The sequence below is a fragment of the Syngnathus typhle genome, linkage group LG9 (assembly GCF_033458585.1).
Source record: "Syngnathus typhle isolate RoL2023-S1 ecotype Sweden linkage group LG9, RoL_Styp_1.0, whole genome shotgun sequence".
Lineage (NCBI taxonomy): Eukaryota > Metazoa > Chordata > Actinopteri > Syngnathiformes > Syngnathidae > Syngnathus > Syngnathus typhle.
In genome coordinates, this window is record NC_083746.1 from 4111879 (window position 1) to 4256057 (window position 144179).

The 144179-nt window shown below is 39.9% G+C and overlaps 5 protein-coding genes across 9 annotated transcripts; 4 read left to right on the forward strand and 1 right to left on the reverse strand.

Annotated features, from left to right (window-relative positions):
* The first annotated feature begins 2671 nt into the window (after positions 1 to 2671).
* itgbl1 (integrin, beta-like 1) lies at positions 2672 to 24225 on the forward strand. Its single transcript, XM_061287020.1, has 11 exons — positions 2672 to 3021; positions 4823 to 5025; positions 12657 to 12803; positions 13464 to 13586; positions 13756 to 13896; positions 16225 to 16365; positions 16514 to 16660; positions 21385 to 21501; positions 22651 to 22797; positions 22910 to 23023; positions 23703 to 24225. The coding sequence occupies exons 1-11, from the start codon at positions 2930 to 2932 to the stop codon at positions 23789 to 23791; spliced, it is 1461 nt and encodes a 486-aa protein (XP_061143004.1). The 5' UTR covers positions 2672 to 2929; the 3' UTR covers positions 23792 to 24225.
* A 95-nt stretch (positions 24226 to 24320) lies between these two features.
* fgf14 (fibroblast growth factor 14) lies at positions 24321 to 86028 on the reverse strand. Of its 3 annotated transcripts, none has more exons than XM_061287024.1 (5): positions 85718 to 86028; positions 40261 to 40371; positions 37602 to 37705; positions 28738 to 28936; positions 24321 to 27652 (listed from the first exon to the last, which is right to left on the reverse strand). In XM_061287024.1, exons 1-5 carry the CDS (start codon positions 85806 to 85808, stop codon positions 27510 to 27512), a joined length of 648 nt encoding a protein of 215 aa, XP_061143008.1. In that variant the 5' UTR covers positions 85809 to 86028; the 3' UTR covers positions 24321 to 27509. The 3 variants fall into 3 exon arrangements, with proteins under 3 accessions (XP_061143008.1, XP_061143010.1, XP_061143009.1); XM_061287026.1 differs by lacking the exon at positions 85718 to 86028 and adding an exon at positions 72444 to 72527; XM_061287025.1 differs by lacking the exon at positions 85718 to 86028 and adding an exon at positions 44935 to 45547.
* Positions 86029 to 92269: 6241 nt separating this feature from the next.
* On the forward strand, positions 92270 to 98041 carry cdc16 (cell division cycle 16 homolog (S. cerevisiae)). Its single transcript, XM_061287619.1, has 18 exons — positions 92270 to 92488; positions 92643 to 92697; positions 92841 to 92938; positions 93090 to 93128; positions 93264 to 93398; positions 93573 to 93732; positions 93799 to 93893; positions 94102 to 94235; positions 94314 to 94393; positions 94640 to 94689; positions 94755 to 94828; positions 94912 to 95037; positions 95784 to 95936; positions 96006 to 96069; positions 96306 to 96367; positions 96444 to 96579; positions 96716 to 96806; positions 96982 to 98041. Exons 1-18 carry the CDS (start codon positions 92441 to 92443, stop codon positions 97233 to 97235), a joined length of 1854 nt encoding a protein of 617 aa, XP_061143603.1. The 5' UTR covers positions 92270 to 92440; the 3' UTR covers positions 97236 to 98041.
* Positions 98042 to 98160: 119 nt separating this feature from the next.
* On the forward strand, positions 98161 to 102110 carry upf3a (UPF3A regulator of nonsense mediated mRNA decay). The gene is made up of 10 exons (XM_061287262.1): positions 98161 to 98305; positions 98875 to 98981; positions 99064 to 99170; positions 99505 to 99603; positions 99738 to 99848; positions 99961 to 100016; positions 100082 to 100240; positions 100309 to 100442; positions 100929 to 101211; positions 101484 to 102110. The coding sequence occupies exons 1-10, from the start codon at positions 98174 to 98176 to the stop codon at positions 101667 to 101669; spliced, it is 1374 nt and encodes a 457-aa protein (XP_061143246.1). The 5' UTR covers positions 98161 to 98173; the 3' UTR covers positions 101670 to 102110.
* Positions 102111 to 102482: 372 nt separating this feature from the next.
* On the forward strand, positions 102483 to 108886 carry asmtl (acetylserotonin O-methyltransferase-like). Of its 3 annotated transcripts, XM_061287456.1 has the most exons (16): positions 102507 to 102533; positions 103139 to 103255; positions 103328 to 103459; positions 103583 to 103630; positions 104262 to 104326; positions 104399 to 104463; positions 104827 to 104932; positions 105535 to 105760; positions 105830 to 105976; positions 106176 to 106332; positions 106520 to 106719; positions 106789 to 106921; positions 107101 to 107241; positions 107325 to 107447; positions 108003 to 108230; positions 108647 to 108886. In XM_061287456.1, the coding sequence occupies exons 2-15, from the start codon at positions 103163 to 103165 to the stop codon at positions 108206 to 108208; spliced, it is 1842 nt and encodes a 613-aa protein (XP_061143440.1). In that variant the 5' UTR covers positions 102507 to 102533; positions 103139 to 103162; the 3' UTR covers positions 108209 to 108230; positions 108647 to 108886. The 3 variants fall into 3 exon arrangements, with proteins under 3 accessions (XP_061143438.1, XP_061143439.1, XP_061143440.1); XM_061287454.1 differs by having other exon boundaries at positions 102483 to 102533; positions 105535 to 105976; XM_061287455.1 differs by lacking the exon at positions 108003 to 108230 and having other exon boundaries at positions 102483 to 102533.
* Positions 108887 to 144179: the final 35293 nt, after the last annotated feature.

The window sequence follows — 144179 nt, forward strand, 5'->3', positions numbered from 1 at the left end:
TATCAAGTTGGATTATGCCAATTTAGAGATAAATGGAAATTCGAGGCAAAAATGGTCTCATCAATATATGCCCGCATATAAACATTGTTTTGATTGATATTGTGTGTACCTAATAAGTAATAATCAAACAATAATCAATTTTTCATCCGCATCAGGGCGCTGCCACCTATGGTTGCCTCCTAAAACCACAACACTGCTCAAAAATCAAACTTTTTTTTAATTGGAGGGTATGCCACATGACGACTTGATCTTGGAAATAGTTGACTCTTATATTTTTTTATTCAAATCAGTTTAAAAAGGGCAGCAATATACAGAATGGATACTATTCTTGCACCCCGACTCCAGCTTTCTCAAGTCACATGAAAGAAAAATCAGAATGGTGTAATCAGATGTTGCCAAATAGTAAAATTGAGTTCAACTCATATCACCGCCACACAGTCAATCAATTAAACTTGCATATTATGATTTTGCAGTTTTAAAAAGCTCTAAGCGCTTCTAGTTAATTAAAATCAACTATTGCCACCGCCCCACCACTTACACATAAGGACACAAACATACACAAGAGAAATAAAAGAATGAGAGAATAAGATTCAAGAAAATTCAAGGGTCCTTGGATAACCACTAAATATAAAATAACACGTATAAGACAGCTGTCAAACGCTGCACAAAATCCTGCAAGGATTCCAAACAGGAAACGCACGTCCATACTGGGTTACTATGGAAACGCGTTAGCGCTCCAGCACCAGATCGCATTAAAAACAAGCAGAGCACAACGCAAATATCATAGAGACCAAGGAGTGTAATACAAACCATTCATAACATCTCCCAACCATGTCAAATTGTATTATAGCAAATACACGCGGAAAAAAATAAATCAAGGCCTGGTACGAAGGATGCGACATCTCCGCTTCCTGTATAGAACAAGATAGCAGGTGGCAATTTCTCCAAATACAAACATACCAGGTGAATATCACGAGAATAATTCCGCGTCATATTTAGACTGACAATAAATGACTTACAGCAGCGTGTTTTTGCCCTCATCGAGCGCGTAGCATCATGTCCGTGACATCAGCTGTTTTCATCCGGTGCGTCTGTCAATGTATACGTGGGGCTCGCGTAAGAGACGTGCGCATGCGCAGACTGCAATCGCATCAGCAGCATCTGCAAGAGATGCGCTCCCAAGTCTCTATGGTAATACACGACCAGGACGCTCAAAGTTTACAATCTTGATACGACTTTTAGTGCAGTATTTTATAATGATTATTAATGAGCAGTTTTTGTGCGTATACAAATTAGGAGAAAAATGACGTTTTGGTCGTTTTTTTTTCTTTTTTTCATAGTCGACTAAATATTTGGACATAACATTTAGTGGAGACTTATTCTACCCTGAAAAAGAATCTGCCACAGTCAAAATCGAGTCTTTTAATAATAAAAATAGATTCAATTGGCGTAACCTGCAAGTTTTACCTTCCGGTAGTGTTATATATAATGGAAAGCAAACACAAATTTTTTTGATTGCCCTATTTTGAAATAATTCAAAGACTCCTTTCAGTTTAATCTGAAATTATGTTCTTAAAGTAAATCATGGCTGTATGTTTGTATTTTTCTCTCTAAAAACAAAAACAAAATTGTCATAATAATGAGTTAATGAGTTAAAAAAGAACAACTTTAAATACATTTTGAAGGGTAAGCCAACAACAGAGGCGGAGCTACAGGGTGGCCAAGGGTCAACAACCCTCCCGTCACACTTTTATCCCCCAACCACTCCTCTACGTGATATGTTATTTTTCTGCCATTTTCACACTCTGGCCACAGTTTTTTTTTTCTCTCTTTTTAAATTTGTATGTGAATAATAAATTTACATTTACACAGTTGAACGGTGGAACAAAGATGTTCAAAATGTAGATGTACCGTTTAAACATAAATAAACCCCAAAACAAACATTAATATAATAATATAATCGTAAATAAGCTGTCCTGGCACTTTTTAAGTAACAAATAGCATACAGACATTTGACGCAGATTACGGATTTTGGCCAAGTTTAAGCAAGAACAAATAAAGCCTACTGAGTCAGGAAATCATAGCGATTGCCTTTTCAAAGCACAAGTAGCACATGTAAAAGCAATAGCACCCAAAGGGCCGCTAAAGAATCCCAGGAATCCCAATGATTTGACACTCAACAACAGCTGGAGCTTGAATTGGAAAAGCTCCTCTGGACTTCGACATACTATGTAATGCTCAAAGGCATGATATTTGGGAGGCTGTGAATGTGATACAAGGTCAAGCGATCTGGATGTCACCAGCTATCCCTCTGTATATTTCATTGACGGCACAAGATGAAGGCACAAATGATAAGGAAATCATGTCAGTTCTTTGTCAGGGTTGTTATTAGCAATACTATATCAAGTTGCGGCGTTTTTTTTGCAGTAACGATCGAGTCAGGTTTGCTGCTGCCACAAAATCGAATTGCAAGTGACAGTTAGGACCGCTAGGAAGACCACCTGTAGGCTCAGTCATGTCTCAAAGTTACATAGTTCCTTCTATCTTCCATGTAAAAACAAATTCTAATGGCAGGACCCGAGCCCATGAAAAGGATCATCTGGAAAAATGAAAGAGGAGGGGGGAAAAAGTGAAACCAAAAAAATAATAACAGTCTGCTTTTCATTACATTCTTAAACTGTTGGGAGAACGTTTCAGTTTGGCAGTTTTCCTCCGTGGAACTCTCGGCCAGAACTGCTGAGAGTCACAACTAATGAAAGGCACTTGTAAGAGAAGAAATCAGGCCAGCCTGCTGCTTTTTCTCTCCACCATTCGTTTTCTCTCCCCTCTTTTTTTTCTTCTTCTTCTTCCTCCTGCAACTGTCAGCAAAGGGAGAGTGGGAAAATTCCTTCAAGCTACTTTAACTTCAGGTTAACAGTGGGATCTAAACATGCACACTGAAGTTCTGGTACAGCCCGCGCTAGTGCCGCTGATTCTAATTCTGCTCTCTAGCGTGGAGGACACATTGTTACAGTCTGTGAGGTGAGTTTCTGCATAACTTCATGTAAAAATATGTTTTTCGTGTTTATTTTGGGGTGAGTTGAGGGTGCTAGGGGAAAGGAGGTGCCGAATATGCTGACATAGATAATGCAACATGCAGTGCAGAAAAGTTGACGATTCTGTTTGCACTTCAACTTTTTGGTGTGTTGTCAACTCTGGAGTCTGACTTTTAAATGTGTCTCTGTGTAAGTTTTGTTATTTTTAATTCAGGCTGAAGACAGCCCTTCAAAAACATCTCAGATCATTTTCAATGCATACTACATTTATATGAATACATACTGTCGAGTTGGATTATTATGAATTTGTTTAAATGGTTAATTGTAATAACAAAAAAACTTAATTCAAAGAAATCATTATATTTGTTGAATTATATTTTGTTTCATTTTATTACAATTATTTGAGTAAAGAAAATCAGAATACTTATGAAATTAAAATACATAGTAATCATATCTATAGTTTAGGTTAACATCTATTTTTATTTATACAATTACTTTGTATCCACAGGCAGACTTAACCATGTGCATGCTACCACCATTCACATCAATGCAATTTTCATAATATTCAACGTAACGGGATGTAATATGAATTAAATAAACACTGATGGACACTTAATTAGACAATCGTGCAATTTCATCAGAATGAATGTAACAGATTGTAACAGATTCAATAATGCTGGATTTCAATTGGAGTACCATGCATGTTTCTGGAATGTGGGAGGAAATCAGAGCAGCCCAAGAAACCCACGCAGGCATGGGGAGAACACACAAACTCCACACAGGAAGGCTAGAGCTGGAATTGAACCCTGCACCTCTGAACAGGGAGGCAGACGTGCTAATCAGTGCACCACCGTAATGTTGTGGCAACTTCCCTGCTGAATGAAAAGCTTGTTACAATTTGCATCATCTAGGTGTTTTGTCCATTAATTGGTAAACCCTCAAACATTACCCACGAGAAGCAGCCACAGCTTTCCATTGGTTTCTCCATTTTTTTTTTTCAAAGAAGTATAACAATATAAGAGCTGCTGTGGGTGTGAGTCATTCATTAATGAATGTCTTGCACTGCTAAAACAAAAGTGAAGTAGATGGAGGTGTAGTCTTGGCAACTAAAGGAGAACAAAGACTTTTTATTACAATCTTGGATGCATGTGACATCCAAAAGCGAGGAACCGGAAAAGAAAATCGGATCAATTCATCAGTTAAGGAATAGTATGCCCAGAATCTTACTTCGGCATCTTCATTCGGAGAACTGTATTCTTTTAATGTAGCTGCAACCTTTTCTGTCATACTATACAAACTTCCGCAAAGGCATGCTTGTGTGAGTTTGATGTGGAAGACCTGAATTGCGCAGCCGGTGTAGGACAGATGACTTCAATCATACTCTTGTTGACATTCACGCAAATGGCATGGAATAGATTCCATTACCTCAACCCCTGTTCCTTGGCAGCAGAGTGTCGGACATTTGTGTAGCTGATGTGAGATAAATAACCCCAACCCTGGGTTACTATTAGTATAGGTTCAGATAGTTGACTTGTGTATCTGGTGTGCGTTCAATTCTCATTACCTCAATTCCTGGTAATGCAGTTGTCCACATGGTTTTGTTTTTTTCTGGATCTTATGTGCAGACCTTCATCTTTGGTTGTTGGTAGCCTTCACATAACTGACTGCAAATCGTGTTCAATAGAAAATGCATGGGGTTTTTTTTTTGGGAGTGCAGTCATTCAAATAGCTGACTTACTTTTGTCTTTTGGAAGATAACCCTTGCTCTTTTCTGTTTTTTTAATTAGCCAGGTGGCCGGCGTGTGTCGACTCTCCTCTGAGTCTTCCCTGCGTCGCTGCCGGACACCCGATGGCAACATCTGCAGCGGGAGGGGCAAGTGCGACTGCGGTGTGTGCGTGTGCCAGGCGTCAGATCCAGAGAAATTCTATGGGCCTCGCTGCGAGTGCCATGACTGGGTCTGTGCCACACACAATGAAAAAAATTGTAATGGTGCGTACACAAAGCGGATGTCATGACATATGCAGCACAAGCTGATGATTCACTCAAGGTGCCGAAATAATTTCTGCATTTCTGCTACAATATAAGCAGCTTTTCCATTACTGCAGGGATGAGCAATATTTTTTTGATTGTTTTTGAGGAGGAAAAATGGGGAACCAACTTCCGTGGGCCAAGATGATTCACCTTGACAATAACAGGCCATGTTGTTTCTGGTTGTGGCTCAGTTAAAAAAAAAAAGAAAAAGAAAAGTATATTTGGTGCCTCGACATTTTGAAGGTTACAGTTTTCAGTCTGTTGATCGCTTTGTACTTTTTAGGATTCTGTGGAAGGAGGAACAGCTCAGTCATGAGTCATGTTGCAAAATTAGAAAATAGGTTGCTCTAACAAATGTGAAAAATTATGTTTGTTGTTTGTTTGTGTTGTTTTCACTTAGCTGGCTACTTATTGATTCGTAGCTATAGCCACAACATGTTAGAAATAGGTGAGACAGACTACCATTCTCACTCTGAAAGAATAGAACGGAACCAAGTCATTCATTTTCCAAGCTGCTTATCCTCACTCGGGTCGTGGGCGTGCTGCAGCTTATTCTAGCAGTCTAGGCGAAAGGCAGACTAAACCCTCAACTGGTCATGAGCCAATCACAGCGCAGAAATAGACAACCATACACGCTTATGGACTATTTAGAGTTTTAATTGTACCTACCATGAATAATTTGGGAATATGGGAAGAAACTGAAGTACAAGGAGAATTTAAAGGCTGCACAGGAAGGCCGGGGGCCAGACTCGGACCCACAATCTCCAAACTGTTGGGTCAATGTCCGAACCAGCCTTCCACTGTGCCGCATGGAAGGGTTAGTGTTAGGGTTAAATTCATTCTATAGGAGTCAAGTGTGACCACATAATTGTCATGGGCTGCTCACATTTCAATCAATACTAATTGTAGCATGTGATGTAAACATTGCACAATTGTGCTTTTGTCACATCATACATTACGGGTGTCAAACTCAAGGCCCGGGGGCCAAAAACGTCCCGCCACATAATTTTATGAGGTCCACGAAAACAAATCAAATTCATGTTAGTAGTAAAATTGCACATTGTCTTCACTTTTTAAAAAGAATGAGATATGGCTAGCATTTTATTACCATTCATCTTTTTTAAATATTAGATTTTTTTTTTTACTTGTCTCAGATTTGAAAACTAGTTATTCATCAATTTGTTGTGTAGTCTATACTGTATATAATATGAAGCATTCGTACATTTATTTGGTAACAGCATGAGTGGGTGTCTGTGTTCTGCAACTGACTAGGAGCCAATGTCAGCTGGTTTAGGCTCCAACTGCGCAAGACCCTGAACAGAATAAGTGGCATCGAAAATGGATGGATGCACGATTGCACAGATGGTGCAAACGTACCTTTTACTAAGATTTCTGAAAGAATAAATGGGTGAGCTTGCATTGTATTTAGTTGTATAGGCCTGTATGTTTTATTATACTATAGGTAGTTACCTACATCCAGATGTCAGGGTTGAATAGTCAAAAAGGTGCAGTTGCGTAGGGGAGCGGGTCAACAGTAATAGAGATATGAATGGTTGCACGTGATGACTTTGGGAGTGATTTATTTGGCCAGACAACACGGCTGCCGCGAGAAGCTCATTATGGTTCAGCAGTCTGGAACAATGAGGCCCGACTTTTCGGCCCCCGATAATGGGCTTTCACTCACCGCTGCACTGCTTGGCATCTGAGGAGGGATGGTGTTTCACACCTTGACGCACAGTAACGCACCAAAACACACTGACGTGTAAAGGATCGGGAAATAGCGCACCCATAGTACCATATGGAAGTGAAATAGAAATATTTTCAAAGCTGAACAGAGCAGAGCCAAGCTCTTTGTTTGTTGTCTAAAACTGGTTGCCTATTTCTCACCTTATCTCTGTTGCCCTTCAGTTTGGCGAGTGGCTCTTTAACGTTGAAGATTTTCAATTTGCCGATATTGCAAACTCTTCAAGATGAGTTTTTTTCTTGAGTATGTCGAGAGGATTCAAAGGCAGGGCTTTTGTTCCTTTTAGAGCTTTCAGTTGCAACTCCATAATGTCCTCCCTCTTTTGGTTTCAGTGCTTGAGGGTGGTTTTTTTTTGTTGTTCTGTAAAAAGCGGAGGTGGAGGAAGTATTACAAGGACGTGTACTGTATGGCATTCATTCACATGCAGAAATATCCATGTTCCATTTAACGAAGATGAGGGAATACTAGGGAAGATGAGAGAAATAAATAAATACTAGGGTCTGTGGCATTTTATTCACAGCAAAGAAAAAAAATATGTTTTATAGAACAAAATGCACAATTCTCTTTCTTTTTTTCGATGTTATACTACTACTACTAATTATTATTATTATTATTTATGCACATGTGTGTATTTTGTTTCTTTTTTCTTTAATGGGAGCTCACCCTTGGGAAACGTTCCTTTTCGCCAATGCTGTCAGGACATGAAGTTTGTTGGTCTTTTCATTTGATCTGAGGGGAAAAGAAATATGGTAAACATAGTATGAAAGAAAGAAAAGTCTGAGTGCACACAATTTCAGTGAGCACACGTTGGATTTTACAGCTGTGCTAGGGTGTGTTCCCTAATTTAGTGTCATACATTCCGATACAGTATTACATGATTTACTGATTGCATGAAAACAGCCTGTTGCCCCAAACATCCACTGTGCTTTGTACGGCACTTTTAATTAAAATGAAAATTTAAGGTGTACCTCATTTCAGCAAATGTCAGGATTAACATTGAGCAGAGCAACATTATGGTACCCTTGACCAACATCTGCTCGCCAAATGTGCGAAAATGTCCTATCATTCTATCCATGTTTTTTTTCTATTGCCTCTCTTAATGTTCATCTCTTTATGATTTGAGCAGATTTTTTTGCAAGTCACGGAATTTCCATAATGTCCTGCCGTACGGAAATTGTTTACAAATCCATCACAATAACATGAGAAGAAATCAGAGCAACTGGGGATTATTTCACATCTTTTTTGAATAACTTGTGGTGTTCAGGCTCAACGTGGCACTTGGTTTAAAAAAAAAAATCTCTCCCTCCCTCCTCACTGAATAGCCACGTGAAGTCTGTTCCACTCTCTCCAACTTTGACTCACCATGCTGAGGAGTGTATTTTCCTCTGGTGTCTTTATATGGACAGAAAAATGGTTCTTCCTTGGCCTATATACCCCAACAGTCAAAGGTTTCATAAAAATAGTTTAGGTACTTTAGCATCACTGTTGCTAACTCAATGCAATAAAAACATAACCCTGGCCTCACACTTGGTTGAGCTAAAGTAGAACTTTAGAGGCTGAGCCCAACTGCTCTCCCATCCAGAACTATCCTTATTGGTGCAACCTCTGTACTTTTTCTGGCTGGAGCCTCGGGGATTTCAGGCTTTACTGCCAAGAGCAAGCAAGCATCCCACCCAAGGGCCATTGTGTCAACAGCAGTACACATCAAATGCCTCCAAATGTAGTACAGCAATTACATAATTGCAATTGGGTTTTGGATGTACGATGCCAGATGGAATAATTTGCCATCATCACTCATCATGTTTCTCAAAGTGTGGTCCATAGACCAAGTAATCTGTGACTAAGTCACTTGCAGTTTCAACTCCGGGAACTTTACATGAGGGTGAGTTTAGGCCCTGATAACTATTGGGTAATTTATCAGGGCCAAAATATCCTGCAAAGAAGGTAGGGGGTAAGTATAAAATAGGTCTAGGAACTTTTAGGGTGGGATGAGCAGCATCGAACATATCGAGCTGCATTTCCTTTTAGCAGTTTACAAATCCTGCCGTTAAAATGTTCTAGTCAGATACACACTGCTGACTCCCCTGCTAAGGTCCTTGGACTTCTGAAAAACTATTAGCCCCCAAGCAGGTCCTCCAATAGTTTTTAGTCCGAGGGGAAAGTTCCAGCTCTCTTGTATTGCCTGGAAGTAAAAGATTCCATAAAAGGTTCCTGGAATTACCGTATTTTCCGGACTATAATGCGCACCTAAAAACCTAAAATCTTCTCAAAAGCCGACAGTGCGCCTTATAGTCTGGTGCGCCTTATATATGGACCAAATTTAAACTGGCCCGAAGCATTGTGTCATGAAAGCAATCATAAGTAGCCCACTGAAGACTATGAATCATGAATCAAAAAGACTATGGATCATTATTTTGTGATTATAAAGTAATTTGTTGCGTCTGAAGTTGAAATAAAAAAGATAAAATGGAGAATGATTTGATTTCAAATACATATGTTTTTACTTGAGACATTGTAAGCGAGCCATTCACTGTGCAGTGAGTCACCCAATGAGTCCAATGTGGGCTGTTGGGAGGAAAAACGCCAGTCAATTCTTGACAGTCCACGGTACGCCACTTACACTTTCTGCGGCTGAGACAAGTGGCAGAACATCCTGTCTGTTGTGAAACATAATAAGCCAAAAGGAGAGTGTTTCTTTTACAGGATGGCACTTACAAATATGAGTGTCTGCTGTTGATTTTTTTCTTTGTGGTCTGTCAACATGAGATGACTTCCTCTCACCCTCGAACAGCCACAAGGAGAGCGATAATTAGTCACAGAAAAGTGCAATTGAGCAAATTAAGTGGATATGTTATATCCACAGTACTGTATTATGCAAAAATGATTGGACCGCCACTAGTTTTTTCACAACAGTTATTTTCACGTAGGAGGACAATACTTGTTAGAAAGTTAGTTGTAGAGCACAGGTGTCAAACTCAAGGCCCGGGGGCCAGATACGGCCCGCCACATCATTTTATGTGGCCCGCAAAGACAAATTGTGCATCAAATTCGTGTGTCATTACTGAATTGCAAATTGTCTTCACTTTTAATAGTATATATTTTTTAATATTTCACGTGTATTTAATAATAGATGAATTTGAAAGATAATTTAAAAATTAAAATAAATGAATAAGGAATTCCATTTGATTAATATCAGTCAATTAATACCAATCCAGTATAATTGACTATGTAGTCATTTACAATAAGTCATTTTAACCGCATAAGGAAAATCCAATAATCTGTTGAATGTAACAAACTATTGCACGCATTATTCAATGTTCTGAGTGCCATTCTTAAATTATATTTTGTCATTGAGTACGATTGTATGAGTCACCGTCCTCTCCTTGTTCATGGTAGCACTACATCGCCAGTTAGAAACATCTCTGGTCCTAATTGGTTGTATCCAAGGATTGCTCAGAACCTGATTGGCTGGTTAACACTGAGCGAGTGTGAAATTGTTTATCTGTGTGTAGTAGCGTGGGAAGCAACATTCCAAAGAGAGTGAATTACGAGGAAGGGTCAAGTGTGAACAAGACACGAACGTTTCCACAAACAAACTTTCAATCAGATGAAGTGTTTGTCACCCTCCTGTTTATCACAGACAATTATACAACACTATCAACACAAGACAGATGGACAAACATAAAGAAATAGATTCATTCAAAACTTGAATACATTCAATTCTGAGCTGAGAAATGTTCAAAGCAGGTGATAAAACTGTAAAAGCAGGTTTTTGCATAAATGTATGTATTGTGTGTATAAAGAGAAAACCATTTATCATACATATGATTAAGAAATGTCTGGTCGTATGTGGCCCCCCCAGTCACACTTATTGTGGCCCCCTCCATCATTTAAGCTACCCATTCCTGCGATAGATAGATAGATCTACTTTCATTTGTCAAATGCTCAAAGGTGTACGCAGCGATAATGAGGATGGATGGAGGACAAGTCTGCTAATGATTGATGGACAGCCCTTGAGAAGGACACTGCATTTACATGATGAATGAATCGGGAGGATGATGGAGTGTGACGAACAGGGGCCCCTTGTCGCCAATTGTAAATAGAGCATTATTTCCATTCTGCCATTTTGAGTGGTGGCCGCATCAGCTATGTTGCAGCGGCCTTGCCAGAATCGGCACTTACAATTCAAATGTCAATGATCATTTCAAATTTAGCATCTTTATATTGTATTATTGATAGGGGAACCGAGTCAAAGGATTTTTTTTTTTTGTCAGAATAATGTTCTATCCTGCCAAATTAGTCAAAATAGGGTATTTTGATTGTCCTTGTAGACGCCTCGGGTTTTCTTTAAGGCACATAATTGGGAGAAACTAGAGGTTTTGATAATGACTCAAGTGGAAACATCAGGATTTGTGTTTTTTCATAAACAAACTACTGTCTAGTTTTATATAATGACAGCTGGATGTTTGGAAGAGATGTTTGGAACCACAGCTTGCATTCTTGGGCAGATTTATGATTTGATTGGTACTGAAGCACTGCAGAGATAAATTTCGTACCAGACTATCATTTGCAGTCTTGGTTGAAAGATTATGACTCAAGAGGCAAAGAAAATGTCTACAGTGATGCGTTTTAGTGTTATGTATGCCAATTTATTGCTCCTGACAAATGTTGTAAAATAGGAATTGATGGAGGGACTATTTGCACACTGGGGTGGGGAAATAGTCCCTTGGTGATTTGACAATTGAAAAACGATAATGAGTTTTCTCCAATCAGTCATTTTTTGTACTGCTTGTCCACCTTAGGGTCGTACTGTAGGGGTGCAAGAGCCAGCTACTAAGAATTCAATTAGATACCAAAAGCAAAATGCTTCAGTCATGATGGCTAATAGAGAAAATGAAAAGCTTAAAACAATTGTACCTTTTATTCTTGTACTTTGTCTATTAGATAGTTGTCAGGCTCTTTTCTGCTTCATGCCGAATGATGTTCGGAGTAGAAACACGACTGCACAATCTGCATTCTTGGACAAGAAGAACCATTCTCTCGTGATTCGACTGCCAAAAATAAAAAATGATTTTAGCTAACAAAAGTAAAAGTGGATAACGACACAGGATATGAGATACAGACTGTTTGCATTCTGGGGTGGGCGGAATGGTTCCATCCTGATTTGAGAGAATAAATTCCTTTTGAAAGAAAATGAAAATAATTGTGTTGAACCAAATTTGTTTGTTTTTCCATTTGATAGTTATCAGGCTTTTTTCTTTTTCGTGGAGAATGACATTAGAAATGACTGCACCATTTGCATTCCGGGGAAGTAGGGAGCAGTTCAATGGTGACTGGAATGGCAAGAGACATTTGTTTCCCTAACAAAAGTGAAAAGCTCATGGAGCAGTGTGTTTGTGTTGTTGAGGTAGGATACTTTCTTGTTTATAGAGAACAATATCTGAAACAAGGAATAACACACTGGATGCCACCATTTGCATTCTGGCCTGGTGAGGAAGCTTTTGTTGTGACAAGTCTAGTTCTCGAGTTCACTGAAACTGACGTAAAACGTTAGGAAGTTGCACATTGGACCTAACCATTTTTGTTGCGGAGTGGTCAAAATTATTGTGGTGAACGTTTTAGCCACTCCAATACATTAACTAACAAATATTGGCAAAATAATAACTCAATATGGTCCTCTCTTGTCAGAGTTAATAACATTTACATGCTACTTAAGGAGGCACCTCGACCTCCTCCTGCAAACCCACAACAACACCCCTCTTTATATCCTGGGCTTTGCGGTCCATTTTTAACCACAGCATTTTGGCATAATAAACAGCATGCAGTGTGTGCCATTTCCCTTCAGATCACGGATATTGCGACTGCGGGAAGTGCGAGTGTGACGACGGCTGGTTTGGGGAGGCCTGCCAATTCCAAGAGGAGTGTAAGCTTTCTGCAAAGAAGAGCAAGGAGCAGTGCAGAAACCCTCAAGGGGTGGTATGCTCCAACAGAGGTACAGTGTTGCATTTAGTGATAAATTATTCATTATTCAAATTAATATTAAGAATGAGGTGGCAGGGTTAAAGCATCAATTGATGCCTGTGTTTATCTTCAAGTGACTCACCAAACAAACATTTGTAATTGCAGTCATAATGGGATACTGATTATTCATTATTTATTATCAAATGGTTCAAACTTCTTGGTAACAATTTAGTAAGAGTAAGTGGTCTATTCTTTTTGCCCAGCAGTACATGGATCTGCCTGTCATCTGAATAGCAATGGAAGGAAATGCCATGTCTTTGTAGGATGGAACCGAGGGACAGTAAACACAATAAAAACAGCAAGGGCCCCAAAATAGACCCCTGTGGAACACCATGCAACAGAGGGACAGAGCGGGACTCGAAACAACTTGGGCCAACACAAAAAGTTCTGCAAGGAAAATATGATCAACTACTTTAGAGCGCCACAAGGGATATTAACCTGGAGCTGAAAACGAGCTAGCAGAATATTGTGGTCCACCGTATTGGACACTGCAGTTCCATCCAACGAGACTAGGCACACAGTGTATGGTCACAATTGGGTGTTGGAAACATAATATGGTGTCTGTGTTTGAATTTTCTCCCTCACTCTTCCCGTGGCATTAACATTACGGCAACTTTTTTTTTTTGTAAAGGGACTTGCAACTGCGGTAGCTGCATGTGTAAAAATGAAGACAACAAAGGCCTGGTGACGGGAACCTTCTGCGAGTGTGACGACAGCGAGTGTCTGGATGAGGAGACTGGTGAAGTGTGTGGAGGTATGTGCCAACATTTCCATGTGGGGAAATAGAATATTGTATTCTGACACCAACGTTATTTAAAGATTAAAAAAAAATCATCTCATGTTTTGATAAATAGTGCCAGAGTGTCAATATCCTCAATATGAGTGACCTCATCAGATTGTTGCATGATGCACTGTGCTTCCAGGCCACGGCCAGTGTTACTGTGGAAACTGTTACTGTGCTGCTGGTTGGCATGGAGACAAATGTGAATTCCAGTGTGACATCAGCCCATGGGAGAGCAAACGCAGATGCTCATCTCCAGACGGCAAAATCTGCAACAACCGAGGTCTGTTCTTGCGCTTTGAAGCCACAGGGCAACTCCAGTGATTGGGATTTCTTTTTAAATAATTTATTCAGCCTATAAAATGTTACTAGAATGTCACTGTACAGTATGTACGACAGAATAAAATTAAGGAAATAATGAATAATTAATGCTAACAGGCACTATATATACTCTAACAAATGGCAAAAAAATAAATATATATATATATATATATTTGTAAATTAAGTAAGTAATAAGTTGAAAATTCTACCATTGCTCATGATCCTCTACATTTCCAACAGACCTTTTTTCTTTCTTTAGACAATTAGTTATAGAGGACTACTGAACTGTGTTTTTAGACGGAGCCCCTTTACAGATCTCATATTTCTGCCTAATTTAACAAGCGACACAACACTGTCTGTGTTCACGGAGTGGAAGGCCTTCATGATGTAGCAGTAGAGACAGAGGGCAAAGGCCAGACAGAATTGACAAGCATTAAAAGCAACGAGCCGGTGACTGGAGGTTTTGGATTTGAGGTTCATGTTGAACAAAGTTTGAAACTTTCTATGGTTGCATTAAGCATTTTGTGTAAAATGGATGAAAAGGAAAGAAGAAATCAGACAGGCTGCTTGGATTGCAAAGCTCTAGAAAATGATTTGAATTTTTTTAGCAAAGTTGGGGAATTTTTTAAGTATTAAAATTCATTCAGGGTCCCACACAACTATGAAACCTTTGAGTCCGACAAATGAAAAATTCAACATCCCTATAAGCCCCATCCTTTATTTTGTAAACAGCTAGTTTAGTCTTGTTTATTCCAATAATGTCCCAAAGAAAATTTTAAAATTCAAAGATTTTTGCAACAGCATTAACAGTGTACAGTGATGTATCAGGGAGGATGAGGGTCAGGATAGTTATTTGGGACAGGTCAGTCAGAAAATTGGTGAGTCCTTGTGGGAGAGCTTGGGAAGGTGAGGTGTGAAAAGTAAGGATATATTGGGGGGGGATTGGGGATAATGGGGTTTGTCAAAAAGGTCATCAGGGAAGCAAGATGTCAACCCGGACCATTTGGAGGTTACTTGGGGGAGGATACGTGCGATTATCGTGGAAGGCGGGAGGGTCTCTCGGAAGAATATGGGCTCAATTTGGTGTGTGGGAAGTCATCTACAAGGATAGATGGGCTTCAAACGCAATTACACTTCAGAACAATATTTCTTCACATAGAGGTCTATGCTGGAATTGACTCCTGACCCCAATTTATTGCCATATATGTCATCCTTTTCAATAAATAAATGCCAAAGTCAAAATAGTAGCTTGATTTATTTCACTGTACTGGCAACATTACTCAGTGTCCAATGACTGATGTGTTTATAGTCTTCACCCGCAGAGTTTACAGTGAAGAATAAAACAAAAAGATCTACTGAAATATATTGTACATAGTCTATACTGCATCAACCTACGTCGATGTTTTCTTGTTGATAATTTCTCTTTAGATACTTCACAGTAACCTTCATCTCCCCTGTGTGAAAAGCTTGACTGACAGGAGACAGTAGAGGAGCACCTCCATCCCTCACCCCCCCGCTAATAATACCCTAACTGGCATGCTGTCAAACTGCTCACAGCTCGATGGTGGCGCTTTGGGCTAAATGCATGCATTAATACACAGCAACTGGTCACAACTGTCTCTATAGGAGGACTGAGTGCAAAAAAAACAACAACAAATAGTCAAAGTCTGTGCTGGAAATAGAGGTGTGGATGTTGTATGTCTCTATCCTGTGACATGAAGGTAGATGGTTTTCATTATGGTGGTGTGAAGGGAGTTGGGGTGGGGGGTTGAACCCTAACCAGAGGGCCACATACATGCCTAAGGGCACACCAGCTGGCACACTTCCCCCGGGCTTAGTCATGCTCTGACAAGCAGTCATACCACGGGATGCTGCTGAGCCAATGCTGTGATTCTACTACATACTCATGACAACTTGTTGTATTAAAATATTTGAAAAAGTATTATATTTATTCCTGTCCCTTAGAGGACAGAACCAGACCACACACATGCAGGTAGGAAAGAAGACTCACCAAAGGTCACCAAGAGGTCAGCAAAGAGTGTAGCACCACTTGAGCTGGGTCAGCAAGGATGAAATCTTGCTCAAGCGTTCGACGACCAACTAGGGAGTAAAAGCAAAAAAAAAAAAACATTCAAGGAAAAGAAATAAGTACAATGCAGTTAATTTCCCATCACTGAGGACAAAATGAAGAATTTGCAAACCATCTCAGTTGATCCAAGCAATTCTAATTACAAATGTAACCTCATCGGAACTGCAAATTAAATTTTGTGCACGTGTGCATGTGTGTTAGGCACCTGTGTTTGTGGGGAGTGCAGCTGTTATGATGTGGATCCCTCTGGTGATTGGGGGGATATTCATGGCAACACCTGCGAGTGTGACGAGAGGAACTGCCATGCCACCTATGACCGATACACCGATGACTTCTGCTCAGGTAAGATGATCCGTCATTGGGCTAATTAAAAAATGAATAAATAAATAATGGGAAAGTGACAAAAGTGAGTGTCAGAAATAACAAACTAGCTTCAAGGTCATGGCAACTGTATCAGGGTGTTTGATGCGGCTCCCCTCCCTTCCTCCAGGTCACGGACAGTGTCACTGTGGCAGGTGTGACTGCAAGGATGGCTGGGCTGGAAAGAAGTGCGAGCATCCACTCTCCTGCTCCATGTCTCTGGAGAGCAGCCTGAAGAAGTGCAGGGGAACGTCTAGACTGCCCTGCTTTGGACGAGGTACACCCGCTTCCTTCCACCCTTGCGCGCCTGTTGCCATGGTAACCCCCTGCGCTCAGCACTCACCTCCCTCTGTAAAAGTGGGTCATTTCTAGTGTCTATTTTGAATAGAGCTAACCACAACAAAGAATACCAACTATAGCACCTCTCTGAACATGTCAATCAAAACAGGGCATTACAACCATCATTATTGATATTATATTCTATTTGATGTCTTCAGAGTAGGATCACTGTACCTATGGACAAGCCTCAAAGGACCTTTTCATTAGCACCAGATATACATCTGGGAACACGATAAGACACCTCTGATTAAAATGTGTTGACCAATGCTTTTAGTTATATAATTCAACCTCAGAAGTGTAAACCACATTAACCCGGTACACGAGAGAGAGCTGTTATTTTCCAAAAGGTTCATGACCCCTGCTTCAGAATGAACTGTATCTAATAAAGTTGGGGCGTTCACTATAGCAACGGCAAAGTTACAGTGAACAGGTGGTGGGTTCATTTGTGTGATTTATGACGCTGTATGATTCATTAGCAGCCCTGCTGGACAGCAGAAGCCCGTTGTCTTGCATCCCCTAAAACCACTAAAGTCTGACTTACAATTGGATATGTGCTGGAAAGTGGCGCTACCACAGCAGATGTGCAGCTTGCATCTTCTCGGTGGACCTTTGTGGCCTGTTGATTGATGACAGTCGGTTAAGCAAGTGGCAGGACAGACGTGACAAGGAGACACTAACAAATTGATTTTCTTTTTTTTTTTTTTAATCTAGCACATTTCAGCTACAAGCACGGAGATGTTAAATCATTGTTTTTTTAGACAAGCTGAAGTCATAATATATAATAATCATACTTAAGAGTCTAAATCATTTCCTAATTGAGGGAATGATTTCCAATTTGTTGCCATTGTGACCCTGGAAAATTACACTAATGGTTTGTTGATTTTGGGACTTGAGTGGACACCGCTCATTTTGTGCTAACGGATTTTCGTACAAAAAGTTAAAGTTGTATGCATTCAATTCTAGTAAACATACCTTATCAAGAAAGCTTCAAAACCATGCTAATGGGTTGTAGCATGGAGAATAACATTATTTGTCATTTTTTTTGCAACATGGAGAACAAAATTTCTGCAACCAACAACCTTGGGAACTCAATGGAAAGATAGTGGATCGGTGAAGATGTCCAATTCAGTGCTAATCCAAACTAGGATTGTCACCCTTGGTGAACGTCAACAACATGCCACTGAAGCTTCCATTGCTTCCAGACATTGGTTTGATGTGTCCAGTCAACCCCCCACTTGAACATAATGAAACAGAAGAGAGGAACATGTGACAGCAGACTTAATTAACTCCAACACCTCCAGCGGTGCCTTTAAATTATCTCCACAAGCTGCAATAAAATGGAGCTTTAAACTAGAACAATGAAGCCTTGTTAAAAATGTCATCACTGCTCATTCATTGGCTGCTGGCATCTGTTTAATAATTAATGACCTGTATCCCTTACTTTTGAAGTCCATCAGTGTTCAAACCAAACACTAAAACCTGTTTAAAGTATTAAGATTTAAAAGCAAGCCCTGGAGACTAGAAATAAGCAACTTAGAACTGACTTTGTTGCAAACACACTGGCTTCAGCTACAAAAGCTGCAAGAAATTCAGTGAAGGGAAGTCAGGCAGCAGAGAATAGGAGGCATGAATAGCGGGTGCAGATGGCAACTTGAGCGGAGAAAAACCCTGAAATGTAAACCAGCCGCTTGAAGGCTTTTTTATTCTTCTCCCTGAGACACATTCTTTCCAACATGTGGTATTTCCTCTGGGAACCACCTGCTTTTATCATTGAGATTCCTTTCCCAAGTGATGGTAAAACGATGAACGGGCACAATCTCCTATCTGGCATTTGACGTCCAGAGAAAGGTCAAAGTTAAAGAGGGTCACTGTAGTTTATTTTGTGAGGCGATGCTTAATAACTGGAAGGCAGACTCTGAGTGACATTTTCGATATGATTTCCCTTCCCGCTTCGCCTCGGACAGACAGTATGTGTCATCCTGATGACTTGTCACTTGACTGGTCTCTAGTTGGTACTATCGTACTTTCCGGATTATAAGGCGCACCTTCAATGAATGGCCCATTTTAAAACTTTGTCCTTATATAAGGCACCATTAATGCATCACGTCAAATTTTTAATCCAAATCAAATCATTCTTCATCTTATCTTTTTTATTTCAACTTCAGATGCAACAAATTACTTTATAACCACAAAATGATGATCCATAGTCTTTTTGATTCATGATTCATAGTCTTCAACGTGCCACTTATGATCGATTTCATGACACAATGCTTCGGGTCAGTTTAAATTTAGGAATTTGGTCCATATATAAGGCGCACCGGACTATAAGGCGCACTGTCGGCTTTTGAGAAAATTTTAGGTTTTTAGGTGCGCCTTATACTCCGGAAAATACGGTACTAGTACACTCAACGTTGAAACAATGCTGATGATCCCCGACTAACATCTTGGATTGGTTTAAAATAATTCTGAAGAGTTGTATCATCAAAGCATATTTATAGCAGTCTATAGGCTGGAGAAATCTGTAGTTTGACCATAGCACCAATGAGCCAGGCTCATATGCCCTCAAGGTGTCTTTTTGGTGGAAGGTTGGAGGACTTTTGATTGGGTTCCATTGTGAGTATAGCTAGACAAAGCCATTTTTTTGCTCCATCCATAGAGGAGTGTCCCTTCTGTGGGAGCAAACTACATTTTAGTTTCCAATTAAAGAGAATGGCAAATGTTGCATGGCCTCCATTGTTTATTATTAGGTGGCTTTCCTCTTTTCATTGGCACTGTGGCTAAAAGGTCTTCAGAATCAACAAAATGCCGCATTTTTTCCTTCACTCAGTCTCTGCAAGGTACACTGTGCTGCCCAGTGACTCAGCCTGCTGCCACACTCTCAAAATTGCAAAATTTAATTTGCTACGCCCTCAAACACTTTCAATGGTGTGCATCTGCAGGGTTAGCCATGAAAACTCAGACAAATGTGTCTCTTGGCAAGCATGTGCCTATGTGACTTTTTCACAAAATGTGATAAGCGAAACCACTCCCACACACACAGACACACACACACACACACACTGACGCACGTACACAGAGACTCTCTCTTTCCAGGTGTGAATGGTTCAACAGGCGGATATAATCGATAAGGCAAGGGTGTTATGACATCAGTGGTTACCAGGGTAACTGACTCTCTTGCACAGATGGTGCCATGCTCTATAGTTCTCTGCGTATGTGTGTGTTTGGACGTGTATGTACTTGCACAACTCAAAAATGTTTACCCAGTTTCATGGCGGAAAATAAAGTTTCAGAAATAGGAGTACATTTTATAATATGATCATATGTACATTACTTCTAAAAAGAGCTTGCGTGCTAAGTGTGGTGCTCCCATAAATATAAATACGTAGTGTGCTGTCTCCTATTGTACGCTCTATTGCTCCTTTATTGGGTACATTTGGTCAACTGCTAAACTACTGAATGTCAGGTCAACCAATCATGCAGCATTATTGTCTATAGCAGGGTGTCAAAGTCATTTTTATTGCGGGCCACTACATAGTTGTGGTTTCCCTAGAATTGGAAGTCCCCTCATATTACAACAGAATCCAGTAATAAAAAGTTGAACAATTTTCTAATTTATTTTGAAAGTGGCATTGTAACAAAAATGTGTTGCAATATCTTACTGTTATTAAAAGGAAGACAATGTAGACCACAGGTGTTAAACTCAAGGCCCGGGGGCCAGGTACGGCCCGCCACATCATTTTATGTGGCCCGCGAAGACAAATTGTGCATCAAATTCGTGTGTCATTACTAGAAATGCAAATTGTCTTCACTTATTTATTTGAATGTTTGACCAGTTTTTACTCATCTGATTTGAAAACGAGTTATTTGTCAGTTTGTTTTGTCGCTTTTACTGTATATAATATGGAGGTGCTCATACATTTATTTGGGTTGACAGTCATCCTAATGGGCCTCCGAGAGAAGCTATGACTACAATGCGGCCCATGAAAAAAAATGAGTTCGACACCCCTGATATAGAGTTTTGACATTTTAACAGGAAACATTGAGTTGACACACATAATTTGCCTTTGCAGGATACATAAAATTATGTGGCCGTATGTGGCACCCGGGTCTGGAGTTTGACACCTGTGACCGTATAATGAAAATGCCGGCTTTGACGCTGTCACGTTTATTGTTTTCAATGATTTTGATGACATGTCGTAGCCCAAAATGAATGACAAATGGTTGTATGTTGGAGTTTTCTGTTATGTCCATGTTTTGCACTGGTTAAATTATTTGACGCGTCTGTGACAAATGTGCTAAATAATACAGTTTGCTTTCGTCATTGAATTTCAGATGATAAATATTTATGGCATGCAATTTCAAAACAAATAATCGACCGAATCATCAAACTCATTGCGTGTGAGGCGTTCTATGTTGATCATCTCCATTTCTCAAGTATACCACACACTATGAGCAGTAAATAAATAACATGCTAATTTTCTCCTCATCAAATGTATTTATCGTGTCCCCACCATTTCATTTCTCATCCTTGCAAAATCTTTCTGTCATCTTTACTTATTCTTTGCAACTCTGCTACACAAGTGTTAAGTGCAAACACATGCTACCCACACTTAAGACACAAAAGATGTGAACACACCATTTTTCTCTGTGGTTTTTTTGTAGGTCAGTGTCAGTGTGGACAATGTACTTGTCACCCACCTGGGGACAGTCGAGTTCACGGGAAGAACTGCGAGTGCGACGACCGGCAGTGCGAGGACCTCTCTGGCGAGGTTTGCGGGGGTGAGTGCACATGCACACAAAATTACAAAGAGACTCTTATCAAGTGCAAAGAAACGGCAAGAATCGAAAGAGATTTGTCAGGACTCATAAGTGGTGCGGCTTTTTGGAACCCAAACACAACATTGCGGCGTGACCACTTGACAATTTACTGTTATGAATCACAAATAAAGCCACAAATAATTGTCTTTGTCCAGGGGAAAACAAAGGGAGGTGTCTTTGGAGCTTTTTTTATGCAAGTCGGGAACTAATTGAACTAAGAGGGTGCTTCCATCAATGACTCTTTTTCTGTGCCTTGACTGATTGAAGTAGCCATGCGTGGACGGCAATTTCGGCAAATTGAAACTGCTCGCTGCTTTTAATTTCAGAAAATCACATGGTGTTCACAGACACAGCATCAGCCACTAAATTGTCAGACTGACATAAAGGAGTGCCATGTACAGTTCAAGTTGGTGCAGCTGTAAAGATGCTTTTTTTTTTATGTGCGTCTTTGTCACTTAGGTTGTTAGGTTGCATTTAGAATCATCTTGCCATTAGGAAATAATACAAATAGGAAAGGCCCTTCCCTGTGTCAAGATTATTTATTATCCATCGGAACATGACTTATCGTATTTTCTGGACTATAAGGTGCACCTTCAATGAATGGCCCATTTTAAAACGTTGTCTTTATATAAGGTGCACCGGACTATAAGGCGCATCATTAATGCATCATGTCAGATTTTTAATCCAAATCAAATCATTCTGCATTTTATCTTTTTTATTTCAACTTCAGATGCAACAAATTACTTTATAATCACAAAATAATGATCCATAGTCTTTTTGATTCATGATTCATAGTCTTCAGCGGGCCACTTATGATTGATTTCATGACACAATGCTTCGGGCCGGTTTAAATTTAGGAATTTGGCCCATATATAAGGCGCACCGGACTATAAGGCGCACTGTTGGCTTTTGAGAAAATGTTAGGTTTTTAGGTGCTCCTTATAGTCCAGAAAATACGGTAAGTACAATTTTAACATTTTCGCCTGTCATCTAGGTCTAATGGGTTGCAGAAGTAACTGAGAACTGTAGCCAAATTGTGAATTCTATTTATTGCCTCATTCAGAATGATGTCTCCTATAGACCAAAGGCCCTTTTAATTTCCGCCATCAGGTCATGGTTACTGCTCGTGCGGACGCTGTATCTGCGAGGAGGGTTGGTTTGGCAAGCAGTGCCGCTTCCCCAGGTCATGTGACCTAACCGACACACAAAGCAAGGAGCAGTGCGAGACGGCCGATGGAGTTCTGTGCAGTGGCAAAGGTAACTCATGAATGTTAAAACTAATTTGAATATTTTACATCATTTATTATAATTCTGCAGTCGAAACTGTGTGCAAGTCATGCGTCTAAGAATATGGTCTTGTAAAATCCAGGTTCCTGTCACTGTGGCCAGTGTATCTGTTCTACCAAGGACTGGTGGGTGTCCGGAGAGTATTGCGAGTGTGACGACAGAGAGTGTGACAAACATGATGACCTTGTTTGCACAGGTACACCAGTTGAACGCAAATTTTGTTGAATTTCATACAAACGTGCTTTGTATGTTTTCTTACTACACGGAATCAAGCTACTAAGCTTAACATAGCTTGTAATTTTCCTTTAGCAAAAGTAGGTTCCAAGTACATTTTTAGGTACTTTTGTCATAAAAATAAGAGCTGGTCACGGATCTTTTCTTTTTTTAAAGTAATTTGGTAGCATTTGGAAAAAACATCTAGGCTCCATCTTGACGAACTCATGGAAATGACCAAAATGCCCGTAAACGCCAAATGGCAGACTGTTATCATGCAATGGTTTTGGAGATTTTCTCATTGGTCATCTATGACAGACCCGCAAAAAAAAGTCCAAAACAATGCAAAGCCATAAAACTGAACTGGTTTCAGGGGTTTTCAAAACATTTCAGGGAGCCCAACTGAAGCAATTTTTCGTGGTCACACCTCAAACCAAGCTAGAATTCTAATCAGGATGAACATACTTGCAGAATAGGGTGAATTTTTAATTATTGAAAAACCCTGAAAATAGTGATTTGTTTGACCCAATAATGACAACTACAAAAAACTACCCATTAAAGCCAGCCCAAGTGATTCTCCCAGAGAGTGTCAAGGTGTGAAAAGAGGTACCTTGTTAAAAAGATCTTGTCATTCACAGCTTTTTCTTTCTACGTCATTGCAGGAAATGGACTGTGCAACTGCGGCTCCTGCGAGTGCTGGGATGGCTGGACTGGGAACGCTTGTGAAATCTGGGTGGGGGCCGAGTACTGAGAACCCAAGGGCGACAATGGAGAACCAAACCTTAGAGAAGCAAAACATGGACTTGTTTTTATTTCTTGTATTGTACTGGCTACAAACTATTATTTGTAAAATTGGATTTTGATATATAAACATCTATTTGTGTTTCTTTATGACAAAGAAAAATCGGACGAGAGTTGTCAAATTAACACAAACAAACCAATGGAGGCAGAGAGTAGGCGTTGTTTGAGCGTTTTTATTTCTTTCGTTTTTTTTTTTTTAAATAAAACATTAAATGCGTCGCATGAAACGACATCTTGCATGAAAAACAATGCAAAGAAGATCTTAAACATACATACATGGTTACAAATTTGGTTTATAACATGACATAACTCCAAATGGGCATACTTGCAATGGTATATAGTATTATATATTTGTTTTTAAAAAATAAATCATCTCAATAGTGACTCTTTCTTTAGCTTTCCCTAAAAGAACAAGACTCAGACTTCCAGGTGTGGATATTTCTCACTGACTTGAGAGATATTGAAGGGACGTACATGCGCTATATGCACTAAAGTAATGGGACATGTGGCCCTTGAACTGGAAGTGAAAATGGAAGTAAATATAAATTTGGTCCCCCTTTTGTATCTTCAACAGGTGCGAATCCTCATCCATTCAGGGGAGCATTTATGAGTTTAATGGGGCTTAGGTCAGGTTCCTAAGAGGCAGGGTGATTACATAATTATTTAAGCGGTGTTTTCTAACCCTTTTGTCCGTAAAGTGCCACACTTGAGAAAGGGGACCAATCAGAATTTTTTTCTCCCGTTTTTTTTTTTTTTTTTTTAATGAATATTAGGTCACACTGAAAGGAAAGACACTGAGCATAAAGTTGTAAAATTTAGAGAGAAAAGAAGTCATGTTCTCATCTTTTTCTTTTCAGTGTGTTCCTAATACTCCTTTATATTTGCTACCTCTCCCAGGTCCAAAAATATACTGCACACTCTATTGCACATTACATAGTAAAATTACAGCACTCGCTCACATAAATATTTAATGTGTTGTATGCGTGTACATCAAACAAACTGTACAGTGTCGACAAACCCTTTGCATATATGTCTTGTTTTTTTCTTTTTTTTTTAATGTAGCGATACATACCAACAGTTGGTGATAGACATATCCTACGTTACATGCAGTTCGTCGACACCTCTCTCCACCATGCAAAAAAATGGGACAAAATGATCATAAACAAGAACGTGCAAGTACAGTACGCCGAACAAAATGAACTTTGACATCACACACAACCCATATGAGAAATATGCCAGAAATGAAAGAGGCTAAGTGAATCTAAACACATTTTAACATGGGAGCCATTTACAAATTTGAAAATTGCCATGGACTTGCCATTGAAGTTGAATTGAAGGGAGGTGGACTTTGAATAGAAGTCCCGAACAATAACCAAGAAGAAGTCATTTATTTTCCAAGTCTAATAGAAGGCAACTGGACTGTCTTGATGTGTTAGTAGAATTGAACTAGACTTGCTTTTGATTGTTTCAAAGTTGTATAGAATTCAAAGCGTCAATTTGCTTTCAAAGTTTAATAGAAAGCAACTCGACTTTGTCAACGTTTCAATTGATCCAGGTTAACAATCGAGAAATTTATTTAGAAGAAGCAGAAGGGAACAGAAGTTGTTGTTGAACAGCCGATACTTTGTCTAGTTGAACGGGAGTCCAGTTCAACAAGAAAAAGGTCTAGTTGTCTTTAAAGTGTTGTAGGAGGCAACTAAAATTCTTCTAAAAGTCCAGTTACCTTCTCTTCAAATATGTGGATTGTCACGACCTGGATAACGGAGAATTTACACAGACAAATGCATTTACAATGTTTTCCAGCTCTTGCATCTATTCATACTAACAAATCAAAACTAATGTCCTCGGCCGGTCCTATTTTATTAAGATAAATGTAAAAAGGTGACATTTCTCAACCGAGTCGGAAAAGCCCAATCAAAATGTCAAAGATTGGTCATCATTTGCTAACAGTCATGACGAGAGTAACAATGTGAAAGTGCAGAATAGCTTGTGAGGGTGCCGTAGCCTGCAACATGCCCATGTCAAGTCCTACACTATGTATATCCCGACACCTCTGAAAATACATGCACGTGACTAATTGAGGGTAGACAAACCTGCAAAAATGACATCAAGTTAAGACTTTTCAAAGGAGTAGGAGAGAGCAGGGCGGCGGTCACGCAAAGATCTCAGGAGGGTTCAGAAACCAAAAGCTATCACAGTGAAAGCGTTGATGAGTTAAGAGGACTTTTCCCAGAATCTTCCTCGTGGGTGTTTGGGGTGGGGTTGGGGGAGCCTTTGGTCGTTTCAGAGTGAGCAGGGTGAGTCTCGCTATGCTAACAATGCTACGTGTCCTGTAAATGGATGGGTGGGTGTTTGGGTGGGCGAGGCACCTTTGGCCCAGTAGGGACTGGGAACCGGTTTTTGTATGCCGGTAAAATCGAGTTTGAAAACAGGCACGTGATAGGCCAGAACGATCAGTACTGCATGCTGAGCTAGGACACGATTCCTCTTGAATAATAACCTACTTTGTTTAAAAACGTCTTTTGAGTATACCACCCCCCCTTCGCCCCATACTTTTATATTATACAATGAAAATGGTACAATATATATTAGGTTGTTGCAAGAGAGAGACAGAACACAAGATCAACCTTGCCCATGCTTTAATCGGTAGATGCAGCCGGTAAATGTTGAAAGTGTTGTGGATGCTGCCGCTGAAGGGCTGCCTGCCTATGTCGTACAGTTTATCTCGGCAAATAGTCTCGAGCCTAAGACCTTCAAGAAGCCGGAGGCCCACAAGGCCGAGAGATATTCTTCCAGCCTGCGCTTGGTAATAAACTTCAAGAAAAATAGATTTACCAGAGAAGGCGGAGCGCTGAACTAAAGCTTGGTGGGACTTGTGTGATATGTAGACAGCATTCCCGTACGCCGCTTTCCCCACCCACATCCCTTTTTGCAAATGTGTTCATGGAGAGCCCCGTCGCACTGATTGTTGCAGTGGTGGCAACTAGCACTCCATCACTGACTGCAGGTGCTGGAAGGTAAATAAAAAAGCAATATTCGATCATTTTTGTATGCGTGTATGTAGTTGGTTGCGTGTGTTTCTGGGGCCAAAGTGGAAAGTTTGTGACTGGTTCTAGAAAAGGGAAGAGAGGAAGGAGAATATACTTATTAAAAAATAGAGGACAGTCGTCCACATATTTATTCTATCTATACAGCCGCTATCCCAGAACATAGCTGGTGAACCGTGGTATAGAAAATAGGTCTTCCTCTGCAATAGGGCATCAAAGAAGGGAACAAGGTGGTTTTTTTTTTCCTTAGTTTTTTTTTTATATGAACCCTCAGCAAGCAAAGTGGCTGTAAAACAAACCACAACCTCACAGTTGCAGAGGAATTTTTAAAGGCATTCCAGGATCAGAGAGGTCAGTTATTGTCCTCCTGTACTGGGGGGGGGGAAATACCCCACCACCCTCCCAGGACCCTCCCCCAGACTCAACCTAAAAATCCCTCCACCAGACAGCTGGAATAAAGGGTGAGGACAAGGCAGAGACAAAGTTGGAGGAGCGGGAGAAGAAACGGAGGAAAGGTTCGCCCGGATCCACCGAGGAAAGACGCTCCAGCGAGGGGGAAAAGGCCTTCCGCCATCACCCCGGCACACAGCAAACAGTCAAGGGGGGTGAGGTTGGGCGTGGCTATGTGGCGGGCTTGTCGGGCTTGCTTACAGGTTTACCTCCGTTCATCACCACAGGCTCACTTGTGCTTTTACTTGCCGGGACCGCCACTTTGGGCACCGTCTCTCCAACGTCGTGCAGGGATGGCTCTCGGTACATTGCAACTGGGGACGTGTGGAGAGATTGCATACCGTTAGTTCATTTGTCAATCAAACACAACTAAAATTAAAAAGGAGAAAATTGTTGTCACATTCCTTTTTGTGCAACTGGAATCCAGACCACGAGTCATAATGCCATATATGATAACAGAATTTTTTTTTAACCAGATGCATATGCCTGTGCCTCTGTCAAAGTGCTCATCTTGGTTATTTTGTAAAATAAAATACCAAGTCCCTAAGTTGGGAAAAATTATAACAACAAAATGTTTGAAGAGATAACATTCTCAACTGGAATCTGAACTTCGCAATCATCCTCATTTTGCAAAAGTACTGTCTGGACTATATACCTGAATATAAGTCGCACCATCTAAAATTAAAATCTATTTGTTCATATATAAACTGCACCATAGTATAAGGCGCAGGTGGTTTAAATGAAATGTCCTCATTTCTATTACCTGTATTACCAAAACAAATCCTCTTAAAAGATCATTAAAATCATGAAAAATTCATACATGAGCCACAAGGTTCAAAGCTTGTGCAAAAAGTAGTGGCTTATAGTTTGAAAATTACAGTCATGAGGAAAAAAAATCAAGACACCAAAACTGCTTTGGCACACACAGTCCAAGCACCAGACATTAAAAAGCAAGCCTCTGTTGTTGGTTGCTATTTTTCAAACAACAAATATGACCTTGATGGGACTGGCTTGTTGAAGAGGAACGAGAGCAAGCCTCCCACTTATCAGAACAACATTCAGCGTCATGCTGAGTTTCTAATCGGAACATTTGTTTCTATTTGTTTCAATGGCAGTCTGTCCAATATTTACATGAAATCTGTGGCACCAAAAAATATATATATATATAAATTTCCTTGTGTTGAGCAATAACTCATCAAAATATGGATAAAACAAATATTTTTTTGTGTTTGTTTTGTGACCCTCGTGAGCATAAAGTGCTTCAGATAATGGATGTGCGGGTTTCTGTGAACAGTTCAACCTTGCTCTAATGAGGTGCTATTTTTCAAAAGAAAATGGCAGATACTTTCCATTGAATCGTTGATGCAGCTAATGTTGCGACTTTCAAACCAAATTGTACCTTCTAATGGCTTAGGCAGGAAATGAGCGGCTGGTTTGGTTTTCTTCACTCGGTTCCCCTTCATGGCTTGACCCTCCTTATTGAGACCAAGGAACCAGGCCCGACCCGACTCCTGCTGTCGGTATAACATGGATGAGTAGATGACGTAGTAGTTCTCAAACACCGACTCTTTGAATTTGCACTCTGCTGTGAAGAGCTCCTGCAAAGTCAAACACACACATGAAACTCAATTGTTGGTTAATAACAAAAGGTCAACATGACATCCATGCAGGGAAATATTGATGATCGACTGTATTTCTGCCTTCAACTGAGGTCAAAGATGCAATGAGACAATGTCGAGTGAAGCAAAACAGTAATAGTGAAACGGTTTTCTAACTGCCACGATGAGCCAGTGCATCATTTGGGATGTACGGTATGTCACGCTAATTAAATCAGATTCGTGGGAAATGCGACTCTCGTTCCTACTGAGATTGTTCGGGGACCACTCCGCTGTGTTCATTTTGCCCAAATCACCTGGGATAGGCTCCGGCTTGCTCACAAACTTAATGAGGAAAGGAATGAAAGAAAATGGATGGATATTTTTCACTAAAAGTGAATAATTTTTGGAGGGGGTGATCCTTAATGTTCCTCACAAGTTGAACGCACAAAAGAGTTGCTTTCTTCTTAACAACTTGTTAGCGTCGTCCTCATGGGCTCTTGCGCAAATGATGATAGAGCTAACCAAGCGGCTCCTCCGTCCTCCTTCCACGCCTCGACGTGGCAAAGACAAATGAATCCGAAAGGCGCCACATCTCTTCTTCGCTGTCACCCATTCATCACCAAGCAGAAGGGTAATAAACTCGTTTCCACGTTGTCCGCCCCTGCTCGGGCTAAAAATAAAGGGCCCCATCGCGGTGCGTTAATCAAGGCACTTTGGGCACATCTGTTATGTGAAAGTCACACAGTCCGGCTGGCTTGCAAACTACTTGTATTATCGCGTAAAAGTTCATTCATTCGTCAGGACACTGAAGAGATCAACACGAATGCTGCTATTGAGGCAGTTTTTATCTGAATTTGTGAAAAGGTCATCATTACTCTGTGTGATGGGTCAGAACTGGGAAAATAGTGAAAATCAGATCCTCTTCTCCCAAGATTTGCTTTAGAGTTAATAATTATAACTACCGTAATTTTCGGACTATAAGTCGCACCGGAGTATAAGTCGCACCAGCCATAAAATGCCCAAAAAAGTGAAAAGAAAAACATATATATGTATATAAGTCGCTCCTGAGTATAACTCGCCCCCCCCCCCACCCAAACTATGAAAAAAAACACGACTTATAGTCCGAAAATTACGGTACTGTATTTTTTGGACTATAAGTCACGGTATTTTTCATAGTTTGGCCAGGAGTGCGACTTGTACTCAGGAGCGACTTCTGTGAAATTATTAACACATTATTATATCATTCCACATGTTAGTTTTACACTAAACCGCAAGTGAGTGCTCTAGGCCTGTGGAATAATTGGAACAGCAACTGACATTGAGCCAGACGTAAGTAACGTAGAAGACTCATAGAATCATGCTATCAAACAGTAGCTGAACAGACATTTTTTAACAACCCCATCTAACCGGCAATAGTCCAAAGTACCTGTTTTAATCCTTCACAGTCTTAAATTAAAAATGTTGGATCACAAAGACTCCTGCATTCCCCACCCACCCCCCGGTCCCTTTTGGTGTTCCTGGGAGCTGACCGTGGAGCAGAGGCCATTTCACTTGAGTGCGTGTCTCCCAAAAGCATGCGCCAGCACTCTGCCTCAGTGCACCAGCATCGGGCGAGGACACAAGAGGATTCCCCCCCGACACTCGGCCTTCCTTCAGAAGAGATGAGGTGGCATAGCCACAGCATAAAGATTGAATGATTCAAACAGACAGCACAAAAACAAGCAGGCTGTGCAGCCACGGTGCAGCCAAACCAGGTTCTGTCTCCAGTCTTGGTGTAGTACTCTTATTTATACACTGTGGTGTTAAGTCATTTTTGGGCTGGTCTAACAGTGTCAAGGTTAGATTGCGGTTAAATAAAATAAAATAAATAAACCAATGCAATTAGATGAAAGATGTCATAATAAGTCCCAGCCTGCTGGTGCACACATTGCACGTTATACATTTCTTCACATTCAACTCGCACAAGCTGTTGTGTCGACTCGCTCGCAGCATGGGGAAGGGGGCTCACTTCACATTTTCATGCTTTACAGCTTTTCTAAAGCTCTCTCACACTTATTGATTATTTGCATCTCCTGGGGGAGGAACTTTTATAAAATGTTCCTTTCAATTCTGCCATGGAAATGGGGAAAAAGAAAGGATGGTGGTGGTGGTGGGGGGGGGGAAGAAAACTACAGCTATTACACATCAGCAGGCGAGTGGAGAGCTTTTCTATCACTGTAAAAGAGTCCCCATCCTTCACACACACACACACACACACACACACACACACACACACACACACACACTTTGATCCAAGTGGCTGAGAACAGCATGAACGAGACGGCAAAACAACGCAAAGCCACTGAAAGCTTTGAGCCGTGGTAAATCAAAACAACTCACGTACGGAGCAGTGAGGATGGATACATGCAGATTCTGTAACATAATGAATCTGACTACAAATGGACTCCATCCATCCATCCATCCATCCATCCATCCATCCATCCATCCATCCATCCATCCATCCATCCATGTTTGAATGTAAACATCAACATTTAACCATAGCGAAATCCTTGATCCATGGACACAGGTGTCGATTACTGCCGGGCTTCAATGGTGCCTCACCATTTACGACTGATAACGCAAACACTTCCACCTCTGCTCGCTATTTATGACCCATGTTCCAGCCTAATTGCATGAATGTCAAGCACCGTGCAAATACAAATTGCCACATTCGTTGCCTCAAGAGCAGCGTTAAGTCGCAGCAGTCTGCAGCAGTTTGGAAAACTGACACTTAGGAGCCTGTAGACATAATTGCCAGTATTTAGTGGAATTTTGGATGAAAACTGTAATTACTAGTCGAAACTAACACTTGGAGAGATACGTAATTCTTTCTATAGATTGGATGAATGATATGATACAGATTATTTTTGTAATTTTGAAAAGCTTTTGAATTGAATTTATTCAATTTGGTAAAATAACTTGATACAACAAACCCATTAACAATTACTAACTCACGTCGCTATGCAATTTCAATTCTCTTGAGAAAAAAAAAAAACTAATCACACAAATGGATTTTGTAATTTGGTGTACAGATTTGGTAAAAAAAAAACGTTCTCATCTTTTGGTATGATAGTTATCAAGTCATTATTATATGCTTTTGTCTATTTTAGTGAATTAAACTAACTCTGAATTTGCATTCCCTTCAAGCAGATTTCCAGTTTTCCTAAATGCATTTACATTCTATTTGATCAAAGAAAAATCTAGGCATTTAATTCTTGATTAATATCAAAGGAAGGCTTATGCCAACCCGTTTTTATAATCCGCTTTTAACAATGAGCTTTGGTCTACACTCCACTGATTAAATATCCCGTCTCAATGTATCCGCCTGCAGCATCATTGACACATACGCCAACTAAGGCCTGAGATTTTCCCCATGGACGAGGAAGAGTCAGCGTATGCTCCAGCTGACAGATCAATAGTTGGCAGGCCCAGCTGACAAGACTGGAAAAACTGACAGAGACGGAGTAAGAATAATATTGCATGTTGATTGTTTGAATTAATTTTTTTTTTTAAATGGTGTATTTTCCAAGACTTTATCACGGTAAACAATAGTATTGATGGTTTTATTTTTTTTGCCATGTTGATGTTAGAAGAGTGGAACAGTTTTGAGAGTTCGACTGAGTTTTATTGTGTTACGACTTTCTTCATACAAAAACGACAAACTGGGTTGCTAGGAGCTCAGCTGGCTTGAATCCAGAATGTTTCATAGTGGCATTAACCTCTGGAACTAATTCTATTTATGCCACACATTCTTCCGTTACTGTACAACTATAGCTGTCAAATATTTTTTTTCTCTCTGCTTCAATGCCGTCTTCACCGTCTGTCTGTCCGAGTGAGTGTGTTTGTGTGTATGAGAGATCCGTCACCCACAGCGCCAAGCATGTTGATTGACGGGGGTGGGGGGGGGGGGGGGGAGCAGCGCAACTGAATGCTAATGATGTTTGTACACATACACACGTAAATTTAATTATATTTATCAGCCAATGCAGTAAGAAGCTAGAGATTGTTGACAAATCTTAGATGTATGCTGAGAATCAAAACAACTTCCAAAGATAACACAGAGGACTTTTATTTTTTTAAGTGACCGCTAAAACAACCCTGCAAAGTGGTTTAACCGATCACTGGAGGGAGTTCATCAGGAGAAAAGCTCTATATTTGGTGCTGACCAGCTTTGACGCCTACCTCTGACCTTGTTACTCATTAATGCATGAGGCTGCTCCCCCCCGCAAGCCCTCACAGCCTTAACTATTTCTGACACTGCATTAAAGGTAGAAGAGGGCAACAATTTGGATATAATGAGCACCCTTCGCTCCACCTATCCATCCATTCTAACACTACCACCCATGGTACTCCCCCCTGATAGGCTGGTAATTACGACTTGTAGCAGCACACTTCTGAAAACTGTAGGAATAAGAAAAGATTAAGGTCTGCACACCTTTCACATGTTCTAGTGAACGTATTTCAATGCATTTCAGATTTGGAACATTTACTAAAAGACTCTTTTCTACTGATTTTTCTCTGTTCTGTGGACACTATTATTTATTTTACCACTTTGAAAAGTAAGACACATCAGGGACTGGTGGCCAGGACTCAATGGCTTCCAATGTTGCATGAGTGCACATTTGCATTCAACAACGCTGAAAACAGGTTCATGCAAAGCCATCTGTTAGTCAGTGACACCATACACACATATACACACACGCGCACACATTCACACTAGAGGTGTCTAGGTAGGAGGTGCGATACTTGTGTGAAGATGAGAATTTCCGTCTATAATCTGTGTATGCGGACCAGGGGCTTTTCCTACCCATCCATTGTTTTCTTCTTGTTTATCAACATCACCATTGCATCATCATCATAAAGAAATGCAGCACAACGCTAAATCTACCATAACGGTAATCACTAACGCCATGTGAGCCCAGGGAACTCTCTCAACATGTGGTAAGACTCAAGTTCAAGAGACTGATTTTGCCTATGCACGTACTGCTGTTTTGGTTAGCAACAGAATTTAACTAGAGTCAGATGTGTGATAAATAGAAATTACAATTGCTGCTTTTGTTTTACAAATGGGAAAAGGGAAGCTCATTGCGATATGAAGTGTAATTATACACATTTCAGGTCATCTCAATTCTCCAATCTCTGCAGTGGCGTGGCCACAAACAATGAAAACATGTTTTATGATCAAATATTTACATCTTTAATTCAAACTTGACTTCCAAGTAAAGCATTAATAGGACACCAATTCATTTCAATGGACAAAATTTAGTTACGAGCTTTGTAAAAAAAATAATACTAATAATAATAATTTCAACGTGTAAGTCAAGGCACCACTGTGGAAGATATAAGGTCAAGATTCATAGTTTTCAATCGACAGATTGTGATGTGCTAATATATTCTGGTGCCAGAAGCTTTCATAGTACTGTAGATGCCTTCTCATTTTACACAGTTGACAACCCAATAAAGCTAAGTCAGTGCCCTCCGTCCAGATTACGGGTTTCTTCTTACGTAGGATACAGTCGCTCAAAGCGATGCCACGAGTTAGTTTGACATTCAGGAAAAAAAAAAGTATCACGAGCAAGTGCACGATGCTGATAAGCCGAGCCTGCGGACACATCGCCGGTCAAGTGAGGCAGGGCGAATGTAGGCGCCAACCGTGAAATATAACTTTTCCACGCGATACATGAACGAGCCGCTTACTGGACTGAGAACAACAAAGGAAATTATCTGGCGCAATGTGTTTTTGTGATTGTAATGTAAGCTGCAAGCATTTTTTGAAATCTCTCGATGATTGGGCAGATCTTGGAAAAAAACATGTGCACAGAAAATATTTGATAATCAGATCTATTATCAGTTTGATGTTTTTGACATGTTAAGAGCTAAATATCCATTCTGAATGGCTCCGGTTATTGCATTGCTGATTCAATGTGTCATAAAGCACTTGAGGCAAAAGAGAGCGCACGACTTGGCTGTTGATTGCCACACAACTCATTTCTTGTCTAAAGAACATGAGCCATGTGGTGCGTCACGAAAACAGGAGTCTTTAATGAATGGATTGATTTTGCCCTCAAGGGATTTAGTCAAATGATCCCCTGGCAGAGACGAGGACATCACTTGTATAGAGACTAACATCCTCCTAGAAACTCCTGGGAGTAAACCGTGGTTCTTATTGCATCTCAGAGGGAATGTTCCAGAGAAGCAGGGAAGATAAATTAGTCAAACGTCCATTAGTTCATACAGACCAGAAAGGCGTTCTGTGATTGAACTTCGCTTTTGTTCCGAGCTGCTTCCTTTGTGCCGGGCCGCTCGGCCGCTTTGATACCGGTCGGAAGCACTGTGCCCAGTGGGCCTTTCACACAAAAGAATATGATGCACAACCACGGAGCATTGAATATATTCGTCACCTCTTTCCTAGAAAAGGCTCTTTTAATTCACTTCTTGTGAAAGTGCGTCATTGCCCGTGAAAAACTGAGCGAGTGAGTCCTGCTACACTTGACCTTCTGAGGTTTAAAGAACTGAGCTTGTTTCTGCGAATTTGAGGTTTTTCTGTCTGATTTATTTTGAAATGTTTGTCATTTGTGATCAGAAGTTATGGCGTCAAACTCTGTTGGACTCGAAGCCAGCCAATCACAGGATCAAGTATAGACAAGTAACCATTCACACTTCTGTTTAAATCTATGGACAATTTTCTTCATCCATCCATCCATCCATCCATCCATCCATCCATCCATCCATCCATCCATCTCTTACCACTTCTATGACGGAGAGCTTCAGCAGAGAAAGACAAACTTCCCTCTCCCCAGCCACTTCTTGCCAGGGCTTAGTGGTTGATTTTTTTGGAGGACATAAGTCACAATTGCAAGTCATAGGTAAGTCCCAAGTCAGCCATCAAATAAGTCCCAAGTAACTGTCAAATATTCAAGCAAGTCAAATCATACGTACATATAAACTTAAATCTATATACACTTAAGTCAAACATTTAGAGATACCACAAAGAGTACGACATTTTTTTCCAAAACATGTTTACCACACTCCAAGCTGCAATAAAATAACCTTCAGATGTAAGTGTACTTACAAATACAACTAATGGGCAGAATTAGAAGGGCCAGTCTGATGCTCACCGAGTGATAATGGGAGGAGAGCTTGTACCTTTCTTACGGAGGAGGATGAAGAGGATCTGGCAAGGCTGCCATTTCCCCCACTGAAAAAGAGCCTGTGGAGTGGGCGGCTTGATCACAACCTCCATTAGCAAGCAGAAATAAGCGGTGCATGGATCAGCGGGGCCACACATAAGGGAAACAACGCACCGGCGTCACTGATTCGCACTTCAAATGTGTCTGGAGGTTAGCAAGCGCAAACGTCTACATCACAAGAGGCTGTGTTGAACTTCAACAACAGGAGACCTTGCACTCACTGGAGCCAGGCTTCAGCATCATTAAATTTCAATCTAAAGCACCCTTTAGACGCGTATCACTCTCGAGGAGATTACAAAAAAGGACATTTTGATATATTTCATTTAATAACTGCACATACATTTTCTCTTTGTAATGTTTATGCTCATCACTATATATACACACAACCATTCACGCTCGTACTGCCAGCATGGAGGTGAGTAAACCACTACAGTCTTTCGAGAAAATATTTTTCACTCATCGAAAGATTGATGCACAAGTGCAGAAAATACAATAAAATGTAACGTTGGCTTCTTTCTTAAAAGGAAGGAAATCTCTGGGGGGCATTCAAGCTGATCAATTTGAGCACGCATTATCCTAATGGGAATCCCAAACCTCCACCCAAATGCAATTATTCTCTTGCAAATTATTGACTTTTTCTTCCTCCCCCGTGTTCAGGGAACCTGATTGGAGCTACCCTTGAAAGATCCATGAATCTCAAACGCAGTTTACAATTATGTAATACAGAGGGAAATTTTTACATATCAGAAATACAAGTAAACGAATTTCGATATTTTACGCCGATTCCAAATTAGCCCTACTTTTTTTTTTCTTTTGCACATCAGATTTTCATAGCAATAATAATGATATAAAATGAAATATATTTAGCAATGTTTATGAATTAAGGGTTTGGGTTCAGCAACAGGTTAGAAATGTTCTAAATTACAATGCATGGTAAGAGCCGCGGGCTTTTGTCGGTCAAACAAAAACAAATTAAATCACAAATCTCCACCTTCCACAATGCAGTGCAGTTTTTGCATTGCATCGTGGGCTTTGGTAGCCAAGCGCGAGGAATAGCATACAATTCTGAGCTTTCCATGAGTGTTTTGACTTACCGTATTTACCGCACTATAAGGCGCACCGGATTATAAGGCGCACCTTCAATGAATGGCCCATTTTAAAACTTTGTCCATATATAAGATATATACATTTCACCCCTGGGCTGGACTTTGGCCACACCTGCTGTAGTGGCTCAATATTAGTAGTGGTCCATATATAAGGCGCACCTGATTATAAGGCTTTTGAGAAAATTGGAGGTTTTTAGGTGCGCCTTGTAGTGCGGAAAATACAGTATTTTTTTTTTTTTTTTTTAGATGATTCCAATTATGACAAAATATCCAACAGAAGGCTAGCACATTTCTTGACAATGGGACATATACAGAATTGTTTTTACTTACTGATGTGTAGAGATGACCCTCCCCGTTCATGGCGATGTACAAGCCCGTCTTCACAGACTGGATGGCGACGACTCGGAGGCCCACGGGAATGAGATTGAACAAAGCTGAAATATATAAAATATCAATGAAGAATACACAGCTAGTCCTCAATAACTGCATCTTTCAGATGGGATCTGGATGCTAAGCTAACATAGCTTCGAACTGCACAGAACTTCCTGCGAGTTTGCTAATTTAATGGTTGCTGGTGTATCTGGGGCCCATCATGGATGCATGGTTGATATAATAGGCCTGTAGTTGCTGTAATTGAAGACATGTGGTTGCCCGTTAATGGCCACTGCTTGTTATGGTGTAACATAAGAGAACATTCAATGTGATAGTACGGGACATTTAAAAAAGGGCAAAATAGTAACCAAGTAAATGAAAATATAATTTCGTCAATGAGGTTTTTGCAAATTATCCATGCATTTGGTTGCTAACTTGCTTCCTTGTTTTTTTTTTTTTTGTTTTTTTTTTTAAATCAGCACATGCAAATAAATTCTGCATTTGTGACTCACCTTTGCAGTGTTTTTATTTTTATACTTTCGACATTAACAGTGGGTAAAATATTTTGGAAAGAATTATTTAATATTTTTAAATTATTTTAAAAGTGAAATTATAACTTAATACCCTAATATGAATCATGTCAGTTCCAATGAATTGAATTCAATAATTACTATCCTTAATTTTCTGGCAATTTTTCCTTTTAAATGTTTGAAGGTATAATTCAATGTTTCTGCACATGGACGAACTTGAGATTTAATACATAATTCTATTAATATGAAAATATCCTGCATCGTCACTGTCCATTGAGACTTTTTAACCTATGTGAAGTGACATGTGCCAAATCGCATCTGGCTGCATGCTAATGTGAAGTGTCACTTGTTAGCAGCTAGCAGTCAAAAGAAGCACCTAACCTAAAGCTACAGTGCCAACATCAGCTATTAATACCCCCCACCCTCAACACCCACACCCCCTTTCCCGCATCAGTCTGTTGCCCGGGCAACCATCCGTCTCGGAGGTTTCAGCATTTGTGACCCATAAGCATAAATCAAGGTTACAAATGCTAATGACGTTAAATATATTATAATTTCTCCACTTGGTTAATTTATTTAAATTCAATTCATGTGCTCACGGTTGAATAGATTTACCCTTTCCAGTACAATTTACAACGGAGTGAAATCCGATTCTATGAAAAATCGCGCAGTGAATAAAAGTTAATAGAGGTTGCACTTGGAGTTGATTATTTAAATTCTCCAAGTGTCATTAGCGTGCTGTTTTCTAGACAATGACACCTAGTTTGCTTTTCAAACTGCCTACTCTTTAGCCAGCATAAACAGCATGACTGGCCTAACATAATTTCTTATTAATTTGGGAAGTGATGATTAGGCTGCATAAAATCTGCATAGCAACAAGTACCCCAGGAATTCATGTAATCAGTAGATTTTTATATTGATTTTAACTGGCATATAATTATTTTCACTGGGGTATTCATATTTGTGAATTCTGCTTGGCAACATGTGGCAACTCATGTCCGTCTGGCTTTCTGTTCCTGTTCCTGACACATCTTTGTCATTTTAACAGCCAAGTAGGCCTGGCTTGCATCAAACTAATTTTTGAGGTGCCTGCCAACAAGATTCTATGCAAAGATGTTTTTATGAATTCCTGTTCTTGCACAATCAGCTCATTCAATGTCTGCGCGGCAGATCGATGACAAACATTGAATTTCAATTCTCAAACCATTGTTCTCCACAAAAACTGTCAAGGAAAATGTTGTCAGGTCAATATTAAAACAGCCAAATGGGCATGACTGGCATATTTTTTTAATAATAATTTTAATTGGGCTGTAGGGTAGTGATGATGATAAATTTTGCCTAGTCAAGAGAATTTTGTTAACAAAGTGCAAAATCATGAGCAGTTATAATGGTTTGAGATTTTTGAAAGTAGTGAGTTTTTTTTGTATTGTTTTTAATTAGTTTTTGCAGCAGATTTTGTTCTTTAGTATTATTTTCTTAATATATGAAGCATTAGTTGGGTGCAAGCATAAAAGGTTCCTATGCATTGTGTAATAACGTAAACTACGATCCCGATTGCCCTTCAATAATATGGAAATGAATACAAATGAACTTTATTTAACTTTACTTTATTTATGAACTTTATTTAAATTTTGTAAATCTTACAAACGTCAAATCTGCATTTAGTTAGTTTGAGTTTCATAAGCACTAGTACTTTTATTAAACCTAACCCCAAATTCTATATTTTTTTTAACTATAATAATCTTGTGCTGAACAGAGGTTACCTCAAGTCCCTTAAAATAAGGTGCAGGTCCAGAACAGAGTTCCTCACAAAAGAACACACTACTTGGGGAACAACTACGCAGACAGAGGACCAAGACAGCCATCAGCATCGATTGCTTGAATTCGAGTAACATGATTAAGCGAATCTAAGAAATTATGTTGGAAATAAATATTGAACTTACATTGCGTAATAAAACATCAATGATTTATGTTTCCGATGTGATGTATAAAATCACCACTCCCAGAAACCAGGGAGAGTAAATGACAGCTTTTTCTCCATATAAGAACATCAAGCAAGAAAGCTTGAGAATGAACCAACTACTCACAGGAATTACTGCTGTCATCCTTGGTGCCATCAAGAGAGCCATCGGGATTCATTTGCAAGTAGTAGCCCTGTCTGCAATATAACCTGGTCACAATACCCTTGAGCTGGGGATCTGCAGGGAGGGGGGGAAAAAAGTCAAAGATTAGGTCAAACTAAATGTACGAGAAATTTAGATTCTGGGATCGATCGCCTGATTGTCATAGTGAACCCAACATCTCCTCCAATAGCAGCTTTTTGTACACCGTCCTTATTGAAATTGGTCCCAAGGCTGGGTAAAGAAATACATTTAATAAAACTCAAAGATATTGAAGATAATGCTGGGAACTACAAGTATGGATATTTTTGTGCCTTCACGTGTGCATACAGCTGGTGGGTCATACAGGATCAACATTACTCTTATTGCATAGACAGCCAACAAAGTCTCATAGGAGGTGAACTTCACAGGAGCGTAACCCTACCACCATGTTCTAGTGTGCGTGTGTGTGCACGTGTGTCTGAGGTAAAAAAAACATGGCCACAGAGGACACAAGAATGCTATTTTCCCCTGCTGTCATTGTACAGCCCAAGGCACTTTCCGGTGCTGATATGTTGGCTGATGACATTGAAACAGTCTGGAGACATTTCCCTTGCAAGGAGATAAGGTGGGCGGCCGAGTGGGGGAGTGTTGGCCGTTCAGCAAGCACAACATTGTAGAATTCACAAATACATGTAATGTCAAGGAAACTGGAGGTTTATATCAACAATGAAATATACCCATCGCAGTTAATCTGTGCACTTTTTCCATGTTTGCCAAAACACACAATTTGAAAAGTACATTAAGCCATATAATTAGACCACTCATGGGGTTCGAAGTCAAGTGTGAAGTTGTGAAAATCCGACATAGGTGGACTTGTATGAACAGCATGCATTGGTATTCATGCAGATTTGAATGAATTATAAATTAACATAAAAAAATTTGTACATTTAATGTATTTTACTATGTGTGGTAAAGAAATTAGAAAAAAATATGGAGATAATGTAATTTAGAGATCACAAGAGAAATAAAATCAATGTCTCTTCATTTTCTTTTTTTACTGTGCTGGTAGCACATCTATCTTGCAGACATGAAAAAAAAAAAAATAGCTGATCAAGGTCTGCAGCAGCAACAGTCACATCACAAGCACCCATCTTAGAAATGAGACGATAGAGAACGTCAGCAAGCTCCTTTTGCAGCCTTCTGCTACTAGCTGGTGCCCACACGCCTGATGCAAGCAACCTGTCGCACCCTGAGATGGATCAGAACCGTTCCCATGGCGACAGTCCAAATACACAGATTATCATAAGAAAAAAAAATGATGAGTCACTCTTTCATCACCACCTCTGATATATTAGATACATAAATAAGTGTTGTATTAAAGACTGAAAAATGATGAACATTCTACTGAAATATTGTCTCGGTTTGTTAATCAATCAGGATGTATCTTCCAATTTATTTATTTTTTAGCATCCAAGGACACCGTGACCTTGACCACACTACATCCTGGCAAAGTTCTGATAGTGAAATATTCCAGCACACCTGAACAGAAGACTACAAAACACAATAGATGTACAAAAAGACAACAAATTAACAACCAAATATCCTACCTATTATGATAAATGTGTTTCATTAATACATGCAAGGAAACACACAAAAATTAAAAAAAATACAATACGAAAAAATCTCAAAGTAAAAATAAAGTAGAAATTGCAATACCAAAAAAAAAACATTTAAAATTTAATAAAAGACAAATAAAATACTCAATATTCAACATCAACAAAAAGTCAAAATATTCTTTAATTTATGTGTAATTTAGAAAAATAATTTTAAATGCTACCATTAAATAATGTGTAATCGTAGGTAGTGTGCCGGATCAGTTCATCTGTGTGTATTTGTGTTTGGGGACACGTCTGTTTCTACCATCCCTCATGGGGACCTCTTGTGGTCTGTGGACTGAATACTAGGTCCCCTATAAAGAAAACAATTAAAAATCCCTCAAGCAACTTTCCAGGACATGCCAATGCAATGTAGCTTCTGCCCACTATTGACAATTCCCATCAGAAATCCGCCGTGGCTACACAACCATTTTGGAAATAGTGACCCATGGCACGCAAGGTAAGCCATTTTAAATCACATATTTCCATCTGTAGTCTTTTTATAAGGTCGAGCAATTTATTTTCCAATTTCAGATTAAACCATATTCTATATCGCATGTGATTATTTGTCCTTACCCAAAAAGAAGCATGAGAAAAATATATAGAAGAGACAGTATTGCTTGTACATTGCTCCAAGCCTTATGCTACGGCTCGGCACCTTAGGATCAATGTTATGTCACCAAAACTGTCAGCTTCCCCAAGTGGACACCGGAACAAAGTGGCTCGATTATATGTGCACATTGCTGAGGTTGTGAAGTCAGAAGAGAGTGAACTCGAACAATTTAGGACACTGCCTTAAAACAATATCAAATGCATTGAGAAGGTCTTGCATAGTTGTGCCCCCACCCGTACCAGAAGAGACCCACATGTCCCAATGACAAGGGTTTTTATTTCGAGAGAACAATTTTCTCACATTTGATGAAGTCCACCAATAACTACTAAATTGTGGACAATAGCTGTTTATTGATCTTAGATTTGACCTCTGCTACCACAGATCCCTTGGGTCAGATTGCTGTCCGAATCCAGCCTTTTCTCTAATGTTAAGGATGACGTAACCACTGACCTCAGCTCAGACAAAGTGTTTCAGATAACCAGTACAATGTTTAGAATTCTTAAAGGTCCTTGTGATGATTTATACTGGGTGTGAATAAGATTTGGATCTACTGCTCGTTTAACCAGTAAGGAAGTTTACACTACAAAAGATAATCTAATACTCCCATATATTTTTCATAATCTAATAATCTACAGTTTTAATTGAGCCAGATTGAGTGTAATCGGATTTACAGGAGGCTAATCCTAAACATTTGTGTGATTGTTAGCCTTGTGGACACTATCAAAAATAGATGTGCTTAAAAAATATGTATAAATGTCAACCAAGGTGATTACTCAAGTGGTGGGCGACTGAGAATTATAATGTACACAATATGCACGAGGTTTTGTAGGGTTTTTTTTGGGGGGGGGGCCTAAAATTAGGCATGCCATTCTTTACCAATTTTGTGAATAGGTGATAATCCAGTAAGACACACTTGCCGTAAAATGTGGGAAAATTATTTTTAAACTTTCAATTACCAATTTAATAGAGAAATTACTTCTTTTTTTTAACTTCTATTTACTTTTTTCAAAAACATACAAATAAGACTTGACTAAGCAGTCTCAGGAAATGTATGAAGGAATTGTATTTGTTTATGCTAAGCTAAATGTGGGAAGAAACCTTTTCAATTAATTTCCGCATAACTTGCCACTCAAGACAAAATGTGTTTTGTGCTTTGAATATCCTCTGGCAAATATATTTTTTCACTTAACACAACCTAAATGGGTTGAAAATCTCCTACAGATGCCATAACAGTTAATGTAATCTAGTCTATGAACAGCAAGTAGAGATTGAAAACTATTTTATCATCTGTACATGCACAAACACAAACACACTAATCGAGATGGGTGAGGCTTTTGCACCGAGGTTACAGAGGACGACACCAATCCGCATCTGCCATTTTGAAACACCCTGACCCGTCTCCAGATGGGTTCCCTATTTGACATCACACACACGTGCAAAGCACATCGACGCATATAAACACATTTCAATCCACATGGGGCCTGTAAGGGCAACATCTGATCCCAAGCTTCCACCATTCCAACAAGAGGGCACTGAACATTGCAACGTCAACGGCAAAATGGTCCTTGAAATGCGTAAGTCGGTAAAACAATGCATGCCCGGACCAACAGGGTCCATATCTGGTGAAAGTTAACTATGTTTATCAGAATAAAAAAATATTCAGACTGGTTGAGCTGTCCTAAACACATCTTTTGACAATTTCCCCCCTGGAGCCGTATACAATTATTTTTCCAGGTTAAATGTTTGTGCAAGGACCCAATAACATTCACAAATATGGCGATACTTCCTCAAACATGGCCGACACCAGAATATGTAAAACTATATTATATCTTTATGAATTAGATTTATTGCACTTTGCATTACAGCAATATTAACACTAACCAAGTCCTTTTTTTTTTTAAGATATTGTAACAATACTGCTTCTCACTGAGCTTCCAAATCAGACATTGATATGCTTATACAATACAACAGTAAAGATTTACATATCTGAAGGTATAATGTAACTTTTGCTTAGTTTATTATTATTGTTATTTCTAACTTAACACCTTCCCCAAGTTAATTAGACCAATTCACTTGGTCAGAGCACAGTTTTACTTCATTAGTTAGACATTGTGATTTTACTGCTATGCATGTTTAATATACTCTATAGCGCATCACATTATTGTGACATTACTATGAAAATATTGCAATAATCGTGTATCTATAGTTACTCTGCATTCCCTTTTCCCCATCCATACCGTGGACCATGCAGGACATGACAGCTCTTCACATGCGGCAAACGTGCTCAGTGTTTTATCACCTTTTACGCACGCGCCAAACGCATCGACGTGATCATGTGTAGCTTGGAAAGGGAGTGGCAATCAACCAGTGGCTGCGTGGCCAAACTTGCACCTTGTCTCCGTAGCCTGCGTTTCCTGAGGCCAAAGATGCGCACTTTAGAGAAGATGTCCACCAGGTTGCCGTTGCACAGCCCCTTGTTCTTGTTGGGGCTTTTCCGACGCCGGTTGGTGGCGGGCCGGTCCAAATGCTGCTCCCGCGCCTGCCTCTTCTGACGGATTAGCCCGCTCGCGATGGCAGCGGCCATGGCTGGCCAAGATCAGCCTTTGGCCGGGAGGCGCACCGGGACCGGCGGTGTGGGCACGAAACGGCTCCCCTCCCCGGCCACCGGGTCAGGGTCCCGGCATGGTGGCGGCGTGAGCAGTCCGCTCGGGTCCAGTATAGTGTGAAATTTCACTTTATTATTTATTAAGAAGAATAAAAAGTCTCTTTGCTGTCCAAACACCTCATGATAAAAATTGAACTGTGTTGATGATCATCCAGGAAATCGTGCGTAATTCCGCATGAATGAAGAAGGAGGGGGGAAACAGTCTTGGAGAACACGCGCTCCCTTAAAAGACGTATCCAATGCAATACTTATATTCACATTTTTTTAAATACTAAAAACAAAAATAAGAAAAGGTCCAGTTGCGTCTTGCAGCGTGCTGAGAAGCAAATGCACTCTTTTTTTCCCTCCTTTTCACCAGCCGGGCTTGTCCTCTCTCCTCCTCCCACTGTCAGCCGATTGTGCGCGTTCACGCCGCTGTTTAAGTGACGCTCGTGCATGTGCACACAAAGAGCATCGACGCGGATTGAAAGTTTGTTCCGGAGCAATACGTCCTGTTGGGCAACCTTTTACGGCAATGCGATTGTTTTTTTCCCAGACGTTCAAGGAAAGTCCAGATGCGACAGAACCACCGGTGCAATAAAAAAGAAAAACGACAAGAAGAAATAATAGGACCACACAAGCTGAGGCCAAAGCAGTACTGACGACGTGTACACAGCGTGACAGGCTACAAATGTGTGCGCAAAAACCGAAATTAATATAACCCTGGACTTTAAATGGAAGAGCGCTTCTTAGGATATACCGGAAGTCGTTACGTAGACTAGGGCAATCAACAAGTCCCCCCCCCCCCCCCTCCCCGCGCACTTCCCCCTCCCCTCTCGTTAGGAAATGCTTGAACAGAAGGGGATATATTATAGTGGTGGAGTTGCAACTTCAGATGAACAAGACAGAGCCTCTGACTAATTGGTGCGCTCTGTAATAGTGGCGAGATTCAACTAGCTCATATACAGTTGGAAAAATACGTATCGCCCCCAAAACGAGCTTAATCATAACAAACTGGTGTGGACTGACTAATAGTATTGATTTGAAAACATTTAGTATTAAATGCTGTAATTTTGGCTCTTGAATGTCACCAAAACAGTTTGGATTGTAAATATTTTATATAAAAATATGATTAATATTACACATTGCGATTAAAATCGATTATTTCTCATGAAAAATTGTAATCGAATTCAGTGATTCATCCTTAAAAAAAAAAAACAGTCCGTACAGCTTTCAGTCAGACCATACAAAAAGCCAACGGTGTTTTCAGCACCACGGACAGCGACATACCCACAGAAATGACACTAAAAGCCCTATTTTGGTGTAAAAACAAGCGTAACCAGCGCAAATCTAGCATGTTTGTGCTACGCTCATCTGCGCACTTGCTGGTTTAGTGATAAAGTCGTCTGCGCATGGTAGGTGGATTGTCATTTTCCTGCAGGGGCAATGGTTTGTGAATTTCGTAGATGCACTACACCCACCGGACTGGGCATTTCTGTCTCATCCGTTTGCACTTCTGTTAACTTGAAAAAAAAAAAAACTGCAGCTAATTTTCAGACAGAAAAAAGCAGGTCTACTTCGAGACGCAGGCAGTCAAATGTTTTTTTGTGTGTATTGATCCCAGATGCAGACAGACAAATTGCAATTCCGCGAATGTGAGTGCTGAAGGACATTGTGTCGGCTATTTCATTCATAAACATAACACATCCTTATTTTATATATATTTTTTATATATATATATGTATTTATATATATATATATATATTATATTATTATATAATTATATATTATATTATATATATATATATATATAGTCACACACTGGCAGGGGAAATACCAGCACGGCAGCAAATCACAGGCATCCATATTAAAACTCGAGAGAGCCATCTGCTGTTTGTGTCTGTAATTAAAAGCTCTAGGCTACAAAGGCGGAGGAAGGTGGAAGCGGGTTGTCCCTGGGGGTCTCCACATGCACCTGTTGAATCCAGCTGTTCATTCATTTAGACTCATCCATTCTCATTAGGGAATACATTGTAGTAATCTATAGGATAGATGGGATTTTGGAAAAAAAATGCATCAAGTTCAACATGCTGATAAGGAAATTAAAATTCACACAAGCAGGCTTATAGTATAGACAGCTATATTCACGTGTGAGCAGTGAACACCACTTCACTGAACACGTGCAGTGATTTTGATGCTGCACCAATTGGAGGATGCAGTAAAAGGCTCCAGCCAGCAGCGGACACTGTCAGACCGCGACAGAGACACTGCGTGCACAATCTATTCATCTAATCATACCGGGACAGAAGCGGAGCAACCAAGCTCAAGCCTGACAGGGCTTGACAGACATGATATTTCACCTCAGTTTTTCACCCATAGGAGAGAGAGCACAGCAATTGAAGAATGAAGGGAATGAGCATGAACACCTTGAAATGTAGCTGTCAAAACCTGAGGCCTGTGGGTTAGCCACATTGCATAAAGTTAATCATGTTAAAAAAAAAGTTAATCATTCACTGCTAAGTTGAAAATTGCATTCACTTTTTATGAGGTTGAGATGTTGCAAGTAATTCTTGTTACTCAGCCTCTTTCAATATAAATTGAACAACCATTGAAGTGTTTTTCTTAAGTTCTAATTTCCAGGTTATCAATTATTTGGTGTTTGTGTATATAGTTGCAATATTATTATGAGGCATTCATACACTTTTATGGTTTTACTTTCAAAACAAGCTTTGAGGAAAACCCTGACTGCAATGTGGCTCTGAACAAACATAAGAATTTCTTTCTACTGAACCACGCCACAGGGTAAAAATATCCACCCAAATTTCACAAAGAACGCCTAGCAACGCGAAAATATCCGACTTGTTCTTGCTCCGTTAATCCCTCTGAACAATTTGACAGCCTAGAGCACCTGACTGACCCTAATTCTAATTGCTAATTCTTTCATCAACCTGAGAGGCACAAATGACTACAGCTTTTGAATTCTACCCAAAACAAAACAAATCGTTCAAAGATTCAACCATGTGCACTGTGACACACAATGTGTGTAAGCGATGCTCTTGCTAGTTGCAGAAGCCCTGCTGTCAATGTCAGCTGAGTGGATATGTGACAAACAAGAAGAGTGATTTTTTTTAATACAGTAGAAGCATTGCAACAATTCATGTTAAAGGAATAATCCTCAAGATGCATCTTAAAGGCTTTCTATATTGTAAAACTTTCCCAAATTTACTTTTGTCTGTAATAATAATAATAAATATTAATCATCTTTGTGGGTCACAAAGGTGGAGGGCCTAATTATTGAGTTTGCCTCAGGCCCCCAAATGATTAACTACACCCCAACATATTTTAGTCAGTAGCAGTTTGCAATTTTGACAAACAATAAACCTACTGTTTTGTTATCGGATGCATTTAAAGCTAACTTTGATGGTATTATATAATCAAAACAATGGCAACATTAAAAAGCAGACAGAAAAACAAACATGCAAGCGGCATTGTTATCAAATTCAATATAAAATATTAGTTACTAATTCTGCATGTTCCAGCACATAGAAAAGAAAAATTTTGCATTCAAGTGCCACCTAAAAAAAAAAAAAAAGGACCACAATCAATCACATACCTACATTTTTCCTCCTCCTGTATGTAAATGTCCGAGCGTCCATGTCTGTCCCATTCCAAAGCTCACATTAGCCGAAAGCCGCCCCTCTCGATCCTCAATGGCAGCATTTATACTGCTTCTACTCGGAGTTAACATGATTACAGATAATTTGACAGGCCTGGAGCGCTTTGCGTTCATTTGCTTACCAACTACACTAAATACGTGCCGTCTCAACTGACTTTGTTTCGTCACATGAAATATTTGGACACTTTGGTTAAAATTTATGACCAGTTATTAACACACCTTTGGGTATGTCAAATCAAGGAAGGTAAGGAATCTTAAAACTGTGCAATTATAGCTGCCGTTAACAGGTCAAGTCAGTGTTACACTCGGCTGAAGGGTCGGCCTCATTGCTGGAAGTCCAGTAGTCCGAATCCAACTTTTACATATTCCACCTCAGGTGGTTGTCTCATTTATTTGTCCCATAATTGAGGCACATGGATGACTGGCAATGCGAACAACGCTGCTCCGGCTGGATGAACAGCGAGCTCAAATTGTTTCATTTTAACATTTACGATCATGCAGATTGAGTTTTTCATGTCCGTTCCTACGTACTCATATGCTAACTGTCGTTTTCAAGCAAACATGCTTATTACTTCCAGCTAAAAGATTGTTTACAAACTCTATAGGACCAGTATGTAAAAACACGTAGATGCAATAAAATCGGGTGGAAGCTCAGCTCATCAGGACCAAATGTTCTAACCCAATCTGCTTTAAGGAAATGACATTATCGCCAGTTCAATGTCCTGCAGCGACGCCACAATAAAATGTCAGCCGACACAAGTCGGATAAACAAGCAGACTGATGATTCTCGCCGCTCAGCCTCCAGGCTGCGTTCTTTTATCACCGCGCAATACAGGCAAGAGATGCCTGAGGTACACAACACGAGTACATTTGACGGATTAACTCAGATGTTTTTATTTCGATTATTTTGTGACACATATTACAAAAGGCGCCGCCTCAATAGCGGGTGTTAAGCGAGGGAATTGTGTGTAAATCACAATTAGGGTAACTAGATGTGCAAGATTATTCTTATTGTTCAAGTGAGTTCTTTGTATTTACTATTAACCTATTCCAATTGTCTCTGTGTGTCATTCAGTCATAAAATCTCAATACAAATGTTTTTTCCTAGAAGGTGGCAAAAAGTGACAACGGCGGGGATGACTACTATTGAAGGCACTTGAGTGTCACATTCAAATTTGCATAATACATTTTACATAATGCTTAAATGATGCTCAGGTTAACAGTTTTATAGAACACGCTGAGGAGCCAATGGTGTCCGCCTATAATTCACTGTACATTCTCCAGAGAACGTTCCAGAGTGGACAGCGGGCATGGTGACCCCGACCGCAAACCTTTAACTCGCCGGCTCATCATCTTGTGACGATGTGTCATAAAATCATTGAAATGTACATCCCATAATGGCTGCCAGCCATTCACTTGTGCCTTGGGAGATCATCTTGAACCACATTACAATTTGTCTCACTCTCGAGAGCACTGCCCAACCCCTCCCCTCCCCACCAGCATAAGATTAAAGCATAGCTTGCAGCGTGGAGACCTCCAACAGGGACTCTAATGAAATACAGCAAGTGCCACTCAAAAATAGCCCACTTGCCGCTTGAATTACCTTGTTAATACTTACATTGGCTGTCCCTGCGAGGGAGGGAACCAATGGAAAATTTTCGGGGCAAAGTGGCTTGGTTACCCTGGGAGCATCCTGATTGAACTGTGATGACAACACGATGACCTGATTGCTATAACTTTGGACGGGAAAGGTCATATACTGCTCATGGACATTGTGCTAGAGAGCCAGGAGATTTCTTTCCGAATAAGATTTACATCTATTAAAAAAGTAACACTTGCTTTGCAGCACATCAGCTTCCCTGACATTTGTTTATTCTGATATTTGTTGCATAAGAGTATCATAAGAGGGCTTTCATGAGCCAGTCCATGGAATCAATTACTTTCATCAGAGTGGCACATAACGAGTAAGTCAAGCAAGATGGCATTTCATCCGCATTCTGATCACATATCCATACTGTCGACATCCAATTTTTAAGGATGCAGCAGTAAAGGAGGAGCGGCGAGCTTTGTCAGCGCTTTGGCATTCCTTTGGGAATGCCCGCAGCTACGTGGGAGAATATCAATTTGTTGGAAGTGACAACTGCATGGAGTATGTGGGATTTGCATGGAAACAAAATATTAGCCCAGTAATGCTTGGGAAAAAAAATCAATATGATTCAATGGCTGCATGTGTTTCATGATAGGAGGGGGGGTTACCGGTTAATCCATCTGAAATACAGAAAATAAGGCCAGCATAAGCTGTGTGACTGCAACGCAAGCGTCAAGACGGAAGCATCACTTCATCTCACACATACACGCACTCTATACAGTATTTATATTTGCATATTGCAAAGATAAACACAGATGGCCATGCAGCAGTAAGTGATAAAAGCTAATAAGGCTTGTGTTGAATTTGGTTCAGTCAAGCTTCACACCTCAATGACAATTAACAATAAACATTTTTAAAATGTATCACAAGCCCAAGATGAGCGGAATAATGACAAACGTAAAACAATGCGGTCATATCGACTAAACATCTGAGAATACAATAAAGAAAGAACGTTGTGATCCCCATAAAACACATTAAATGTTTCTATGGGAGAAATGGAGTGCTATTACATGTGAGGCAACAGGCAGCCCATTGCAAATGGAGAGTCAAACACTAATGACGTCTGTAAAGGCTAGCATTATGACCCCGGGCGCCATTAACCGAGGCTGCTCCGGAAAAAGGAAAATTTACGACATTTATGGAACACTGATGGTGACACTGCAAGCCAATGAGGTGACACAGATGTGAGTGATGTCATTCTACGAAATATAATATCAACACTAAAATGAGATTCATAGCAGCTTTGAGGCAGCCAAACGGAATGGCGACAGACCAATCATGGACATTGGAACTCCTCCCACTTTATAAGAGAATTAATTCATCTGGAAAGATATTTAAATGTCATTTCAAGTTAGGTGGGCAAAGTGAGGGGTGATTTAAGATGGCTGCCAGTGGCTTCACTTCAAGCTGTGGTAAGTGGTATTATTAGTCCATTTATATCTATCTGTCTCATCTCTAATAGCGCAATTTTTAACTTTAAAATAAATTTGAGAGATTTTCTCATTTGTCCAGTTTGGTGTTGAAATCGTAAAAAATACACTCTCGCAGTCATTAATTTTCGGAACAATTAAGCCTTTAAATTAATATTCATTTGTAATAAATAATGCATCTTCCATTTACAGGCAGAACAATTATGCTCTATTCCAATAGATGGCAGAAAGTACATCATTAAACCTGTGTAACATCCTGTTGCCATTGATTCAGCGTAATATCTTTGTGCTCATCTAAATAGGGCCAGATTTCTGTCAAAATAAATTCATTAGTCAGTAAATTGAGATAATTATTTTAGTATACTGTACATAATTCTTGTGAGAATTTTGTGGTGAACTCTGAGAAATTATGAAAAATGTGTAATTGACTCAAGAAAAATTAGAAACATTGAACTATTAAAATATCCTGCTGCACATGCCGTACTACCACTCGGCCGCTAGAGGACAGTGTGGCGCTCAGCAGGATTACTGCAGGATCTCACACACTCATCTATATGCTTGTCTTTCTTCTCTTCCACTCATTTTAAGACTACAAGCCTCATGGTCGACTTCAGCGGCGAAACAAGCAAAAGGGGCAACCTCTAAATGGAAACCCATCAAGCCCAATTTGCCGAGGGCCAACACAGCGTGGAGCCGTATCATGAATTAAACATAGATCACTTCTATCCGATGGAGGGGGGGGAAAAGTGCTGTGTCCAAACTGGATGTTACAGTTCAATCACTTCCCCATAGCTAAAATAAGAATAAAAAAAAGTGGAGGGTAGGACAAGGAATAAGCCTCCAAGTAGTCATTAATGTGTCACGTCACACTTGCTCTGTTTTGACATCTCCATCTGATAATGGCAGCCCCTCCAGAGTCCAAATGAATCACTTGATCAAATCTATCAATCTCTCATTTATTAAATTTCCACGGTTGTGACAACTCAATGACAACACTACTGAGAAGCCTTCATTTGTCATAATAAAGCACAGTGTAAAAATACAAAGACACATATGATCATGTGTTGTTTGACTAACACTAGAATATTTTATGCAAACCTTTGTTCTTGTTTGTCCAACTAACTGACTACTTCTTGGTTTAAAAAGGAAGAGTGATAGATGGCTAACGTTAATGATGCCATCCAGTAGGTATGAAAAGTCTACACACTCTTGTTTCAATGCAAATATTTGGTGATAAAAATATAAAAATTCAACATTTTCAAACTTTCAAAGCTTTTACCCCTCATTAATTTGACCTATAACCTCTGTGATATTGCACAAGTGTTCACCTAACTGGGGATGTGGTAGTGCTCGGTATTTCTATTCCTAAACTATTACTATTAAGTTTGGGGGGGTGGGGGGTTATTAAGCTTTTGAACATGAAATTATAGTTATTTAATATAAGTTTTTATTTGTGGTAAAAAAAAAGAAGTTTGGAGCAGGGTACATTTCTGCAAGAATAAACTGTGAGGGAAAAAAAGGTTTCTTCCAGATTAAAGTCATACAGGCATTTGTCATTTGTGCATGGTCTTTCGGTGATTTAAATAAGCGGTAATTTTTTTATTCATCATATAGTGAACCCAAAACATTTGTTGTAAAATATTTGTCATTTTGTTTATAGCTGCAATAGAGTCAGCATATGGAAAACATTTCTCAGTACGACTGCAGTACTACTCGCACGGTAATAAGCATATTGTTACATTTCTGATAGTGTCAATCAAAAAGTGAGCAGTATTAGAACGTGTGATGTCACTTCATTTCCATGTTACGTAACAGAAGCCCATGTAGATCACAGCCTGAGGAGACAAAATTTCCAATAACCGTCAGGGAGTGGTGCAGGGCGCTACTATTACGCTGGCTGCTTTTGTTCCGTGTGAAACGGCATACTTGATTTTATGTCGGTAACCGATATTAGTATTTAGTGATCAATATAGCTCTTCTTCTCATGTCAGAGAAACACAGATGGATTATAAAACAGCAGATGATCTAATTTTGTTTTTTGCTTTTTACACTTTTCTGGGCTCGCTTGGGAAAACAGCAACACAAATATCAATGAAATATATTACGGCAATTTGGCATTTACACAATGTGCCTCCATTAAGTAGAGAGCATCTGAGAGTTACAATGACGGGCTCTTATTTTTTTTTCCTTGACCTTTCATTTCAACAACATCAGATGTTCGACAAAATAGACACAAAACTGTTTCACATCGTCTTTTAACAATACACATTAAATAAATTACCTTTTGTAATCATTCAAAAGGAGACAAGTCAGTACAAACTGTTTTTGTGGGATATTTGTCCCCCATTTCCATTTGGAAAACCCATATTGAATATTTATCATCATTTTATCAAAGAAATGTGGGGTTTAACCCCGCTCCCAATCCCCCTGGAATAGTCTCTATAGCTTTCATTTCCTGTTCTATGGTTATCATCATACTTTAATTTGCATGTCCACTGTCAGAGCCTAATAAGGACTGACACATCTGTAATTACTTCTAGCACCAAAGTGACACACCAGAACTAAAATATGAGCGACACGGTGTGGAAGTGGGTATCATATTATTGACCTGTTGAAGTTCATAAAATGCTTCAAGGCAGTCACTCTACTTTGCAAAGTTTAATAGTACACTATTTGGACACGACGAAGAGGCTGATCGTGAAGTCATGTTTTCATCCAGAGGATACACGGCTTACCTTACATCCTAAATCCTGACTACGTGAAAGGAGTATTTATTGAAGCAGCATTCATGTCAAGTTAATGAAGATCTACTGTCAAGGTGCACACATACATTCTCTGCTTCAGTCATTTTATTTGATGGACTATGAGAAAGCCTGCATGTGAAGGTCATAGGTTGGGTAGACTGAGTTCAGAAAGTTCTATTTTTGAAATCAATCAATCACTATCATACACTGCTAACTGTACTTTACACAATTGTTTTGCTTTGTAGATGAAATTAGTGTTTAGACAAACTGAAGACACCTTGGGAAATTTCAACAAGGGTTTGACAAGTAAACATGATACGCACAATACAAAGAGTTTTATGACCAGTATTAATCTATGCTTAGCTTGTGAACAAAACAAGAAACATTTTCAATAAAGCGATACAAAATGGGACATGAACCATTTAAAGTTCACAAAAGAAAAGTAGCACCTTGTTTCTACCACACACACAAAAATATAACCCCATACATCCAACAACTACTCAAAGAGCAAAATTTTCACATATGTGAAATGTATTTCCCATGCATGTTTACTATTTTGAGCTATTGTTTCCACGTTCAATACATACTAAGTTAACCTTTCAACAATCAATGCCAAAAATAGCCACAGTGGGGAAATAACAGGGAAGGGAGGGGTCGGGGATAGTAACATGCTGTGATACGTGCATAAAAGGTCCACATACTAGATCGTAATACAGAAACAAAGGCCTGATTCCTTCATCAACCTCTGACAGGTCGTCAATGTCTACTCAGGGAAATGTTTCACATAATCAATGATCTTGATTTAGATTGGTTTGACTCATTTGTTTTACGCAGACCATTGTCGCGTCCCTCTGAACAATGCCAGTATTCATCATGGAACAATTGTAATAAGCAGATAAACATGTTGTAGTAACGTGTATCATCAATGCAAAAAGAATTGATGACATGATTAAGAATCGTTAAGTCCCAAGACTTTAAATAATGCAATGTTGGTATTTTAAATCTATAGCAGGGTTTAAATACATAATGTGGGTTAATCTGGTTGTTAGGGTATTAACAATACTTGAACGTTTTTGGGAAAGGCTGCTTTATAAGATTTGTTGAATTATCTTTCTAAATGAAAGTGGATCAATGATGAGGGACGCTAGATGAATGCAAAATGTTGCCTGTATTATTCAAATATACAACAGAAAAAAAAATGCTTCTTGACGGGTGCATCCATTACATCTTCAATTAAATGGCAGCTTTATAACAGATTCTTTCATGTCACGCAATCAGATCAATGTCAGCAGTTGGACCTTCCATATTGAAGATATAATCACAAAGTGAATATCAAATATAAAGTTATTGATGTGCATTTTACTAATTGAACTCAAACAAATGACTTATGTCTTCTTTGCCAGTACAGTGCATCATGGAATACGATATCTTGCATTTTGGAGTCATCGGTTGTTCACTAATTTCCAAGATGTGGATATTGGATACATTGAAGGCACTGGACAGTGATAACATTTCAACAGCACCACAAAATAAAGGGCACTATTAAGGTAATAGGGAGTGATCATTAATAAAGAAAATGGCTTGTGTCCATACTTACGACCATTTAAAAAAAGACACAAATATCAAATATTCTAAATCCAGTGAACGATAACACCAAAGCAGCCGAATCACATTTCGCTCGGTGTGCTTCATCATTTGGTGTCCACTCCCACTGCTGAAAATATTGCAATATATGCACTCATTTCCTCTCTGTCACATTTGGGGGTGATGCTAAGAAATGTACCACGTACACCATCACAACACACATTGTGGTTACATAAACCTTTGGGAAAAGAAGCTCTGTTCTTCTTCTTTCATTCTTGGTCCAGGCATCTCCAATGCAATCTTCCAAAAACCCTCCCACTACTTTCCCACCCACTCTTTCCTCCCACAGCGCTTTGAAATGTCCGTTCCATTCCCAAAGAAACTATGTCATCACAAGCACGCTCCCTTTGGGTAGAGAAGGGAGTAAATGGATGGGTCGAAGCGGGACAGGCGCTCAGCACGGGCATCAGTGGGATTTCATCGCCACGAGTCAACCCACAAGACTGCATTAGCTGATTAAGCACAGAGGAACCATGTTGCTTGAGTAAGAAGCCATTGTTGCGGAAGTGCACTTAGCAGACATTAGGTACACCTTTACCAGCTATATATAAAGACAAGAAAGAAAAAAAAAATTCTACCAGAGGCAATAATACAATAGAGGATCAACTGTTATATTGATTGAGCTATATGTTTTATTGTAATATACTACGAATCGAAAATATGTCTAACTAGAATATTTGTGTAAAAGCAATTTTAAAATCAGAACAATATGTGTTTGCATTTGCGTTTATTTTTTTCTGAGAAGAGCATTAATGTGTAATATGCTGTGTATTGTTTCATATTACATGCACTATCAGAGTATTGCTAGATCAATCCTTTTTTTTTTTAAAAAAGTATAATTGTTAAAGTAACTTGTGATTAATATATGCAGTAAATTTAATAACAGTATTAAACAAATACATGATATGGTGCAGTTGTTGCTCGGTACGTTTTTCTTGACACAAACATGCACTTATGAAAGAATTTAAAATAAATGACTGACAGAAGGTTAAATCCCATTTAGCTCCAGTGTCATAGTTACTGCAAATGTGAAAATACAGTAACGTGCATTTGCCGGAGAGCAAAGTTATTTCCATCTGAAGTTGTCCCTGTTTATTTTTCATCTTATTTGAAGCATAGTTCACGTCCGCCTCCGAGATTAGGATGTTAGCACACAGAGGGCACACATTGATGTGAAGTGCGTTGGAATAAAAAGCGGATTGTGTTGAATATTCATGATGTTTAGTCCGACCAAGGTGAGAAGTATGCAGGTGGAACATTGCTGTTTCATTATTGCCTTTGATAGGCAACTTTATATTTAAGGTAACCTTAGTCAACACAAGCAAAAGCAAAATCATCAAGCCAATTAGTTAATATAATAATGAAATTTGTTTTTAATAAATTCATGATTCTTATCATTATTATTAGAATATTGTCATTATTATTATTATTATTATTTAGGGAGTAATACACAATACTAATGTACATACAAATATAATAAATACAGTAATTGAATATGCTTTAAAGGTCATCACGAATACTGTACAGTATACATATTTAGCATACGGCAAATAATTAATGGCTTTTTTCTGTGTTTGTCACTGACTCCAACAGCTATCTATTCCCGGCCATTGTTGCAGGCCATCCCGTATCATTCGCTTTTTTCCGTTTAGCATGAGGAAAGCCCTCGTAGGCTGTTGTGCCACTGCCCTGCACACAATGTGACAGCAACACTTTGACGTAAGTTTGCACGTAAACAGCAGGTAATTCATCACGCACAGACGAGTGTCCCCACAACCCTGCCCATGCTTTATGTGTTAAACGGCGCTGGAAGACGACAACACGGCAGTGGTGTAAATCACCCAGACTGAATCAGGCCTGCTCCAGCAAGCCTTTGCAATCAGAAAAATTCTCCAATCCATTTGAAAATATCCACTGGCCTTTTAGAATAAACACCTTCAATTAGAAAAGCCCACTTGACTGGGGATGGTGCAAAGCGGTCCAACTAAACTTTTGAGGTGTTTGTGGAAGAAATGACTTTAGCAAGCCCTAACACCAGCCATGATAGCGCCAATAGAAAAAGCAATGGACGCAGCTGCAATAGCAATGGCAGACAATTGCAAAAGAAGCATTAGTGGTAATAGTACAAGCAATAGGCTGCTGTTGCTACTGTAGCAAGAGTGGGAATAGCCAAAGACGCAGTGGCAATAGCGATACGCCCAATAACAATAATAATAGAAGCTATACAGTGGTAGTGATAGAGAAAGCGAAAACGGCAACAATAACAGCGAGGATAATAGCATTGATAATAGTGACAGCAAAAATGGTGCACTAATAGCCAATTTAGTATTTCTACAAAAATGGCAACATAGCAGCAAAAGAGCATGGAACTCAGTAATGGGGGAAAAAAAAAAGTTTGTAAATTCCTCTCAGAATTTATTGAGAAAATGTTATGAGATTAGAAAAATGACGAGAAAAGCCATAATGTCGATATTGCAAAGAATTTCTTTTCCTGGCCTTGGCTGGCTGAGACATCTTGAATATAATTATTTATTGGTATTATTTTATTGCTAACGTTAACCAAATGACACGGCTACCATTGTAGGCATTCATGCACCGACTTCATTAGAGGAATTTCACTTAACATTTTGTTGCTTAATGAGATTAAATAATGCAGGACGACAAACCAGAAACCTGATTAGCATGTTGAACGCAACGCATCACAGTCTGAGCTTTTACGGAATGCTCATCCTCGTTCACATTCATTTTTGAGTGAAAGAGATCTAACGAATCCTAGTAGCCGTCAATCACTCAAACCTGGCAAGAATTCGGTGAACATCTTCATTGGAATATCAACCGCTAACAAGACTTGAGTTTGCTAAATGATCAACAAATAAAACAACATTCAACTGACTCATATGGCCACATTTGCGTGGTGGAATATTGCAACCAAACGAATTAGGTCTAAAAGGGAAGACTTTGATGGATGGAACATGACAAAAGGCACAGACCCAAATGCACAAATGTGTTAAATAATGCATTATGAGGTATTTTAAGACATTCAACATGCAATAAATTTCAAACGGGCTGAAAGATTGCTTCTTGACGGAGCTTCAGATCTTTACAAATGCAACAATTTCCAAACAAATAAGAAATGATAGTTGCCGTTTGGAATAGTATTTGTTGGTTACTTTCTGGATCAGGGAAGACACGTTATAAATTAACACATTGTGCTATTTTGATGGTGGATTTTTACATTTATGCCTCAAGGAACATTTGTGCCTAAAGCAATGTGTCCGCTTAGCGACAGAGTTTGCTTTATCGGATTTCTAAAGCTTGTCCAGGTGATTGCATCATTGCGTGACAGCGAGATTACCCAACATCCAATCTAACATTTTAAATTATCGTGGTATACGATATAATATATTCACTCGTATTTAAATATTTAGCATAATATATACATACATGTATATGAAATATAGATATACACAAATTAACTCAGTTCACTTTGTAAATCGACAAAATGTAAGCACTACTTCGTGGTTCATGAGGGGGAAACATACAATTTTGGGATATTTGGGATTGCTTCCCACCTTGCAGTGCAGTTTATTTTAGCTTGCAATGTTAAATAACCAAACCCAGAAAACATACAAGCCGTAATTGGCCCTTAACCTGAGCCCTCGGCACGTGATGTCATTTTCAGTCAGCAGCAAGTGTCGAAATGAGTTTTAAAAGCATTAAATGTATGCAGAAAAATAATGATATAATCAAATAAATTAACTCAATCATAACTTTTTACAACCGAAAATGGCTAAATAGGAACACTCAGTTTAAGCCGCTCCAGCATTTTATTTGTGTCCACCAAAACTCATACCAATATTGAACTATGCTCATGTGACTAAGTCACACATTATCGTTGTCACTTTTTGCACATTTATCTTTTTTTTTTCCGACAAAGTGGCGGTGGTATATACCTGAGCCCATCTGCTTTATGTCAAAATGCAAACAACCAGTGTGATATATAGAAGTGACTTTGCACGGACCTTCAGCGTGGTCTGACACTTCCTAATGTTGATGCTAAACAACAGATGGGCATGAATATGCCTACTGACAGCTAAATGCTAAATTCTTAGCAGAAAAAGCGTGTTAGCGTCACACGTGTGCAAAAGTATTTACATTTAAGGAGCACCACTTGACCACAGCTATAACATTAGGTGCTTTATGAAAACGCCTGAATAGAAATCTCAGTGTCATAGAGGTACGGTAGATACAAAAAGTCTACACATGCCAGGTATATGTCACATAAAAATAAATTTGATTAAATCTTTGTAAAACTATTTGCACCATTAATGCGACCTACAACCTGAACAACATACGTTATTCTTTTTGAGAGGGAAAGTAAAACATTTAAGATAATGTGGTTGCATAACCCTCATAACTGGAATGCCGCTACACGAGTCTTTTAAAGTACCTCCGATTAACCCCACATAAATTTGCTTTATTGGACTTTTTTTTGCTTTCTATGAGCCTCCAGATTTTGTGTTACCGTTTTTTTCCGTGTATAGTGCGCAAAATTTTACTAATTTATTGCCCTAAAATCGGGGGTGCGCATTATACATGGGTACAAAAAAAAAAAAAAAATTAATTTTTTTTTTAAATTTTTTTTTTTTTTTTTTTAAGTCCCAATGATCGTCACACACGCAGGGAGGCAATGGGTCCCATTTTTATAGTCTTTGGTATGGTCTTAACTAGGCTGGATGTAATTTTTTTTGTTGGCGTTGATTTCTCCGACTGCCCATAAACGCACCACCGCGCTTCGTGCGCGCACGGGACAGCAAACGAGCAGGTGATCGAGCAAGCGTCTGATACGAGAGCATTGCGGTCGCATGGAGCGTGTTTGAAGTGAACAGCAGAGAAGAAAGGCAAAGTGTTGTGAAATAAAATGCACAGAACGGATGCGCAAGACACGTCAGCTATATAAAGAGCGAGAGTTGTTTTCTTCCTATTAGTTTCAATTCACAGTTTAATTAGCAGTTTCAATCAGCAAATAACAAAATGCGTATTACAGGTAATATTTTATTTCACAACACTTTGCCTTCTTCCTTTGGTCTCTGCTGTTCATCCTAAAACACAAAGGCGCTCTTTAAGCAATGCGACAGTGAGCGCCCGGCGCGCTGCACCAAATTAAGCTCCCTGCGCAGTGCGCACTGAGGTCCACTTAAATTTTAGAAAGTACATCAGGACTTTAAAAATATCTTCTAAATTTCAGCGACGGCTCTGTCACAATAATCGACCAGCCCGGTGCAGTTGGGCGGTCGGCGGCGCGCTACGGTTGAGCGTTCTCTCGCGCGCTCTCTCTCTCTCTCGCTCTCGCACACACGCAAACCGGATATCATACGGAGGCCGCCATTACAGATGCGCAGAACGGATGAGCAAGACACATCAGCTATATAAAGAGCGAGAGTTCAGTTCTCTACCTAAATCCGTATTACAGGTAATATTTTATTTCACAACACTTTGCCTTGTTCCTTTCTTCTCTGCTGTTCACTTCAAACACGCTCCATGCGCACGGAGCGCGGTGGTGCGTTTACGGGCAGTCGGAGAAATCAACGCCAACAAAAAAAATTACATCCAGCCTAGTTAAGACCATACCAAAGACTATAAAAATGGGACCCATTGCCTCCCTGCGTGTGTGACTGTCATTGGGACTTAAAAAAAAAAAAAAAAAAAAAATTTTTTTTTTAAAAAAAATTCATAAAAATTGGGTGCGTATTATACATGGGTACAAGCTTTTTTCCAGCATCAGCATGCCATTTTTAGGGGTGCGTACTATACATGGGGGCGCACTATACACGGAAAAAAACGGTAACACTGATTTTTTATTTTTGAACTACAGTTTTTGTATTTATTTCCATCACCACGCTTGAAAACCGAGGACTGGTCACCATGTCAGTCCCCATTTCTTTACAATGTTGCCTTAAAAAAACTTAACTAAGAAATAGCCACTGCCAGATTTGAAATACAATTATAGTAACAGTAACCCTAATGACGACAGTATTGAAGCTGGTTTGAAGGATGAATTATAATGAAATTCAATTATTTACAATTGACCCACATATCATCCCTATGACAATTGAGAAAGACTTACAGATAATCACCTACTTTAATCCAAAATAAATACATGGTTGCAGTTGGTTTGATGCTTTCGGCTGGATCTGACCTTTCGTGCTTTCAGTAAGATTCTTATATCTGTATGTTAGCAGGATCCATTCAAAGGTCTACTTCTCAAATAAACTACACCAGCGTTACCTTATCTTCCCTCAGCCTCAGCACTTACGTCACATAAAAAATAGATCAGCAGCACTACACAATCTTTGCGACAGCACCATCTGTTCTCTGTCGGTCAAAGGACGACGGCCAAGCGCGTCAATGGGTCATTTCTCGCCTTTATTTGATGTGGCAGACAAGACGTACTGAGAGAGGCTTCTCATTCAGAGGAGGCAGAGAAACCTCCTGTCAACACGTAAAGTATTTACAGGATGGGAGGTGACGTCGTCTCATCTGCGACCCAGGGAAGGCTTCTCACCTCGTGGGATACAGTTAGATATGATCACAGGGTGTCAAAATGGCACCTGGGAGTCATTGCTTTAGGTCACACATACAGGGGGGGAAAAAAGGTTCATGTTGTTTTTCCCTAGTATCATTTGTAAAAAAAAAAATATATATATATATATATATATATATACACATATATATATATATATGTATACACATATATATATATGGCTGTATTTCTTTTTAGTAGAACCATTCCTAAATGTTTGTAGTAAATAATAGGCCTACAAAAAACTAGGAAAGAACTCATTTTTTGAAAATAGTCAAATACATCCTTATTGCCGAGTTAAACATTGGCCCGACCCAGAAAGTTGGGTGTGTTTGACCAAATACATACATGTATTTTTTAATTGTTTTGTAGCAAAGCGGGTTGTACCAAGCAAGGATAACAAATGGATAATTGACCAAACTTCCTGGGTCAGTCCAATTTTTACCCCAAATTGAGTTGTTTTTAACGCTGTGTTTTTAAGGATATAGAATCATTTAATAACATTAAAACAGACTTTTTTTTACCTCATCTACAAATTACCTTGCTTACCGGTCTAGTTTCAAAAATTATATTTGGTCCTGGAGCGCGAATGTTATTTTCCAGCCCTGCTGTATACACCGGTACACAATTTTATATTGTAAATGAAGCTACATTACTGCTACCATTAAAACACATTTATCTACAGGTTATTAAACTACTATTATGAAAAAATCTCTGTGGATCAGGTACTCTTTTGGGGGGAATCATAGAAATTACAGAAAAGATAAAAATAAGGAAAAATCAAAACATCCCTGTTAGGTTTGTGCTTCGGATGCTCACTTGGCCAAAGTCTCATTAGGATTGCATGACAAGATGCATTTGTGGAAAAAATTGGGGGCACCTTATCATAGGGAACATCAACCAGCCCCCCACCCGACGTTTCAGTTTGTACTCCACTCGCTACACTCAATGAACCACACGTGTGCTCTCAAAGCAGGTGTGTGTGTGCGTGTGTGTGTGTATTCGTGTGATGAGCAAAAACGGAGGCGAGGAAGCAGAGAAAAGGTTAAGTGTACACAACGATATTGACGCGTGACTCAGTTGGAGAAGAAAGAGCAGTGGAAAATGATTCGATGGTGACTAAAGGATACGGCAACCAGACAAAAAAGGTGTAGAACTGTATCAACCATAAATAATGTGAAGTTATATTAACAAATAGCTTCTTTTCTTGATGCGTTTTCACTAAACACTTGCTCACCGCTGCCTCTCACACACCCACTCGCTCCACTCACGTGGGAGAAGTTGGTTTGTGTATTTCCTGGTCTGCACCTGAGAAGAGTACCGTAAATCTCCCCAAATGTCATAGAGGTCAAATGTGTGTCGAAATATTTAATATTCTAATTCATTTACTGCAATGTCAAAGTCATCAATTGAAATGATTAGAATTCAATCAAAATTTTTCAGATGGTTTGATAGGAGTGTTTATTTGTCCTGAGAGGATGACACACTCGACTAATAAGGGTGAAAGATTTACTTTGAGGCAATAGTGATCTTAAAATAAGTCTGATGCCATATGCCTTAGCTCGGACACACACACACAAACTTGCACTGTCACATTTGCATGATGACAGGTCTATTCTTAAAGTTTCCATATGCAACACGAGTGGGAGCTAGTGAGTGGGGATGAGTGGACTTTATTTCATACTTGTGACAGAGAAGCGGCTGGAGGTGTGGAAAAAGACACCTCGTATAGACTTACTGTACTGTACTTTTGTGTAAACACATTGGATCAAGTGATACATATGTGGTACATATTTTTCAAGAATCACCCACACGGTTGAACTATTCTTACAGTATGTTTGTTATTTTGTATTATTGTGTATGAATTATCAGATGTTTTTAAGTTAGGTTTACTTTTGTTATATGCGCATGTCCGATTGGCATTTCATAAAAGCTTATAGAAGTTATGAAAGTACATTATGACATCCAATATACAGAATCTTTAGATACTTTTTAGGGGTTTTTTTTCTTAAATTCTCAGACAAAATAGTAATAATAATAGATGGGATAGTGAACTCGGTGTTGCAGTAGTTATCACCTTTTAAGTTATGGGAATTTGAATAAAAACGGTACAGCAACATTGGTACAGCAACACTATACAGCATTTTTTTGTTTGTTTTGTTTTTTATTTTATTACTGAAGCTTACTGGGTCACTTTAAAGCATAAAATTATGATCTACAGATTGTTTTATTCATGTTTTATAACATTCTCATATTACTAGATATTTTGTGCAGTACCATACTGTAAAAAAGCATTAAAAAGTTTGTTGTTGAAGTTATAGTAAGTGCTTTGAGTTAGTGTGCTCATGGAACAAATTAAAATGATTAGTTAAGGAACCAGATGTGTAGATATTTATCATATTAAAGCTCACCAAAGTTGGTACATGTTCAAAGAAGACACTATGTTCTAATTTACGCATTCGACATACACGAGAATTTTTTTTTTTTTGCCTTCCCCTCTCAAAAAAGATTGTAGTCATTTAAGCATCACAATGCACATTGACTCAGTATGCTGCACTGAACTTGCCTGTGTCATGCATTTAGCCAAACCCTCTGTTCCAAAATGGAGCACTCTATTTCTTCCCGAAGGCACGTGGCAACTTTCTCTCCAAATTATTGTTATACGCTGCTATCATCACGCAAACCTCACAATGAGACAAAACAATGTCCTGTGGCTTATTACAATCAGCTTTGTTTGTTCTTGATGGGAAAAGGAAGTTGCCTATTAGTGGGAGAACCGGGCAAAAAAAAAAAAAAAAAAAAAGACTACATTAAGCACACCTCTCTCAAAACATTTATATTTTACAAGACTAAAAATAACTCATTTTAGTTGGTTAAGATGCATGTTCTTTTGACAAAACAAGGTCCATCTCCATGTAGAGTGCATTACTTTCCGTGTAGAGTCCTACCGAATTCAATCACATGAGCAAACTTTTCATAACTGTTCAAATAAGAGCTGTCATTCCCAGGTTTCTTGCGTAGCCTCAAAAAGCAACCAAATTGCTTTGTGCTCTGCTATAAAAATAAAAAAAAGGGAGGGTGGGCTTAAAATCATTATAAATTTAACAATGAGTGCAAGAAATGTCTGCTGTACGATATTTCCGTGATGTGCAGATACAATGTACATGCGCTTGCACTTTTACAAATTTACTGCTACCACAACGAGTGTTACAGCGCTTGTTTTATATTTGATGGCGGATTCCGGAACACTGGGAATTTACGATATTTTGAGCGTTTGTGAAAATGTCCTTTTCTGCTTCTTGTGCAGTCAAGACGCAACTTGGGGGTACATTCAGTTTTTAAGAGCAGCAGAACAAGACAAAACTGCTTTCCAGTCTGGTGTAATTAAACCTTGATTAACACTTAATCATTCCTTCTCAGTGCTGTTGAAAAAGTCAATGGTTTTGTTATATCACATACTTAAAAACATTAAAAGAAAAAGAAATAAGAGTACAAAATATATGCTATTCAAAAGGGGTCATCCAGAAAATTGTGTTTTCTCATGAAAACTAACTACACATGGGTTTTCAAGGGTTTCTCTAATCATCTATTGGCCTTCTAACAAAATTAGCATCATTAGAACACTGAAGGGGATGGTTGAAGGAAATGAGCCTTTATATACCTAGTGTGTAGATATTGCATTTAAAAACCAGACATTAGTAACTAAAACAGTCATTTATTACAATTAATAAAAAAATGACATTTCTAAATGACCTTTGAACGGTAGTGTGGATCTTATGTTAATTATAAGCCTCCAAATAACTTATTCCAAGAAGCACAAACATGCCCTAAAAATCAGAACTAATAAATCTATTTTATTTCATTAATGCTGCTGACCTGTCTTTGTAACAGGGTCAGCCACGGTCGCTTTGAACGTACCACAAGTCAGTTTTCTCAGCATGTTTGTCCATCATACACTCAGTCAGCAACATTTCCTTCACATCAATAAGTAAGACATCTTTGCACCATCACAACGCCATTATGAATATTTCACTTTATTGTTTTTAGAGCATTACACGTTGTTAAATACTTAATGTATTGAGCAGTGAAAGCTCTGAAACAACCCCAACAGCCTTGAGAGCTGTTTAATGTGTTGAAAAGGGAACTTTGTGGTGCCAATCAGCCAACAATCAGGGCATAAATAATTTAAACAATAATACTGTAGAATTGCTAAAGTCGAATGCCCCTGAGATCGTACAATTCCCCATTTGACCAAAGTGTTTTAAAATGTTTAAGTGTTTAAAGCACACTTGTACAATCTGTGATGTGCATTTCCCTCTTTTGGGGATTTTTAATGTCATCAGGGTAGAAAAGGCTTATTATTCTTCACGTGTCTGAACTAGTTTTACACATTTAATGTATGAGATATTATAAATGTAACAGTCAGTTCAGTTAAAGGTTGCATTTTTGAAATGTTTATTTTTAAATTTTGCTCTCTGTGGTTAACTTGTACTTGTGTAACAGCCAAGATTGTTAAACTAACTTCAAACATTGACTTTACAATTCAAATTTCATTTAAATTTGTGCAGGAATCCAAAAAGTAACTCATTTTTAAAATTTCCTCATGCTTAATCTTCTGTAGTTCCTGTAATAATTGAACAACATGTTTCCTTCCTAGGGATGCCCTGAGCAAGTGTTGCGTCAATTGTCGTGTATAGCGTTGTTTGGTCTTGCGTCATATTTCATGCTTGTCCACATCAACAACATTGAACATAAGAGCTCTCACTTTACTATATACGTATGGGATGTAGGGAACCATAAAGGGGAACCCTGGTGATGGTGATATTCATCAATGATGACCACGTCAAAAATGCATTTTATCGTGCTAAATAACCCAGCACACTGATTATTACTTACAAATCTTTCAATGCACTTTATTTGCGTAATGCGTCAGCACACTTTACTGCCGCTGATATACGTTTACCACAATGCCATTAACCCTCAGGTCTGCAATTGTCCGATTTATTTGAAATTTCCAAATAGTCACTTATTCTATTTATAGACTGCAAGTGCTAATAAGAGCAAGCATATAACAGCAGAAGGTCCGGAGAGGCACTTTTCTGAAGAGCTCAGCATTACAGAGTGGAGCCGTGTAGGCTAGTGTGTAACGTAAAAGGTCATTATTACATTGCTGGGCACCCTTGTCACTTTTTTTCATCGTCAACATCGGTGCCAATCTCTATGTGGTAATTGAATGAGGAACAGTGCAAATCAGTAAATTGGACAAGAAGATTTAGCCTGAACAGCAAAACCGAAAGGAAATAATGCTGAATGGTAGCAATTAGTAACAACTTATGTATGCAGAACACAATATATATATTTACAGGGGAACTAATGAAAAAGTATTATAATTAACATTGATAATCATCAACATTAATTAAGTGGTGAGTCAAATAAATATTATACGCATGTATCTTAAAAATTAAAATTTGGTTTTAAGATCATTGTTCAGTTCAGTTATGTTTTTTGAGTAAACAAGAACCAATTTAATGAGACTTAAGAAAAATAGGAATAAAAATAGGCATTTAAGAGTAATTGCAGTCCATCACTGCAACAATTTGAAATGAGTGATTTATTTGTGTCAATTGTTTACTTTTGTTGGGTCTCAAATTATCATACAAAATTGTGATCAAGTATTTAATAAAGCAGACTTTGACTTTATTTGACCATTTCTATTCATTAAAATGTGTAGGCAAATGGCTTCTTGATCTGCAATTGTTCATACATATTCATAAGTAGAGCGTTTCAAAGCACATAAACACGTAAGGTTGCCAACCAAAGATAAACTGGTTCATTTGAAATTACAAATAATTGGAGCACAACGGTTGAAAAACAAGACTTACAAGTTATGACTTGAGGAATCCAGAAAAGGAAGGAGTAGCAATCCACAAAGTGACTCAAAAGTCATTTGGAAATGACAAATCCCACTTAAATCCAGAAGGTATTCCATAAGGTAAAACCAAACAATTAAACAGCCGGTGAGTCTTCTTACTGCACAAAGGGTGACCCCAAAAAAAAATCTGACCTTTTAAATGTGTGAGCACACCTGTAGGACATTCTCCCTTGATGGCAGATACGCCCCGAAAAGGTCGACCCTTCTTTTAACACGCCCAAATTCACCCATAGATGCTCAATGCAAATCACCACATGAATATTACCATGGTGGCCAATGGACGAATTACGACAAGAAGCAAAACCAAAAGAAAAGTTTTTTTTTCAGCAGTGTCTGAAATCAAACTGCTTATCAACCCAGTGGAAACCAAAAAAATGAATGAAAATGAAATATAAAGGTCCCTAGACTTGAAAGTAGATCTAGATTGTATGCTAAAACAACTGCTATGAAAAAAGGTACAAAAAACTTTCTTTCATGCAGTTCCGGTCCTTTTTTTTTTTTTTTTAAACCGTATTTGTCAAATTTGGAGACTTCTTCAGTTCGAATGATAGCCATTCATATTGGAAGTATCACTTTGATACACGTACGCAGTGAGTGGAGAGGACTGTTATTTGCTTTGGGTCTGATGACCTCTGCCAGGAGCGAAGATACTGCGACAGAAATTTAGCCCCTTGGCTTTATTGATTGACAGCAGAGACTCATCTCCTTGTCAGACTCATGTGATCCATCACCTTTGCTGTCTGCCTCATTTACCTCAGATAAAACGGTAATTTTTTTGAAAGGTGGTAGTCTCTGTGGATAACTAATAGCTTCTTTATTCCTTGAATTCTCTTGCTATTTTCAAGTCTTTATTAATGTAAAAAGGGAAATGCCTAAAGTTCCTGTAATAGCTCCTTTTGTTCATCGTGAAAGGCCACCATACACAATTCATGCAAAAAGAAGCACACTACATGATAGGAAGCGACGTGATAGAATGTAAACTGAACAAAATCGGTGGTTGAATTTCTTTTTGTCAAGTGGTTACACAAAATAAAACAATAACGATCATTTTTTTAAGTAAATGTATAGTCCACTTGCAACTATTTGAGGAAATAAAATTGACTAAATTCAGTGCAAAAAAATGTCTGTGTACTAAATATGAATGTTAGGCGGCGAACCATTAGAAAAAAAAAAAACAAAAAAAAAACTCTACACAAGAGAAACTAAACTAGAAACAAATACAGTAATACTACAATACTAAAGTCGAGCTGTAGTACTAACTACTCTATTGAAGAATATTATGTTAAATTTACTCAATTTCTTTTTGTCCAGGACTTCCATGAAATAAAATCATCTGAATCCAAATACGTACACTACCTAAAAATGTATTTGGATGCAGATACACGGTAAATTCAACACACCAATTATTTTTAGTGAAGCAAGACAGAGTAGAACAAGAAATCAAAACAGGCAAAACAACAGCAACTAACAATGTACAATTTCTCAGCATCCTCCTGCTGCCTCTCTCGCCTCAAAATACTCTGCTGATGATAATCACAGGCAGGTGCAAGACAGAAAACACACCGAAAAACTGCGCACTAGCTTACAAATTGTTCACTGATTACCTCGGAGTCAAAACTGATCATCGTTTTGTTTATAACATTGAAATATTGCTATGTCTGGTGATTTCAATAGATTATACAGATGTACTTAGTAAAGTGTCTAATTAGTGTATTTATTTATTTTTGCAAAGGTTTGCCTGCGATGACATCTCTGTCGGTGCTGGCTTCGCAACGGATGGATTCAATTTCATTTAAGTGATCTTTTATTTGCTGCTGTCGTCTGCACAGCCACTGAGTCAGCAGGCTGACTGCTAGCGTATGCTTTATATAATACACAAGTTGCATGGAAGTGAATGAATGAATACAATTAGGAAGAAAAGTGATTCAAACTAAGCGTGGTTATATTATCAGTGTTGAATGTTATTAGTTACACAGTCTAATGATATTCATATCAAACTCATTAGTAGTAATTTAACATTATGTTTATCGTGGAATCTAAAAAAGCTTGATTGGAACACGAATCACTTCTGCTTTGGACTTCTTTCACTAAAGTGAAGGTTGAGTCGTTTATTGTTTTTTCGGTAGACCAATTCTTGTGGTTTTTGAAAAAAAATACATGATTTGATTGAACATTTAGCTGTTTTCTTTATTATTTCGATTATTTGATTTTCTTTTGTGTGCATGCTTTTGTTTTATCGTAAATTTCAATTGGGAGCGACAAATAGTTTAGGTTGGTGAACTGTTCATATGTTTAACTGTCTTTTAATAGGTTTAAATATGTGGGATATGTATTATTATTAAAAAATATATTTGATCTTTCTACATTTCAAATTTTTTCCTATCGGAGTGTATCGCCATCAGTAAATGGGGGTTCACTGTATACATAAATTTAAAAAACAAAAAACACCTTGTCGTAGTTTGTTAAATACAGAAGTCACCACTATGTTATGCTTGTTTGGAGACGTTACATAAAAGTCCCAAAGATCAGCTCGTGGGAGAAGTCAATGTAATGCTATTGAGAGCGTCACAAAAGACGGCCTTGGCAGATCGTGACTCCGTTGGCGATGACTGCACAAGTCCTCATGGAAGTCACATGTTGAGACATGAGACTTGGTGGCTGCAGTGTAATGTGAAAATGAGATGTGTACAGAGTAATATATATATATATATATATATATATATATATATATATATATATATATATATATATATATATACAGCACATTTAAAGGTGTTGACACACACACACACAAACAACACACACACATACTACAATGGGTGACCTTCAGGTTTGATCATCTGCAATGCGGTGATCAGTTTTATTGATGTAAAGGCACACTGCATTGAAAACACTTGTCCAATGAAGTTCTCATTATCTACTTTATCTATAACTATGTGTTGCTTTATGCCTGCCAAAGATTTGTATTACCCCTGCCAAGGAAATTATGTTTTCAAAGCTTAATTTTTAGCTAGTTTGTAGAATCCTACACAGAGATTTTTGTGAAAGAATGCAGAATGGGGACTATATAATCCCAATAGTGTGCAATTTTTGGAACTATTGCAAGACATTTCACAATAGTTGCTCAAACCTTCCACAAAATATCATCAATGGGAGGGATCAAAGAAGAACCTTGAATGTGTCCATACAAGATTCAGACAATTTATTTTTTGTATTTATTCATTCTCATGTTTCTTTAAAAATGTTGGTGCTATCAAATTCTAGGAAGTGACATTGGATCTAAATAGTTTTCTCCTAAAAGTATACATTGTAAAAATTACAACTTGTATTTTTTAGCCTAAAGCAGGCCTTTGAATGGGAAAAACTTTCTAAAATAAATTACTGACAATTATGGCAACATTGTTAGTTAGGGCAATAAAGCAAATGCAGAAGAGACAGTTTTCATGACAGCAAAACTTAAACCATCGTAAAATGTTTCATATTAAAGTTTGTTGCCCTCAAATTTGAAGTTCACCAAACTCTATTTATTTATTTATTTATTTCAGTGTACATATATTTTATAGTGCTAACGGCGAGCCAAGGTCTTTAACAAAACTCACCGCTCTGTTCCACGTTAAGTGCCTTGCGAACTTGTCGCTCCACAATTTTAGCAAAAGATGCGGTCTCCATGTTTGACCTGCAAAAAGCTCAAACCAAGACTTCATTTTACATATCCTCTCCAGCATTTCCACCGTGTTGATATGACCCACAGAGGTAGGCGTCACCTTTTAAGCCGCTTGCACACAAATATCTAAGCTGTCACATGCTTGTAAAGATGTCGCTAGCACCACAAACTTCCAACATGTCCCACAGATAACAGTGACACCTTCTCAGCTTGCTGCTGGCAATGTCAAGTGCAGTGCTGTCACAGTCACAAATTGTGTTTGTGGAGACGTGCTGGTTTTGTATGGTGGGACATAGATACGAGTACATGTCAACATCAAAATAATTTTAAGACTTAAGAAAAACTAGTGCTCAAGATTTTAGCCCGGAGCTGTCAACACAATGGGTCTCGTTTACAAACTGCGAGCAGAAGAAATTTGTGAGTATACTGTTGGTAGGATGAAATTCACCTGGATTTCGGTATATATTTTAGTAGCGCCAATCTTTCGTAGCTACCACTGCTGCTGATCAAAAGTGGTCTTTGTTCAAATACGAATGAATATTGACATCTTCGAACTGAGATGTGCATTGTTGTGCAATTGTTTTTTTTGGGCATCTAGTTTTAAATCGAACCATTATTGGTTTGGAGGAAATTGACTTGGGTGCATTAGTTATTATCTTCACATCATTACCAAAATTTGCACATTTTACAAAAATCGCATTACTACAAACAGAAGTAATATAGTGTAATCTACAACACAAAAAAATAAACATAAAAAACAATATGCCAAGAGGGTATGAGTTTTCCAGAAAACACCAAAGTGTTAACAGTGTTTTTTTTTTTGCTTTGTAATTCAGCTAAAATTATATCAATCTTGGCCTCGATAAAGTTCCTCCCTAATGCCATAATGAATAGTCAGTTACTACTCTCCTTTACTTTGCAATCCAGGGACAAAGATCTCACACTCCCACGCTTTATTTTTTCACGTTAAAAAAAGGTATGATTGAAATAAAAATAGTTTCTTAATCGTTAAAAAGGGGACTATTGTTTCGGCTCCCTGACTGGATGTTGCAACTGTCATGAAGATTAGTTAGATTTCCTATTAGCCGCCACCCAAAGACGCTACGTTATTTGTTTTTGCCTTTCTGCTGCAGTTATCTACTATATGCGTGTGTATGTCACAAAGACTGGGAACAAAACCTATCTTCTACCCTCAGATATCTATGTAATGAAGCCTGTACACAATGTGCTAACTGCCAATCAAAGAAAACAATCATTTATCTCGTGGACTATATACTACCTGGTTGATGGCTCGATTTTTTTTTTCTCATGTAAACACGCCACTGGTTTCTGTCTAAATATAGAACACCAGGTCCAGCCACTAGAAGACAGAAACTGAAAGCAAGATGAAAATAAATAAATGATTGGTTGAAAAAAAAGAATACCCAAAGCTATTGTGAGTACCAAGGAAAATAAAGCACACTCGTATGATTCTTGGCGGGCGATATGAATAAAATGAAAGCTCTGAGGCTAATGTCATTTTTCCCCCAAAACAGAGAAATTTTCTGTTTCACTTCACAGACAGACACACTCACAGACCCACACACAAATGACTTAGGGAGAACGACACGGAGAGAAAGCAGCAGAAAGCAAGACCACGGCAGCATAAGACTGCCTGCTGCACTGCAGCAAAAATTCACACGGCCAACCTCATCCAACACACAACCTCCTGCACTAATCAACACAACCATGAACACAAGAACCTTTACATTATAATTACAACAACCGATCATTACAATGTAGTCACACTATATTATATAGTATGCTCATAAGTGATGATGTGAGAAGACTCGGGCCAGCTCTGTACATACTCGCGCGGCAACGCATAGCAAATAAAGGGAAAGTATTGCCACCATGCAAGTCCATCACATTCCTCGATGTAACGTTTGTAAATAAATACGTGAATAAATCCAGTTTTTTTTAGATAGATTTATCAGGCATCTTTATAGATCAAAAACTATTTTGAAAAATAAGTATAATTTATTATACTATATAATTATGTTTCTGTTTTGACAAAATCGATAATAATAATAATAATAATATAATAATAAAAACTAAGCAAAAAGGTCAGGCCACAGAATGTGCCACAAGTTAAATGATAAATGTTATATTCTGCCCAAATAATGCTGTATTTTTTTTATAGTTTTAGTTTAATTGAATACAAAAGTACTATTTGGAGGAATGAATAAATTATCAAAAGAAAACATTGGGAAAATAATACTTCAATCTTTGATCAACTTAACAGACATGTAAACATGGGTGGCATTGAAATTAATAACTGAGGGCTAAAAATGTCAACTGTTGCTTCTATGTGAATTTAGGATCTTTCATGAAATGCAATAATAGATAAATAAATGCTACTCCTAAAACACTCCATAAACATGACAGACAAGTTATACTGATGATGTTATTGCCAGTAACAAAATGATCTAATCTTTTGCATTAGTTACTACGTTGGAGGTTTGAGGAACTGTGCAGAAAAGACCATGAGAGCCCCACAACATACAACTGCAGTTTTGTATCAAAAGATTAGTGAAGTCCCTGGTAACTTAATCACACTCACAAAGTCATGGCTGATATGGTCGGTAGGGTAATCAAGACGCAGGAGGCAGACGATCACAATGGGAGATACGCAGGGACGCCTCGAAGGCTGTATTGGGAATATGATTAAAACCAGGATAAGAAAATGCAGACAAGGTAGGGAATATGATCAGAGAAACAAAAAGAAAGGATAAATAGCCCAATTATCTTATTTAGTCTGATTTTTTACGTGGTTTTTTAAAACCTCCCATCTAGTTTTACTCTAGCTTTGCTCACCCAGTCTCAACCAGCGTCTAATATATTACCCAGCATTTTTGCTGCACATTGAAATGTTCACTTTGTCTTGGGTGCTATATGCATGGATGGATGGATGGATGGATGGATGGATGGATGGATGGATGGATGGATGGATGGATGGATGGATGGATGGATGGATGGATGGATGGATGGATGGATGGATGGATGGATGGATGGATGGATGGATGGATGGATGGATGGATGGATGGATGGATGGATGGATGGATGGATGGATGGATGGATGGATGGATGGATGGATGGATGGATGGATGGATGGATGGATGGATGGATGGATGGATGGATGGATGGATGGATGGTGGATTTTTACAGTGCATTCAACAGTCTAATGAAAAATAATTTTTAAACATTCCTTGTGTGAGCTGTTTATTGCATCATTGCTAGATTTATTTTCCAGCTAATTTTGTGAATCATTTACCCATCCAAATTATGTCAAACGTAGCTGAGATTCCCAAATTAGACGTACAGATGCAAATAAATACCCTGTATAGGTCTATCCTCCTTCGGTGCAAAATAAAATAATATTCCGCCAAAGCAATGATCCCCAACTTGCTTCTTGGGTATAATGGTGGACAAAACCAGTTAAAAATCCCTGACAGAGTATATTTCAGCAAAAGTAAATCAAAATTGGCCCCCTCACATTCAAACAGCACTAGAAATTGATGCAGTCAACATATAATGTGCTACACTGTATAGTGGATAGTGAATGGATATGTCTGAAAGCAATACGATGTTCCGAGTGTGAAATATATCCCACAACCTGAGCAAATAGTCAATGTTGACCATAATTGGGCCTTTGTCAAACACCTCAGAACCCATGAGGGAAGCACGAGCAAACAGCAGTATCGTGTCGAGCTTTTTCTTCTTGAGTTCGGAAGCACAGTTGACATTATGGTCCAGCGTAATAAATGAGCTGCAGGCCAGCGATGACTCATGAAATCATATCAGCAATCAATCATAATCAAATCAATGAGATGTACTCTGGGCACAGGAAAGTATAAGCAGGGCCCGGCGGACCTCCTCGTGTTTTCCTGCTCTCCTCATCGGTCTAAAAAGGTGAATAGTGGTGCTGTGGATGAATGATTTGGCATCTTTTATAGCTTTATTGGAGTTACCAATTAACTGAATGGTGTTACAAGGAATGCCCATGTATCCAATGTTTTTATACCAAAAAAGGTAAACGACATACTACGGTAGAAAGGTATTTGTTAAAAACAAATTTTAAAAAATCTGAGAGCCAGAGTGTTTAAAACTGAATTCCAGTCTAAAGTAAGACAAATGTTCGTCCTCAAGAAATACTATAAAACTGATTTTATATTGCATAACTAGCATCATTAACGACACCACTAACACTAATGTGTAGAGTGGAGTCGAATCACTTCAGCAAATAACATATAAGTCGACAAAAGGTACTGAATATATTTAAATATATATACATGGGTTTTGATCCTTGACCACAAACATATTATTAAGAGACACTGAAACTGTTTAAAGTTGTGAAAAATGCAAAATATGTCTCCTCTAAAGATCATTGTGTTCCTCTCACATTACTATTAGCATAATACCAAGATGATATAAAAACTTTGTCGGCTCCAACCTGAAGAAAATTTATATTGAAAATAATCCACAAACTATCTTGGAAGACACTGATGTTCTTCAAGCTTTAGTCAATTAGAAAGCAACACTTAAACTGTGTCGCTTAAACACATGCTTTTAAGAGGCAGCCATAAGTCTTTGTGTCGATGTAATATATCTTGCCGGTTACAAAACCCACAACTTTACTTTGGATGGCAGCCAGAGGTGTGATAATACTGAAGGGGAAGGAGAGTGTTAGAATAGAAACAAAGACACACTCACCAAGAGGAGGCGTTTGTTTTGGAGAACACTGGTAAATACTAGAAATGGAAGCTTTATCAACGATTTACAAACGATGAATCAATTCATTTGAATCTGATGGCATTTCCTCCACAAATATTCTTAATACCTATTTCCTTGTGAGTGTTGAACTGAGCACAACAACGTTCCCAGAAAGGAGATGGACGTAGCTTCCCTGAAATTGCATCTATTCACATATTGGTTTTCTTTCAGTAATAAATTACAATCGCCACTAGCAATGAAGTTGGGGTGTTGTGTAACATGTACCGTATTTTCCGCACTATAAGGCGCACCTAAAAACCTCGAATTTTCTCAAAAGCCGACAGTGGGCCTTATAATCAGGTGCGCCTTATATGTGGACCAATATTGAGCCACTACAGCAGGCGTGTCCTAAGTCCAGCCCGCGGATCTAATGTATATATCTTTTATATGGACAAAATTTCAAAATGGGCCATTCATTGAAGGTGCGCCTTATATTCCGGTGCGCCTTATAGTGCGGAAAATACGGTAAATACCCTGGAATGGATCGTTTGCTTTATTTAAAAAAATGGGAATAAACTTTTCAAAATAAGAATAGAAAAATAGGAAAATTCTGAACACCAAATGTAGGATGATCACACACAATGCTCTGTCGATGTAACATGCTCATTAAATGAGGCCCATCAGAGGCAGATTAGGGTTGGGAAGAAAGATATTAGCTTTAATATGGCTGATCTTCCAAATAAAGCAGAAAACAACCAGAATGTCAAGAAATCACCAGTCATTTCCTTGCAACTATCATCGTTTAGCCACTCCTCAAAAAGATGAAACCTGTCACTTTGAATGATGAAACAAAAACAGCGATTCATTTTGTTTTTCAACATTCGCATCAGTTGCGTTGTTGTTTTCGTGGTGAGCAGCTGGCTCACTTCACAGGTAGATAACAGTATCTACGCTTTTAATTCCCTCGACCACTTATCGCCTCTCTTCAGTGACAATTTACCTGCAATCTATTTTGAAGAAGAGGTTAAATTGAATGAAATGTCAGCTATTCACAATGCCTGTTTTTATTTTTCTAGAATAGCTTTGATGATGTGTTTTAAAGTGATATCAGTGAGGTAGGTGTTTTAGGCACATTAAATGGACCAGCACGGGATAACATGACCCCTTTTAAGTGGTTACCATGGAAACCACACATTCACAACAACATCATCTGTGATGACTCCAGTGTACGCCCTTACTTTCATTCGGAAAGACTGCTTTGCGCATTGAGCTGAAGGAAGCTGTTTCTTACAATTTGACACCATCTCATCAGGCAGCATTTTATGAGTCACATATGTGATGCACCTCTGCAATAACCAAAACAAGCAAAAAAATGATCATTCCCTCGATCAAAGGAGAAATTCACATTTTGGGGATTCAATGGATTAAAATGTATGCTCAAATGAACTATCCAATTTCTCCATACATACATTTGCATGGTCTGTCCTCATTGATCTTGTGATCCAAGTAGCAAGGTAGTTGACTGAGATGAAAAGCAAGTTGTGATTTTGCATGGGATGATTAACAAGTCCAGTGAATATAACATGTATCTCAATATATTTATTTAATATAAGTGACCAAACACTTATACAGTAACAATGATTGATACATAGATTGATGAATGTTTTAAGTGTACTCAGAGGGGTCTATTTTAGTGCTCAGTGCTAGTCCAGTACAAGGTCTAGTCTAAATCTACACAGATGGCTGTTGTATTGGGTTTTTGTATTTTTGCAGATCCAATTATGACGCAGTTAAAAACGTGTTTTGCGCCGGTGTGGGCGTAAACACTACAGACTTGATTTGGAAGAAGAGATCACACAACTGTGAAGGGCACACTGATAGACAGTTTTCCACCCCAAGAGGGTGAATTTAAAAATATAGAGTCATTAAGATGATAATAAAGTATTCTTGATTTCCAATTACTTCTACTGATAGTAATAAAGATCTGTGTTAACATGGACACTGTGATTGGCTGCAGACCAGTCCAGGGTGTAACCCACCAATCATAAAAGTAAACTGACCACCTTACTATAATTAGGTTTTAATTAATATTAAAATATTTAATAAAGTACATTTGTATGAGGGGCTGATGCATGTTTGTTACTGAATCCGAGCAATGCGCCATGCTGGTTGGAGGCGGGTATTTTTAGCCAACGGTGCCATTCTCTCTTAATTGTAGGAGTTGTGTTTACATGTTAACCCACACGTTAGCACCATATTTTTTCTTTGTTGCTTCCAATTAAAATAGATGTACATATATAATGCAAGCAAGTTTCTTACAAAACATATCATGCTCAAGCATTTTAATTCATTCAAGTTAATTTCAAAGAATTACATGTTTGTTCTATTTAACAGTTATTTGCCAGGTGCTACTGGCAATCGGGTGCTGAGTGCATTGTGTTGTCATGATTGATGGAAAAACTGTATGTAGTGCGACCAATAAAGAGTGAGTGGTATAATTGACCAATCACTGGTGGTGAGTGTAATAAGATTCTCATGAAGATTTGTCCTGTGTACAATGACAGACCAATGAAGAGTGAGCGATGTAACCAAGTAATTTTTCCTACTCGGACAATGAATGACATGGAACCCGCCCACTCACTGTTATAGATGCTCGACAGCTGCAGTCCATGCAAAAATTGGTTACTGCATTTTTATTGCTATTTTTTCAACTTGTCTTGTCTTGTTTATTATTATTTAATGTGTTGTAATACGCACTTTAAAATTGGCCTTCAAATGTAAAGTGAAATATAAATAAAAATGTTATTATTATTATTATTATTATTATTATTATTATTATTATTATTATTATTATTATTATTATTATTATTATTATTATTATTATTACTTAAAGAGACGCCCAGTTGCACACTTTTTATTAGGTCGCGGAAAAACATTGACATTTGGTCATTGACAAAACATCTTTAATGGATGGGTTGGTTGGATGGACGGATGCATCTGAATTCACTTTACAGGGTCTTTAAATTGTATTGTCCTGTTTAATCTGGCAGCAACTAACATAAGGCGACATGAGAGATTGTTAGCAATGTACCCAAGCATTACAGACTTCGAAGGAAAACACATTGCATGTGCACTGAAGTACAGCATTACTTAAAGCTTGATGCGCCTTTTGTTAACACAATTATCCTGCGTATGACTTTAGAGGAAATTGGTGTAAAGTCAAAATACATAGTCCTGAGCCCCATAATCTCTTTTATAATGGCCATCGGGAAAAAAAACTACAGCGTTAATGTTTCACTGAGTGCCCATCATTGCACAGGATAGTTCATGACATAACCTTATCCTCCAACGTTTACCACATTACTGACCTCATTAGATCACTTCCATCCATCGTGGCCAGAGTGATCCTTTTAAGTGACATTTGTAAAGTTTCAAGACGACATCTGCGTCATCGCTTACTTACTCATTGTCTATTCCTTCCACTCAGCTGGCTCATTACTTAATTGACTTAATAAGTCCAAATGAACTGGTCAGACTGTCAAAGCTTGAACGACCAATGACCACGTAAGCATGAAAGAAGGGTCAAAAGCAGACTTCCTGATTTCTCAAAAGACATTAGGAGGATGCAGACTGTACCATTTGTATTCTGGGGTGGAGGAAATGGTTCCATCATCACTCAAACAATCATCATCACTCAGTGGAAAAAAGGGGGTGGGTCCTCTAAACAGTGAAATATATAATGTTTGCAATACAAAGCAAAAAACGGACAAAGGTACTGTTCATTAACTCACGTTGGGGCACTCATGTTAAGGCACCCCCAGATCAAACTTGCAATGATCCCTCAGCTGGAAAGACTTGAAATTGGTCTTGAACTGGGTCTTAATTCCCATCATGTATGCCCAGCTTGACAGCCTTGTCAGCTTTGCCTGTCTGTTCCTACAGTTTAGGTGCAGTTACTATAAATACAAGCATAGAGATGGAGTACCATATCTAGGCCTTTTCAGATGAGGCCTCAAGATCAGCTGCCTCGTCGCTATGACAAGAAAAACACGCCTGGTTGGAACTGTTGTGTGATTTGTTTGACAGGTAACATGCTAGTTATCTCTGACACTGCCTCGCTACGTCTTTAAAGTCCAGCTTGCTGATTCCACACAAAAAATCTTGACGCTATTTTTTGCCAAAATGTGTGGTCGGCCTCAAGTAGCCTGGATGAGGTTCTCGCTTTGGATTCCTATAAGCTTGAATCTGAAATGATAGCGTCTGCCAACGTGATCCGTCGCAATCAGTCACTTATCAATGCCTTTCCCGTCACCAGCATTTAGACCTTTATAACTCAACATGTCAAAAGTGAGCGCTCTAACTGGAGAGCTGCTACAAAATGCTCAAGAAGAATGAACCAGCTGACAATTAATCAAAAACCTCCATACATTTCATCTTACCAAATGTCTCGTCACTTCAGTACGTTTACGTTGCTACATTCTTTTGGTTCGCTGATGGTTTAGGGGTGCAGTCAGCTGAGTTTGCCTCTCCATATGTGGCGACCAGTTCAGGGTGTCGTCTACCTTTCACCTAATGACAGCTGAGATAGGCTCCAGTCTGACCCCCCGTGACCCTGAACGGGATAAGCCAAGTCAAGTCAAGTCAAGTTTATTTGTATAGCCCTAAATCACAAGCAGTCTCAAAGGGCTTCACATAGACAGAAATTGACAATTATTCTCAAAGCATCCCCTGATCTTAAGCTCCCAAAAGGGCAAGGAAAAACTTAAAAACCCCTAGCAGGGGGAAAATGAGAAACCTTGAGAAGGGACCACAGATGGAAGGATCCCCCTTTCAGGATCACCAGGTTGAAATGGATGCAGAGAGGGCACAAATGATACAACATGAAAATCAATTAAATAAAAAGTGGATGTCCATGTCACAGCAGAGGGCTGCCGAAAGGAGCCCTCAATTGTCCTGGCAGTGCTCTTCGAGGAGGTTGAGCTGCAGTTCCCCTATCCTGAATTGGCCACGAGAATCCAGATAGCCGCTGTCAGCATGGGTACCACCTAACCACCTCCCCGGCCGGGGAGGGGGGAGGGAGGGGGTGGAGAGGGAGAGAAAACAAACTCCAGCCGAATCGGCCACTACAGGTTAGTTAAAGGCCATGTCATAGAAATGTGTCTTTAAACGTGTCTTAAATGTTTCTACTGAGGTAGCAGTCCTAATATCCATTGGTAGGGCATTCCAAAGCTCTGGAGCCCGAATAGAAAATGCTCTAGAGCCTGCAGACATTTTCTTAGCCCTCGGTGTCGCTAAAAGGGTAGCGTTTTGCGAACGAAGGTTACGAGACGGAACATAAGGAACAACTAGGTCGACGAGATATGAAGGCGCTAAGCCATGCAGCGATTTATAGGTTAATAGAAGAACCTTGAAGTCACATCTTAAATGGACCGGAAGCCAATGTAAGTTGGCTAGTATTGGGGTAATGTGATCAAATTTTCTTGTCCGAGAGAGCAGCCTTGCAGCGGCATTTTGTACTAACTGTAGACTTTTGATGCGGGACTTAGGAAGACCCGAAAATAGTACATTACAGTAGTCCAGGCGCGACGTGACGAACGCATGTATAATAGTTTCCGCATCACCGGAAAAAAAAGACATTTTCCCCTGAAAAATGCTACAATCTGGAAGCTAGCTAGTGTTAGCAGCGGGAAGATTCCTTTGATTTCAGGCAGTGTTGAAGATGGACGAATGGATCGCCTTCCACTCTTGCACACTGGCTGTTCATTCGGCATTCTCCGAAGACTTACAAGTGAGTGACAGACGGTCCAATTCCGTTTCCATTCCCAACGCACACGGTTGCCGCTGAGCTTCAAGTTTTGGGCAAATTAAGCCTGTTTTTCACTGACATGTAGCGAATGTTAGTATTCCGTCAGGGTTTCTTAAAGGTTCCAAACAGTTGTTCTTGTGTGCTTTTCTTTGCAACAAGAAAAACTGTTGAAGAAAACTCTTGGCCAATGTCTGGCATACGTCTTTGCGACCCTTTGCAACCTTGCGTAAACCCTCGCTAACCTTTGCTGCTGGGTGAGATACAGGTTTGAGGCAAATTATGTAAATTATACCTCAACTGCAAGTTTTTTTAATGTTACGAGTGGAAGTTAGCTTGACAGATGGTGGATGGAAATTTAATATGAGGAACATTGGAGTGTGCAGTCGAAAGTGTCTGAAGCAGGTAACTAAAAATTCTTTCGTCTGAACAAAAGAATCTTCGGATAAAATAAATATGCGACAAATGGCAAAACACCTAAAAATGTAAAATAATACAAACATAAAACTATCAAACATATTACAACACTTGAGTTTCTTCATTCTGCTCAATGAAATTGTGTTATTTTAAAAGCGACCTAAACTGTAATGAAGTAGTTAATGTAAATTATATCAGCCTATATTTAGCTCAGCTAATATATAAGATATAATAAATTTAATACTTAACATGTATTTCTATAATTATTTTAGTTATTTTCAAATAATATTTGTGTAGACATGTGACATTCTATGTTAAGAATTATATTATGATTTGTTTGGGGTTTTGTATCCACCAGCTAACTGTTTATTATTGTGACACAGTATAAAATAATATCTGAGTGAGAATAGCTTGAAGTTAACTGCAAGTAAATTACCTGCGAATAGAAAGCACAATTTTTCCTGTTGTGTTTTCTCGGATTGGCAGTACAAGACCAGCGGAAAGGAAATCAAAAATAAGGTGCTAATGATTATCTTATGAAACAAATCAAAACAAACTGTCAGAAGGTGTCTGGACTAAAGGAATTTAAGAGAGGCAGAGACTAAGAATATGCAGATTACGACTACTTTGCACATTGCAATTTAAACCAACAATCCAAATAAATTTCCATTGAAGATATATACATCATATTGTACATATATCCATTTACTCTGCACAAAAGATGTTATTTAACAGAATAAGTAATTTAAAATAGCATAATATTTTTTTTAACCGAAAAAAACTTGGTATTTGTTTCAGTATCATCAATACTGGCACCAGAATTCACTTGGTATCAATCAATACGAAAATTTCGCACAGCTTTCTATAACTCAAATTCCATAGTTCTGTTTTTATTTTATTTTATTTTTTTAATTGTTGCTTCAAAAGCTATAGCTATCTCGTGCCATGTTGTTCAGGGACACAAGAAGAAACGTAAAAACCCGAGTAAGGTAAATTGTGTGACATGGTAGAAAACAGTGGGCGGTACAAATATTGCTAATAGTTCACTTAATGCTGAAGCAAACTTTTTGCGTCCACCCAAGGACAGACTTGATCAACCTGTATTTGGGGGAAAGAAATAGAACAAAGATATTTTGGTCTTTCAATGATCAAACCATTAGGTACAGTCTAATGAGATCCACTCAAAAAAAAAAAAAAGTGCCTAGGAAAAGATGATGCTTGCTTTTGAGTGACACTGCCAGCGAGGCATTAATTTAATAATATATTTTGGGTTTGCGGCACACTGCACTGCATCATACTGAGAACTGTTTGTTATATTTGTGTTTGAAATGCATTCGACTATGTCAAGGTGCACCTAATGTTGTGGTCTTCTTTGCCCGTATTCAACTGTTTCTCCTGCAGTGTCAGAGCGTCTCTCCATGCAGTCGATGTTGATATGTGGTGCAGTTGCACTGTACTGCTGAGCTCATCATCTTCCATCCGCCAGGCTGCATGGAGTAACAAGTAGCCCCGCACAACACAGACACACACCACCAACACCACCAGATGCATTATTATCAAACACATCTCCTCATCCAGCCTGTTGCAAATATACATTGTTGCATTAGCATCCCCCCCCACCCCACCCCCTCCAAAAAAAAGCACTGCATTGCTTTGCCAATGCAGTGCTGCTGGTGGGGGCACGTTTAATCGAGAAGTGCTGTTGCAGTGGGGGGCTACTGCTGCTGCAGTACGCACCAGGATGCCATCATGTAGTGCAGTGGTGGGCAACATGCGGCACATGGGCTATACAAGGGCCTGTGAGAGCGGTTCATCCAACCCGCGGGACCAACAAAACCCCGTGGGGGTATAAAAGCGTTCAATGTGGAAATGCTCATCCATATCATTAGTTTGCATCTTCAACTAGGTTTGGAGAACTTCATGCAAACTGAAATAAGGCCCTTCACCCATAACTCAATGTGTAACAACTATGTATTAACTATGTAATAACAGCTAGTTTGGGAAAAGTTGCAGCTGATGTAGTGTAGCTTGTTACCTGTCTCAAAAACTGATAGTAGATGTACAGAATAAGTTGGTCATCCCCCCCATCCCCACCCCCCCGTATGCCTGCGTGTGTGTACCTCTGCAATACTGCATACATAGTATTGCAGGGTCTGTCACAAATTACAAATCGGAAGCGCAATAAAGCAAAAAAGCCACACTTTGTGTGTGATAGGGATAACAAAGATGCCGCTTACCACTTGGATTCTTGTTTTTCTTGAGACTCTTGCCACAAAGACACTGCAGCATATGCGTTCCTTTGCTGAAAATGTTCCAAAGAAACCACATTGATTGATTTGGGCGAATCCAGTGGCTCAAACACTCGGAGAGAGATGAGATCCTTGCGGTTGCATAATAATAACAATAGTAACAATAATGACAACACAGTCCTCCGCGTAAAGCTTGGCAATTGTGTCATATAGGAAGAAGAAGGTGAAAAAACATATATCCTGTCTGTGCGAGGTTTCTCTCACGTGGCTTTATTCGTAACAATGCTGTGGTTTCTTCTTGTTCTTCTTCTCCTTCTTCTTCTTGTGGCGTCCTCAAGTAGAAAAGGTACTCTTTTAATTGCATGTGTCGCACCGGGGAGGAGACGCCAGCACGCACGCACGCACACACACACACACACGACACACACGCACGCACGCACACTACGCAACACGCACACAACTAAAACAATAAAAGACGCGGCGGACTTCTTCCGTGGAGGAGAGAATCATCGCCGCGTTGAGTTCATCACTCTGAGAAGCTGAGGAGGAGGTGGCGGAGGAGGTGGAGGAGGGTGGATCAGCACCGCGTCACACGCCAGGGGAGGATGCATCCTATGAAGACCCCCTTGCACAAGTCCAAATTCGCCCCCCTATAGTCACACGGCACCCATCGCAGTTTTGCACGTCTCTCTGCCAATCCCGCACCGCTGCGTCTCAATGCGTGTGGATCACCCGCGTGTCTGTATCAATGCCACGCTAACTCCCCCTCCCCTTCAAATAAATAAATAAATAATTTAAGTGGATAGATTTTTTTTTTCTCCTCTCCAGCCTGTGTTGGAAGGAGGAGGATGAAAAGATGAAGAAAGAGGAGGGGTCACTGTAAAGTCTGGGTGTCCATTACGTAAACACGTGGTTTGTGCCCCGTCATGTCAATGATGCTGCAAAGATTCATCCGATTCCGATATGCCAGTGAGTGTGAAGCGTAATCACAAAAGCGACAGGACCTGAGGAGGCAAACGTATGCTATGTTTTTTGGGTTTCAAAACAAAAAGGAACTCTGGGGAAAACGGAAGGACTTATTTCATTGGAAATAAAGCCCCCCAAAAAAGCACAGACTGTGAATTAAGTTGAAAAGTATTATGGTCTGGCTGAGGAACACCTTGCTTCTGCGAATGCATTGCATCATCCTTGTAAATTCCCGTTCTTCCATGTCACAGCTACTGGCATTTTTTTCCGCTTGACAAGTCTGCACGATTTCAATCAATATAGAGCATTTTCTGTGAAAGTTGGAAAAACTAACAACCCTGTTTTGAAAGAGTTGGGAGTTATAGGACCCTACAGTTAACTGTTTTCAAATGTAGAGAGTAAAAGTAGAAAGTTGTCGGAAAAAAGGTACAAAGTACAGATACCTGAAAATACAGTAAGAACTTATTTGTGGTTGGTTAAGTTCATCACTGTTGCCATCATAAAACTTTTAAAGAGGGAGTTAACCCCAAAAGGTCTTTGTATTATGTTCTGTGCAGCCCAACTACCGTATTTTCCGCACTATAAGGCGCACCTAAAAACCTCCAATTTTCTCAAAAGCCGACAGTGCGCCTTATAATCAGGTGCGCCTTATAGTGCGGAAAATACGGTAGTCGAAACATCGTGTTCTGATTAAAATTGCGTTTGTGGAATATGAGTAAAGAAGCAAAATCCACCCTTTTTTATCCACCTCAGGGGGCTGCCATTTTGCCACTTGCTGTCGAGTAAAAATGACATCACAGTTGCCAGGTTTTAGGTCACAACCAATCATGACTCACCGGTTTTCTGAAGCTTAGGACTTGGGACTTACACATACTGTTATTGACTTACTTGCACCTCCTATAGCTTCGAAGTTTCCGCCCCTGAGGTTGGAGCTTCTTTTGGACTAATAAAAGCGAAAGAAATTAAAAACCTTGCAGAGTTAGATGTACGACCTCAGGAACACAAGCTCAATATGTAACATGTTAATTAACAGTCTCTATCATGTAGCCTATTCTCCCAAGTGTCGATGGCATGAAAGAAGTATTTTAATGATAGCCTCCTTAAAGGATCAGCAGCATGCTGTTTGTGCACATCAGCAATAGTGTTGGGAATATTTATGATCCAACGCGGATAGTGAGAGTCTGATGGCAGTGAGGTGTGTGTGCCCCATGCTAAGTAGAACACATTTATATTTGTCATTTTTACACGAGAATGTGTCATTTCGGTAGGCCGGCCGAGCTCTACGATACAGATCAGTAAAATGTAAGAGATAGATAGATAGATAGATAGATAGATAGATAGATAGATAGATAGATAGATAGATAGATAGATAGATAGATAGATAGATAGATAGATAGATAGATAGATAGATAGATAGACAGACAGACAGACAGACAGACAGACAGACAGACAGACAGACAGACAGACAGACAGACAGACAGACAGACAGACAGACAGACAGACAGACAGACAGACAGACAGACAGACAGACAGACAGACAGACAGACAGACAGACAGACAGACAGACAGACAGACAGACAGACAGACAGACAGACAGACAGACAGACAGACAGACAGACAGACAGACAGACAGACAGACAGACAGACAGACAGACAGACAGACAGACAGACAGACAGACAGACAGACAGACAGACAGACAGACAGACAGACAGACAGACAGATAGATAGATAGATAGATAGATAGATAGATAGATAGATAGATAGTCTGATTGTTGTGTTCCATCCATCTCTGAGGACTCAAGGGTTTTGTGTCGCCCGTGGCTGTTGTTTGCACTGCATAAGAACATTCCTCAAAGGATCTCAAGGTTTTCCATCCCAGTCGAAAAGAAAGGTGCATTGTGTTAACTTGCCGGATCGTTAATTTGTAAAGGCACTCGGCTGAAGGTTGTGGTAAGTGCTGTCAATTGGTAGCAAATCTTGCAATACAACTAGTGGTTTTTTTTTTTATTTATCTGGCATTCCACGCTTTCCACCAGGTAGAACCATCCGACGTGGCAGTGTGGTTCTCCGGCTTCATGAATGGCAAGAGACGGTTTGACTGCCAAGGACTAAAAGAGGACCCGTCGATCATTCAGGGCAAAGCTCAGTTGGTTACGACTTGCCAATTTGTCATTCTCATTAGGGTACCAGTGAAAGACATGCAGTTGACTAGGATTGAGGTTTTAAGTTTTTTTTTTATATGAGTTCCCATCTTTCACAGACAGTACAAAACTGGAAAACATTGGACAATGTAACCAAGCATTGATTGTCTTCTTTCCCTGAAGAAACACAATGATTGCTTGGAGATGGGTGATTCTCTAGAAGTGTGGGCCAGAAGTCACATGAGAGCCAAAGAATAAACGATATAAATAAAAAGAATGAAATGATAAAAATAACGATATACGTATGCTTTAAAATAAACATTTTTGCTGTGTCCTCTAAATAAATAAAGATAATACGCTCAAACGTTAGTTCGCACGAGATTGTAATTTATAATAATTAATAATAAGAAGAATTTATTTTCATATTCAAACCGGTTCAGTACCTCCACACAAAGACATTCCAATTGCGTGTTGAAAAATTCTGAATACTGACCAACCCGTCCGCCAGAACGCCAAACATAATAAGCTAGATTTGTCCGGGCGAGAAAATGAAGCTGCACCTATTTTAATGGGTTCTAAAGTGATGAAAACACACCTCTGCTAAAAATTCTGAAATAACAGCCTGTTTTTCTTGCAGGTGTATTATTCTCACGAGGTCAAGTAGAGTCTGTGGAATCAGCACAAGCGGACAATCTTTCGACCTCGGCCTCTATGCATCCTTTGCATCGATCCGTCCACGCCAATGCAAAGTATCATTGCACCCTGGAGGATATTGTCTGACGATCTTGTCAGGTATCATTACAATACTTGCTTTTGATTGCCCCAGGCCGCAGCCGACAGGAAGTGCCCCCTTGTGTGCTGTAACAGCCTTTTTGCTTCAAACAGGAAAACCAGAGATAAATGGACGGGTTTAAGTTTTTACTGCGTCTTTACTCTTTTTTTTTTTTTAATTGAAGCATTGCTTACTTATTAGTCACATGCTGTCAAGCTGGCAGCTCTGCATTCATCTAAATTGAAACTATTAATTTACCTTTTTTTTTTTTTACCATGCACACCAAAAAAAGCATGGCTCAATAGTGGCAACTAAGATCCAATTGTTGATCAAGACACAAAAACCTGAACTAAAACCAAACATTAACATTTTTTTTTTGTAATATGTGATAATACCAGTAATGTCTCTAGCAGGGTTGCATACTTACAAATACTCTATGCAAGACTGTTTCAGGCATTTGGCGTGTGAGTCATGTAACATCATTTAACAACTAGATGTAAAAAAAGAAATACATTTGTACAACGAAACAATCCGATCAATAATGTTAACAAGACCTTGTTGTCTTCACAGCTTGCTTTTATCCTTCATTCGTTTCTTCCGCCTTAGTTTGATGGTGACATGCTTTCTGCTCTTTACCTCTGGTAACCATTTGGTTTCTTGGTCATGTTCACAAGATTCGCAACCCGCATGTGCAGCCATGGGCAGCCATCCGATTGATTGGATCCTGTAGAATCAACATAATAATCAATAGGGAAGCTATTTCCTATTCTTTCTTCCACCCATGATCCAGCAGAGTAGCTAACATCCATGTTGTGCTTTTATCCTAAGCTTGGGACAGATGGTCTTAAATTAGAATTGAATGGAACAAGGCTAGAATTTTCTATCCATCAACTCATCCATTTTATAAAGCGACTTTTTGTGAGAGGTAAGGTACACAACTTGACTGTTCAACAACAACTCAAAGGGCAAATCTAAACAAATAACCCCAAATTGGAACTTTGAGGCATCGCTGTCGCTTGGTACTCTGCTAATTTGTTATCCTCATAAGTCATTCCGCTGTTACGTAACTGCCGCTTCGGTCTGTTTTGTTTCATTATTTATAGCCTTTTATAACTGCAACCTATCTGAGTATTAAGAAAAAAATAGGCCAAACTTCCTGCATTCAGGGGGAAGTGCATCGTGTATGTGCCAAACTGTCATCAAAACAGCCACTTTTGGGGGTGGCGGGGGTGGGCACATAAAGCCTACTTCCGAGTCAAAGAATCCATCCCGGTGGAGCTCGACGGTATTAATGGAGAGTGCAGTGCGTCAGAGTCGTTTTCTATTCTGCCATCCATTAGTTGGCTTTAAAAACTGCTTTTGATGAATCAGGTAGGAAGGCTTTTCAGATTGGGTTAGAGTCAGGCTTGCCATTTGCTGTTACTCAAAGAGATATGTTTCTTTGGGTACAAGTATAGTTTCTGACAAAAATAGTTAACCTTAAAATGGTGGGATTACAGATGATTTGCCGATTACGAAAGCTGACATCATGCTTTTAATGTCATTGTGTAGTGAGAACGTCAACAAGTCGAGATCCCTTAAAGCAGAGTGGTTGGATGTCACTGATCTGCTTTTTATTGTTCTTAAAAAAGGTCCTCGCTCAAATACTGCTTATTTTGATCAAAAGATAAAGAATCTGGCAATCGATGTCAAAACAACAAGTGAAAAATATAACGTGTGGATTTCACCAAGCAGCCTGCTAAGCAGCTTCCTCTAAACAGGATGCCCTCATGGGATTTGTTACCTTAGTCACTTTCCATCACACGCACAAAAAAAAACTCCTTTATGGTGGTGACCTTGGGGAAATGCACTGACTCTTCCTGCTACTTGCTGATCTCGCTTGCATTTTGCCCCCAGGGGACCATTGAGGAAAATAAGAGCACTAACACTGCCATTTGTCTCAATCTGAGCACACCACTGAAAGCTGTACAAACAGTAAAAACATGAATGGCGATGAGTTAACAACCAGAATAAAAAAATAAGGTCAGGTTATAAATGTACAGTCTTTATTGTATTAGAGTGAATCGGGAGGGTTTCATGGAAGAGCTTAGTCCCAGGAGAAAGAAGTATACGGCTCCACCTTAGAGACCAGTTACATCCCCTATCCTTTGTGAATAGAACACCAAATAGGCTTCATTAACTTTAACCCTATTAGAATAGTATTGGCTTCTGACTTGCCGTAATGTAGAATAGTATTGGCTTCTGACTTGCCGTAATGTAATGTAATAAATAGAATTGAATAGAAAATTAGAAGGGAACAATAAAGAGATGAAAATAAAAGATCAACACTCTAAATAAATAAATACATAAATAAACAAATAAATAAATGAATGAATGAATGAATGAATGAATGAATGAATGAATGAATGAATGAATGAATGAATGAATGAATGAATGAATGAACGAACGAACGAACGACCAAATGAATGAATGAATGAATGGATAAATAAATAAATAAATAAATAAATAAATAAATAAATAAATAAATAAATAAATAAATAAATAAATAAATAAATAACAGACACTAGTGACACTACATTTTTCAATGAAAAACGGTGAAACTTGAGAATTTCAAGAGGAACCTTTGCGCGTATCCATTTGTTTCTTTTCGGCGGAGTTTAACGAGGCACCGGAAGTCGAAGGGAAGCCGCGGGTTTGATTTTACCGCAAAGAGAGGATTGCACGTCTGTCACAACTCAGCTGCATGTCCTACTGTTCTAGTTTTCATCTTAGCGATGACATCTGTTTGACATTTAGGGAACCTACGTAAAATAGATAAGTAAATAAATAAAATGAATCTTGACAGACTTCGAAAGCGAGTGCGGCAGTACATCGACCAGGTAACGTGGATGCTATGTGGAGTGTATCCAGCCTAGCTAGTGTTATCCTGCATTCAACCTACTGATCACGGCAAAGAAAGTGTAGATATGGTGCTTTTTCAAGCAGCATAACATTGTGCATTGTGAGTAATTCTTGGGATGTGTGTAATTTCAGCAACAGTACCAAAGCGCGCTATTTTGGGCAGACAAGATAGCAACTCTTTCTCATGGTAAGTTGTCGTCTTTGCTAGCCGGTGTCATCAAATATCAAGATGTTATCGAATCGGCTTAAATGTTTGTTTATCCTGTGACATCATTTAATCTAAACAATGACTGACCCACTTTACTCTCTTTCTCGTTTTGCACGCTATAGAAGACCCCCAGGACATCTACTGGCTTGCTCAGTGCCTTTTCTTGACATCACAATATCACAGAGCCTCGCATGCACTCCGCTCGAGGAAACTTGACAAGGTATGTCCAGCCTCATTGTACAGAATGTTTGGCCTGCTAAGTTTATGCCATAGAATGAAGTCTGTGATGAATGCATTGCAAAACATGTTCTTTTTCAAATGAGATACACCACTATTCACTTGTATTGTGACATTTGCCCATCCTTACACAGATGTATGGAGCTTGTCAGTATCTTGCTGCACGATGCCATGTAAGTAACTTTGACATATGGTGGAATTTCTAGAACCGACCACAATACTTAAGATTGTGCTGAATTGACTTGAGTTAAAGTGATACTGATCGAAAGTTTTGAAGTGATGAATGGGTGACTGTCTGTTTCTTCTAGTATGCCGCCAAGGAGTTCGAGCAGGCTTTAGATATTTTATCAGAGGAGGTAGGCTTTAAGAAGCTGCTGGACAGGAGTGTGAAGGAGGAGGTCGGGACACCAGAGGCAAACAATTGGGACATGTCGCCTGCCTCCGTAAGTCACTACATTCAATGCCTTGCTTCATTCTTGCCCCCCTCCGCCCGGTCCTCCCAAATAGTCAAATCCATTATGTGTCCATTGTGTGTTCATTGCTAAGTAGAAATTGTGATGTCAAACACCCACTTGTGCACATTCTACAGTGGACTGAGATTAGTGTTCATATTTCAGATCAGCAGCTCCATCTGCCTCCTGCGCGGCAAGATCTACGATGCCATGGACAACCGGCCATTGGCCACCTCCAGCTACAAAGAGGCCTTGAAACTGGACGTGTACTGCTTCGAAGCCTTTGAGCTTCTCACATCGCACCACATGCTGACAGCTCAGGAAGGTAAGAGAGGCATGGAAATGCAGTTGGAAATGGTTGTAATCCTATCTCCTGTTCCTTGTTCAACAGAGAAAGACTTCCTACACTCGCTCCCGCTGAGTCAGCAGTGCACAGAGGAAGAAGAGGAGCTGCTTCATTTCCTATTTGAGAATAAGTTAAAGAAGGTACTTGCATTATGCGTGCGGGATAGACTGGATCGGGCCGTGATTCGCAAAAATGCACGTATGATTGATGCTCATTGAAATGCATGTTAGTATGTTGTTGGCATTATCGCAGAACATGTACTTATGTCCAGAACTTAGGCTAAATAACTTCTTTTTTTTATGCAGTTCTTAAAGAAGTCTGTGTCTCGACTTGTCTTTGCTGCGACAGTACAACAAACCCAGTGACCTGGTGGTGCCTGCCATGGTCAACAATCTGCAGGACAACTTGGATGTGGTGGTGTCCCTGGCCGAGAGGCATTATTACAACTGTGACTTCAAGATGTGCTACAAGCTCACCTCCACGTTAGTCGACTTGCGCTCAGATTGTTCACGGTGGTTAAAGTGCCCTTAGCTCACTGTCTTTGCTTTTGTGTCTTTTAGGGTGATGGTCAAAGACCCCTTCCATGCTAACTGCTTACCTGTGCACATAGGAACACTAGTCGAGCTGGGAAAAGCAAATGGTAAACAGTTTTTTTACATCTGCAACATAACTTCCAAATTAAAACGCCCAATCGGTCACTCACTTTGGGTGAGAGGCCGGGGGACACCCTGGACTGGTCACCAGGTAAATGCTAACCCTAAATTGATTTGACCAAGCATATACAAACATAAATACACTCATTGTGCAATATTAGTCATTCCAGCAATGGAGTCATACGTCTCTTGTGTTTTCGTGTTTCTGTCTCTGTGTGTATTTTTCCCCACAGAGTTATTTTATCTATCGCACAAACTTGTGGACTTGTATCCCAACAATCCAGTAAGTGTCACTTCTCTCATCCCATTTTGATTGTCAATATTGAGCTAATAAAAAGACATTTCCAGGTATCCTGGTTTGCCGTCGGCTGCTACTATCTCATGGTGGGCCATAAAAACGAAAATGCCCGTCGCTACCTCAGGTGGTTGCCGGTGTGCAAGAACAAGGATGTTTCGGGTAAGGTCACAGGTGTTAGCCCAAGCTAATATTTGACTTTTGCCTTAGCAAAGCCACCACTCTGGAGAGGACGTATGGTCCGGCGTGGATCGCCTATGGTCATTCCTTTGCCATGGAGAGTGAGCACGACCAGGCCATGGCTGCCTACTTTACAGCCGCACAGCTGATGAAAGGGTATGCCCCATAACTTATGAAGATAGGATTTTCTCTGCTTTTCCTGAACCAGTGCCCTTGACTAAATAGAAGCAGTGCCCTGAGTTGCACGTGGTGCCTTCTGGGCAGCTCCTTATGACTGCCATCTCTGTCTTGCTGTTGACATTTTAGCACCTCCTGCATGTCAGACATGTTCATCTGTAAAGCTGACATTTATTCTGGGGTAGAAAATGGCAAAAGATGGAAAATTTGGAAAAATAAAAAAGAAAGTGATCCATCAAGGTTGTAACAAACTATGGAAAGCGCTTGTGGGTGGGTGTTTTAGATGGACTTAATGATACTTTATCATTTCAAATTTGCAGATTGTGGAAAATGTATAAAAATATGTAAAATATTGTCTGATATTTTTGTAACAATCCATTCATAAAAGAAAGGTCCCCCCTCCACCAAATTACCGCCCGGTACTCTCTTCAGTCGAGTAAATAAAGGCACCTGACAACTATACTCTATCCAGGTTGAATCAAATATTTCATTTTTATTATAAACGCATCGATTGGAAATTGTTTTGTAATATCGCTATTTATGATCAGTCTGTATCTTGTATGTCAATTCACAAAAGTGTAGTAGTGCCCCCTGTTGCTTTTGTCATGCACTGTGACTTAATAGCCTATAAATATGAGTCAGTCACAAGTTGTCGGGATTTTTGTCAATAACCAATTGATACGTCTTAAAAAGATTTTCTGACACCATCTTTTGGTCCGGTCCAGGTGTCATTTGCCAATGCTGTACATCGGTCTGGAGTACGGCCTGACGAACAACTCAAAGCTGGCTGAGCGCTTCTTCAGCCAAGCGTTGAGCATTGCTCCAGAGGACCCCTTTGTCATTCACGAGGTGGCCGTGGTTGCGTTTCAGAATGGAGAGTGAGTCTCACACACAGACACAGGGTTAAGTCTTGGGGGCAAACATTTTCCATGTTTTTTTTTTTTCAGATGGAAGATGGCTGAGAAGTATTTTCTGGATGCCATGGAGAAGATCAAAGCCATTGGGAACGAGGTAGCCATCTCTCTTAACAATTTAGAATAAACGACATTACCATTATTTTGAATTTTTATTTTTACATTATTTGAATTCTTAGTTTGTTTTATCCTGTTATTTCATTATTTCAGTAAAAAAAAAAAAAATCAATTTAAATGTAAATACATTATTTCATTTAAAAGTATTTTATTGCATGAATGATTATTACTGTTATATTTATTTATATTCTAATGTTACACACGTTTTGTCTCAAGGTGACCGTAGACAAGTGGGAGCCTTTACTAAACAACCTGGGTCACGTGTGTCGCAAACTCAAGTAGGTAACATGATATTATTCATGGTAAATTTGCTCTTGAATATCGGTATAATAAACTTTGGGTATGCATTTGCAGAAAGTACGATCAGGCCCTGGAGTACCACCGTCAGGCGCTGGTGCTGATCCCTCAGCATGCCTCCACATACGCCGCCATAGGATACGTGCACAGCCTCATGGGCGACTTTGAGAGTGCTATCGACTACTTCCATACGGTAATACTTTTTCAAATCTAATAAGATCAGCGGCCACTACATTCGGTCCAATTTATTAGTCAGGGCAACTGTTTTGAAATAAATAAAACATTCTCTCTCGCTTTCTCTTTCGCTCCTATAATTTTTCCCGTTCTAGGCGCTTGGACTCAAACGAGATGACACGTTTTCCGTGACAATGCTCGGCCACTGCATTGACATGTACATTGGTGAAACGGATGCCTACGAAGGTATATTGCACTTGTTTTTAATCTAGCTTGTTTAAAAATAAATTCCCGTAAGACAATTAGAAATACTGCATGTACAGTGTATTGAGTTTTTTTTTTATAATAAATTTAAATACGGTATTGTTTGAAGGTTTCTTTTCTATCATTGACATCCTTTTCCAAATTTGTGCCCGTGAAGTTACCGACATCGGCGACAAGGTCAAAGAAAGCGCCAATACGCAAACGCTGATGAAGGCAATCAACGCGACAGAGCTCACCGAACCGCTGGCATCCCCGCGGCTGGAGGACGCCAACGCTATGACGGTGGAGACGCCGTTGTCTCACCAGGACAAGATGGTGCTTGACGTGCCTCTACGTCTGTCCCTGACGCTGGAGTGCGACATGTACGAAAGCGACGTCATGTTGGATACCCTGTCGGACACCAGCACGTGATTTTGATGCAATGGGTTGTCATGGAGACACAACCCAGAGTGGAAGGTTCTGGAAGGCAATCCAGAGGCGTGTGCCTTTCAGGATCGATCACAAGACACCTGGACTTTGACGTCAAGTCTCTGGGAAGAAGCCTAGTTGTTTGGAGCCAACAACTACAACAACCTCAGAACTCAAGACTCGTCACTTTTTTAATGCTTCTCGTCTGTGGATTTTTCACCATGATGTAATACTTAGACGAAAATAAACGTAGACAAAGTTGCAAAAAAGTCTATTCAATAAATGAATTTTAGCACATAAGTGTGAAGATTTTAGTACATAAGCATGTGCGTGTCTGTGTGAGAGAGAAGACATATTTGGCATGTAAAGGTTCAGTGGGAAATCAGACCTCTGTTCTTTCTTACAGTCATGTCACTTGCATTACATTTCATTTTGATTTGTAATATGTTCTTTTCTTTCATTAATAATGATCAAGTGTTTGTCAGTGTTGGCTTTTCGTAATAAAGTACATCACGCCATCTTGTAAAAAACAGAATTCTAGAAAGTCTTACTTCCATGGACAAAAAGTTGTTGTGGCCCATTATTCTTTTTGTATGCATTCCTCCTCAGAGAAATAACAGCCTTAACATTCTCTCCAAAAAAGCTTTATTTAGCTGTTTAACAGCAACAACGAGCAATTACTATACCACTTGGTCACTATATAGGGCGTATTATATTATTGAAACTGTTTTGATTCTTTTTACATGTGTTTCTGTACAAGAGCCTTTAAGATGCTTAACAAAGACAAAAATAAATACAATTTTCCTTCATGACGACTTGCTTAATACGAATTAAAACGGCCTTGTTGCTCGCGTCCCATCCTCTCGCGATATGTGCATGTCCTCTCGCGAGCGCCCTGCCAGCTCACGCAGAGTCCTGTCCGCGCACGGAGATGGAGCGAGATGAGGTCTGAAAAGGAGCAAATGTTGGAGACTAAGGACAAGGGCGTCGTGGAAATAAAGTTGAGGGACAACTCGGGAGACCAGGACAACATTCCCAAGCAGAAAGAAGAGAAAAAGGAGGTTTTTACGAAGGTACGATGAGGTCTGGCGAGCAGTCTTCTGTGATATTATTTACGATGTAGGGCAACATGGCGGACGGCGTTTCAGCACCATGGACAGAGACACACCAAAACGTTTGTTTCCTCCAAATGCGTAATTCCATGTAACTTATTGTTTGATATTTTGAATTAATGGGCTCATCTCCATTATAAAATTAATAGTTACTCGCCTCTTTACCCTGTTAAGACACTGCTTACCTTATTATAGCACTATATAACATGTACATGTGGTTATAGGTCCAAATACTGTGCTACAATGGCAATACGTTATGGATTGCACACTACAGCAGCAAAAAAATAAAAACTTTATTCAATATGAGGAATAGTAGGGGCGTGACAACAAAACTTAAATCCTTTTATTCCCCCCTGAAAGACCAATGCCGCCAGAAAGAGATGAAACAAAACAGTGTTTCAAAATTGCCAATATATTAAGAAATAAGGACGTTATGACATCCGAATGTATATAATGTATTTTAATAAAAATATATAAATTCATTAATTTTCTTAAAATGAGTAGCTGTTATGTGTTTCACTGATGGACAGGTGGTCATTCGAAGGCTCCCACCTCACCTGACCAAGGAGCTGTTAGAAGAACAACTCAGCCCGCTTCCTTCGTTTGATTACTTTGAGTTCTTCCCTGCTGATCAAAGGTATCAATACATAACGCTTACATATACAGTAAATACAGTATATCATTCCGCATTACATTCATGACCTCCTTTCTGTTCGTAGTCTGTACCCACATTTGTTCTCCAGAGCCTACATCAACTTCAAAAACCAGGATGATATCCTTTTGTTCAGAGATAGATTCGATGGCTACGTCTTCATTGACAACAAAGGTGAATGTTATTTTCTTTCTTCAATACCGCTCTGTGTTTTCTTATTGAGGCACTGGGCAAAATGGTGGAGAGGATCCAAGTATTTGACTGCTTGATGCTTACAAACATTGCTAATGGCCAACAGAAGCCTCCCTGAACCCTCTCTGTTAATTTTCTGTCAGGTATTTTGAAAGAGTTAAGCTAGTATGTCAGATATAATAGGAATGTGAAAATGAACTTATTCATTCAAGTAGTTGGGCATCCGTAAAAGACCGCAGGCTAGCCACAATTTGTGAAACTATGATTTTCAATACGCTGATGATAGTTTTGACAGAATCTTTTGATTTTCAAACAGGTCAGGAGTTCCCTGCTGTGGTAGAGTTTGCTCCCTTCCAGAAAGTCTCCAAAAAGAAGCTAAAAAAGAAAGATGCTAAATCTGGAAGTATCGAGGAAGGTAATGTAAGCAATACGGTATCCCACAATCAGATGTTAAAACTGTTTCTGTTAAAGTAAACAAAATTGCTTGATTCAACACCACACTCTTGTAATTTGTTGGTGTCATTACTTTATTGTCACATCCTCCCTTAGATCCAGAATACAAACGCTTCTTGGAGAACTACTCATGCGATGAGGAGAAGTCGATGGCCAACCCTGAGACCCTTCTGGGGGAAATTGAGGCTAAAACCAAAGAGCTTATAGGCAAGTGAGGCTGTCCCTTCCACTGCCTATGAAGAGTAAAAAAAAAAAATAACGTCTATATACATGAAATAATGTTCTATTTTCAATCTGATGTCTGTTGTTTAATTTTTAGCCAAAAGGACAACACCCCTGTTGGAGTACATCAGAAACAAGAAAATGGAAAAACAGGTATGGCAACAAAAAACTAATAATTTTACCTCAAAGAGAAAAACAAAGCACTCGCGTCCTTCCAGCGAATACGAGAGGAAAAGCGTGAGGAGCGACGGCGGCGAGAGTTTGAGAAGAAGCGACAGCGAGAGGAGGAGAAACGAAAGCGACGTGAAGAGGAGCGGCGCAAACGGAAAGAAGCTGAGAAGCAGAAGAAACTCACAGACAAAGACATCAAAATTAAGGTAACAATTTTGCCCTTATTGCACGGGTATCTCCTGACCTGAAGCGATACTTTGTCTTCATTCACCAGCTGCTGAAGAAAAGCGACAGGGACGATGACATGGACTCAGACCACGTCAAAGACAAAAGTGAAGTCGGGGAAATGGAAAGGGAGAAATGGGAGAAAACGGCTGGACAGATGAAGTTAAAGGATTCCAAGGAAAAGTAAGAAATGTCATCCATCCATTTTTTTTTTGTACCTTTTCTCTTCATTTGAGTTGCCGGTGAGCTGGAGCCTATCTCATCTGACTTTGGGTGAGAGGCAGTGAGCATGCAAATCTCAAAAGGTGCCTTGTGCGAGACTTCAGCAAACCTTGTTTTAACTTCTAGGTCAGTCAAAACACAGAACTCTCGTCAAATTTGCAAAAATTACGGAAAAGATGAATTTGTGAATGCCAAACCAAGACATGGCGGGTCTTCCCTGTAATTTTTTGTACGGCTTTTTTGTGTGATAGTGAGGAGAAACGCAACCGTATGTGAGCTATAGAAAAGGAAATAATAGGTCTTTATTGCATCCCGGGGGGCTTTGTCCTTTTTTCCCCCCTCAAGTCATCTGGGCATAAACTTCAGCTCACTTAAGTCCTCAATGATGAAAAGTATTTTATAAAATGTATGGTTCAGTAAGTGCAGTGTTTGCAACTTCTTCACTAGAAGTCAGCCTGAAAGTGACAAGGAGCAGCAGCAGTGCCGAAGGCAGCGAGACAAGGAGCATCGCGGGAAAGATGACGACAGGAAGCGTCAGAGGCACCACTATGACTCTGACAAGTTCACGCGGCGCAAAGACGAGACCAAGTGGGGCAAGGGCTACTGCCAGGACCGCACCAAGAAGGAGGGCCATCACCACACCTACTCCTTCTGCCCTGATAGCGGCGACCAGCAGATGAAAGAGGACAGGGAGGAGCTGGCAAACAGAAAGGAGCGCCTCCGAAACAAGGTGAGCGAGAAGGTGAGCATGCGAGGGATTCATTGGATGATTTTTTTTTTCCTGCTCTAAACTTACAACAAATGGATATACTTATTTGGATTGATCAACGGTCAACATCAAATCCTCCAGAGCTACTGTAAATCTAAACTTCATGTCGAAATGGGTCTCTGATCATTTTGGCAGTTAAGTTGATGTTAGCGGAAACGGGGTATCGGAAATTTTGGGATGAGGAAACTGTCGACCCAAACCACTTGGTGGAAACATGACTATTTTGTCTGCAGGACCGCCCGGCCATGCAACTGTACCAGCCTGGCGCGCGAAATCGCAAGGCTGGAAAAGGCTATGACTGCATGCCAGTAGGCCACTCGCCCGAAGGAGAGGTGGCGGGATGCTTCGAGGTGGTCGCCATGGCAGCGGTGCAGGACAAAGCATATGACAACAGCAATGATGAACACGGGCAATTGTAAAGAGAATAATAGGGTTTCAAACCAATCATCATATTTATCTTCTGACTGTGTACATAACATTAAATTATTTTCGATACATTCCACTACGTTTGAATTGTATAAATGAATGGCACAAGGCTACACTTTTACTGTGGAATGAAAATCATATGGTGAACTGCATTGACTATATTGACGAAAGTGGGAAATGTGTGGATGTTGATACACCTGCACCCCCTCACAGGTGCGCCACCTAGTGGCAAGGGTATGCTTGTATTAATCTTTGCTGTGCTTGTGGGAACGTTTTAGCTTTCATCCGTGTCATCCAAAGCAAAGCATTACGATTATCATTCAATGGACATTTCTATAAGAAACGACCGAGAAAGTGAAGTATTTTTTATTCTGATGCAGAAAACTTAACTCTAATATGCTTTTAGGCAATCTTGTTTTACCCCCCCACGTACTTTGCACATGAGAAAATAAATGTCATGTGAGAGACTTACTGATTTTCAGTCTAATTTGGAAACTGCAGCACGAGGATCTCTCTCTCTCTCTCTCTCTCTCTCTCTCTCTCTCTCTCTCTCTCTCTCTCTCTCTCTCTCTCTCTCTCTCTCTCTCTCTCTCTCTCTCTCTCTCTCTCTCTCTCTCTCTCTCTCTCTCTCTCTCTCTCTCTCTCGTTCTCTTTAAATCTACTTAGCTATCAAACTAGTTATATATTGTATCTATGTGTGTATATTCAACTTGATATTTTTGTTTATGATTTAACCTGTTATTTGGGGACTTGAGTTTTTGGGGGCCGTATCAAGCACCTCATTGGTCAATCCACTCGACGTGTGACGTCATCACGTACCCCTACGTTGTACACAGTTTAGTTCCGGTCTCCCAAAGGTAAGAGAGATCTAACAAACAATACGAAATTCGTGTCTTTTCCTCACAAGCGGCGAAAAAAAGCACATTTTAATTTTCTCTTCATGCAACTCTACATATTGTCATTACGTGTGATAATCTAGTGACCGTATAATGTCAACAAGATCAACCAAAATGAGTGAATTGTGACTTCTACGTTTGCTGCACAGTCCAAGTTTTCGGTAGAAGTCAAACCGTTTTCTCGCTTTTACGGATTTACGCATATACTTATGAACAGGGCAAATTCAGACATTTTTATTCAACACAGCTTGTATACAGTAACATCAAATTATGTAATCCTAAATGGCTGTAATGTTATGCAATGTCTTTGTTGTAGTAGCAAACCAGCATGAGTCTTAAATAAGACGACTATGTTTTTAAACCTGGAATAATTTGGTGTACACGTCATTCACAGTTGCCTAAATCTCAGTAAAAACTTAAGTTTTAAATGTATGACAATCTGAATGAGTGAAAAGTTCTAAACTGGTAAGTGAACTGCAAAATCTGCTGTCATGAAGTTGTTTCACGCTAGTTAAGGTTTGTTGCTCTTTGTCATGACGTGTTCATTGCCTCCTTGTACTGTTAAGGTAGCTGTAAGTAGACCGCCAACCATGGTGCTGAACCCCGTCATCTCCAAACTAGCTGGTAAACTGGTTGTGTTGGCGAGCTCGTCTCCGCGGCGACTGGACATCCTTCGCAATGCTGTAAGAGTCAGGATGGAAATTGTGCCAACTTGTGTTGTCTCCTCTCATCTCCCATCTCCCGCCTCACTTTAGGGCCTGCGCTTTGAGGTGGTCCCATCCTGGTTCAAAGAAACTCTCGACAAGCAACTGTTCAAAGCACCTCAGCAGTACGCTGTGGAGACGGCCAAGCAGAAGGCACTGGAGGTGGCGAGGAGAATGCCCTGTGTGAGTTCACTCATTGTCTCTTACTGTATATGCTTTTCTTTTATTCTGCGGGAGGCGTTTCTAAGACTGTGGAGCCTGTTGGACAGCAACATTAATGGGATTTTTCTCCTACTTGTGTTTTAGAACCACCTTAAAACTCCAGACATAGTGATCGGTGCAGACACTATTGTGGTAAGTATTTGTTTTCAAAGTCAGTATTATTTTACTGCATATTATTCGTATAGACAGGTGCATGAAACATTTGTGGTCTTGTTCTGAAACTAGGTTTGTTAGAGTTTTGCTCACTCTAACTTATTTTTGCAAGAACCACACAAGTAGACAGTATGCCCTTTTAAACACCTGCAGGCGGAGAGTCACAGCGATGATCGAATGAGGTCTGGGTCAGGCCTCTTGCAAGAGCATATTTATTGAGAACAAGCAGGGTGGGGGTGACATTGGACATGTTTGGTGGTCAGCTCAGCAACTGGTTAATCAGTGCGGAGGGTCCCAGCTCATTGTTGTACAAGGTCGTGGAAACAGAAACTAGTGGAGCATTTTAGATGACTAACTAAGCAAGAATGTTTCCACACCATTTGGAAAGTTTCAACAACTGAATGGTTAGAGTCAAGGAAAGGTAAAAGGTTTAAACAAAGTTAATAATTCTAGTCTACATTCCAACATAATCATACGATCAAGATCATCTGTAAACCCTAACAAGGTTGGTGTTTGCTGCTCATTCATATCCTCACTCACCTACCTCATGCACATTTATACGCTGTGTATAAAGATATATATATTTTTTATTTCAAATATACTTCCGCAGACAGTTGATGGCATGATTCTTGAGAAGCCACGCGACAAGCAAGATGCATACAGGATGCTCTCGAGGTAAAGTCTTTAAATAGATAGATGGATATATTCTCATATTGATTATGATTCTCTCCTGTTTTCTTGATTTAGTCTGAGTGGCAAAGAGCACAGTGTCTTCACAGGCGTCGCCATCGTGCTCTGTTGTCAGAAATCAAGTAAGATGCATTTAATGAGGCAACAAGGCAGACGATTTGCAGATAGCCTATTTAAACTCAAATAATGAGAATGAGTCTCAATGTATGTTTCGACTGTTGCACATCAGTATAAATCACAGGATGATTTATAATCCAGTATACTTCACTTCTCATCCCTAGTTGTAGGGTTCTATTTCAAAAGGGTTATGGGACTGGATAGAATGCTAACAGTTTTTTTATAATGCTGGGATAATATGTGTAATGCAAGAATGTCATTTTTCCATGCTATGCATTACATAAATTTTATCATGATTTTTTTTTTCCTCATTCTTTTTCTCTCTCGTGACATACTTTTTTTTTTTTTTTTACTTTTCCTCACCTGAGATGAAGAGGATTATCAGATAGTTGAGTTTTATGAAGAAACCAAGGTGAAGTTCGCCGACCTCTCGGAGGACATGCTGTGGGAGTACATTGACAGCGGTGAACCCATGTGAGTGTGATCATGTAAGAAGAACTTTGGACTTTGATGTCAGTGTTTTTAGCTGCTTTAAGTTCCATCCGCCAGACATATTTTACATACAAATCGGGCCAACCGGGTTTGTTTGGGGTCGTGAACTGGATTACATTATCAGTAAGTGAGGAACGCAATATCTTATTCTTTTAAATTCTTTCATTTCCAAAGACATATAATTCTAATATTATTTGACCATCATAGTACAGACATTTTACATACAAATCATGCCAAGCAGGGTCTGCTCGGTCCGCATCTAGATCTGATGTACATTTTCAGTAAAGAAAAGATTTTGCTGTTTCTAAATGTCTATATCCGCTTAAAAAACATGAGTTTGTAATGAAAAGTAATTATTTTATGATGTGTTATCAACACTTTGGAAACTTGATATGTTCATTTGGAGTTCTAGTGGAGCCCCGTAAGAAAATTAGTTCACTGAATTGCAAATTATACTAGACACAATACTGTGTAGCAACGTAGACAAATCATAAAAATCAAAAGTCCCAATTGTCTTTTTTGTTTGTTTCTTTCAGTATACTGACAACAAAATGTGCATGTGCGTGTGTCCTCGTGTGTGTTAGGGACAAGGCGGGCGGCTATGGCATCCAGGCTCTGGGTGGGATGCTGGTGGAGTACGTGCATGGAGACTTTCTCAACGTTGTGGGTTTCCCCCTCAACCACTTCTGTAAAAAGCTGGACCACATTTACAACCAAAGAGGCAGTTGCCACGGCGACACTGTTCCAGTTCTGCCAAATCATTCGCTACCTACCGCTTCATCTACACACGTGGTAGTTCCTGAACATCAGGTAAGCATTTACAATGCAAACATTTTTTTTAAAAATTGTAAATCATTTATAAGAGGTGTCCTCTTGAAGGTGGTCAACAGCTCATCTGGGCATTCTGAGAAAATACCACCAGCTACTGCCACTAGGGGGCAATTCAATGAATGTGAGGACAGTGAAGAAGCCAAAGAGGACCTCCAGAAAATCATTCAACTGATGGATGGATTCAAAGCCTCCAAGGTGAAAGGGGATCAATACTTTCAAGTATTTTTCACACAGTTGACTCTTGCCAATAAGTTGTAACTGAGTTAAATGATAGTAATGCAAGTATCAGGTGCTATTGATTCACTACGAACTAGTTTGCTGTTCAAAGAAGTGCTACTTGATTTCTAGGGAGGTGCATTCAATATACAATCTGTACCACAAACAACTCTTCCAGGCACTCTTTACCGCTTCCAAGTTGGGCGTATTTGACTTGCTCCAGCGCAGACCAGCGATGGATGCGGTCCAGGTGGCCCAGGAGCTGCAAACATCCGTCAAGGGAACAGAGCATCTGCTTGAGGCATGCCTCTCGCTAAAACTCTTAAAGAGCACAAGTTAGTCAACATTTTGCATTCTGATCACCTCTGTAATGGAGATTTCAAGAACAACAATTAGATGTTTGTGGTTTTGAGGAGGCTCATGTTTTGTGAAAATGTTGACAGCTGATGCCATGTCAGACTTCCTACAATGCATTCTGTAAGACAATAATTCTGATTTTTTTTTTTCTTTTTCTCCTTCCAGACTGTAAGACACCGTCATACGAGAACACAGAGCTGTCCAAACGCTTCCTGCTGTCCGACGCGCCATCGTCCCTGCTGGGCCACTTGGCGCACTGCAACGACACCGTGTGGCCACTCTTCAGCCACCTGGAGAGCGCCGTAAAGGAAGGCGTCCACCAGCACCACAGGGCCTTCTGCAGCAAGTCTGAGGACTTATTCCAAGTTAATATGCCAAAGAAGGACTCATCATCTTTAATCCTTTAAATTCTAATGATAGATTTTTCCGCAAAGGACTCAATCTACAGGAGCCAGGAGGTGAGGCTGAGGTTCATGAAGGCCATGCACTGTATCGCTCAAGTGACCGGCAAAGCGGTGGCAACAGCTTTTGACCTGTCTGCCTTTAAGAGTGCCTGTGACCTCGGAGGTGAGAATGCGTACAACTTCTTGGACTCGAGGCTGACGATATTAACGATATCTCGATAACATTTTTTAATTGACAAAACCCCTCAACAATCCACTTTCTGATGATTTTCACTTTGTCTTGAAATGAATGCTAACAACCGACAAGTAATCATGTCTTTTTTTTATTATTATTTTTGGAAGGCTGTACAGGTGCAATGGCATTGGAACTCGCAAAAGCTCACCCGGGGATGTCCGTGACAGTGTTCGACTTACCGACTGTAGTTGAAATGAGTCCTCGTTTCCTTCCACCGTGTACTAAAGAAAAGGTCACATTTGTTGCAGGTATTGTTATTGTTATTATAGCTTGGATCAAACAGACCACTATCGTGAACGCTAATGGGGCTCTGTGCTTGTGACACGAATAGGAGACTTCTTCAAAGATGCCTTACCCAAAGCGGACTTGTACATCCTTTCGAGAATCCTTCATGACTGGTCAGATGACAAAGTGAACCTCTTGCTCAGCAAAATTGCAGACGCATGCACGCCAGGTACGTTTCACAATGTTTGTTGTACAAGAACATGTTAGCAAACTAACATTATTTCTCAAATATGACAATAAAGACGACTGCATTTGTTGTCGTGCATGCAAAGGAGAGTTAGCAAAAAGGTTCTTCAGTCGGACGGGCTTTTTCTTTTTTAAATATTGACCTTTCCTTATGTGTAAAAATGTAAACATGACCACCAACGCAGAAGGAACTCAGAAGAAACCAGCAAGCTTTTGCCAATTGGGATGTTATGTTAAATCCACTCTTTTATGTCGTTGCTCACTTAAAAAAAAAAAAAAAAAATCCAGCTTCTAATGCAAATGGAATGCGTTTGTGATGTGATGCGGGTGCAGAAAGCACAATATTGAGGAAACACAATTGAGATGGTGCAGAGTTTACGGAAAACAAAAGGGCCCCCTCGTGTCAGTTCATAGACAAATTTGTGGAAATTTCAAGGATGTTCTTTAACTTTCTCTTTTGGTGAATCCCTAGTTATCAGATTTCAATCCTAAGAATCAACTTCAAGACTACTGTTTAAAAATGCACTCGTGCTGTTAGGTTGTGGCCTGCTGCTGAGTGAGATTTTCCTGGACGAGGATAGAACAGGGCCAAGTCGCGGGCTGCTCCAGGCCCTCAGCATGAGCGAAGGCAGACAGAGGAGCGCCGACGAATACGCTCTGCTTTTGAAGGGCCACGCCTTTGTTGCCACCGCTATCAAACAGACGGAAAACCTGCTGGATGCAATGCTCTGCATCAAAGTCTGACCCCCGCTTCAACACTCCAAAGGTCTGCCAGCCTTAACCACAAGCACAAACTACCCCAAACGCCATTGCAAGTCCCAAATTCCGATTAAATGGTCTTCTCACCTACAGTAGAATATACTTTCAGGCAGTATTGAATGAACCCAGCATTTCTAATTCAACACAAGATCAAATGTGATGGTCTGCGCAACTCAGATATGCATTATTTCTAATAATGATAATATGTATCACCTTTAGACCATATTTAATACTCTGTGCTCTTCCATTGTACTGAAACTAGACCATTTAATTTATGTGCATTTTTTTTTTTTTTAAATTCACATTTGGAAGATGCCTGATTCTGGTCTGAAGATTATTACATTAAATGTGTTATTCTGCAATAAATTTTGTAGAAATGTTCTGAATAGATGTGTGTTTGAATTCATTTAACACTTATTGCAGGCTGTGCTGTTGTCATTGCTGAGACCATGTTGGATGAGTGGTCCACCTACTCAACCCTGCAGTCTTTGAACATGCTGGTCCAAACTGAGGGCCGAGAGAGGACGCAGCGGGACTACGCTGCCTTGCTAAATAAACACGGCTTCGGAAACACACGTGTGGTTCGCACGAGGAACTTCCTCGATGCTTTGCTTGCCATTAAAATGTAACAAAAATGAGAGAATTTTTGATCATCTATTTTCATTCACTTGCTTGAACCTATTCTTCCATTTCAAACTTTGTGACAGACAACATCAATGTAATCCATTAGATGTCTTCTGGATTTTGTCATGCATTCAAATATGATGAAATCACAATTAGATCAGTCTTTTAAAAATGCATATACGCCCTTCAGCGTCCCGATAGAGTTTACACACCCTTCTGTTTGCACACATCCTCAGCGAGATCAGTCTTCTAAAATCCTACACGCACGCGCACACACACACACGACAGGCAGGCGTCCAATCAAATCCTTTGCTTGACGTACCGTTCCTGTGCAATGTCGCTCTTTAGAAGCGGAAGTCCATTCTCATTTAAAACGGCGTGCGTTCGCATCAGTCAACATTAATTCAATTTTAAATAACCAATAATACAAACAAAGCACAATAATTTATAAATAATTTACTTAAAATCTTGCTGTGTGTAGTTTACTCTCATGAATAGAAACACTTGTTCGGTGTGGCACCTCAGTGGTTTGTTAGTGATTTGCAGTATAATTAAAAACCAAGGAACTCAGGGATACAATTGTTAGAGCGTGCAAAAAAAGGAAGAGTATGGCGCAACTACTAACCACTAACCTACTACGCCATGGGAGCGAGGAGATCACTGCATGGTCAGAGAAAAAGACTCATGCTCACTACGGAGGACCTGCAGAAGTCCACAGTAAAGGTGGGGAAATTTGTCCTCACAACATAAAACAACTCTGTGTCTGTCTTGTTAGACCAATTATCAATTATACATCTATCACTATTAAAAAAAAAAAAAAAAAAGTTGGCAATATAAACGTATATTCCCCACGTGCAACAGTATGGTGATTATCTTATTTATGGTGTGCAGTCTGGGATTATTTCTTTTCTGGACCAAATTTCAGTTCCAATTTTCATCTTTTAAAAAATACATCTTAGTGATACAAAAATTAATCAAAGGTAGCACTTCCCCACCATATATGTAGTCGAAACATTTTACCCCACACTATTTAATTAAATGTCCTGATTGCAAATTCACTTTACCATCTATGGTTGCAAGATTTGCATTTATTGCATTATAAAGGTAATCAATCCCCTTTTTTATTGAATAAAAAAAAAAACGCAAAAGTAACTTGACCTTATTATGCTACACAGAGAAGTATTATAAAGAAACATACTATTGTCAAACGGAAGTAACGAGACAAAGCCATTGGTGAAAAAACGGTCATGTGTGGATTTTGCCACATGATTAGCACAAAATGTGAAAAAGTTCAAGGGGTGTCAACACTTTTCCAATACACAATCCATTATGATGCCTCCAGTTTGACCTTATATTTCTATTTTATGCACATGTTACTTTTGGCTCTTTTCTTGACAGTCGATGACTGCTCAATGGATTGCTGAGTCACGAACAACCACTAAACCTTGTGAAGAAATTGATCCCACGCCAGCCACACAAAGGTTAGTTGTGTTTTCCATTATACAATGAAAACACTGATGTTGGGCTTCCAAGACATGAAAACAGGGTTGTCGTCACCCAAGCTCAACCTTGAAGGTCTCCATATCTGTGTACGAGCATGTACATCCAAGGCTCCCTAATGAAAACCATTCAAGTCAATGACAGTTAGCACAGATCAAAGTGCTAGTTATTTTGATAAATAGCTCCAAATTTCCACAGTAACTTTAGTAAAGCGATCTGGTGACATTAAGCGCGGGGCGTACTGTACGTACGTGTCGGTCTGTCGTGTAAGGCCTCAGTTATTTTGTCCGAGTGTATTTTTGACATCTGGCACCTGGAAGTCATCGCCATTCCTCTGTATGGTGCTTTGATATCACAACCACTCATTTGAGGCCTTTTGCTGTTGGTCCAGTCCATTGCAATTGCAGCAAAAAATGCTCCCAGATGTTCCCAGGCTTGCCTTTTTTTTTTTTTTTTTTTTTTTTTAGTGTTTGAGTTTACGCTTGTGCGATAGCCAATAAAAACATCCACAGTGTTGTTAAATGATACTTAACAAAAGAGTTGAGGTTGGTAAAGTTTGGGAGAATTGTTTGGTGTGCTTTAGTAAGTGTAACCCCAAGTGTGAACTGTAGGGGGCAACATTGGCCAACATTAGGTACTGTTCAATATCGAATGAAATTTCACGTGAGTGACCAACAGGGGGCGCGCTTGTATAGTAGGGATATTTCAAGGTGGGTTAAGTCCACGGTTGAAGGCCAACAAATTCACAGCACGCCTGAGTTTTTAAAGGATTGAGTATTATAGCAGTACCTTCAGGCTTTGCTTTGGGGTTTCGTCCGAGTAAATTTCAGTCATGACAAATAAATTATGCAAATGTTTCAGTTTTTAAATCAACCCAAATGTGACTTAACTGTGTCCGAACACTCCCAAAACGATTTGTACAATATCATTTCTAATATTTGGAAAAAATACATATAGTCAGACACCTGTTTCAAAATGGTGGTTTATCAAAGTGTTTGATCCATGTCTCATATCAGCAAATGTGTATATTGTTCAAAGTGAGTTGTGCTATATTGATTTGTTTCAAGACAAAGAGGGGGTGGGAAAATAACCTCAAGGCATGTAACACTTAGAAATAGCAATGCGGCCCTTCTCTGCTCTGTGCTGTTTTTTTTTTTTGGTTTGACAGCTTGAGAACATGGTGGAGCTCTAATGGCAATGATTTTTTTTTTTTCTTTTTTCATCTATTGTTTTAGGACGAGTGAGATTAGCTGGCCTTTTGTTTCAAATCTGTATGCTAAGCAATGCATTGGATAGTAAGCACTGCAGTTATAGATTGCGGCGGTCGTACCTGGATGGTACAGACATGCTCCTCTATTTATTTATGTGACGTCAAGTGGTTGCAGACGGGACTTTTATCCGACCCGCCGACGACGCTTTGTTGTTATTTTCAGGATTTCTCCTGGGTGCAGCGTAAAAGTGCTGTCGACAAGACATTTCGGCATGCACATGCTCGCATACATCTTACATGTACAATAACATGCTTGCTGTTGTGTCAATCAAGCGAATTTATGGTTCAATAAAGCCTTTTATCGTCAGGGATTAGGACAATAAAAAGAGCATGGTCTAATTTAGCACAACAACAATATGCAAATATGATGGGCTTTTTTTTTCTAAGGCAAATCACACAAGTGCAAAACGTCTATTCGTTTGAAATAATGCAGAAAGAAAATTAAAAAATGCACGGACATATATAACCTACATTCTACATAGGGTATTTGCAAGATATGTCAAAAGAGTTCCTTCAAAGTAAAACTTTTGACAAAAGGCATATATTGTTTTTATAAATGTGAATCTTTAAATGTGAGCTTTTTTTTTGTGCGCTAACATCCTCCATGTTGATAGCGTCTCCTTATGAAATGGAAATAAACTGTTTGATATCACACTCCAAAAGTAATTATGATCTTTCACCTTTTGCAAAATGCAAAACAAATATTTAGCCTCGTCGCGACGATATTTAAGGGGTTGACGTCTGCAGCGTCTCGTCGTGTGTTCATGTCAACTCGGAGACGTCACATCAGACGCGACAGCTGTTGCAAACATGGCGGCGACGCTCCTCTCGCAGCGCGACGCTGACCTTTCCTCATGACTCCGCCTGGCTGTGGCTCATGACAACAATCAAACTAGCGTTGCTAGCTAGCATCTGACATATAAATGATATGCATCTCCCGCTGCTCCCATGGCAACCGCCTTGACTTTATTGTCGGCTGGCTTTGATCCTGCTACGCTTTGATTCATTTCTCCTTTCAGCCTTTTAGTTAAACATATCATGTGAATTTGGAGCTTTGTTGGTGACAGGCCCCCGTCCGTCTTTTTCCTTTCGCCTCGCTCCCGACGCCTCCCTAGAGGAGTCGCGGAGGAGGAGAGGAATTCCGCCCGATTCAAAGACTTGTCTTGACTTCTCCTCTCTCCCTGGGCCTCGCCTTTCCTTGCTGACCTGATCCCTGTTGCCCTTCGTATGTTTACATGCGCTTTAGTTTGACTCAGGCATCAGTTATATGTAAATGTCCAAGTTGGGGTTGTATTATTATAGGCATGCAAGGGGTGATGTCATAGGCCTCTAATATATTGACTCTATTGTGGCATTGAAATTTGAGGCAATGCTACATTATCGTTTTCAGTGTTACACAGCGTGTTATGAGACCTTCGGTGTGTGTGTGTGTGTGTGTGTGTGTGTGTGGTAAAGCTCTGTCATTTTAGCGCTGTGGTTTCTTGACCAGTGGATCAGTGTGTGTGCCTTACATTACGGCAACATCAATCGTTTTATGTTGTCACTATGTGGCGAGCAACCACCTCATGTGAACTTTAGGGTTAGCTGAAGGTATTGTGTATAAAATTGTAGTTCTGGTGGTACTGAGGGCAAAGCAAGTGTGCAGGAAATGAACGTTAAAGTCAGTCATGACAGAAACAAGACCACATTTTCTCATAAATGTCAAAATTAAAGACGTGGCTACGTGTTTCGAAACTGGGGATTCCAGAACAGGCCACGTTCTAGTGCCTCCGCCACGACTTTTATTGTTTGCCACTTATTTTACGGTGTGTATGCTCGCCTACTGAACCAGTTGGCTGCAGAAGCAATTGCTTTTCTTTATTTTTATTTTTTATATAACCTTAGCACGGCTTACCTGGCTTTGCATTATTACATGGAAAAAGCACACTGCATCGAACAAGCAATGGAGGGAAACAAAATAATGATTTTATTTCGTGGTCTATGGACACACATTTGATCAGAGAGGAGAGTAAGGTTATCAAGAAAATGAAGTGCTTCAGCAAAGTGGAGACTATGGAGTACATATGACAGGATCCAGAGCGAAATCACAGCAACAAGTGAGTCACTGAGCATCTTCTGGATTTGGTTTTCATCAGGCATGACCTTTTAAATGTAAGGGGAGCAAGGAAATTCATTGCTCCAGCAAAATTGAAATTGAGAACAATGGTATCACTTGTTTATGCATCCCCAACCACCTGGCAAAAAAAATACTGGGCAGCAAATTGGAGACTGTGGAGCAAACTAATGCAGTGTCCAGTGCTAGATCCCAACATTATAAGCTATTGTTAAAGAAATCAAGGCCATTAAAGAAATCAAGGCCATTAACATCACCAACCTTAAAATTGGAGATGCATGCTGGACAGTGACAATACATCCCTCTTTTGTTGCATGAACGTCTGATGTTAGTGATGCTGACATGTAGTCAGACTCGCGTGATGTGCAAAGACTGACATCTCATTCGGATGGAAAGATGTGTGCTGGTTTTGGTTGTTAAAAAACATGATCATGGCAAAAAATGAATTGTTGATGTATAAACAAAAAGTGTTTCTAACACCACTACAGTTTGTGTTGTTTGCTCATATCAACATATCAAACGAGTTCATCTGTCAATCTTTGATAATAGAATATTTTAATTTATCTCCACAAATTGTGTTTGATTGATGCCCCCCCCCCCTCCTCTAATTTTGATCCAAGACAGTTTTGCACAGCCACAAAAATATACACCTGCACAATTTTATGATTTCCAATACAAAAACCATATCCAAAATATTGACTTGTGATTTGTTGTAGTGTGATATTTGACCAATGGAGGGCAGTATGACTGCTGGCAAAAAAAAGCCCCTTTTCATTACTGGAGACATGGAGGCTTTCGTTTTCCATGTTTCTCACATATGTAAAACACTGCAATGATACCCTTTGAATGAAAAAAATATTGGAAGGAAGTATTAATCAAATCCCTTTTTTTTTTTTGCTTTCTTGCTGTGCATATTTTTAATTTGTAGTACCTTTTGGTTACTCCTGTTATCATGTTTATAATTTTTAGCAAGTGTCAGATAAAAAGTGTGCAATTTGTTTGGATCCAAGTCAACCGCAAATCTATGTTTTGAACAATGTTCCATCTTTAAAGCATGAATCTCCAAATTCGTTTTTTAAATCATATTTTTCCGAAACTAAAGCAGTTTAAAATATCATCATCATCAAAGTGAAATTTATTTAACTTCCAATTTTGTGATTTCGTTTTCAATAACTATTTTTGATGTAGCCTTTTTCAAACTAACTATAATCAAACAGAATAAAATCAGTGAAGAGTCGATTCAGATGAAAAGCACATAACTTCACTTTTTTTTTCTGAAAGAAATGTTTAAAAAAACCAAAAACGATCACAAAGTGTGAAATGACATTATTTCCATTGATTTGTTACTAATCACTATTTTTACTTTGAATTTTTTTTTCTTCCCCAAATCGTTTTGCCAAATCTTTTTACACAGTGAGCTCTGCCAACCACATTTTGTTTCTTTGTTTGTTAGTATTATGATGTTTTTTTAATACATCAGTAGTTTTGTCCATACCAGATAAAGATGAGGTGACTTTTTTTTTCTTCAAATCTCATTATAAAAACTGCATTTTTTTGGGGGGGTAAAATTGTTTTTAAATTTTTTCCCCGGACATAAAGGCATGCAATTGACAGAGGGTGGGTATATGATGAAGGTACAGATTGGACGGTCTTGGCACAGTCTGCACTCTACTTTTCAACTCCGTGTGTTTTCTTACTTTGTTAATTGTAAAATAACATCCTTGGCCCCTCCCACACACGGAACAACACAACTCTACTACCATGCATGTGTGAGCTGAGCAAACAGCTGGCTGATGAATAAGTTAGGCCATCTAAATATGGCTGCAAGTCATGTATCTTTAAAAACTCTTTAATAATGGTAATCAAGATAATCAACAGCGTAGCAATTACATCTTTACACTTTCCCTTGTTAATTATGGATCATGAGGCGAGGCTGCGGTGGCGGTCTCAGGTGGATTGTTCATCTTAAGTGTTTACGAACTCGAAAGCGGAACGACTACTCGCCGAATTGCAACGTTGGCGGAGTTGCTATGATTTATTTATTGATGGGGAAGACCCGCTGTTGCGTTCATTATCATAAAGGCCTCCGGTCACATCCTGCGTATACTCCACCCCAGACAGAGGTAGCGTTCTGTGCACAGCGTCACCCTCCCCGAAGCTACCGGCGTTAAACGTAAGATGGAAGTTGTTTTCCTTCCTCCGCTCTTGGTTTCTTTTAAATGTGTCAAATCTTTGCCAGTGTGCTGCAGGAGGAAGAGGCGGAACCTCTGCTCAATGCACCTGCTTCTCACATCATCTCCAAAGCTTGCCGGTGAGTTCCCGACACACAACGGGCGTTGTGTTGTCGCGAGCTCAAGAGCGGTTGAAAACTCAAAATGAACCCTGCAGAGGCCTTTCCTCGCTCTGTTCAATTATTTAGAGTCAAAGAAGATGAGGAGGAGGAGGAGGAGAGAGGCAGTTTTCCCGACACGAGCACGAGCGAATGATATTTATCCAGCTTCATCTTTGCCAAATAGCCGCCAAATGGAAACAAATACCTTCAACGAAAGCCCTCGTGTTTGCATTGAGCTGAACGGCTCATTTTGAGAACTCAATCGAAAAGCTTCCTTTCACTCCAGCTTCCTGTTGCATTCCAAAACGTTCATTTAAGACTAAATCGTCCATAGGTGTGAAAGTGAGCGTGAAAATCAGGCGACTAATCTAGCATGGACGCTGCTTTTCATCCAAAATCAGTTGTGATTGGTTCCAGCTCCTAGAAAATGGAGAGTTGACTGTAGACTGACATACATAAGAGTATGTGGTGTGACGAATGAAATGCATCAACATGTGGTACTTAATGGAACGACGGGCATATGAACTGACTGGTTAAAAGTAATTCCATACATTTTTCTATACACGCCATGCTCTTGTCTATCCCAGCTGACTTTGGGTCAGAGTGCTTTGCCAGCTTATTGCAGAGACTAATTTGGAGCTTTGGGTAATGTCATTATTGACAAGTACTGTTACAGTACTTTTTTTTTTTGGGGCGGGGGCGTTCCCACATGTGAGTTGGTTTTCTTTTGAGTTCCTAATAAGCTCACTGTGTTAAGTGACATGGGATCACATCTGTTGAAAAATGCTGCTTGATAAATAAAAGATTCAAGAGTTTTTTTTTATTCGCCATGTTTGAGCGTGCCAAACAAGGAATTTGACTTCGGTAGAAACACACCCTCTGTTCAACATTTAGGTGACTAACAACATTCAGGACATGTGAATAATGCAAAAACAGTGTAGACAAATTCAAGAAGGTGTGAGGAGCAGGATGTTATTGCACAGTAATGTCTCTGAGACTCTATGAGTGGTGTGAGTTCATCAGAGCAACAGCCTGGGGGAAGAAGCTGTCTCTGTGTCTGCTGGTTTTGGCGTACCGAGCTCTATAACGCCGTCCGGAGGGGAGTAGTTCAAACAGACTGCAACCCGGGTGAGAAGGGTCTGTAGAGATGTTCCTTGCCCGATTCCTGGTCCTGGACAGGTACAAGTCTTGGATAGATGGGAGGTTGATTCCAATGAGCTTTTCTGCAGTTCTGATTGTCCGTTGTAGTCTGTGCTTGTCTTGTTTGGAGGCCGATCCAAACCAGACAGTGATGGAGGTGCAGAGGACAGACTGGATGATGGCAGTGTAGAAGGTCTTCAGAAGCTCTCGCGGCAGGTTGAACTTCTTGAGCTGTCTCAGGAAGTACAGCCTCTGCTGGGCCTTCTTCCGGACAGAGTCTATGTGGCCGGTCCATTTCAGGTCCCGAGAGATTGTGGTTCCCAGGAACTTGAAGGTGTCTGTGGAAAGAATAGTATTACTGCGGATAGTGAGGGGTAAAAGTGGTGAAGGGTCTCGCCTGAAATCCACTGTCATCTCCACGGTCTTGAGCGGGTTCAGCTCCAGATGGTTTTGACTGCACCAGTGGACCAGCCGCTCCACCTCCTGTCTGTACGCAGTCTCATCACCGTCCTGGATCAGTCCGATGAGAGTGGTGTCGTCTGCATACTTCAGGAGCTTCACACGAGAGTCACCTGAGGAGAAATCATTGGTGTAGAGGGAGAAGAGCAGTGGGGAGAGGACGCACCCCTGAGGGGCTCCAGTGTTGGTGGTCCGGGTGTCAGATGTGATGCCCCCCAGCCTCACACGCTGTCTCCTGTTGGTCAGGAAGCTGGTGATCCACTGACAGGTGGAGGCAGGCACCGCAAGCTGGATGAGCTTCTGTTGGAGGATGTCAGGGGCGATGGTGTTGAACGCCGAGCTGAAGTCCACGAACAGGATCCTGGCGTACGTTCCTGGGGTGTCCAGGTGGTGCAGGATGTAGTGCAGTCCGCAGGATGTAGTGCAAATGGACATGACTTGACACACTGCACCACTAGGTCAGTTACATACCCATTTACTGGCCAATTACCGTATTTTCCGGACTATAAGGCGCACCTAAAAATTTCTCAAAAGCCGACCGTGCGCCTTATAGTCCGGTGCGCCTTATATATGGACCAAATTCCTAAATTGAAACTGGCCCGAAGCATTGTCATGAAATCAATCATAAGTGGCCCACTGAAGACTATGAATCATGAATCAAAAAGACTATGGATTATTATTTTGTGACTATAAAGTAATTTGTTACGCCTGAAGTTCAAATAAAAAAGATAAAATGGAGAATGATTTGATTTGGATTAAAAATCTGACATGATGCATTAATGGTGCGCCTTATATAAGGACAAAGTTTTAAAATGGGCCATTCATTGAAGGTGCGCCTTATAGTCCGATGCGCCTTATAGTCCGGAAAATACGGTAATTGTAGCCTTTGCTTTTTAATGGTCAGTCTAGATGTCAATTCTTCAGCAGGTCCCTAAGAAAGTCACAGCCAATCATAGCCGACCCAATTGAGATCAGCATTGGCATCAGCAACTTTGCTTGAAAAACTCATTATTTACAAACAGCCTCATGTCTGCTGCCTTCACATGATCACCGTCAAGAAGTGAAGGAAAAAACAAACTCCGATATAGCTGTCAACATTTCTTCCTTGTCTGATCGTTTCTTTTACAAGCGCCTCGCAGCAAATGCATGCACAAAAGACACACCGCAACAAAAACCCGTACACCCACATGTACGCACGCCACAATTTCCTCCAGTGCGGGATCCTGGGAAACCTGTCAGACGCTCATACAGAGAACAGCAAATTTATTTATTTCTCTGAGTTCAGAGTAATTAGAGGCATTACGGCGCTGCGTGGCGGTGATGTTTTTTTATACCATCAGGTGTCAGGAGAAGAGAGAAGGAAGCGGCAGAGACGAGGAGACGTGACTCCTTCCCTCTGTCTGATCTTTAATCAAATTAAATAGGTGAGTGCTTCCTCCCTTGCTCACCCTCCCATCGCTTTAAGGAGGTGGGAGGTGACAATTGTGAATCAGAGTGCTGAAAAGAAACAGGGAGCTAGTGTAATGACCTTTTCATTCATTTATACCTCAAACACATTTTGGAAGTGGGACTGCGACCTCCTGCTTGGTTGGACAAAGCCTGAAACCATTTTGATGGTTCGCTGTTCAGAAATCTCTCATGTCCCAGTTTTCTTTCTCCATACTTTGGCCTACTCTGACATCTCCAAGTGCAGTGTCAATGGGGTTAGGACACCTGGTGGAGGGGAAGGAAAAAAAAAAACATAAAATGAGTCCCGCTTTGACATTGTCAATCAAAACTGTGTGTTATGTTTTGGAATAGCATTAGTTGTTGATACAGCTGCCGATGAGTGTCACCAATGGGAGCCTCTACCCTCCCCATCAGTCCAAGTGCAAACTACCGTAATGTTCGGACTATAAGTCGTACCGGAGGATAAGTCGCACCAGCCATAAAATGCCCAAAAAAGTGAAAATAAAAACCATACATGTATATAAGTCGCTCCTGAGTATAAGTCGCCCCCCCCCCACCCAAACTATGAAAAAAAAAAACGCGATTTATAGTCCGAAAATTACGGTACAGATTGCCCTCCCCTTGAAATTATAGCTAGCGAAACAATCCGGAATCATGTTCATTAAAGACAACGGAAAGTAGAGGGAAGAAAAGAAGAAAAATCGGCACATAAATATTTCTTCCAAGAAAATCAGTCAACATGTCAACCACCCCCTGCGAGCGAAGGGTGGGCGGGGTTTGAGGGTGCCCCCTCGACTGCACACATGCGTTGACTTTGCCTGTGACGGCTCCTCCTGAAAGCCGCCACGGAAAAGCAATGGCGGCACGCTTGGATGACACATTATTATCCTTTAATCTCCACGCTCAGCTCGTGGAGCATCAAATTGAAATATCCTGAACAGATGTAAAAACACGTGTGTGCCAGGGTGCGAAAGCTGTGCTGCGCTTTGTTTCATCTCACTGTGATGTGAGCCTTAAGGAGAAAGCTTTTTAAAATTTCATCACGATTCAAAAGGATAATTAATACGCACCCCCAGGCTTTGATTATGCGATACCCAGTGTGTACTGCCGCTGCTGTTGCCATAATGAGCCACTCATCATGAGCGCGCTCTGCTTCCCATGCAAACATACAGTTTGCATAAGGTACTTAAGATTCCGCACAAGATCCTTTGTGTGTGCGTGCGAGGCAGCTTATATGCACCTGCCGTGTTTATATGAATCTGCTTATATGCGACTCCCTCAACTCATTTGCAGTTCACCGTTATACCGTCACGCTAGTTGTTGCAGTTTTGTTTACAAGCGGACCCCTCAGTCAGGTTGTCTGCACCAAACTGGGCCACCTTTACACCGCCCCGTCCTTGGCGCTCAGGAGGCGGGTGCAGAGTGACAGGGCTGCCTGCGAAAGGCCAATATTTTGAAGTTGCACGTAATGAGGGCTGTCAATTACAATGCTTGAATAGTAAGCAAGCTTGAAGGGGACTCTCACTTTATTGGTCAGTCAACAAATCATCCGCATGGTAGAAACCTAAAAAAATGGACAATCAGAAGTTTTTCGTTCCAGCTGCCCGAGAGTATGAAAACTAACAAGCGTGCACGTGGGCACAGCTCTGGTTACAAAATATTGTCCATGTATGTATAAAATACATATATTGCATCTCCCAAGATTGTTAAGAAAGAGACAGGCTAGTACATAAATAGAAAATAAACTATGTTTAATTGATACCTTCTTTACAAAATGACATCCCTACTGGTCTCGCTGGATAAAACGGGCACACCCCTCCTTCCTACAGGAAGACCAACCAGATCTTGACGGGCAGGTGGAGAGTGACAGACTATCGAGCGGTCACCCATAATGAGAGCTGTCAATTACAATGCCTCACAGTTAAGCATTAAGCAGGCTTATGGACTACCACTCTAGTCCATATGTCCATGGGGGGGTTAATCTTGTATCCTTGACCCTCCAAAAAAGAAACAATAGCAGCCATAGATGCTACCACAAAAACACACCAGGCTTATTTTTTTTGGTGGAGGTGACTTCTCGACACATTCTGACTCCGGTCTCATACAGGTGGAATCTCCTCGGACATTCTATTCCCTGAATAATGTTCTTCATCTCTTTCTTTACAGCAGGAAGGGGGGGGGGGGGGAGTAAAAAAGAGGATGTCATTTGGGATTTGCCCCAGTGCCCAAGATAGCCAGCAATGGAACTTTAGCCCGCAAGGAATTTTAGCATGTTCACTCGGCAGTGAAGTGACACGCCAGAGGGGCGCCGTGACGGGCAGACATCAAGAGAGGACTTGGGCGACTCCTCTATCCTACAATCCAATTCCATGCCTGACACTGTGTGGAATTAGTTTAGGACAGGTGAATGATGGCTTCCCCCGGGTGTGAGTCAGATCAGAGTTAAAGTTATACTAGGAGATCCTGATCTGTTAGAATTTAAGGATCGTTTAACCAAAGAGTTCTCCAATTTAAACTTGGCCCCCAGAATAAGTTCTGGATCATCAACTGTTAAAAAATTTGAAGCAATCTGTATTCATGACTATTGATTTTGATTTTCATGCATTTCTACGCAAAGCTCGACTTGCCCGGGGCATCTGAAGCCTTTAAGGTAATCCCTTCAGCCGTGTCTTGTTAAAGAGCTTATCGTGTCAATAACTGATCAATACATGTCTTGAAGCTTAAAATGGATTATACGTGTATTCTGTAGTTGAGTGTTGATGAAATTACGTCTGCTCTGATTTCATCTTTAGTAACTTAAGTCAGGCTTCATCATTCATTCTATGTGCCAATTGTTGGACGCAGCAGCAGTGAATGGTCAGTTATGTTTTATTAGTAAGCCTACCAAATGATGGTTTTTTTTTGCAGAGCAGTTTTGAACCATGTCAAGGTTCATCCCGTTGACATGTAGCTTTGATTGTTAGTTAAATCATTTTCAATTTATCAAGTCAATCTGCATGTGCACTGGCCCTGGCCATTTAAACAACTCTGTTCTTTGGTCAGTCTTCAGAGAGAAAGCTCTGCCGTTTGTGTTTATTTTCGTGTCATTTACTTCCATGCTATCTGAAGTTTTTTGGGTTCCTTGTCTTTATATTTCTGTCCATCTGGCCTCATCAATGCTCCTCCTTGTCATTGAGCTAGGTCGGATTAGAAGCCTTTTTGAGTAGTGGCCCCTTTTCACCTTGATATTATACATTCTATCAATTTCTTGGCCTTTGCCCCCCTTCATTTTACATCTCGTCTTTTGAGTAACTTCTGCATTAAGCCCAACCCCCACCCCTCCACACCCTTCCATCCCGTCAGTCAAAATTCGGCCCTAACAAATGTAGCCTCACATTCGCACATTTATGACCAGCTTGAAATATGGATTCTCACCTTGATGCCGCGCCGCTCGTCATTCGCGGGGGCCAGCGGGGTCCTGCCATGGGAAGTAATTATCGCTAGATGCCAGCTGACAGCCTGACTCAGTTGCCAGCACTGTGATGCTTCTCATCCCCGGGCTTTCTCTAGGCAAATAGAATCCCCATCCCTCACAGAAAACTTCTTTGCCACTACTGCCAACAATCACAGAGAGGGGGAGAGGATTCCCTTTGTTTTGCGGGACAATGTAGGAAATTAGGTAGATGGAACTATGAAGAGGTGCTTTGATTTCTACACCCCCCCCCCCCCCCACCCCACCACCTACCAAGCAACTGATCCCTTGCCCTTGATAGTTAAATTGCACCTGCCAACATGGCTGCCACATAGATGGGTGTTTTAGCCTGCTCTAGTCTAATGCAACTATGACAAGAGATCATCAAAACCTCGAAACATGAACAGTCGTTGTCTGTTGATGGCGCCACAGCGCTGTTTACTGGCACTATGTCAAATTGCAGCTAATTCTGGAATTGACCGGCATTTTGGGACTGGACAGTCTTTTCTGTCTGTTAAATTCGAGGTCCATCGGGTCGGGCTCTATTAAAAGAGGTTTCGCTAAATGTCGAATCAATTTTCCCCATTGAAAATATTGATTTTCCATGATAGTATTCGATGCCAGCAAGTACCAAATATTTTTGGGATCACTATGTGTGTATGTATGTGTGTATATATATTTCATGGACATCAAAAGTAAAACTAAGTATTTTTAAATAAATAAATTAAGAAAAAACAACACACCTAATTCTAACAGAATAAAAAAAAAGTCAAAATAACAATTATAATGAAAAAATCCCAAACTAATCCGACCCCGCTTGGAAGTCAACCATGTACTTACCGATGCTAGTTTATCAATACAAAAAGAGCCCAGATTACGTAATACGGTGGCTTAAGAGAGCAAATACAAAACGAACAGGGATAAATGAATGGGAATGCTATTAATTGCTATTAATTGTCAAACAGTCATTTACCACAATGCTCATTAGTTGAAAAAACACACCAAGGCAAAGTTCAGTTGGATGCTTTAATCACTTTAATTAATGCACATTGTTGTGTGTTCCCTTCTCGCTCACGGGCTTGCTCTCTCGATCCCCGTGTTACCTATATTAGTGAAGTAATAAATAAATGAACATTCGTGCACGCGCTGCCACCGACTAATTATCATGCAAATACAGCAGCAACAAAGCGTGCTGGGACTGTTAATCTGCGCCGCGTCGTTGGCCAAATTCCCCAAAGTGCCTGACAATTGTCCACCGTACAATTAAGAGGATGGAGCGGGTGAGGAATGGCTGTCACTTGAATTCGCTCCTTTTGGCTCGGCGATACCAAAATAATGTGTGTCTAAATCTACTTGTTTTGCTTTCCAGATGAATGCAACATTTTGGGTTATAATTTGAAAGTTTTGTGTTATGACAGTATGACAGGTTTAGAATTAGACCAGTTCTTATATGGCCTGTTTTGCTAGGTTTAGAATTAGACCAGTTCTTATATGGCCTGTTTTGCTAAGTTATTATGTGGATTTTGTTTTTCTATAGTCTGGTGCTTTTTATGGCCCTATCCTGTTGGATTTTGAGAATAAAACTGTGATGTTTCACTTTCCAGGCCGAGGATTTTTGTGGATGTAGAGGCCATTTCTTCTCCAGGTAAGCCTTGGATTTAATTTCTCTGATAAAAGAATAATTCATTACAAGTGCAAGAGGGTGACAACCCCCCAAAAATAATAAAACCATTTTGATGTTTCCCCTGTATATCAACTTGCATTGTACTCATACTGAGAACAAGAAAAAAAAATCAACTTGTGAGCGTTGGCTTTAAAACGTGTTCCTTTTCAAAACCTTTGCAAACATTGAGTATCAAAAAAACCCTGAGCTTCGAACTTATCTATGAATTTTTCATGATTATTATCATATTGTAAAAAGATTTGTTTAGGTAATACAAATGAGGACATTTCATTCAAAACACCTGTGCTTTATAGTCTGGTGCGTCTTGTATATGAACAAAACAAGATTTTCCTCTCATTTTAGCTGGTACGTCGTTTAGTCCAGAAATTACGGTAAATTGTAGCACCTGATGAGTCATGATTCTATGATCGGAAATTTACAGTTACTGACAGTTTTGTTGCCAGAGGACATCTGAAAGTGGGGCATGGGTGGAGGGGGTTGGTAGGGTCTTCAAATTTTACACTGGTTAACTTAAACGTGTCTGCAATTTCTACTGTTAATTTCATTTTCTCTTGGATCACACTTATGCATTTTAAATAGTTTTTTTTGGGTATCTACAGTTAATGTAAATGAACGAGGATGACTTTGGGTGTCGCAGCCAATCACAAAGCACGTTGGCAAACAACAAGTCATGCTCACATTCACAATTTAGGGATGATTTTGAGTCTTTAATGAACCTAAATGCATGTTTGAGAATGTCAGAGTGAAAATCCAAGCCAGCAACATCCAAACGCAACAAAAGATTTAAACCTCGAACCTCAAAAACGTGAAGCAGATGTTCTAAGCACTCACTACTGTACTGCCCTTCATTACTTCAAATGGGGAAAAAATATTTCTAATGCTGAAGAAATCAGAGGTTAATGGTTAACCAGCTTTCCAGAGCACATTACTTCCCTCTATACAGAGACACATTAAAAAAAATGCATACAAAAAGGGGACCTTATTAAATTCCAGACCCAATTGGATTCATCCCAAAGCTCAAAGATTTCAAATCAAAGGAAAGAACCAATTTCATGTTTTAGTTTTATGGTTCCACTTTGTTGGCCTCAAAATAACACAAATGAGCAAAAGTGCCTTATTGCTGCATTATCATAACGACCTGATTTGCCCAAATGGCGTCCTTGCTGTGGTTGTGGGAGTTGGTTTTCCCTTGTGGCTAATGAGACTGGGTCGGTCTGGCATGACACTTCTTTTAATGCGCTTACACTAAATGGAGGCAATGATGACCATTTGATTCATCGCCTTGATGTCACAGGGGCACGCTGCTGTGCCCTCTTTTAATATTTGATTGTTTTCTTGAAAAGCGCATCATTTGCTCCAATTCATCATCGGATCCTTTCATTTGAAGCTGGATGTTCTGATTATTGAACCCTTTGATGGTCCTTCTTTTTTCCTTCTTTTCTGACCCAATTTGGGCCAAAGAAAAACTTTTGTCACATATTTTCACTCATTTGCTGTGCTCTGAAAACTAAATAACAAAATGTTTGTTTGGAGTTTGTGTCTTTCATTAATTCTGCAAACTCAGCAGGGGTCATTAGAGGGAAAACATATGATAGTTGGGGAAGGGCAAAATGTTTGATTAAAGTGATCGTGAAGAATTCTCCGAGGAATTGTTGACGATCTTGACGCCTGCCTCACCTGACCCCGTCTGTGATTAGTTTGAATGGTTGTTTATCTCCGCGTGTGCCCTGCGGCCGACTGGCGACCAGTTCAGGGTGTATAAATTTGCTCAATTCAATCCAAGCATTGAAGCAGTAGTTAAGAAGAGATAAGAGTGACCTGTCCCATTACCAGGGCCATGTTGAGACAGTGTGTTGAAAGCTCTTCACATAAGCTGTCAGCTATTTTCCAAATCGCTTAAGAAAGACTTTTGAGGATCAAGCAGTTTGTGGTATTTTTAATAAGCCAATTAAAATTTCAGGGGAATCATGCTCATTGTTTTTTTTTTTTTTTTTTTTTTTACCGTAATTTTTGGACTATAAGTCGCACCGGAGTATAAGTCGCACCAGCCATAAAAGCCACTATGAAAAAAAACGCGACTTATAGTCCGAAAATTACGGTACTACTTATTCAACAAATTGCATCAAACTCATGAACTATTTCGCTCGTTATTTTTGAAGCTCATTGGAGCTAGTGTTCAATTAGAGCTGTAGCTGTCCTTGTTAACAAAACACGGTCACGAACGGGCTGGCATGACCACAACGTGCTTTCGTTTTGTTGCGGCTGCTAATGGTCAAGGAATGAACTGGTAGAATTTGCAGTTTAAAAAAAAAAAATACAGATCAAAGTTTTGGAGTTTTGAAGGAAATGTTACATTGTAGATCTGTAGCGTTCATATTCCGTGTGTGTGCGCGTATGAACATCAACAATGTAAAATCTCAGTTTGGTACTGTATGTTGGAAAAAACCCAAGTGATTTAAGACTGTACATTTAGTCAAAGCAGCCATTAGTCTGATTAACATCAATTGGTGTCTGATGTCTGAACCCCGGCGGAGATCGACTGAAAGGTTAAGAGCGACTTTCATCAGTCACAAAGCGCTAATTGTGTCGTGATTTTAACTCAGAATAAGTAACTTAAAGTGCTCCGTGTCACGCTGTCTCTCTCTTTCGTTCTTAAAGCTTAATCAGTCAGCTGTGAGTTAATCGCTTCATTGCACACGACAGGGCAATAACGTGAGAATGAGCATGCGACGAGACCCCTTGCATTTGGCAGCGCCACAAAGGGAAGCTTAAGTAAGCCGAGACGGTCACAATGCTGTCGCTTGCCTTCGGGCCTCCCAGGGTGTGTTGTGAGAACCTTTTAAGGATGATTACGCACAACTAGCTACCGACAGCCTCACGGAATCGTTGCACAACTTTGTACAGTAGGACAAAAACACACGTTCGTTATTCCAGCGGCGTCACTTTAATGTGAAAGTTAGGGCGGACAATTTTTGTTGTTGTACATCGTTAGATGATTCCTTTTTCTCAAGTTGAATGCATCATTGTGGAAAACAAAATGGCAGCCCGGAAAAGTGGCTCTTAAAGGCTAGTTTGGTGTGGGCCCTTATTTATATTATATTATATTAAGTAGAAGCATCGGATATGCTTGAAGTTGAGATTGACCAAACACAAAATCATTTTTTTCCCTCATTTTCACATAATTTCATGTTAAACCAATAAGACAAATAAATCAACATGTTCAAAAAAGAAGGAAGAAGCTATTGCTTGTTTTTTTTCCTACCCCTTTTATACATCATAATTCTTAACATGGTCGCTGATTAGTTTTTTTTTTGCATGTTTGAAATCATAACGTTTTGAAATGATGAGTTGAGTTCTGTAAATTCTTCACACCAGAGATTTGGTCCGCTAGTTTAGGTGCGCTTGAACAAGGCACCTACCCCTAAAATGAATAACCGCATGCTAAGATACTTCACATTGTCTGAACATTGCAAAAGAATGGGCCTTGTCATCTTTCCATAACAGGCCCTGCAGCCTCAACAGTCGCATTAAAACTTGTACAAAGCGACAGCGTAAATCCAGGCGGTGGCTACGAAAGCTTCTAAGTGCCTAAACGCTCGACAACACAAATATGTATCAAACTGCACAATTCTCAGAGGTGTGTAGCTTAGCGCTTTACGCAGAAGAGAGCATCCAGTGAGCGCGTTGTCTCGATGTCACCGCATTTCATCAGAAATACCCAAGACTCGCCTCGCCGTCCGTCTGAAGCAAATAGCTCGACTTTACCTCTCGGCAGCCAGCGCGCAGGCACGAGGCCTAATAAGCACTCGCTAAATGTGCTAAGCTGCTTTGTAGCTATTCTTTTCTTCCACCCTAGCGATTACTGACTGCAGGCAATGTGTGCTTTCTGTTTCGTTCAGACGTAACACAGCGCAGAGCAGTGCAAATAGAGTTCTTTCTCAATTGGTCCCTCGGTGTCATGCTGGAAAGGATACTTGGACACTAGACGAAAGCAAAAAGGCATTTTTTTTTTCAACGTTTTGAAGCACTCAAGTGTTAAATCGCAGCATGTACTCTGAGGAGGTTGAGTTTAGTGTTTCTAAGAGGCCCCTGCAGGAAGCTGCGATTCAAAGCGCTGTACGGCTACACCGTTCATGAAAATTCATTCTCAAGTACCTGTGCAGAGGTCAAACCCAACATTGGGAAAGGTTACCAAAACATGTCTGACACATGAGACACAGGTGGCAGATTTAGCAAAGGCAAATAGTCTTTGTCCATTCTGATATCATGAAAATGATTTCCATCAATGATCTCTGTCCACGGTTGAAAATCAAAGTCATTTTCCCGAAAGGGTGCTCTCGCCATATTCTGAAAAACATCTCTATCGCACTTCCAAAGACAATAAGCCACTCATGAGTGCAACACCGTGGCCTCTCTCACCCTTTTTAACAGCAGCTGGCGACTCGCGCGGCCAACGAGATGAAAAGCACCTCTCGGCAGCTCGCCCGAGTGGTACCAATGGAATCTTTTAAAGAGGCGAATTGCTCCAGTGAGTGAAAACATGGCCAACGCTCAGGCTGATGTCATATCCCAGCTGTCCGAGCGGCCCTCGGAGCGCCACATTCCTTGCAACGCGCAGCCTGCTCAGTGAGGCGCGGGGCGCCTTTTGAAGCGCCGTGCTTCCACCGGCACCCCAGCGACCCGACTGCCAACTAGCGGGTCTCTAAAGGCCCTGCCGGTTAAAAAGGGCCAGGCTCAATCAGCACATGCTTAGACGGGTGATGACTTTGCTCCCTTGTTGCTGCGAGTCTATCAGTGTTCCCTTGTTTTGCCCTCCATTTTCCACCCTCCATAACAGGCGGCACTCCCGTGCAGCTGTTGAGCGCTTGTACCTGATGTCATCTTAATAGCGCCCGGCCCCCTCCGTTTAGCATCCTCCTCTCAGCATGTGCTCCTAAGCATTTTTCTTCGATGACATCTTCACGCTTTTTTACCCGCTCAAACCGACGATTGACCTCTTACTTTTTATGCAAACGCCATCCGTTCGCTGCCTCCTTCTGTCAGGCGCTGTGAAAGCGGCCCGATGGCTGGACAGGGCTTATTCCGTTTTGACAGTCGGTGCAGCGAGACTAGTTAAAAGTGTATGTTTTAAGCGTGGTAATGAGAGTGTACGGTGGAGGCTACCACAGCCAAATAGGTTCCTTGCCGGGGGCTAAAGCAAGAAGCGTAAGCATGTGTAGTCACTGAGCACCGGAGGCTGTGGAGATGAAAATTGTTTTTGGGCTAAATAACATGCGTAGCACAGTGAAAAAGACGTCTGATTTGAGTCAGAAGAGTATCAAAGGGGTGGAAAATGTCCGGTAAATTTCCATGGGAAGTTAAGACGGGGAACGGTATCATATTCGATCGAGTTTGTTTAGTCGGAAGCAGACATCCACGCAAAATTTACGAAATCTCACATTTTTGCTCTCTTAACACATGATTGAATGTAACCTGAAGTGGGAAAAAATATAGGCAAGAAAAAACGCCCCTTGATTAACCGTCGCAATCAAACAAATCTGACTTTGTCGCGAGTATGCTCCTCGACAGTTCCCGCAAATCCCTTCAACCTTGCCAGAATCCAGCTGTGAGAAAACATCCAAACCCCCAAAACAAGAGCAGACGCTATTATTTTAATTATGCCTTCTTTTTTTTTTGTTTATTTCGCATGCACATACACACACAGCTGGATGTCAAAAACTGTGTGCAAGACGGAACACGCAAGCACCAGCAAGCACCCAAGTGGTTGTTCAGCGGCTACAAAAGGCGCCAATGTAGGAAATAGCTCTTATTAAAGTCAATACACATACATATTCCTGATGCATAATTTATGGTGCCTTCTGTAGCAGGAGAATAGAACTTCACACAGCCGTTCGGTTTGGGATTTTTCAAAGGCTTTCCGAAAGGTGCATAAAATCTCGCAAAATACAAGTCTGGTGTGTTTGAGAGAGTATTAACCTCTCAATGCTATGCAACTTAAAGTAAACAACATTTATCATTTTGTGATAGTTTTCAGATTTAAAAACTAACTTTTGTAGTCATTTGTCAGAGCTGTTTCCTTCACAATGTAGGCAGCGATTTAAATAAGAATGACTTATATATGAATGTAAAAATGTTACGATCGTCAACGTCCCAGTCTAAAATGACCAAAAAAAACTACTATGGCAGCTAATTTGATGAGCAGGCTAGTTCAAGAAGCTAACATAACAATCTACTGTTGAAGAAGCAAAAGCATGACACAAGATTCAAATCAAAATTCCAGAAATTTGATTTCGTACGCAACATTCACACTTAAATGTACCATGTGAGATGGATGGATGGATGGATGGATGGATGGATGGATGGATCAAATGATCAGGATTGTTATCCAGCTTCTGCAGACCTTGCTAATTATCTGACTATTTGAATCGGGTGTGTTGCAACATAAAAAATATACAGGACATCGGTCTTCGAGGACGGGAGTTGCCTACCCATACTTTAGTTATTTTGTTGACCTTTTAATATAATTCTTTGATTTTAATCAACAAGCATACTTTAATCTTTTAGGTTGGTAGCACTCAACATCACTACCAGAACAAAATCTATCATTCCTCCATTCACCCATTTTATATTGCGCTCATCATTAAGGTTGGAGCAGATCTGCTACACCCCAAACTGGTGTCCAGCCAATCACATGACATTTAACATATTCTCCTTAAAGTGTTAACTGATGCCAAATTTAAATTTTCGCGATTGAAGTGTCTGTCTTGGTTTTAACTTCTTTGCCTTGGTGTTTTAGTTTAAAAAACAAATTCTGCCAAGTTGTCAGAAAACAGGTTAATGGGCCAAAACAACTCAATTAAATAAGTCAACAGTTTGCGGTTCTCATCATTAGCAGCGTTGCCATGCAGGCCGAAATATTGCGCATTCCAGACTTCAAGCGGGCCATCTGGTTGCCGAGTGCACAGAGCGCCTCTTTCATATTATGTGTTTATTGTTTTTGTTAGATCGATGCCGTTAATATCGGCCTTTCAGGATGACAAATTAGCATCCAGTACTAATCAGCGCCATTAGAAGATAAATATCAGTAATTCAATCAATGCCGGCAATTTCTTTCACAATAATGCGATTTGGGAATGTAAGTGATTAAGTCATTAGCTTTTACATCTGTGACGATTACAATCAATGCATGTGATTGTCTTTAAGATTACGCGGCTACACTTTGGTCATCTGTATTATTTTCCCCCACTTTATTTTGCTCTTTGCATATGACCGCCGCATGCCCTCAAGGATTTTTACCATGTTCCGAATAAAGACAAGCTTAGCTCCTTCTCAAGGTTTCTCAAAGAACACTAGCCTTTGGGCATCTCCTCATTTCAATATTTTAGCACTGTACAATTTTATTTACAAAGTAATTTGTCAGTTAGTGTTAATTTCCTAAATGCAACATAAAAGAAGCACGGTGGTGTGTATGTGTGCGTGTGTAAGAGAGAGAAAAAACATTCAAGGGGAAAGTCGTAAAAACAGCAGAGAATCAGGCAAAATGACTTCCATGTGTTTGCAGCTGGCAGCGCTAAAGGAAGCGGAGCGCTGCCTAAACGCAGCTGACCCGCCGAGACGGGGCCAATTCACTTTGAAAGGACCCGACTCTCTAATGAAGGCCTAATTTTTATTGCCACTCCGTCGGCTTCAAAGCGACGTGGCTTGCCAAACATAATTTCACTAGAGGTATTTTCAGGTGCACTGCAAATAGTTCATAAATAATTTCCCCATTAGTTCAGCCAATGTGCTTTCTGGGGTGAAGGCTTTGTCCGTTTAGTTCTCCCGACTCCTGTACCCACGGGTTGTGACATCGCAAGGCACTGCTCGTGCTTCCTTCCAGTATCCCTGCATTTGCGTCAGGCCTCTAAACCTTATTCCCACCATCTTAAGCAGTCATGGATCACTGAGTGGCCCTGGTAGTTCTCAGCCGAGGTGAGGAAAGTCGGTGTCAGTGGCGAGGCGACACCATTACAGGATTAGAGATTTTCAAAAATAAATCCAAGTGGAGGTCTGGACGTTGTCACCTTCAAATGACAAGAATACTTAATTGCTATATATACCTGTATATGCATAACTTGACTTTTCAGTATTCTATTCGAGACTTTATATTCAAATACAATCTTTTCCCGGATGCTGGGATGCCTTCCTGGGTCAAACAGGAACACTCTGGACAAACTGGACTTTTAGGATTTGTAGAGTGTCACAGAGTGACGGGAATGGTGTCCAAAACGTATTAGAATTAAACAGGGTGTTACGACAGTGCCGTAAAGTGTCATTATGTTGGTGCATGCTGTCACACAGTTGTTGTTATAATAACACAAGAGTGCCTCCCCACACATCATATGCAAAATTCACCAGCCAAGTACTCTAAATCTTTTATCTACTCATTTGTGTGTCTGTGAACCTTCTTTTCTATCCCGCTGGCATTTTACTGGATTTTATGAAATTCACATTTATTCACTTATAACATGTTCAGTGAGGTTGGGCAAAGATTGCTGTATTGCTTATCTTCGAATGTAATTTCTAATTGCTTGTGAAGTTGCAAGTTTGCGTCGCTGTACACCGTCATTCCACGTTTTGCATTTAGGAAACTAGTGTCTGACAGTTACACATGGCGTCAGTGTTTCGGCCACGTTGCTCAGTGACAGGCGGGTCTTATGTATATAACATACATGTGTAAAGAAAACTTGTGTGATCTGAGACCAACACAAAAGCTAGGGTTCGGGGCGCAACAGAATGTTGTGATTTAGCAATATAAACACAATATAATACATTTAAACCAAATGTACATCTCATGAAGCAAAAATAGCAAGATGATTGCTCATTAATCACTAGAGCCACCCACTCCTTCCATAACAACCTACATTTCTCCACCTTTTTACATTTCAATGTTGTGATTGTTCTGTAATTGTGTTTCCGCCCCTGCAGCACACTGCCTCCTTTGAAGCAGGGAAAATGGAACACTATTTCTTTTTCTTCGGGGGTCAGGCATTTCTTTGCAATAAACTGGGCTGGTGTCATACACGCAACGTGTTTATTGGGCAAACAGGCCATAAATCACAGTTGGGATTACCCAATACTCCTCTGCCTGTATCCACGTGGTTACCGTGCGCACCAATTATAAACCACTATACTTATGTGGTGCTAATAATTATTAGACGTACAGCGGGGCGGACCTACTGAACCTTCGTTGTAATAAATGTTTATTCATAACACGGGGAAGTGGGATATTGTGTATGGGGTCACACAAGGGGTCACACAGAGCTACTTCTTGGGCATAGATTAATGTACTGTAAAAGGCTAGCACTTTGATACACACTGGAATGTTTTTTATATATGCTATTTACATATTGTCAATGCCAAATGTAAGCCAATGCAAAATGTGATATAAAAAATAACAGCAAAAAAGGTAGCTTTTTATAAACATACACCCTGCAAAAGAACAAAAATGAATAGATGCATCTCACTGATAATGGATACAAAATATGTCTTTTCCAAAAGCACATGTATAATGACAGCTTTTAGGAGGAAGCTTCACCTTTCGTGGAATCATGCGACTAAATGCTGACGCTGTTGTTCTTACTTCTCACCTCGCCGTCATGTTTATCTTCGTCCGGCTCCTGTTTGGGATCCGACCTGCAACATAAGACTGATGCGTCTAGTGATTCATGGCTACAGCCGCTCTAATTCCCGAACACACACAAACCCTCATTAATGACTTGTTATTGAAAGAAAGGGAGCCCTCGGTATCTGTTAAACAAACAGCGGCCCTGTTTAATGAGCTCTGTCTCGGAAAGCAAGACGCTTGGGTCTTGGCCAGCCAACGCGCTGTCCCTAAAGCTGGAACTTAAAAGACAAAAGAAATCATAAAAGATCTATTTTAGAAGGCGCGACATTATTCCCTTTCTGTTGTCGGGTCAAGAGTTGTCCTTTTGATTGATGAAAATGTGTTCAGAATGGCTTTCAGTGCTCTGGATCCCAGAGCCAATTCCACTGGCTCCCAACAGGAAATGAGAGATTTAGGAGTACGGAGTCGGGCGGCGTGTTCACATGGTGGGTCGCAGACACATTGCACACCTAAAGCAGATGTGAGCGCAAAGGCTCCAATGATAATAATCGATGGATCACTGACAAAAAAACAAGGCAATTGCCAAGAGCTGAATTGTGTTTCTCACTATCACCTCTTTTTTTTTCCCCCTCTTTTGCAATAAATAATTTTCTTTGAACCAAACACAAAAAGATTCAGAAAACTTGGGTGTCTGCAGATCCTTATGTTTTTAATTGGATTTTCCAGAAGAAATCCCTAAATCTTTGGATAATTTAATGTCTTAAACTTGATTGAAGTGATCATTGGAGGAAAAAGAAGTCCTTAAATGTCTTAAATTTGGCTTTCTTAACCCTGCAGACATACGGAAAACTGACTGAACATTTCAAGTGGTCTTTAAGATAACCCTCCCAAGCAGAGGCGGTTATTAGATAGCCGGGCCGCAATTAATCCAACGGAGCGGCACAATACTGATCCCCATCAAACGATTTCCAGACCCCCGCACCCCCACCCACATTCTCCACTAACACTTTCTAATCATAAATAATCACACACAAAAAAAGACACTCAATTAGATTAGTCTCCCAAGTCGGGGCTTTATAAGGGGGAAGACATTCCTCTAGCCCATTGCTAACTATTAAGCTAAAGCGTAATTGCTCTCTGGTGGCTTCATATCAGTTGCGAGCTTGGGGTTTTAACGGGCCTTATTAGGCGATTTTCAAAGCAGCGCTGATTGAGTGTATTGAATTTAGACTGACGACTCTCGGAGAGAAGATTGAAATCATCCATAGTCGCTATATGGAGATTAGATTGCCCCTGTTTTGATTAGCGGGGAACATGTTGTGAAATAATGATGTCTGGAGTTTGTGCCTAGAGTTTGCCAAATTTGAAGGCGGCAAAGTTTCTGAATGCTTATGATGTAGCTCCGTTTGATATAATCGACAATTTGCATGTTAAGTCACTATTAGTGACTATTGCTCTATGATCCATATCTCCCTCTAAAAAAAAAGACGTTTTTCTTGCTCGCATTGAATTCTTTGAAATCACAGTAAATAATATATATCAAAAAATTCGTCAGAAACCTCACACAGAGGTGTCATGAAATTAGAGCGTCCCTTGAAATTAGAAGATCAGACCTGTAAAAGAAGATCTGGTATTCATTTGATCGTAGCTTCCAGAAAAATCGTAGACTGTCATTTGTTTGTTTTTGTATATTAAAAGAGGACAGGAGAAATGAGAGCCAAGTTTGAAACTTCTCAATCCTGTCCTGATGTTTGTAAAAGTGGCTCCTGGATTCTGTTTCACACTTTCTTAGATGATAAAGAGGATCACTCTTCTTTTCAGAGTCAGATCTGCCAATGTGTCATGTTTTCCTTCCTATTTATCAAAAAAAACCTTCGGGATAGTCTACTCAAGAAAATTATCACCATGACGTGGTTGGACCAGTTTCATCACGTTACCAGATAAAAGAAGAGATGGGAGACGTGAAGTGTCGTTATAGTCCGGTAAGGGAATCAAGGAATCATTGATTCCTCTCCCTGGACCTCACAGAATTTTGTCTATTCGTCTGCCAACCCGTATTACCGCGCACAGGTTTTCCTCTCTGCCACTGCGAGAAATTGCATTGACCTCTTCTATCTATTGCTTCCATATGCAGGCAGTTATCTCTCTTGCGAATGGAAATGAGAGCTGAAATTGCAACAAATGGGGCCATGCCACTGAATGCAGATGTCCCAGGACCAAAGTGCACATGCCCGATTAAATTAACTTTCACCCCTCCGCCGACAGAACAGACATCTCTTTTACAAGCGTACCCCCCACTCCCCCCACACCTGCAATTAGTTTTGTGAACAACTGTACATCTGCACATGAGAAATAAGAAGCGATGGCATCTGGCTTGAACGCAATTCGGCATTAACCAAGTGGAAGCGCCCAAGGCCTCCTTTTCCAAAGCATGGCCGGGTGTGGCCTTGTGCTCTTACTCCATGTCTTCTCCTTTTTTGGGGGGGAGGGGTATTGGCTGTTTGACAGAGAACACCTGTTCCTGAGGGTTGCACCGGAGAGTCGACTGTGACAAGGCACCATAGGAAGGGAAAGGGAGGGGCTGCTCTCCGAGAGGCTACAGGTGCTTCCTCTGTGAGTCTCTGGGAAAGACAGAGCCTTGATAATGTATGTAAATGGGGGCAAGCTCTTCATGCCCTTGATCAAGTTTCTCTATCTGCACCCCCTCCTTGAATAATAAGAAAACCTTATAAAAGTAGCCTGACAGGTAATTTACTAAATTGCTTAAATGTTGCTGAGAGCCTGGAGTGTTAATATGCTTCCATTCAGCGTAGGGAGAGGTCAGCCTCTGAAGATCCCCTCCCACACATTGGCCTTTTGGGTTGTTCTCTAATGATTGCTGCATCTGAGCACATATATATTCACACAATCATATTTTTGTTAACATTGAGTCACTTTGCCGTGAAATTCTCTTTGGTGGTTGCTTCGCCCTTCAGGGACCCCCACCCCCTCAGTTATAGCTAATGAGCGTTTTCCGAGCTCGGTCTGTCATCGATCTAGAAAAACGTAGAACATGCCCCTGCTCTTTTTTCCATCTCGAGCAACTCGTCCACCACCAAAACCATCACTTATAGTCTATCCGGTTCTCGTACATAAGAATTACATAGACGCAAAAGGCATGCAGAATTAGAAGATACAGGTGCTAACTTATTTGTCCATGTCTGTTCCCTGCTTGGGCTAATGCCGAGCAGGTGGTGGTTGCTTTAATCAAGTGGCGAGAGGGCAGCACGTAGATTTGCAGCTTGTTGAAAGGCCCGTCGTACACATGGGCTTCATTACGGGGTTAGAGGCAAATCAGTCAGGAACAATTGTTTTCCCACTCCTGCCGGAATACTTTCCTCTCCCCATGTCTCACACATGCTGATGGATTCCTGCATGTCAGTTTTGGAGAAGACCCAATGGGCTTAGTTCTGTTGCTAAATCGAATTCCTCCAACTTGAACAATAAAAATCTGCCAATGAATTTCACGCTCCGACGACAAACAACAAATACAAAAGCAGCCTTTGTTTGTTAGTTTATGCCTCAAACAGTAGTCTGTTGATGTCACTTAATTCTGTCTCATTTTACGCGATATTTCCCAGTTCCTTCCTTTTTAAAACACATGTACTGTAAAGCTTGCTAGTGAAACAAACAAAAAAATTAAACATTGTTTCATTAAACAGCAAAAATGTTCGATAGAACCAAAGTCCACTCGCTTAATGTTAATGAAATGGCATGGACAGGCTAGCAGAAATTAGCATGGTCACTTTTAGTCTAAACCTCCAAACTATTGCTTATTGAAAGACTGATACGCTTCTTATTTATTTATTTATTTATTTATTTATTTATTTATTTATTTATTTATTTATTTATTTATTTATTTATTTATTTATTTATTTATTTATTTATTTATTTAAATATTTAAATATTTAAATATTTAAATATTTAAATATTTAAATATTTAAATATTTAAATATTTATTTATATATACATACCTATCACACTTATCTGAATTGTTTTGGAGCACTTTTATTCCCCAAAATAAATTAAATGTATTCCTAAAAACTAGGGCACGCTTTACTTCAAATGCATTTCCATTTCCATTTTAATGAATAGTTTTGCCCATTACTTAGAATTTAGTGAACAATTTAAAGCAAACTTCACTGCACGAAATATACTTAGTGACTACTTGACAAGATGTGTCTCTCCGTGAATACATTTTGACAAAAAACACGTTAAACAAAAAGAAACAAATGATGGCGCTTGGCTGCAAACAACTGCTTGTGATGAATGGACCACTCGGGAGGTTGAAAAGCGCATTCACACAAATGATTCCAACAATTCAGACAAATGAGCAAATAACTTCATGTTAGCCGAGACAAGGATGTATGACAACGTCGGCCAGCTAACATGCAGAGCCCCCCCTCATTTCCAGTTTAAATGGAGTGATTTTTAGGAATTATGGCATTAGGGGAATACCAGGAAACTAAAGAGCTCTGCTTTTTTTTTAAAAAGGTAACATCTGTCCATGAAACATCGCGATAACTCTGCAAGGCTCGTATTTGACTTAAAGAAAATGGACTTGCAGATTTTGTTTGCAAGTTTATTAAATCTGTAGTTTTGTCAGATTTTTGTGGCATGAAATGAAGCTGGAGCAGAATATTTTCCTTTTACTTTGCATGTATTTATATTTTCCTTGTCTCTTGGTTCTTCACGTATTTTTCATCTTATTTTGACTCACACAGCTTTGGTCCCACAGACGCATTTTGCTTTCTTTACCTTTAAAAAGGATGTTGTTTTTTTTGTATTCACAAGAGGGTTACACAAAGCAGCTTTGGCTTTTACTTCAACCTACTTGAAAATCATATCCCAAAGTTGAACTTCCTGGAGGGAATTTGATGTGGTTTTGTGAGTGTAAAGAGGGAGAATATTGTAGCAGCAACCTACTTTTTGGTTACTACTAGTATTATTGTAACTGGTTGTCTTGAACTAGAATTACTAACAATAATGACAACTGTAGTGAAATTTGTAAAATGGAAAAACCTGACAAAAAACTAATTTGTCTTATTTATCACCAATTCGAGCTATCATTTAGACCAGGGGTGGGCAAACTACGACCGTTTAATCCGGCCCGCCAACCCTGAATAAATTTTATTATTAAACATTTTTTTTGGTCGTATTGATTGTTTGGCGACAAGTAAGCACACTTGATTTCTGCAGCCTACTTCTGAATAGCTGAATTTAAGCAGTACTGTTGGCTAAACTATCGTCACGAAGTTGTAGAAGACTCTTTACCAGTAATAGCAAATGAAAATATTTTTTCCACCTAATTATAAATCACCATTTAAAAACTGCATTTGTTGTCAATTTTTCATGGCACTGCAGTCGGGCATCGTTTTTGATATATCAGCTGCCGCCTCGCACCATCTCCTCCCGTCCTAAATGGAAGCAGGTTGGTGACAGGAGGACTTACTGTCACGGCAGCTTGTCAGACTGAAAAAATATTAAACAGCTAAGACAAGGAGTGTTTTTGGCCCGGTCACTGACACAGAACAGGGAACAATTAGAGGCTGTTTTTTTTTCCTTGTTTCGGCGAGCTGTTAAGTCTGCACCTGCAGTGACACTCTCTGAAGCAAGGTCAGGCGTGGGAGCGTGAAGAGAACTTCTTTTTGACCTTTTAACCTGTCAACCCTCACTTGTTTTCAAAGGCTAAAATGGCTGGAAGAGGAAGACATGGCTTAATGTGTAACAAAGAACTTTTTAGTCTTAGTGGATGAAATTGAATCAATGTGTAAGACTTATTATATTACGTACATATTGATAGATCAATTTATAGATTTGAGGTGCAGGTAAAACGTGCAGCAATTTGGAGGACGAGTTTATCGTCAATGTTTGTAAATATCTGGAGCAGTACAACACTGCGAGCTATGTGTACCGGGACCAGGAGAGAAAAGAGATGGCTTGGAGGAAAATAAACACAGAGTTTGCTTATTTACCTGTTGAAGTGGCAACCATGTAAGCTTGCAAAATACCAGAAAGAAACATTGTGTGTAAAGAGGAGTACAGTGGGGAAGAGGAATCATAAGTGCAGTGTGAAAAGGGCCTGATAGCATTAATCCATTCCAGCATGCCAATTTTTTTTTTTACATGTTTTCTACTATGATAATGCTGTATGAACCTAAGAGAATGATTAGAAATAAACCGTTTTTTCTTTATAATAATCGGAAAGTCACACACGATGCCGTAAATTTGCCGTCATGAGTGACATCATTAACTAACCTGATAGTTCAGTGTTAGCTTCTGCTCCTTCCACATGCCTTCAATTTGATTGTTTTCCTGTTAAGTAAATGACTTAAAGCGTATTGGCTCCTGCACATTTAGCGTTTTTTTTTTTTTTTTTACTTGACTGGTGAATCTGCAGCTTGCGCAACACAATGCAAAAATCAACACAGCGACAGCTCGTAAGCAACCGGGGCACTCGTAAGCAGTCATGGAGAGAAATGTCGCCCAGAACAAATGTGCATCAGGTGCAATGAATTGAAACGTTGACCTCATCAGACAAAGTTCACCAGCTCGACGACCGCACCGTTTCACTTCCTGCGAGTGCGACGCTGCTTCCTGTTTGGCCGCTTGCCCGCTCCAGTCCTGCGTTTGTGTGCGTGTGTCGCTGGCGGGCAGGCCGTAAAGCTGTCTTAACCGGAGCGGTGATTAATACACCCATCACTTTCTAAACGCTGCCTGCCTGCTCTGTTGCAGCCTTCAGGCCCGACACGGCGGACCGATGTTTTCTTTTTCCATGAGCGCCCGCCCCTTCACTCCACACGGGGTCAGTGAGAGAAAGAAGCATTCTTTAATTTGACAATTAGTCAGTGCACTCTTATGGGGGAGGGTGAAAGAAAAGGATTGCCCTCATTAGCTGTAATTATCTAATTGCTTTTCATCTCAATTGTGTGTAATTTTCACTTCACGGATTATACAAATACTATAAATGCACCTCTGTGTTATTTGTGTATCCTGAAGGTGGGGAGAAGGAAACAGGCAAATGCTGCTGTCAGTTCTTGATGGAGAGAAGGATTTATATTTTAGTCCTCGCAAAGAGGTTGATTGTTTGTGAAGGGCGAATTCAAAAGGCGATCATGTCAACAGCATCCCAGTTAGAATTCATCCAGATTAGGAGAAGCTTTTTTTTCTATTGGAGCCATTTAGGTCCGCTTTGTTTTTCATCTACCCATCAGAGGATTTTTTTTTTTGGGTGGTCACATTTATGAGCAGTCGTTACAAAAAAATATGTAGTTAGAAGATGATTAATTTCTAAACTTAGTGTTATGGTTTAAAATATTGTTAATACTGTTTGACCTGACGAAAAATAGGAAATAGTACAGATATTTCATACATTAAAATTTGTTCTGGTTGCTGCTGTTTGAATATTTCTAATGTGTAAAAAAGTACATTCATTTTCTGACCTTGTAGTAAAAATAACATGTATTTTATTGTGAATTTGTATTTTAGAAATATCTTGATGACGCGGATAACCGTGATCAATTTGGTCATGCTAATTGAACCGTGAAATCTTCATTCAGTTATCATCTCCAGTAAGCAGCAAGAAACTCATAATAATGGTCTGGCTCATTTTACAGATACTTTGGGGTTGCAGGGTGAAAATTTGTGGTAGGGGGTGGGGGTGGGGGGGTACCAATCGAGACAACAACAGCTTTTAGTGCAGCAGTGCCAAAGGTAACTTAAGTCAAATGGAGACCAGCGTTGTCTGAGGCAACAGTTGTCGGATGTGATTGTCGGAATGCATTTAAAGGGGGATTCCCCCTCAAATCAAATGGAATTATGGAATCACAGGGGATCTCCTGCACATAAGAAGCGTAATGAGTTTTGCATGTCTGTGTCAAGGAGCTCTCAATCTCAGAGGTCTGAATGGGAAATGTAGCCCATCTGTTGAGCAAGAACTGGGGGATCGAGATGATTACACGACAGGATCATCTATTAGCGCTGTCGCTAGGAATCCACCGTGGTAGTGCCGAGCAAATCGGCTTCCACCACCTCATCTGTTAAAATGGCAAGACTCCATAAAGACAATTATTTTCGCGGCATTAAAAAAGTTCATATTTGAATGAGAATTCTTTTAGCAACTGTTATGCGGTCTACATGAATGTATAGTTTGAGTTTTTAAAGTTTACGAGTTTTTTTTTTTTTTAAAGCTGCTTAACTTTGCCACCAGCAGAGGCGCTGTTTCCACACAACCAATTTGCTGTCTCATGAAGACTTCAGCACGACACTGCCATGTCCCATTTAAAAAGAACTATTTGAATAATTAAAGTTATCGTCAAGGAAATTAGGTCAAATCATCATTTTCCAAACCTATTGCAATTATTTAGTGCGTAATTAGAAATGGCTCACAACATTATTTACTGATTTGGCCTTGCTTCCATTAAATCTTTTAATTGCAGGCTATTAACAAAAGCTTCCATTGCAATGAAGGTGTGTCACTGCATTGTAATCACATTTTAAGAAGGACTAGCAAAGCTGAAATAGTTACATTTATCTTATTTCCAGTCGGTGGGTTTCACCTTTTTGTCAGATAATGAGCATAAACTGTCTGGCGCGCTAACGAGCTTCTCGTGGCTGTTGATTTGAATAACAACACTTGCGTCGCAGAAAGGCAGCAGAGAACAAAGTCTCGTCTTCCTCGTTACCCTCGTCGCTTGATTGTTCTCAGCCTTCCGTGTGAAGACTCATCCTAATATCATCTCCTAATCTGCCACCCTCTCCTCCAGATGCCCCCGTCGCCACTCGCTTTCATGTCTGACTGTCGTTCAAAGCCTCACGGTTAATGTGATTTATTCCTCGCTGCGCATTATTTTGTTCCTCCTAATATGTTTGTCTTCGTTGGCGCGGGAGCGTAAATCAGAATCAAAGCAGGTTGCCTCGCGCTTTTTCGCCGTCACCTCCGCTAATGGCCCGCCTGGTGGAGGTTTGCGTTGAGGAGAAGCAGACCTGCTGTCTGCCCAAATCACCTTTCCATCCTTTCCTCTCGTCATTAACACAAAGAGCTCATTGGCTACCAGCACAAACACCTTCCCTGGCCGACCCCTGGACTATAAATCAGTGAGTTTGGTTGCGCCAAAGTAACCTACAAGGATTACAACTTTGCAACATTTAGGAGAAAAGAAAATGTTTTCTTGAAATCAAATGTGGCACTGCGTTTAGACAACCTGTCATATCTGAGGGACAAGGAATGGACCCAAAAGCATCTTCTATCTTTTTAGTTCCCCCAAATCCATTTTTTGTATCACCTGGTCAACGGTTGATCACAAATATACGGCGGGGGTAAAATGTCAACACACCCCAGTTGAAATCTCAGTTTCAAAAAAAGGATAAATCATTACAATGCCCAAACTTTTTATTTGACCTTTGAGAACAACTCAACTGGTTAATATGAAATCCTTTCAAGAATAAAGTTTAAAAAAAAAGTGGTTGCACAAGTGTGCACACCCTGTTACAACTTGGGGTGTGTCTGTGGAATGATCCAATCACGTTCAGATTTTAAATGGAAGTTAGCACACTTGCTTCTGATTAACCCCAAATAAAGTTCAGATGTTCTAGTTGGCTTTTTCTTTCTTTCTTTCTTTTTAGTCATTGATCTTTGTGAACTGTGTGTAGCCCTTTAAGACTTTTGTGATTAAAGTCTGACTATACAAATAAACGTGACTTTTTCTGACATTTCGGGAGTCACATCTTAGAGCGCAAGCCACGATCCGCAAAGAGCTTCCTTGGCATCAGAGGGATCGCATTCTTCAAAGGTATCAAGACAGGAGAAGGGTACTCAAGAATTTCCATACAATGGGACACCTTCATGACAGTTTTTATCGTGTGGCCAGAACATGGCACAGTAGGACTACGCCTGTTCTGACTCATAAGCAAATTTGGGTTTTCTTGCCAAGGTCCCGCTGTATTGATAATCACCGTTCTCTTAATCACTTTGTTTAAGATAAGTCAGATTTTTGAGGCGGTACAACAAATGTATTAAGTAGAGTTTGTAGATTTTTAACATGCACAACTTTTTTGCTTTCGTCACAGGAATAGATAAAAGCTATTGAACGCAACACTTTTGCAAGCAATATAGTTTGGCACTTGGCAAAGACAGAAATGAGAACAAAATAGCCTAAACGCTCGCGTCGGAGAGACGCAGAGACAGCACGGAACAATGGAGCGCAGATGATTGTCATCTGTCCATCATGTGAGCGAGGCGAACCGCTTGCCAGACGGTGTGATGCCTAATGCGATCGGACAGTGCTGT

Coding starts and splice junctions, on each gene's coding strand:
- cdc16 (XM_061287619.1), top strand. CDS start 92,441: ATGAATCTTGACAGACTTCGAAAGCGAGTGCGGCAGTACATCGACCAG. Junction 92,939..93,089: donor GCTCGAGGAAACTTGACAAG/GTATGTCCAGCC, acceptor ATCCTTACACAG/ATGTATGGAGCTTGTCAGTA. Junction 93,894..94,101: donor TTGAGAATAAGTTAAAGAAG/GTACTTGCATTA, acceptor TTGCTGCGACAG/TACAACAAACCCAGTGACCT.
- asmtl (XM_061287454.1), top strand. CDS start 103,163: ATGGTGCTGAACCCCGTCATCTCCAAACTAGCTGGTAAACTGGTTGTG. Junction 104,464..104,826: donor GCTCTGTTGTCAGAAATCAA/GTAAGATGCATT, acceptor TCCTCACCTGAG/ATGAAGAGGATTATCAGATA. Junction 104,933..105,534: donor ATTGACAGCGGTGAACCCAT/GTGAGTGTGATC, acceptor CGTGTGTGTTAG/GGACAAGGCGGGCGGCTATG.
- upf3a (XM_061287262.1), top strand. CDS start 98,174: ATGAGGTCTGAAAAGGAGCAAATGTTGGAGACTAAGGACAAGGGCGTC. Junction 98,982..99,063: donor TTCTTCCCTGCTGATCAAAG/GTATCAATACAT, acceptor TTCTGTTCGTAG/TCTGTACCCACATTTGTTCT. Junction 99,604..99,737: donor ATCTGGAAGTATCGAGGAAG/GTAATGTAAGCA, acceptor ATCCTCCCTTAG/ATCCAGAATACAAACGCTTC.
- fgf14 (XM_061287025.1), bottom strand. CDS start 45,127: ATGGCCGCTGCCATCGCGAGCGGGCTAATCCGTCAGAAGAGGCAGGCG. Junction 37,706..40,260: donor GGATGACAGCAGTAATTCCT/GTGAGTAGTTGG, acceptor TATATATTTCAG/CTTTGTTCAATCTCATTCCC. Junction 28,937..37,601: donor AGGGTCATCTCTACACATCA/GTAAGTAAAAAC, acceptor TTGACTTTGCAG/GAGCTCTTCACAGCAGAGTG.
- itgbl1 (XM_061287020.1), top strand. CDS start 2,930: ATGCACACTGAAGTTCTGGTACAGCCCGCGCTAGTGCCGCTGATTCTA. Junction 5,026..12,656: donor CAATGAAAAAAATTGTAATG/GTGCGTACACAA, acceptor ATTTCCCTTCAG/ATCACGGATATTGCGACTGC. Junction 13,897..16,224: donor CAAAATCTGCAACAACCGAG/GTCTGTTCTTGC, acceptor CATGTGTGTTAG/GCACCTGTGTTTGTGGGGAG.